Below are 144,179 nucleotides of genomic sequence, written 5' to 3' on the forward strand. Positions count from 1 at the left end.
ACGTTAATCAAGTTCGAAATTTCATTCGCTTGTTTAGACACCATTCTAATAGTTACGAAATGTTCTAAAGAAGAACAGAAAAACACCTACATAAAGTGCTTACAAAATTAAATGCAGAAAATTATAGAAAATTCCATGCAAACAGGTTGATTGGCTTGGATATCAAAAAAATAGCGAGGGCGCCAAGCCGCAGAATCGAATAACCGACGCAATAATTAAAGTCACACTTCTAAAAGGTTTAAGCAGCCAAAAATAATTTACGGGTTCTATATATCACCATACCAGATATTTACCAAACTTGGCAAAAGAGGCTTCAGCACTTAAATCAACTGTAAAAATACGGATAAACACAAAACAACAGGTTGAAAGTCGGATCAACATTTGGATTAGGCGCACCGCTTAAAAAATTTACCCAGGAGGGATGGGTGGCAAAAGCATATGCGTCCAGGTTCTTAAGTTTTTAGGGAGAGAAATTTTTGGTAAATGAGCTAGAACAATTCTGATACGACTCAGGGCAATCGAGCACTTAAAATATTACTTGCACGGAAAAAATTGCACCCTCATTATCGAGCATCAAACTTTGATTGGTCCATTAACAAGCAAAATATCAAAAGTTAGCCAAAGTAGACTCACTAGATGGATCGATCGTTTGATCCCCTTTAGTTTTCATATGAAATATTTGGCTGGATCAAAAATGGGACTAATCGACTAAAGGTTGTGAAACCCAGTAGGATTAGCAATACCCCCAGCGAGCATGATGAGGAATATGCAGTAGCATCAATTAACTCTTTCATTGAAAATCTCGAATTGGTTGACAACGTCAATCTAAACACGCTAGCCAATCAGCCGCGAAGCCCTATATGTCGCAAAACCCATTCGGAATAGCTATATTATCCCGCAACAGCTTAGACAAAAGATTCTAGACAGTCTCCACCTCACACTTCCGGATGCAGCTGCAATGCTTGACCTATATGAGAAAATTTGGTTTCCCCACGCTCACCGGACGATTGTCCAAATGGCTCAGAGTTGCAGTTAATGCACAGAAGAAGGTAAAAAGTTTAAACAAACTTTAGGGAGAAAATTTTCATTCCAAATGGAATCAGTAGTGATTCCAATCACCAATTGAAGAATAACAACTCGATTTCAGAGTGTCACTCCCGGATGAACTAAAAAATATGCGTACATTTTGGTCGCAATAGATAAGTGATCAAATTTTCCAACAGCTAAGGTAATTACAAATACAACGACGGACATTGCAATAAAAAATATGCAAAGATATATTTTGATCAACGAGGTAACGCAAAAACTAAGATGTGATCAGGCACAAACAATCTGGGCGAAAAATTTTCAAATTCATTCTAAATCAAAAAATATTAAGCTTTTTTTTGCACTGGTAGATAATCACATATCTATTAAGCTAGTTGAACGGATGATTCAAACATTAAAACGTGGATTAGGGGTAATGCGAATTGACCACATGACACCGTTCAAATTTGCGTCTAATAGAGCAGAAATAATAAAAACCTTGAGAATAACTCCGCACTGAATTACAAAAACCACTTCCTTCAAAGCCCATATGGGTCGAAAACCAAATAGACCATTCTCAAATATAGCAACAACTAGCTCCCCAAAACATTTGAATTGGTAGAACGCAAAACTCGCTTGTTTAGATCGGAAAACTTGATATACACTCCACTGCCACCGGAAGTAATGCACGACTTGCAATGCTGGCCGGAGAGCGAAGTGAACGTCAAGAAGAAATTACTCCAAAATCTACCAGAGCCAACAAATGCCGAATTCCAAAATGAAATGGGAAGGACATCTAACCAAGTAAAGCAGGTGTGAGAACTAGGTCTTCGTTAGCGAGAGAAAAGGAAGCTCAATTTCAAAGTTCAAAGGAACACAAGCACAAATAGATCCAAACACTAAAAAGAAAATATAACAGGTAGCACGAAAAACAATAAGATAAGCAAAGAATTCGAAACATTTGAACAAAAGTAAAAAACAACAAACGAGAAAATCGTAACCTACACACCACATACAGCCTGGGTACAGGCTAAAGGGAAACAACCTCGAGTATTAAGAAACAGCGGATTTGCTTTTGTGTCGAGCCCACTTATCTATGAACGGTGCAGATCTTCACGAATAAGCAATTATGTTGCATACATATCCGCAAAACGAACAGGTCCAGTTTTACATTTCTTAGATATTGAAGAGCCAAATGCGCCCCGTCAACCAGTTTTCAAAGATGAACAAACGGGCCTGCCAAAACGAAGCTCCCGAAAAAAGATACCAGAAAGGAATTGTGTGGAACCAGAAGCAAAAATAAAACCTCAGACCGAGAAGAGATCAGGAGAAAAACCAGCCCCAAAACAGCAAAGAGGCATGATGTTCCGGACGAGCGGTAAGAAAAAACGACAATCTCGACATCATCAAGCGATGACTGGTCCTCCAGCACATCGGAGACTACGGCGCCCTCGCCCAAGCGAAGAGACGTCAGGCGGACGCTCCCACAAAATACTCAACCACAAAAAACACCAACAGAGTCTAGTAGAAAATCGCCACAAACCCGACAGGCAACTTTGGCCAGTGCTCTCGGAAACCCGATTACCATAAACAGTGTGGAACAAAAAAAAATTAGTATCGAATCGCCCGGCAAACACGTCGTCCAAAAAGAAAATCAACCCAGCAGCTTGAGCTGTTTTATATACGAAATGAGTTTTAAAGAAAGTTCCCCAGTACACTGGTGACCAACAAGCAAGCCAACAGAACTGCGGAGCGTGAAAAACAAGTAGACAAGGAAGTGAACGAAGAAATCATTGGCACCAATTTAGGCGATAATGGAAGGGAGCAACCAACCAAAGAAGTGCAAGAGCCCGCAAGAGGGAAATGATTAATCAAAAATCCCAAAGGGACTCAAGAACTTTTATTAAAACTCAGCTGGTCCCACGGGGACTAAAAACTCAAATAATTTATTTCGTTCAGAGCGGGAACGCATCCGGCCGGATTGGCATCATGATAGTGATATATACATATTTATAACTATTTATATAATTTATAACACAGGTCATAACCAGTCCGTATTGCTAAGAGCACAACATGTGCAGACTTGAGAAAAGAGATTATGTTTCAGTTAACTTCTATTTTCTTGTTGAGTTATCACCTTAGTCGCCAATCCGTACGGATTCAGGAAAGATCATACAACTCGGTATGAGAGTCGCACCGGAAAGCGTAGAGATTTTACTTTCTTTTGCAAAGGGGGAGGGCGCACAAAAATAACAAGATCCCCTTATTTAGCTGTGATGATATTGGATCTGGACAAGGTGGACATGATGGACATTAGTGAGGCCATAGCAGACAGACTGAATGAGAGTGGGGATGTGTTTCTTTCTTCTTATTCCAACCAGCCAAACAAGCAGAAGTACAGAAACCTCTTCTTCCAGATACTACGCAGGGCTGACAAACGGTACGCATTCAGCCAGAGTAGCCTTGAATCAAAACAGAAATCGCTTCTTGAACCACTCATTAGTTTAGGAATAAAAAAAACGTCCAAGAGTTTTTTTTTTACTTCAAAGTCATCGAATTTTTCATGCCAGCGTTTTTAACAGACAAAGAACGAACTCTTGATGATGTTAACTTTTTTCAAGAAAAGTCTAAAAAATTTTTCGTACTAAATTTTTTTGTAGCGAATTTGAAAAGAACTCAAAAATCAAACTGCGAAAAATCAAATTTGAGTGTAAACAAAATTTCAATTTGATTTCTTTTAAGTTTGGTTCCTTTCATTTGTTTAAAAAAGCAAACTCCACTATCGAACAGCAGAAGTAAGAAGGTCACAAAAAATTTTGTTGATTTCTAATGTCGAAAATGAGACTTTAAATTTCTGAAAAATACCGTTTGATCTTTTTTTCTTCACTTTACATTACTTCAGGAAAAAAAGCGCCAAAAAATTAGAATTTGAATTTCTAAGAACTTGAACGAGATTGATTTACTTCTTCGAGTTCGAAAATTCAAGAAATTTGAAATAAGTTTAATCAATTTAAATGATGTTTATTTTTTTAAAACTTTTTTCCAACCGTATGTTGGCTATGTTTTCATATCCCAAGTGCTATAATTTGTGTTTTTTATGTTATACTTTGCAGCTATACTACTTTGAGAATTCATAACCTCAAGTACAACAAGGTATTTTTCTCTGCCTCTGTCTCCTCTGTTTTTTTCACGAACGGGTGTTTTGTTTCTGTGTTTTGACAAAACAGTTTAGGATATCTGCTCTACTTTCTTCTTCCTGAAAGCTTCAAATTTTTGTCAACAAAGTTTTGAACAATGGTTCTCGTTGCAGGATTTCAGCGGTATTCAGTTTGGTTGAGAAATCTTGCGCAGAGGCTTGGTACCCGGAAAAAATTATTTTTAGCAAGGATATCGTCCCGGGTTGATAAAAAATGCTTATCACACACTTCCATACTATGGAAAAAATGCTTATCATATATGAACATCGTTTGAACTTACTAAATGCTTTTTTCAAAAGTTTTCGAACAAAATTTGTTTATCGAAAAAAATGCTTATCATACCAATTTCATGGAATGGAAATCGTATGATAAACATTTTTTGGCAAAAAAAATGAAAAATGGGCCAATTTGATCTATCTTAATCAGAAAACGAGTCAAGCTCATCTAAATATACCAAAAAAAACAGTTTTCAAAAGTTTCCTTGAAAAAAAATCAATGAAAAAAAATGCATACAATTTTCATAAATGGAAATCCTATGATAAGCCTTTTTTCCATAGAACCCATGCATGGAATTGTATGATAAGCATTTTTTTGTATGGAATTGTATGACAAGCATTTTTTTGTATATGCGCAACCCGGGGCGTTTGAGAGGAGAAAAGGGATTTCGTTTTTACTACTAACTATAAAGGATGTTGTTGCAATCCTATCCTCCATACTGACTCTGCAATCCTATCCTCCTTACTCATATCCGACAACGTCAAATAAAGTGTCAAGAGATAACTATAAATCAATTTCCAGTGTTTTTCTCTCCCAATTTTAAACGCTTCAATCAATACTCATAGAAAGTCATGTTTAGTATCAACATTAAAACCGTATTTTGGATGATTCAGAATTCCAAAAAAAAACGAAAAATTGACTCACGGTCGGGAAATTTTGGTTGGTAACACGCAATTTTATAAATGACAAAAGGCTGCAGTATTCAAATCATCCGAGTTTGTAATTTTTCTTCTTTTGCGATTTGCGCAGTAGCGCAATTATTACATCGTCTCAAAAAACTAACTCCAACTCTCATTACTGAAAAAAGAACAACATTAAAGTATTAAGATAAAAATTGAAAAAGCGAAATTGTGAAATTGTGTGGTCGAATCATTAAGTGCTAATTACTCCAGAAACTCGGGTATAGGCCTCCTCTAAGCACGCTCACTCTACTTAATGACCGCAGATTTTTTTCTTTTATACCGTGTTATAGAAGGCGACACTGAGTCACAGTCTTATGCACAATCCCGAAAGCTTTAAATTCATGATCAAGATAAATTGGCCGATGAAATAGAATACGCAGTTTTCCTATTGAATTGTGCTCCGTTTGCTAATTTTCTTGTGTTTTCTAGCCAATTAGGAAAATTTTGTCACAATGTGTAATTTTACTTCAATCGCCGAGGAAATACGAGTATTTTACATTGCCCGTAATAAGCTTACTACTGTTGAACTATTTGGTTAACGAAGCTCGCGTTTCGTTCCGTTCAATCATTTTATCGTTTCAATTCCTCGTAAGTCCTAGCTTGACTCGATTCTAAATGAACCTACTCCAATCCCGTTCCTCTAGCTATCAAGAGAATGTTTACAAAAAACCACCTTCGAGGAGTCTAATAAATAATCTATCGATTCAGAATATCAAGGAGACTTAATTCCCGCTCCGAGTTCATATTATTGTCATTTTTCTCAATTACTCTTTTTTTCTAGTCTAGTTAAATTGCTAATAATAGCTTGACTATCGAGGCTGTGTTCCATCCAAAATTTTTCTTGTTTCACTCTTATTCAACCGATTGCTTCAATTTTGCATTTTGAAAGATATATCTACTTATCTACTTCTTCGTTTCCCAAAAAATATTGTCTCCTAATTATAATTAGGGTGATCGACATCCATTTCCAAGGGTTGGGACTAGAAAAAAAACACCAATTCCGATTTTTCCCGGAATTTTCGATGCATTTCTGGTTCATGTTTTTGTTCACACCAAAAGGTCATTTAAAGGTCAACCCGCGGTAATCCTGGGTCATTCCTCCCTACTTGGATTAGAAATTGTTGAGGAATTTATGAATGTTTACTGTAGTTTTCATGCAGGTCCCATTTTCTATCCATGTCTAATTTCCATTATTGTTTTTCCCGGAAGTCGGCTATTAAGGCCGAAAGGAGTTGCCGAGTGTGTTTTTTTCACCATGGTATCTTCTTTAGGGGTTTGTAAGCTGTGTCTATTGAAGCCGTAAAATCAATCTGCGTTGCTCAATATTTTGCATAAATAGCTTTTTTTTCTAACTAATTCTATAACATATTAATTTTTGGTCTTACTCCAACCGCTAGATGTTGAACTCTATTAGGGCTATTTGTACTTCCGGGAACTATTATCACTTGTGCCAGGGGGTGCGAATGGGTCCGGGTTTTTGCATGCCCGAGTCGAATCATCCCTACTATCCATTCTAGGAATTTTATTAAATTAGTTTCTTTAGTTCTCATTTTGGGTGAGGGTGGTTTATCACCTTTGTTCCCTTTATAACTTTACCCGAGGTGAGACTATTTTTTCACATATTCGAACTTTTTTAGGGTTGACATTTTTGTTTTATTTTTCTGCTTATGGCACAGATTAGTAAGTCTTGGGCTTATGTTGCGATGGCTTCTAATACACGAGAATAACAAAATCCACACTTACAAACAAACAGTTCTCCTTGTTCTTGTCATAGATAGTGGGTAGTGTGGTGTTTCATCGGGAAAACTACTTGAGCAAGAAGATTCCCCCTTCTTCCGAGGCAGCACTGGTTCTGGTGGCCAACGTGGACTTGTTCCCAGAACCACTCATGGTATTCGTCAGACTCAAAAGTACGCAGAAGTGTAAAAGATAAAGCCGTAAGCTTTGGGGACGACGTACTTGTTGAAAGTTGTATGTTGTGAAGTCACGTGATTTGACCCCGACCATGCCTTGATCTGAAATAAATGAAAATATTAATCGGTATACTAAAAACTAACTATAACCAACAATTGACTTTCTTTTTACTACGAAGAAATTAATGAGACTTTAAATTGTACCTCTTAGGGTTTCGACCCTTCACCATGCACTATGCTCACGGATCCTTTTCAAAGCAATTCACAAATAAGTTTGCTCACTGCCAAAAGTTTAAGGTTCGTTTTTTTTCAAATGTTATTACCTGAAATTTTTTATACCGATTCAGAAAAGCTCAAATACTTTCTTTGGAAAAAATTGAGTCCTAAATTTGCTGGCCACTATTTGACCACTAAATTGACCACTATTTTGATGTCTAATCAGAACTTATAATGTTTCCAGACTCGATCAACATGCCTCGTGTGACCAGTGGTCCAGTTCCTGTACGCTTCATAGTCCTATTCCTGGGTCCCGAGGCTCCAAAAGCATTCGATCCCCACCATCATCACCATCATAATCACAGCAGTAACACTAATCATGGACCTCCTAGGAACAACTTTTCATTCACACCTAACTCCTCGGGTTCCGCTACTTCTCACTCTGGCGCTTCGCCCACTGCCCAGCTGCTGGTTAATAGGAGTCCCATGAATATGTTCGATATTGCGAGGACCTTCTCGTCCATGTTCATGTTCAAGGTCAGTTCAATGTCATCAGTTACACGCACCAGTTATATATGTATCCTAAGAGCTTTAGAACTTCAAAATCAAATGTGTAACTGAATAATGATTGAGCGCAACAAATTTTCCAAAATCACATTCGCGTCTGAGATTTTCGATTCGATTGGACTAAATATCAAGGCAAATGTGCCAGCCGGAGAAAATGTTTACAAGTCATGTTTATAAACAGCTTTTAAGTCATGTTTATAAACATCGAATAATTTGCATGGAGTTCAAGCTGTTTATGTTTAGATGTTTGCTCATGCCTGTTTCCTGGCCCAGTATCCGGGAGACTTGACGATGGGGATGAAATTGTTCCTGGAACAGTGTCTGATTCTGCAGCCAGGGGCGTATGAGAGAGAGAACATTCTGTCTACCCTGAATGAGATCAGAATAAGGGCCAAGAGCAAACAGCGCATGGCTACACTGTTCGAAAATCAGGGCTAGTTAAAGGATTTCCTAACTCCTTCTGCGTTTAGTGTATAATTAACATGGCATCATGAGTTTAATTTACGGCAAAACAGATTTTTGTGCATGTTTTGCGCATCTACCAAACTTCCACAATGTTCTATGAAAGACATGCTAAAACTGCCGTTTGATCATTTTTGGGAGTGTTTTTGGCTTTATAGCAAATGTAGATTGGGCCTCAAAATCACCAATTATAGGAAAATAGGGCCAAAAGAAAAATTGAGTGGGAGTAAGTAAACGACCCTTTTGTATGACGAAAGTGACAAATGAGCGAGCCAAATCCAATAACTGAGTGAGCCAAATCCAACTCAATCACAAAAAGTACTTCTTTTTTCATACTGGTTCTTCCATGTAGTTTAACCTTTCTTCATTCAGCTTTGGAGCGCCATGGTTTCCACGGGTTCGACGCAGCTGGTGGCATTGAGCAATCGGCTAGCTCCATGCCCACCCCTAGAACCAGATCAAAAAGCAGGATCAGGGGAAGCACCAGGGTCAGTGGGAGCATGAAGGATGAGAATGAAAGCAGGTGGTTTCCAGATGATCCCAGGTACACCTTGAGGTACACTGGACATCTGTTCGGGGGTTTCAGGATGGACCTCAAATACAGGTGCTAAAAATACAAAACAATTATAAATTTTTTTCAGAGTAGCTTCAAATTTACCTCCACCCCTCTGTGGAAGCATGCGTGAGCACTACTTCATAAAAAAACTCAGGAGTAAAAAGTAAGAAAATCGACTGTCTTTTTCAACCATTTTGGTCCTCTGGCTGTACGCATTTTGTAAACTAATTGTAGTATTGACCTTGACAGTCATAAGACGTTAGGTAATACTATAATACATACATATAAACATGTTATAGGATCATAGTATGACCTCTACACCACATTCCCCCTTCGAAATAAATCATTATAAATAACCATATCAAACAAGTATGCTATATCTAGATGTCGTTAGTAGTCCGATAATATAAAAGTTTGTCAGTTTGTCACTTCAATTTAGTAGGTCATTTATACCCACTATTCTTCCTCGTCGCCGCCAGGCTCCTCTCACAGTTTTTCCAGGTCTTCTAGAATTTGTCTCTGATCGTCTTCGGTCATGCTTATAGCAGACATTTCATCTGCTATATCCAGGTCGTGCGTTGTAAATGGGCCAATCGAATCACCGCTGATGTTCACTACGTCCGCAGTTCCCTATAGCATTTTATTTGTCACGACTGTTTTTCCATCTTCTTCTGACGCCAGTTGTTGCTTCTCAGGTTGTGCTATTTTTCCCTCCAGTTGGCTTTGGCTTTGCTATTGAATAGCCAAAGGCGTGCTCTGTTGCGCTATTCCCCGACGTTCATCTTGTTTGATTGGTGTGCTGACCTATACTCGACGTTTTATCTGCACTGAAGCCACAGACTCCTCACCAGTTCAATCCAACAAGTCTCTCCCAGTACGATCAATTAATTATGGAAATTGTATGATAACCAATTTTTTCAAAAAAAATAATCGTAGTTATTTTTCATCACCAGATTGTTGTATTTGGTTCAAATAGCCGGAGAAACTAGATTGAATCTTTTTTCAATAGTTTTTTGAAATTGTATGAAAACTGTATGATAAGCATTTTTCCATACATTTGATGCAGGCAATTGTATGATAAGCATTTTTGGTGTGGGGAAATATAAGATGAGCATTTTTGGTTTATGGAGATCAACCCGGGGTCACATTACCTTTCCAGGCCTCTTCGTTGGTTTTATTCGGTTTTCTTTATAAGACCGCACAAAAACCGCTTAAAATACGCTCAAATCTTGCTGGCAAAAACCGTTCAAAAATCACAGCAAGAAATGAGCGGTTTTTGAGCGGTTTTTGAGCGGTATTTTAAGCAAGGTTTAAGCGGTTTGAGCAGTTTTTCCAAAAAAAAAACGCCCAAAACGCTCAAATCTTGCTGAAAAACCGGTCAAACCGCTCATACCGTGAGCGGTTTTTGAGCGGGATCTCTACCCGGGTTGTTCTCTGTGTTTCTGTTTGCGCGATGTCCACAAGCTTGTCCAAATTAAGATTTTTCCTACTGTTTCTAATCCTTCCTTCTAAACCCTTGGTACAAGGATTGCAACCGAAACCAATCTATGACATTGCACAAGGAGTCCTCTCGTCTAGCCCCGTTTTTTCATTCTGCACACGTTCCTGCCCCCAGTAAAATCGACAAACCTCTCTATTGAAAAAGATGTCATCCGCACTACTGTTCTTTGGGCTTGTTTTTTTTGGTGAGATGGTATTTGACGGATTCTTTGTTATGAGATCCCACACGTGCATTGCCTACTCCTCTTGTACTGGTAACCGTTCTCAACACCACACTTGCTGTTAATTTTGACGGTTCTCCAGGTTCTTCGTCCAATGTGTCTTGTTGCGTAATGACGGCATCCACCTGGCTAATTCCGGTGGCGGTTGCACGAGTAAAAAATCGTTACCATAGAAATTTTGCTGGCTTCTTTTCTGTAAGTGGAGTGTATTGTGTCGTGTTGCGACCGTCTTTGATGTCGTTTCCACCGTCCCATCTTGCTGATCGCTTGTCAGCCTGGGCGAAGGTGTACTTGGTCATTCATGTTTCCACTGGTACTTTACCTATATTAGATAGTTTCAAACCCCAACCATTTGTTATCATTGGCGAAGATAGTGCACTTAATCCATTTTACGGCAGCGTCATTCTCGTTCAGTACTTGCAATAACTTTTTAGCTCTTGCCAATGGCGTTCCTCTGATCCCGGGTTGCAATTAGAATATCATCCAGGCCCACCATCGAATCCATAACCCGTCGGAATTCGTTAGGCATGTCCCCTATACCGGGCTTAAAGCAAAAGATACCCTAACCACAACCCAATCTTAAAACGATAGGTTCGGGTGATTTTACCCCCTACAAAGCTGAAACTGCATTCTCGGCTAGTTTCATCACTTAACGCTCTTTGCAACGGATTATTATCTACCAACTTGCTCATGTTGGGCATTTGGTACTGATTTCGATAGATCTCTTTGTAGAATAATTTTGAATTTAATACCAGTTTAACCGAGGTTACCACCGTAACTAAGATGAAACAGTTTTTGGTACTTTAATTCAACTTTACAATATGACCCTCTTGAAGCAAGCGGTTTACTGTATGTTCGATCTTCGGTAACAGGTGTATTGGCACTCTTTTCCCCTAAGTTGTTCTGGACGTAGCGGTTTGTTGAAGTTTATTCTAACCGCCCAATTTTTAATGCCCTTTTCATTTGAATAATTCTGTTAATTCTTTTAGTATAAATTTGATTTACTTAAGCTGGACCGGTGAATACTCTACTGCTGATTCCTTGGTAATGTCTTTTTGCTTTTCATTGACAGACCTTGAGCTTTTCTTTTGTCGCACCTCCACACCCGGGGCATTAAGAATTTTGTTTCCAATGATATCTCGTTGGCCTCCCTCTCTGACATAGAACTCGGCTCCCTGAGCTATCCAACCTTCCGATTCAATATCAAAGCAGATGCGTCCAATTATCTCAATAACGTCGTCCGTTGCCCTGTAGAAAATGTTTTGAATCTACTCAAGAACTGTTCGATTGTCAACGAATTTTTTTCTTATTTTCAGTTCGTGTAATTTTGATTGGGAAATGAAAGACACCGGGCTCACACAATCGGTTCCGTCCCATTTCTACCTCTAGTTTTTTCCGGTTCTCTTTTCCTCCTTTGTCCATTACCGTCTCGCTGAAAATTACTCCAATTTCCTCGTTGTCCTGTTGTTCCGAATTGCGAATGATACTTTTGTCTCGTATTGCATGTTTTTTTACGACCCGTTCACTTGATTTACCTAAGTTGTCTTCCAAAACTTCACGCAATTACCTCGGCCAGTACAGTTGTTTTAGTTTAGGTCTTTTGCTTTACAATCATCCCTGTGGTTCAGTTTCAGCGGGTTCTCACAATTACATATTTGTCCAACACATTGTTTGGCCGGTCATTGTTAAATCTATTTATTTCAAATTTCGGTTATTGCTAACTTTCTCTCTCCGCTAACTTTCTTATACATAAGATCGCCTCTCTCTCTCTCTCTCTCTCTCTCTCTCTCTCTCTCTGACTACACCAAAGTGTAGAGCATCATCGGGACTTAATGTTTCCATGAACAATTGGTTTATCACTTCTTCGATCTACATTTCAAAAACTGAAAATATTACGTACTATCGATTCCTCGCGATCCCCGAGATCACTTGATGCCCCAAAATATTGTTCCATATTTTTGTTGTCCCTCTGTTTCCGTCCAAGTAATGTAAATCTCCGAATAGTAACATTCGGTTCTTTTTGAACAGTATCCATTTATAACTTCCACAATTCAATGAAAGCAACATCTACAATCTTCCGGCATGGGTATTTTTGACCCCGGGTCGATCCCTTAAATTTTCTCGTTCTTTTTCTGCCCTCCGGGGCTCCTCTTCTCGCCAGAGCGTTATTGCTGCGGTATTTCTCGTCTCTCGTTCCGTCTTCGCCTGTTGGTCCTCCGTCCCTTGTGGGTCTTCAAGTGTCGGATAGGGGTTGTCTGGCAATGGATTATCTTCTAATAAACCCTCTATGTCAATTTCTTCCTTTGCAATGACAACTAACTGGAATCTTTGGATCCAATCCTCCCACGGGACCGGGGTTCCTGAGACGGCTCAGGCCAGAAAACTTCAAGGCCACTATAGGCTGAATCCGTATTTGAATGCGCCATGTCGAAGTGTGCGTGAGTACTACTTCAGAAAAAAATTGAAGAGTAAAACGTAAGACGATCAATTGTGTTTCTCACCTAATGCCAGCCACTGGCTGTACGCATTTTGTAAACTAACTGTAACGTTGACCTTGAACTCAACAATCATACCGCATTACGTAATACTACAATTAAACATATTAACATGTTATAGGGTCATAGTATGACCTCTGCACCACACCCTCAACCCCAAAACCCCAATATGCTGATTTTTTGAGAACACGTTTTTCTTGTCGGAGTGTTTGGAGCTTTTCCTGTCTTCCCACTTCCCATGGATGGTGTTACCTTTCATATTACAACATCGAGGTTGCTTTAGGAATCAGCTAGTAGGAAATATGGGGTAAGCATGGAAGTGTCGAGTATAGCAGCCCTGTTCTCGTGTAGGTTTGGGAGTGGGGAGTACGGGCGTGACTGGGGGGACGGGTGCAAGTGGATCTGTGTGGCCGCCATCTGCTTCCTCTACTTCTCGATCATAGTCCCAGAGGTCACTTTCGGAGCTAACCTCAGTAAGTATAATGTATGGAAAAATTTTTTGAGGCTTATTTTGTGGGTGTGGGGGTTTTCTAATTTGGTCTTAAACAGTTTTTTTAATGAATAGCTGCAAAGCCCTGTAGTCTGCAAAACTGGATTGCGTTGAATATCTAGGCAACTGGTTCTTTTAAAATTTGCTGCTCTAGAAATTGATGCATAAAGTTTCCATTTATAAGCACGGAACAAAAAAGGCAGAACGTAAATGATAACAACGACACATCTTACCAGGCTTTTGTCTTGGTCCATTCCTGATTTGGTTATCAGTTTCAGTTTTCCATTTGTCTATTAGGCGACCTGACCCACAACAGTCTGAAAGTGGAGATCACTCTGGTGGGGACAGGGATGAGTGGGGTGATATTCGCTCTATTTGGGGGGCAGCCTCTGCTCATTCTGGGCGTCACTGGACCCCTCCTCCTCTTCGAAAAGATCCTATACGAGTTCGCCGTTAGTTCATTTCTTCTCGTTTTAGGTTAGGATAAAAATAATCACAAAATATAGATGAAGCAAGGATTGCCGGTTGCTGTGTAAGTAGCACAAAATGTTCCGACAACATTCTCAGAATTTTTTTCAAGTTAGTGTCTTTTTTGTTCGTCGCGTGATGATAGAGATATACAAACGCGTAGAATTTTAGTGAGTTAGGCATAAACGACTACAATTGTGGTAAAAAACAAAAAAAAACAAAAGATGAAAAAGTTTTTTTTCAAAAAAGTTCTTAACTTTTTTTTCAACTTTTTGCACAAAATTCAAATATTTTCAAAAGTTTTTTTTTGGCTGAGAAACGTTATATAAGGCATCCAAAACGGTATTCTCTTTTTGTAAAATTGCTAACTTTTTTAGCTTAAATTGGTAAATTTGATTCAAAACAAATATTACTCGCTCGAAAATAGACGAAAAACCAAAAATTTCCAGCCAGTTTTTCTCGACACCTCAAATTTTTTTAAAAATTTTAAACACTAGTTCGAATCACGACTGAAAGGACATTAATATGATATATCTTTCAACCCAGTCCGATGATAATTTGTTGTACCTGATTTTGCGTGAAAAAAAAAGAAAAAAAACTATAACACACCTCTATATAAAACTCCTCACCCCCTTCAATGGTCGGAACAACAAGAACAGCTGGTTACTAGGCAAATAGCATAGAAGGCTGCAACCATAGTCTTAAATAACACACAAAAAAAAGTGCTTTTTTCAAATTAGTGTCATTTTCTCTGAGTGGTGAGGTAAAAGGATCTGAACTAAAAACTAAAATTTAATCATCTTCGTTAATCATATTAAAACAAGCAAGTTTGACAACAGTTTTCGCTGAAAAGTGATTTGAAAAACAAAAAAAAACAAATAAAATGATTATTAATTCAAAATTTTTTTTGAATTTTTTTGAATTTTAGATTTTTTTAATCCCAAAATGACCTCAAAAAACGACTGAAAAACTTTAATATGGTATATCACACGACCCTTTCCGATGATTATTTGTGATTCTTGATTTTGCGTGGATAACAAAAAGAAAAAATTAAAACACACCCAAATACAAAGTTTCTCCACATTATTTATGGTCGAACTATAAAAGTAATCACTAAGTATAATTAAACTATTTAAAAACTTAATACCCTATATGCAAAGTTGTATATTGGTTTGTTGGCCTAATAGTTGATTCATAATTTATTATGAGGATTTTGCTTAGTAGCAACATTTATATCAAACTAATTCGTTAATTTCAATTACATGTTTGCGCACAAAAAATACCACCTCTTGTGAGCTTTGTTTTCATCCTCCTAACTCCGATTATTCCGTATTGCCATGAAAAGTGTTCAGAACTTGCAGAAAAAATCGTTCTGTCTCTTTTTTTGATTCCGAAGCAGTTTTTTTCCATATTTCAATTTCTAACTGTTCCGATACTGTCAGGCATTGCTTCACTCAAGGACTACTTTGATTTCTCCATAAATGTTTTTTTTTCGACTATTCTGACCCGACACATGCATTTTTTTCGATTTTTTTCCTTGTCAAATACTGTTCGCGTGTTTGACAAGTCTTCACTTACACTTGTTGCATATGTCTTTTAAAGGATTTTTTTTTTACAAGCCGTACAAGTATGTAAGAGACGGTTGGCGAAAGTGGAAAAAATGCAGAAATTTGCAGAAATTTTTGAGCAGAGATTTTTTCAAGTATTTATGACAATTTTTGGTTAACTTTTATTGTTCCGACTTTCGATACGAAAGTAACGGAATATTCGTGCTCGGGGTGGGTTTTTTTCAGACAAATTTCGACTTTTTAACTAGCCTTTTTTGACGGAATTTTTTTTAAGCTTTTGTGGTCTTGAGCTCAAATTTGAAAAAATACTTCACCTGTGATCATTTTTCGTAAAGTTATGGGGGTTTAAAGATTACCATTTTGGCCAATTTGGGACAATTAACAACGTGCGATATATTTCGCGCTATTAACGTGCAAGCGGAGATTTAACCCGTCTTAGAATTCGTTCCAAATTGGTTGAAAGAAGCTTATTTGCCACAATTGATTTGTTACAAAGAGCGAAAAAGTCCTAAATTATTCTGATAACTGCAGACGTGCATTCATACGTAATTATGCATTTATTAATGCACTAACGACTAATGTCTATCTATACAAAGCTGATTTAAATTAACCGGACAAAACGCGTTAAACTTGAAATTTAAAACGCATTTTGCTCAAATTAGTTGAGTTTAGGTGAAAACTGATGAAGACAAAACTTGCTTAACTTTTAGCATAATTAGTATGGTGCAATTTAATTTGCAAAACTCGGGTCCAAAATTTTACCCCAAAAATGGGTCATTTTGGTTTTTCTTAGTTAATCGAAAATTACGCCAAAAATACCCAGTCGATCACAGACATATTTATATCAATGTGAGCCTATTACGTAGCCCAACTAACTTTAATCAGGAAATTTTCTCCAAAAAAAACTTTGCAAACCGTTTAAAAACTGTTTTTAAAGAAAAAGTTGGCATTTTATATAGTAAAAACGACCTTTTTTTATCTATCAAACAAAAATGAAATGACTTATACAATGTTTTGGAGAATATACCTTTCTTAAAGTTTGTTGGACTAGGTAAGGGGCTCACATTGATATAAATATATCGGTGATCGACTGGATTTTTTGGCGTAATTTCTGATTAACTAAGAAAAGCCAAAATGACCCACTTTTGGAGTAAAATTTTGGGCCCGAATTTCGCAAAACAAATTACACCATTATTAACTCTGCTAAATTTTTAAGCAAGTTTTGTCTTCATAAATGTTAACATAAACTCAACCCAATTTGAGAAAAACGCGTTTTAATTTTCAGGTTTAGCTCGTTTTGTCCGGTTAATTTAAATCAGCACTGTATGCCCTTTTCGAGTTCAATTGAAAAATTTTTGCTAAAAGGTAAGCACTTTGCACTGTCCAATTACGAAGGGAAAAAATGCGCAAAACACCGTCTTCTAGTTTTAAAAGTGGTTGCTAGTTTTTAGATTTCCCAGCGGATTAAAAAATACTTATTGATCTAGTTTTTTTAGTGGGATAATCAAATCATTTTTTCCAAATTTTAAAAAGTTTTAAGGTGATACATTTTATTTTCGGTTTTTTTGCTCTTATACGCTTTTCGAAACTCTCTGTAGGAAATGTTATGTCCGTTCAGCTGAAAGTTGACGTTTTAAAGTTTTGGTATCTGGTTGAGCTTTTTTTACGTCGAAAACTTTTACTTTTACAAACGAGTAATAAGGAGTCGGCGTTTTAAAAATACTTTTTGAAAAACATTTTCTGAAAAACCATCCCTTCAAACTTAAGTTTGACGGATGCAGAAGTTTTTAAAGTTTCTAGCTGGGTTTGCGTTTGTAAAAATTTTTTTTCATAATTAATAATTGCTGATGTTGTAGAAATGTCTTAATTTTTACACTTCTGTAACTTTGTACTTTTAATAGCACCCGGGGGAACTAAACATTTCATTGGTTTTTTGGAGAGGGGGGTCAGCAGGTTCAGGCGTTAGGAGTAGCTTGTATGATTAGGAGTCGGCGTGGCCGGATGACGAGGCCAAGTACTTGCAGCTGCGAATGTGGATTGGGGTGTGGACATTTGCCTTCTGCTTCCTCCTCGCCATGCTCGACCTCTCCTTCCTCATCCGTCTCTTCACCAGATTCTCAGAGGAGATATTCGCCAGTCTCATCGGCGCCATTTTCATATATGAGGCGGTCAAGTGGCTAGTGCATGTGAGTTGAGTTTGAATTAGAATGAGGCGTGTGTATGGGTTAGGGAGGCCTCAGATGCAGCTAGGATCTAACAGTGAAACATGAGCATATTTTATAAGACAAACAATAGGCGGATGTTCAATTCTTGTCGCCAAAATTTTCCAAAGGGTTGTCCCAAGTACTATTTTACGACATCCACTTTCGGTCGAACAAATCAAATTTTCCCTAAGCGCTTTTAGCACCGATGAACACTAAATTTGAAGAGCAACACATTTTTTTCCAAAAAATCTTCCAAAAAAACCAAACAACGTCAGTTTTAGCTTGCTTTTTTCAAATTTGTCTGCGACGTATAACTTAGCAAAATAGAATACTTAAAATACTTTAGGGATGCTTCGGAAGATCAATTTGATCGACCTAGAAAAGATCGACCTTTTCCCTATTTTTTAAAACAGCCCCTCCAAAAATTCCTGCGCATGCCGCTGGTCACTTGGTATTTAGGAGAAAACTGATCAGAAAACTAATTTGAGTTACTAGCAAGCCCACAGCTTCTCAATGTTATTTACATTAACTTTTTTTGTATGGTGTTCACTTAATTCAGCTAATAAACGTTTATTTTCGTATCATGCGAAATATTTTAAGACTTTAGGTGCACATCTTTGGCGCCAATTCCATCAATTTTTTGACTTTTTAGATATGCTTAAGAGTCAATTAACATAGTTCAGACTCTTATATCCGTCGCGATGACAAGAAAAGACTTAAGATTTGTTCAAGCTCAAATTAACTTTATCGCGGTTTGACTTTTGATTTTTTTCAAGTTCAGTTAATTTCCTTTGTTAAAAAGAAGGCAAACTCCAATATCGGACAGGAAAAGCATTATGGTGGCAAAAACGTGATCAAGTTCTTATTTCAAAAATGGAATTTTGGAATTTAATTACCAGATTTTCCAGCCAAATGAAAATTTTACCTTATAATCAGCCCCTCCAATCTAGTTTTGTCAAAATTGCTTCGTTTTATCGAAAGAGTGTCAATCATAACATGTTCTTGAAATTCGAAGAGATTCAAGACACTTTATGTTTCGTCTTTGAAGTTCGAAAGTGAAGATTTTTTTATTTTGCTTCTGTTTACTTTCTTTCATTGACTATTTTCCAACTGCTTGTTGGCTATGTTTTTTCTTTTGGGAACACTTTTTACGGGATCAAATTCAATGAACGGGCTCTTTTCCAGTCCCCATCAGCTTTCAAAATGCTATATGGCTAATTTCGTAAAGGTACAATGAAAAATTGAAGAACAAGTTTGTCCGCAATTATCAGTTGGGTCACCATGCCAAAATTCATTACATTATGACAACGTTGAAGAAATTTTTCAAAACTGAAACTAAGAGGCGCGGGGCAGTGGAAAAGAGCAAAGTAACTAGTAGATACTGATAAGTCATGATGATTTTTCTAAATTTTCTACATGAAAATTTTTTATTTTTGTTTTATCTCAAGTTTAGACAATTTTTACTTAGAATGTTATCAAAAGTTGCATATCAACCGACTGCAAATGATCTGCACTTACTTCTTTAAAATTATTTCTTTGTTTTGTGGTTTTCAGCACTTACCGGTTTTTCCGATTCTGAGAACACCAATTTTCACCAATTGTAACAATTTTTCGATGGAGGCAACGTTTTTTTCGAATAAGCGGATTCCAAAAATTTAACCATGTGAAGCAAAACATTTTAAACGAGAAAACTGCATTTTTGAGAGTGACAACTTTTTTTGATGCTGTTGCTTCTAAACATTTCACACCATTCGAAAATTTCATTTGAAAAAGTTAAGACTGGCCATTTCAGTTCCGGAATAAACAAGTAAATGCTTCAAATAGAGACTTTCCGAGAGGTTAGTTCAGATCGTTTGTAATCGGTCGGTATAAAACTTCCTTGAAATACTTGGTAAAAGTTTTTCATAAATTTCCGTAAAATTGGGCATATTCAGAGTCGATGAACGTAGTTCAGACTTTTACATAGGCCTCGATGATTTTTTTTTCTTTTTTTTTCAGGATAAGACAAGAATTTGTTCAGGCTTAAATTTACTTCTTCGCGATTTGATTTTTGATTTCTTCCCAATTTCAGTTCATTTCCTTTGTTAAAAGGAGGGCAAACGCCACTATCAAACAGCAAAACTAATTAATTCTCACAAATTGTGATCGACTTCTAGTTTCAAAAATGGAATTCATTTTTCGGATTTCCCAGAAAAACAAAAAATAATTTCTCAAATTGGTTTAATTTTATCATAAAAAATGCCAATTATTTATTGTACTAGAAATTAAAAATGCTACAAACACATCTATTTTCATCTTCCAACTTCGAAAATTGAGATTCAACTTCGAAAATTTGTTTTTTTTTGTTTAATTGACTCTTTTCCAATTGCCTGTTGACTATGTTTAGAAGGTAAAAATCTGAATTTGCATTTAATTTTGTCTGCTAATATAGTTTCGAAAATGAATTTTAAGTTTTAGATTTCCAATCGGATTCTTTTCATTGACTCTTTTCCAACTGCCTGTTGACTATGTTTAGAATATATTCGCCAGATCGTTTGTAATCGTTTCAATTTTGTCTGCTAGCATAGTTTCAAAAAAGAATTTTAAGTTTTAGATTTCCCAAAGGATTAAAAAATTAAACTAACGATTTAGTTTTTCAAGACTCAAGGATCATGGTGAATATAGTCTAAACATATAGTTTCAAAAATGAATTTTAAGTTTTAGATTTCCCATCGGATTAAAAAATTAAACTAACGTTTCAGTTTTTCAAGAATCAAGGATCATGGCGAATCATGACTTTTATATAATTCGTAATATTTTTTTCGTTTTTTACATTTTCACTAGAAAAAAATAATCAAATTTGTTCGCGCTCAGAATTAGATTTATAGCGGTTTGAGATTTGATTAAAAATCGATGAACATAGTAAAGACTCTTATTTAGGTCGTGACAATTGAAAAAATTTTCAGGAAAAATCTTAACTTATAAAAAAAATTGTGTTCAAGCTCAAATTTCATTTTTCGTGATTTAAATTTTGGTTTCTTTTCAAGCGCAGTTGATTTACATTGCTAAAGGGGAAGACAACACCATTATCAAACAGCGAAAAAATAGAGGTGACAAAAGGGCGATCCGATTCTATTTCCGACAGTGGATTTTTTTTCCGACTTCCCAGCTCAAAAAAATTTACCTTTTGATCATTTTTTTTTCAAATTGTATTATGGGGCCAAACTGTGTTCTGGATAGGCGCACAATTTTGTGTCTGTCTGTTCCTGGTTTCCAGAGAAAAGTCTTTAAACATCTTAAATTTTTGTCAGAACGATCAAAGAAAATGAAGGAACAGAAGAAGAATAAGCGAGTAATAAGCGAATAAGAAGGGAGCGTCCTTGTTGCGGAATACGCTTATATTTCCCAAAAAGCACAGTTTGGCCTCGTAATGCGGGTCAATTTTATCAAAAAAAGTTCCCATCTTAAAGAAATTTAATTGCATATCTTTTTTTCTTTGAAATTCAAAAGTTGAAGAATTTGCAAAAAGCAAGTCAATTTTCTTTTCTGTTTCCTTGCGTTCATTGGCTCCTTTCCAACTGTCAGTTGGCTATGTTTGTAGGTGTTTGCTGAGCGACTGTGCCCGATGAGGGACTGTTGTGTGACCCAGTCATTCGCATTCATGACCTCCAACTGTGTCCCAAACAACAACAGCAGACTGAGACGAGAGAAGGAAGAACAGACGACTCACTATAATGAGACTTTTCTCAGACTCATACGTGAGTTTTGGTGTTAGGAATTAACACCTTTTATGCGAGAGAAACAAAGACAAGCTTAGTAGATATTTGGTTCTATTTGGCGCCTTAGGACCCTCTCTATATCCATAGGACCTAAATTAAGGCTCTTGGAGGATAAGGGAAACTTCTGTTGTCAGGCGATTTTAAATTTTGAAAGTTTTCCAGCCTGATAAGTTGCTACTAATTTGCCCAGTTTAAGTCAAGAATTTCACTGAGCGCATGCATTGTCTACATAACGTCTGCAAATCGAAATTTGTTACAAAATCTAAATGTGCAATGTTTGTTTTTTTTTCGAAAATTGTAATAGTCCACAATAAACTAAAATATCATCTATACAAAAATAACATTTCAAATCACTATTGTATCAATTTCTGCCAGGAGATCATGACCCCTCTGGACTGGTAAAAAGTGAGAGCGGCAGAACAAGTGAGAGCGGTAGGACTGGTATGGACAGTGGTGTGAACATGGGCATGTGTCCCCGGCAGAAGGACTCCTCCTACCTCAGCTGTGCCATGGACTTCTTCCGTCCCGACGAGGCTCTCCTCGCCCTCCTCATCCTCATCACTGTAATCATTGTGGCCATCGTGCTCGAGAAGTTCAGAAAGGGATCCCTTTTACCCCTCAGGGTAGAGTATAAACAATAAGCTGAAATAGTTTTAAAAAACAAGCTTATAAGAATATCCTCTACGATATAAATTGCTAGTCATACTACCATTGATAAGGTCATTTTGGAAGCTCAAGCAGAAAAAAAAGCAAAACCATTAAACTGCAAAGACATCTTAAAAGTGGATAAAATTTGAAATCCCATTTTTTATATCGCAAGCGCAAAATGTTTTCCACGGAAAAAAGTTACCGACAACTTTGAGTTTTTTGAGAAATGCTGAAATACTCGATTAATGATATTTTTTTTCAAGACTTTTCGTTTCAATTTTTAAACGCGTTTTCAAACAAATTCGCAAGTTTGGGCCCTCTCTAAAATTAGTGTCTGTTTGCGGTAAAAACAGCTTAACAAAAATGTTTAAAACATTTTTTGGCAAAAAAGCGAATTCAGTAACTAAAATAGTACCAAATCAAAACTTGAGAGCTGACTTTAGGGTTTGACGGATTAAGAATAATGAGAAAACTCGAGGGCCAAACTTGAGGTGTTGAGAATATGGTCTCCATACCCCCTCTCCTGCTATTGATAGATGTAACCCCTCTTGCTCTGTGTTTAGGCGCGTCTGGTGTTAGCCGAGTTCAGTCTGCCGGTTGCACTTCTCTGTGGCACCCTCCTATCAATTGTTTTTGCCCCCTTCGTACCGGTTGAGGTTACACAAAATATCAACTGTTTAAAAAAATAAGACCTTGTACAATCATGTGATATTCATCTAAGTTTCGGGCAGTTTCAAATAATACGATTGCAATTTGAGACATTTCAAACAATCGCGAGTACCTCCAAACACTGATTCAAGCGAAGAAAAGCCCGGTAGAGTTAATGTGGAGCAGGTGTCTGTTAGTTGTCAAAATGGCGTGGCGGATGCTGATTCTTTGAAAATGTATACCATATAGAAGGTTGATATGTTAATAATGTTTGCAGAGGATGCACATGGCGTTTCCGCCCACCTTCAGACAGATCACTTTCGCCTCTTTCGGCTATGCGCCCATCTACGGGTTCCTGCTGGGAATCTTCCTCACCATACTCATATTCACAGAGACACAGCTGTCAGGGTAAGATCATATAGTCGGTTAGTAATGCTCTTTCCCATTAAGTAGCTCCATGCCACCAAATTGTGCAAAGCTCCCATAGTGAAACTTTATTTTTATGTGAAACTTTATTTTTTCGTTACAAAAGTCAGGAAATAGAATGGCAGAGAGCCGCTAATAAAGCTCATAATTGTAAAAAAAAATACCCCGAATCTGCAACGCACTGCTGAGTTATAACCGATGGTCTTAACTCATAGAGTAATTTCGGATAGGGTACACCGTCTGCTCGTCACGCTATCTTATTTTCGGCCGGATAGATTCGTGCAACTTCTTAGTCTAATACCGATCCTAATCTTACTCTTATACTATCTAGTCTCAGGTTGTTTAACTAGTCTCTGCTAGGCTCAATAGATCTAGGGTATACTGGTTTATTGCGGCTGCTGAAGTTCTCTTGGAGAGGCAACTAATTTCTAAGTTAAATTCAAATCTCTCTGGTGCTGAAATTACAAGTAATCTCAGCACTTACAAATAAGTGGGTTGTTAGTTAGATGGATCATGATTGGTTAATATTAAATACTTTACAGTGGTAAAATATCTAATTTATCCAATCATAAAATGTAGCTTAGATCAGGTTCCACTGCCGTAACTTGTCATTCACTTTATCCAAAAGATTCTTATCAAAAATAAAACTAATATGATAATCGACTTTGCTTGTCTTCTATTCTCATGAGCTCTTCAATAATGTGAAAACAAAATGTAAAACGTAATGAAAGGTAAATGTCTAGATTAATAGCGACCCAGAGACGCAATCGACTGACGCGGGTGACTGCATTCCACGTGAACATCCTCCTCCTGGGATGCTTCGCACTCTCAAGTGGGTTCCTGGTCACACCATTCGTATGTGCAGACCCACTAAGAAGCTTCTACCACATCAGTTAGTCATTTAAGTCAGCAAAAATAGCAACATACGAGCTGTTCAGCTCTTGACGGGGAACCACAGTTGTACCCTTGGTTGAAAACTACTATGGCCGTTTCTGTTGATTTTACTGGGCTCAAAAATGTTGCCTCATCCGTGAAGCCAACGAGCGCTGATCATGGTGGGCCTCTCATCAACAATTTTTGGACTGAAAGGCAGAAACGAAGCTATTTTACCACCGTTCCCTTCAGAATACATTAAGCTAAAATTCTAAGAATCTGTAAATCTTATTGTAAATTAAAATGCTCTTTGATACAGCTTAGTTCTTCTTTTCCCTTTACCATCTTAAGCACATTGAGCTTATATTGAATCAAATAAATGGCACAAAGGCTCGTGAAGATCAGAGTTACAAATATGAAGCGAAAAAAGAGCCAATTTTTATTTTTCTGCTCTGTAGGGGCCCTGACGATCTACTCTAAAGTGAATGCCCCTGGGGAGACCCCTCGGATTGTGAGGGTGCAGGAACAGAGGGTAACTGCATTGGTGCTCAGCATACTCACTGGTACTCACACATCCCACTTATTATCTACAGATACTCAACACGCAATTTTATCTGGCTTCTTCTATTCTTTAGCCCACATCTTTTCACTCCCTTTAATTCGACCACGAGTCGGCTAATTTAAATACAATGAATAAATAAATCACATGGTATAAAAAAACTTGCTATCGCGGGCGTAGCTGCTAATTTAATTGCAGGTTAAGCCAGGGGTAGATATAGGGTTTTCTCGAGGCGGGGGGTTTTCACAAAAAATTATCGAACTTTTTTTAGGTCGACCAAATTGATTTGATGAGCTCTCCGGATTTTTTGGGAAAATTTTGACCAAAAACAATTGCGTTTTTTTGGCGCGCGTTCCCTTCAAAATGTCAAAACGAGTATATTTTGGCGCCAAATTTTTTGGGTTCGTCAGCCAAAAAAAGATATCTCAAAATAGTACAAAGTGGGACCCTTTGGGTAGGAAGGTTCGAATCCCTGAGGAAGAAGCAACCGCCCTTCGCCCCCCTCCCCCCCTAAATCTGCTGGTGGGTTAGACTGTTTGAAATTTTTGAAAATGACGATAATTTGACATAAGCTTAAAATTTACTATTAACCTTTGACTTATTTATGTTGGCATTTATAGAAAACTCTAACACACATTGGTTTGGATGAATATTTATGAACGTTTTTACTTTTCAAAGATCAATTAAATGTATTATAAGTTTAAAGACTCTTTTTTAGGTGTGACGGCGTTTGCGGAACTATTTCTGCGCTACATCCCCATAGTGGCCCTGTATGGAATCCTGCTGTACATGGGGTTGATCACACTGTTGAACCTGGACATGGTGAAGAGACTCAAACTCATTCCGCAGATGAGAGAGTACCATCCGGACACAAAGTACATTCGAGTGGTGAGTACACTCACATCTGGGCCGAGCTCTGTGACTTAAGTCGCGGCCATAAGGGGGTTGCGCATATGATCTACTTTGGAAGATTTCCCAGTGAAATACAAAAAATATCGACTATTACATCTTTCTCAAATTGAGTTATTTTATCAAAAAAGGTCAATCATTAATTATTCTTGAAAATCAACTTTTGAGGCCACATTTTTTCTTAAGTTCAATTTTTTTTCAAAAAAAGTATCAGTAACTTTTTTCCTTTTTCCTTGCGCTCATTGACACTTTTGCAACTGTTTGTTGGCTATATTTAAGATTCGATGAACACAGTTCAGACTCTTTTGTATTATTTTCAGCTCATTTTCTTTGTTAAAAGGAAGGCAAACTCCACTATCGAACAGCGAAAGTGTGAAGGTCACACAAAACGTAATCAACTTCCTGATTCGAAAATGAAATTTAATTATCAGATTTCCCGGCGGAATCAAAAATTTACTTATTGATCCAGTTTTCTTACAAAAAGTTTTCTGAGAACTCTGGATGTGGAGCTCATAAGCTTTGTCCTTTAGTTTCGCATGCGCCGGATGAATTACGCAAGGCTTTGTAAAAGCTAAAACAGAAAGAAAATTTTACCGAAATCATTCATACTGTGACACAATTAATTTAAAAATGCTGCTGACAAACTTTATTTTGCAAATTTTTGACTTAAAAAATCGAGGCAATAATTAAAGCATCAAAGAATAATAATAATAATCATAATAATTATAATTATTATGATTATTATTATTATTATTATTATTATTATTATTATTATTATTCTTATTATGATTTTTATTATTCTTTAATGCTTTAATTATTGCCTAGATTTTTTAAGTCGTAATGAACGTAGTGAGTACTCTTATATTGTTTTTGGTGTTTTTTTGTTTTGTTTTTCAGGAAAACATCTTAAAACTTGTTGACGCTGAGTTTTTGTTTTTCGCCGTTTGGCAAACTCCACTATTGAAAAGCGAAAGTTTAAAGGTTACCGAAAACGTGATAGTCTTCTTGTTTCGAAAGTAATTTAATTATCAGAGTTCCCAGCGAAATAATAAGTTTAACCTATTGATCCAGTTTTCTCAAATTGGGTCAGTTTTATCAAAAAAGCACCCATCATAAAGTATTTGTAAAGTATTCGGCTTTTTTTCTCTTTCCTTGTGTTCATAACTCTTTTCTTACTGCCAGTTGGCTTTGTTCAAAAAGTTTCAATCATGTATTTTTTTTAGAAAATCGGAGAGCTTTAAGACCATCTATTTTTTCTTTGAAATTCAAAATTTGAGATTTTTTCAAAGAACAAGTACGTGTTTTTTTTTGTTTTCTTGCGTTCATTGACTCTTTTCCGGCTTTCTGTTGGCTATCCTTTTGCTGTTGTGGAATCCAAAGTTGATCGATAAAACATAGCGCATATGAAAACGCTAGCTCAAAGCTTTGAACTTTTTGCTCGATTGCTACCTCATCGAAAAAAAAGCATATCAAAATCAGTCATATTTTGATATTCATCTTCCGCATTTTTCAACAACATTTCCCAAGAACTATTCAGACTGCTATAGAAATGGAAAAAAAATAAATTGTAGGAGTATAAAGTCAGCACCTCAAAATGGCAATGAACATATACAACAACCTAGACACTTACTCAAACACACGCTTTTTCATCCCCGCCATTTATCTTCCTTTCCTTCTCGAAAAAATTTTGTTAGTAAAACGTTTGTTAGCCATGTCTGGTTTTAACCAAATAAAGCACTTCCCGCACCTGAGTTTATGGATCATAATCGATTATTATAGAAAATTATTGTCAAAAATAGTGTCATTGTTGTAATCCATTATTGTTCAAATTTAGACCACAAAATCGATTGTTTGATTTTCGTAAAAACACAATTCTTTAAAGTATATTTTAATGAGTTATAATCCATTTAAATTTCATTATAAATTATCATTATGGATTATTATCTTCATCTATGTTTTGCAAAGTCATTTGCAAAAAATGCAACATTTTTGCGTTACTCAAGGCCTACTCGCAATCTAAACCTACTCAATTTGATATATAAGGCGCATTTACCGCTATGTTATCACCCCCACTTTGACCCCAACCAACCCCCCCATATTTACAGCCCCAAGTTATTCCCCCAACCCTCAGCCCCAAACCAAAAGCCCCCCCTGATATTTAGCCTCCCACCGTATTTACCCATTTACCATCCTCCCCTCGCTTCCATATTTACCTCCCCCCACATCAACATTTGCCCCTCCCCCACATCTACATTTGCCCCCTCCCCCACATCCACATTTGCCCCCCAGTCCTCAGATCCACTTTTGATACCCCCCCCCCCCCACCCCCGCTCACACACAACTTTACACCACCCCCTACTTTTATACACCTACCCCTAACCCCACGTCCCCCCGTAAAAGTTAAAGTAAAGGGGTGGGGGGTAAGCGGGAGTGGGGGATGTTAACGAGGAGGTGTAAGCGGTGGTATAGGGGGTGTATAATCGATTAAAATGTTTTTTTTTTATTGACAGAAATTAGGTTTATAATCCATTTTGATCGATTATAATTGAAAATTTTTGAATTTTATTAGGAGTAAAAATGAGAATTTAATAAATTCGATTATTATTCATGAAACTCCGGTGGTTTTAAATCAGTTAATGATATCCAAAGACTGTGTTAACAAAGTGATTAGTTTTGATTTTAGTTTATCTGGCGTTGTTGCAGTGTCCTTATAAACAACATGCACTAAATTTCACAAACAAAATCCTTGTACAACCTGAAAGCAAAATGGTTCAAAAAATGCATTTTTATTTGACTCACCAGACCAATAGCTGCCTTACTAAATTCAGATCCATACTAAATTGCTTACTTTTGACATTGAATTCAAAATAGAGTGAATTTCTTCAGATTTACACTTAATCGATGTTGCTTTTCATGGCGTTTCTTGTTCCTTCGAAAAAAAAGCGAGAGATGTTTCAAAGTTTGCCGTCACTTAGAAAATTTGGAAGTTTCGGTTTTTCTTGACCATCGGTAATCTCAAAACTATAGAGAGTTGCAAAAAGTTCGGACATACAGAATTACATAAAAAGAGCAATCGTTCCATTTTGATAGACTTTAGCATGCATTTTTATTTGTTCAGAGACACAACTTTGGTCTGATAAATTAGGTTTTGCACGCAAGTTCCAAAATAGTTCCATTGCTCGTTTTAATTAATTTTGTCTGTCCGAAGTTTTTGCTACTGATTATAGAAAACAACTTTGAAGTCATTTTGAATACAAAAGATTGCTAAAAATTTGAACAGACAAAAATAATTAAAGAGAGCAAACTGCCATTTATAAGCATGACTTTTGCCTGCAAGTTAGGTAATTTGAGACATACTTTCTGCCTAAAAAATTAGTTTTTGCCGGCGAAAACTGTCTGAAAAAGGTAATTCGCTGTTGTTAATTGGTTTTGTCCGTTCGAATTTGTTTTGCAACTCTCTTTAGCGACAAGCTCAAGGCTCGAATTCAATCACATGTGTAAGAAACTTTACGTTGTCTATAAGTTTTAACAGTTCCATCGGACAAAAATTTTAAGGTTTTGAAATAATTGTGACCTTCATGCTAAAACTATTTCGAAATACAGTGCTGATATAAAATTATCCGGACGAAACGAACGAAACTTGAATTTTCAACCACGTTTTTCTCAAATTGGGTTAAGATTAGACAAAAATTGAAGAGAATAAAAGTTGCTTAGAATTTCATCAGAATTAAAAAAGTTCGAAATTCTCAACCAAAATTTAACCCCAAAAATGGGTCATTTTGGCGTTTTTCAATTAATAAAAAATTACGCTGAAGCTACTTTGGTAATTGATGAGAAATATATATATCACAAGAAGCCTGTTACACAGCCCAGCAAAGTTCCAGAAAAATTAAATCTCCAAAAATCTAAGTAAATTGTTTAAAATTTGTTTTTAAGCAAAGATTTTGGGTTTTATAAAGTAAAAATCACATTTTTTGACTATCAAGCTAAAATATTTTCTCTTATACATGTTTTTGGAGATTTAACTCTTCTAGAACTTAGTTGAGCTGTGTGAAAGGCTTTTGTGATATATATTTCTCATCAATTAACAAAGTAGTTTCCGCGTAATTTTTGATTAATTGAAAAAAACCAAAAGGACCCATTTTTTGGGTAAAATTTTGGTTGAGAATTTCGGAGAAAAAATTGCAGCATATTAATTCGAATGACACTCTAAGCAACTTTGGTTTCACCTTTTGTCTAAGCTTAACCCAAGTTGAGAAAAATGTTTTGTCCGGATAAAGTTTTGTTCATTTTGTCCGGATAATTCAAATCAGCACTGTAGTCCTTGAAAGCTTCGAGCTTGACTTTTTTCGGCGTTTTGCACAACTGTTTGGACAGTTCAAACGAACATTGAAAAACAATTGGCTGCAAAAATTGGCTGCTAAAGGTCGGATTTATGTCAAAAATTTAAAATTTGTCTGTTATGTGTTATTGTTAATGTTATTAACAATAAATTGTGCCTACAATATTCTGTTCCGCTGTAACAAATTATTAAACTTGGGTCAATCGTTTTTGCAAAAACGTTCGTGCAACTAGCCATTCTGCAACTGTCCAAAAAATTGCGCTGTTCTACTTTTTGCTTACTTATTTATTTAGAAAAAAACGGATCTGCTGAAGTATCTACTAGAGAATCTCCACCCCGTAAAATAAACACAGTAAAAGAGCACTAGAATCGCATGAACAAAAAGTCAGTGATGATCATTTTATTTAGACATGCAATCACTCTAAATCGAGAGGGAGCGTAGCAATAAACTCGTGTGCAGATATGCATGAGCAGTATCGTTACAAAAAGCACTCAATTTTTGAAATAAAATTAGCCTAAAGAAACGTAGAGCAAATAAGCGTGCAGTTTTTTTCTGAAAAACGCTTGCTATCTGAGTAAACATAATTGAGTAAAAACATCTTGAAGTAGCGAGCGAGTTAGCTATATTCTTTTAGAGAAGAATGCCATAAACATACATTTTGCGAAAAGAGTCCAGTTGTAGCAAAAATATAAGAGTTCAGTTCCACAAAGAATTGGAACCGGGCCCGGGCTTGATTTTCAAAAGAGTTCACACCTTTCACACTTCTTTTATCACCTTTCACACTTCACACCTGTTGAGGCTTCAGTTCGCTCCTTTAGCACTTTTTTTCGCACGTTTTAACACCTTTTTGAGTTCATTGACAACGTTTGATGTATTGACAGCTTACTGCACAGAGACTCAATAACACCTTTCTGATATGTTATATCAAGCACACGCATTTACGAATCTTATTCAATCACTTTCAACTGTTACTGCTGTTTTGGTCTACTTGAATTTTGAAACAGTTTGATGGCTAGGTTTATAAGTTCATTGATGTCATTGTGCAATTCTTCGATGTCATTGTGCAATTCTGATTTTAATTAACTAGAAACAACCATATTCATGACAACTTTAAACGCGTTTTATTAAATTTATATCGACCTTAGACAAAAAAATTTCGAGTTGGTTGGAGTTTTTAATTTATAATGATGCAAAATTTGTTTAAAAATCTTCCAACCGCAAACTTTACTCCAAAGAATCTATAAGAAGCTAAAACTGACCCTGTTTTGGAATGAAATTTTGGGTCCAAGTTGCACACAATAAGTTGTATAAAAATTTCAGTAAAACGTATGCAAACTCCATCTAATATCAAGCTAAATTGACTGGCTCCGCGACAAGCGTGTCAGTCAGAATAAGTCAAGACCTGAAGAGACTTCATAAACTGGTTTCCATAAACCAACCACAAAAAGTTTTGCCGCTGCTTCGATTGTTGAAAAACTATTTTATACTCCGTGCCTCCAGTGTAAGAGTAAACATCCATTCTGGAGTTGTTCTATTTTTAAGGAAAAGACCCCAACCCAACGGGCTCAGTTCGCCGCTCAAAATTGGTTGTGTTTTGCTTGCTTGCAACCTGACCACATGTTTAGGAAATGCCCTAAAGCCTGCAAATGGAATAAGCTTGGTTGTGAAAGCACCCATAATGTCTTGTTGCGTGGTGCTGACAAAATTTTGCAAACAAAGAGGTAAACATTAGCAGTAACACAAGCCAAAGAAGTTCAAACAAAGCCGCCACGTCGAGTTGGACTAAACTGCAAACTTCGTCGTCGAACGTAGCCGGGTCGCCGTCTTACAAGAAACTCAACGTGCCTTCTTCCTGCGCATCGATTGGAAATAGGTTCAAGCACAGACACGGAACCATTGCTCTTGTAATGTGCCACTCCTGCTGTACCTACTCATGAGTCTCGGCGGGCCTTGCACAGTGTTTAAATTTAACTAAGGCAAAATCTGGATATTCTGGTAAACGGGTTCAATTCGACGAAATCTGTTTCCAGGCAACAAGCGGAGGTGAAAATAATTGCGAAATTTGACCACCATGAGTACTCGTTTAGGGTTACGCCGTTTGTCAAAAACAGTTTGAGCGTTGGTTCCATAAACATTGACGTTCACAAGATAGGTTTCCATATCTACAGCAATTAAATCTATTATCTACAACCAGATTGGATGATACTGGGCCAGGATGTCTTTCATGCAATCAAACCTCTCGAATACTTCCAAGGAGGAAATCAAAATACTTCTGTTGCTATCCGTATGCTTACTGGCTGCATTCTCAGTGGCCCGCTTCCCTCACCATTTGGTGTTCGGGTCACCATTTTCAAGTGCAAATTTGAAGACGTAGCACTTGCCTACCAAGTGAGGAAATGGTACGAGCTAGAATCATATGGCACATTTGAACAAACTGATCCCCGTTCCGCACCTGATAAAAGTGCTCAAAAAATTCTTGATTTTGCTACGCTTAAAGACCGCAGCCGTTATATTGTCGAAATGCTCTGGGTTGAAGACATCTTTCCTCTTTTCGATAACTTTAATGCTTCGCTAGTCCAGTTCAAGTCTCTTCAAAAGGCTCTGGAGAAAAACTCAAACCTGAAAACTCAATACGCATCAGATAATTGAAGTGATTAAGAGAAAGGTTATGTAGTCCCGGTTAGCCATCACGGCTCAAAAAAACCGATCGGACCGAGAATGGTACATTCTGCACCACCCAGTTTTAAAACTGAACAAACCCGGCAAAGTTCGGCGAGTTTCTAACGGTGCTTCCAAGTTTCACGGCAAATCACTCAATAACTCCCTTCTCGTTGGCCCCGATCTGCTGCAGAACCTGTCAATTTATCTAATGCGCTTCTGAGAGCACAAATACGCAGTTTTTGCAGATATTAAAGACCTTTTTATGCAGGTTGAGTTACTAGAAAGCGATCACCGTTCCTTGCGTTTTTTTTGACTGGAGGACCCTACATCAGATGTGAGTGTATTTCAATATACAGGTGGACAACCAACAATATTATCCTGAAGCCGCTTACGCCGTGCTAAACAATGTTTACATCGATAACTACCTTGGGTGTGTGAAAAATTGACAAACTGCTTTAAAGTTAAGTCGCAGTTTAGTTGAACTGCTTAAATTGGGTGGGTTTAATGTTACAAAATTTATTAGCAACATTCCCAATTTGCTTGAGTAAATTTGCATGAGTAAATTCGCCTGGATGGTCCTGTCTGATTCCAATTGAGAGTTTAGAGATCTCTTCGAACTTTCCGTGCACTGCAGTTTCGACTGACTTTACCTTCCATTGGGAGGAGTATAGCTTGTTCTCCAAGACAATGCGGGTGCTCGCATACGTGTTGAGACTCTCACCTAACAGAGACGTTTCAGAACGCCAGATAAGGCCATAATTGATCCAGCAGAGCTTGTCCTTCCAAAGTGTTTCAATTTTTGCATTCGGAGTTTTTGCCAGCTGAGTGTATGCAATCACCAACTGGAAAACATGTGAAAACCTGGAGCCGTATATCATCGTATGCGCCTTTTGTCGGACCGAACTGTTTGATTAGATTTGCTAGCCGTATCCAAAGTCTCTCCGCAACCGCGTTCGAAACTCGTCATCCATTAACTTTGGATATCCGCCATCGCTTTTTTTTCATATTAAGCGCAAACAACAGTGCATCAGCTACCTCCGTTCCGTCATTCATCTACAATTTGTTCTACTACGCTTGAGATCTGCACTAAGAGCTATTGAAACACAGTGCATGAGCTGTAAAAAGCGAAAAGCAAAAATCGTTACTCCAATGATGTCTCACCTTCCTGTGGAGCGTCTATGTAACCGCCAGTCACTGTTCTCGAAAAGCGGGGTCGACAATTTTGAACCATTTTCTGTAACCATTCGTCGATCTTCCGAGAAATGCTATGAATTTCTATTTACTTGCTCAACGACTAGCGAAATTCACTTTGAGTTGATTCTATCCATGGCCACAATTTCATGTGTGATGGCTATCAAGCGCTTGATCTCTAGGCGAGGATGACCCTTGATAATTTGATCGAGCAATGGAACGAACTTTATAGGAGCCGAAAAAAAGCTTCTTCTGTGCATCAAAGACTGGAACGCTCGTACACAAAGGCATTAAGTGGAAGCATAATCCACCTAGCAAACCACATCAAGGTGAAGCATGGGAGCGAAGGGTTCGCAGTTGTAAGCGCGTGTTTTATGCAATCTTAGGGTCAAGAAAATTGACTGACAAGATTTTGAACACAATTATGTGCCTAGTTGAAGGTTCACTTGACGCCCGTCCGCTCACCCCTGTTTATGACGACCCTGATAGTCTTGAGGCTCTGACGCCGAATTTTTTGTTTAGGTCAGCACCGACTAACGTTTCCCTCTCTGAGGTCAAGCGGAAACTATTCTCACATTAAACGCTACGCCCGTGCGCAGTCTTACGCAAACGCAATGTGGCAGCCGTGGTTAAGTGAGACTGTCCCGACACTCAATAGGAGAGTTAGTGGCATGCTCCTCCTGGAGATTCTTTGATAATGGGAGATTAAGTGTGGTTAGTCGAATCGACTAGCCCTAGGGGCAACTACCCACTAGCAGCCATAATGTCGCTAAACTACGGCAAAGACAACACTGCCCAAAGACAACACGGCCAACTACAGCCGGCCGCTCGTTAAGCTCGTTCCGGTTCTCGCTCCTCCTACATCAAGTTGAAAGTATGAAAGCTTGTATAGTAAAAATTCACTACAGTTGCTTGGCAATACCAGCTATATGGCCCAGCGTATACATAGTGCGTTCCGAGGAGTTCGGCGTGGGTTCGTTTCTTGCCTAAGTCGTTTCATTTGAGAATCTCAGTTCAGGCGAACCTTATGGAACATAAAAAGCTAATATTTCATTCGGTTCAATTTTTTGCATTTGAGTTTCTGTTATTTCAGCTGCGTGAACTCAATTTTAATTCATTGTGAAAAAAAACCACAAAAATCACCAAATCAGCGCATGAACAACCTCATTGTTTTTGACTTGGTACGTTTAATGTTGATGATAATTCCATGCAAAATAATTTACTAAAATTTGCCGCTTACTGATTCTCTTGAATTAAGCTGATTTTGTTTCCTGTTTTTATTCGAGTTATGAAAAAGGCCAGAAGAAATGCTGATTAGACTATTCGATCAAAAAAAAAAGATCACATGGAATTCGGTTTGCAATCAAAACTAATTTTGTTGAAAATGTGTAAATATTTAGTTATTTCAATTTTAAAGTCATGAGGCTACAATTTTTTTCAATTATGCGTGAACCAGATTGATAATTCCATTCAATATTTTCATCTGAATTTAACCGTTGAAAATTCAATTGATGATTAAAAATCGTAAACTGAAATTACTGATTCTCTCTTTTTATTTGAAATACGAATCAAATTCATCAAAGGAAAATGATCGACTTCTAGTTTCAGATTTGAATTTTATTTCAATTTTCCAAGCGGACAATGAAAACTTGCCTATTGATCCAGTTGTCTCAATTTGGGTTAATTTCATCCAAAAAAGTTCCAAACCCAAATTATTTTTTAAATTCAGAAAGCTTAAGGCCATGAATTGTTCTAAAAGGCCATTCAGTTTCAAACGTAGAAGTTCTTTTGAATAACAAGTCACTAACTTTAATATGTTTTGTTGCGTGCATTTTCTTTTTTCCAACTGTCTGTTGGCAATGTTAATAACTTGTTTGACATTTTTTGTAGATCATAATTTTCTCAAAACTTGCTGGGTTTTTTTAAAAAGTCACTTAAAAACTTGCTCGGTAATTTTTGTGGCATTTTTTTTCGACTTTCCGAAAAATTAAAATTAACCTGAATTTGGTGTTTTTTCCAGACAATTTTAAACATGATAATTTTGGCGGAATTTTTTTTAGCAACTAAGAAGTGTTGAGTTATTTAGCTGAATTTTACAAAATTATTCACCTGTGGTTTTTTTCTGAATTTTTGAGGGTTTTTAAATAGCCAATTTGGCTTATTTGGGACGATTAACGCACGATATATTTCGCTCTATAGAGCGTTAGCGACATAATGATCCGGCTCAAAAAAATTTTCCAAATTGATTTAAGACGGTTAATTTTTCTATTTTTTTTACTATTAACTATCAGCAAAATCTATCACTTAAGATTTTAAATGATGGCGTGTGGGGGTATGATTTTCAAAAAATCTCAAACAAAAACTGAAATTCATTTTTTCCTGAATATCTTCAAAATTATTTGAATAAAAACTAATTCCCCTTGACCTTATAGTGCAGAAGCAACTTTCAGCGTTCCGTTCTGATACGAGCAGTCTCGTTAGTATAGTTTTTGTTTAGGCAATAGAAGCCACAAATTGCTTAACAGATTTTGGGTCTGAATTACGATCAATAAGTTGCACCATAATAATTATAATAATAGAGCAATTCCCTTGTGTTTAGTTAATAATTTTACACAACACTATGAGAGCATAATTGGGCCTAGAGGTTCGCACAGGTGTCTCAGAGCGGGAAACAATTGGTAAATATTTGACACTGGGTCAGAAATAAATTCTTATTATTTCAAATTAGATCATGTGACCACTTAAATTTCAACTTATATTGGTTTTCGCCAAAAAATGAGAAAAAGAAAATTTATATGAAAAAAAGAACAAAAAAACATACGGATCTTACCTAATTAATAGAAAATAATTCTTGAGAGGTCTTCGTTCTTCAGGATGTAGCTGTCTAAAAAGTTATGATTGAATAAATTTACTTTGTGGGAGAAAATTCTATATGTTTTCAAGAAAATTAGGATGTCAATCTAGGATTATGTTTAGCATTTTTGCTAGCCTATTCTTGTTGAACTTGTTTGCGGCCCTTTTCTAACAATTTCAACTCAAACTGAATAAACTGAATTTAAAATTGCCAGTTTCTAACTAATAATTTCAATCAGTTGTGCCCCGCGGAGATGCTTTTCTACTTGTTGTTCCGGTTTAAGTATTTGCGCTCGATGGGGTTTTTATTCTCCAGACAAATTTTGATTTTTAAATTTTGCGTCACTTTTCTGCCGGGCAGCTAGTAATGCTCAAAGTTAGGGCTCTTTTTCCTCCTCTGTAAGTTTTTACTCATGATATTTTGTTCCTATTATCCAGTTGTTACAAAAGTTGAAAAACACATACTATAGAAAAAGCATGTGGGGTAAGGAAGGTTGTCAGATGGAAAACGTTTATTTATTTTTCCCCCACGGGCAAGAGCTACTTTTGCTGTTATGAGAAGTATTACAATGTTAAGTATGACGACAAATATGTTTCTTATGACGTAATTGCCTATTGATCCAGTTGCCTATTGATCCATTTGTCGGAATTTGGGCTAACTTCATCCTAAAAAAATCCAATCCTATTTTTTCAAATTCAGAGAGAATTAAGGCCATGCATTGCTTTATTTTTTTTCAAAAACTGAAGTTATTTTGAATAACAAATCGCTATTTTTAATATGTTTTGTGGAGTTCATTTTCTTTTTTTTCAACTGTTTGTTGGCAATGTTAATAATTTGTTTGACAATATTTTGTAGATCATGTTTTTCTCAAAATTTGCTGGGTTGAATAAAAATTTTGCTTATTAAACCTGCTCAGTAATTTTGGTAGTAGTTTTTCCGATTTTCCAAAAAATGACGGTTTTTTATCCAGACAAACTTTAACTTGACAAATTTAGCGGAATTTTTTTTAGCAACTAAGAAATGTTAATTTCTTGAGCTCAAACTTACAAAATTGTTCACCTATAATTTTTTCCCTGAAATTTTGAGGGTTTTTAAATAGCCAATTCGGCTTATTTGGGACGATCTATCGAGCGTTAGCCTTATACTGATCCGGCTCAGAATTTTTTCCAAATTGATTTGAGACAGGCTCATTTTTCTAACTTTTATTACATTTTACTAAAAGCAAAAATATCACTTAAGATTTTATATGATGGCATGTGGGGGTTTGATTTTCAAAAAATCTCAAACAAAACCTGAAATTCTTTTTTTATTATTGTCTTCAAATTTATTAGATTAAAAACTAATTCATAGACATTATAGTGCAGAAGCAACTTTCAGCATTCCGATCTGATACGAGCAGTCTTGTTAGTATAGTTTTTGGTCAGCCAATAGAAGCCACAAATTGCTTAACAGATTTTGGGTCTTAATTACGACTAATAAGTTGCACCATTATAATAATAAATTTAATTTAAATTGCTTTCAGGCAATTCTTTTGTGGGTAGTTAACAATTTGACTCAACACTTTTCACTGCCTATGAGAGCACAATAGGACCTACAGAACCGCTCAGAGGAGTCTCAGAGCAGAAAATCATATAGTAAATTAGCTTTCTATTTTTTCTTTTCCGCACGGGCTAGAGCTAGTTTTGGCGTTATGAGAAGTATTACAAAGTTATGTATGGCGACAAGTATGTTTCTTATGACCTAATTAGTCTGCATGTCAATTTTCAAAAAAATCAGACAAGGTTTAGAAAAATTTTGTTTCTAAAAAGTTCACATGCGGTGAAGAGCCACATTTTTGTCTCTTTTTTTGGGTTGTTTTGTCAATTTGTTTCAAACAATGTTTTTCATCGACGTTCAACGGTAGAATATTGAGGGCTTAGCCCTGATACGAGCACTCTTCTTCTCATCTAATGTCTACTTCTTGAGTTCTACTTGTGCCTTTGTTATAGTATTTTGTTAGTCTAAGCAAAGTTTTCGGCTATCCGAGGAGCTTTATTTGGCTACCAGAGTATGTTTCAATAACAGCAGCGTTATTGAATAAAATTTCTTTATACGCAATTGGTCTGTTTTTTTAATTCAAAACAAGCTGGCAAAATTGAACTGAGCTCGTATCATATAAAAACTCTACATCGTATTTATTGTTTATTCTAAGTAACTGCAATTTTTGTGGCTGTCAAGATTGTCCTCAAACTTTTCCTCACATTTTTTTGTTTTTATTTCGTCTTCTGCTTTGGCATCTGATTCTGTCTTATCCCTGAGATTTTCCTCATGTTCGCAGTCTTCTTTTTCGGATTCGACCGTTTTATTCTCCCTAAAACACAAACCAGATTGAAATATTTAGTTAAATAATTGTACGAGACTATCACGAGACGATATTATACAAAAAGGTCTTTTATACAAACTAACAGTTTAGATTTTCCAGCTCTTATAGTGGATATACTTCAGTTCGTGCAAAGCATGGCTAAATTTGGTTTCTTAATTGTACAAATTTCTCTCACCCCGATGTTCCATCAGCAACAAGAGACACCACTCCGCCTATGCCACTACCCGCGGCAGCACCAGCGGCAACTATTGTCCCCGACGCAGCAGCCGACAACCCAAGGGCACCGACCGACTGGCAAATAGCAAATATACTGCCGGACACAACTGCAGGGCCCTGGATGGCGGCAGCAATCGATCCAGCGGCTACTCCGGCCGCCGTGAACCCGACTGCTCCCAGTACGAATGGTGCGGCAATTACAGCGCCTAATCCAGTGGCGGCGCCAACCCCGACGCCGATTCCAATGCCAATTAACTTGTTGCGCTTGCTGTTTTTTGAGTTCTTGGCAGGGTTCTTGGAACACATTTGCAATTCTTCTGATAGAACAAACTAGCGTTGATTTGAAATCAAGAAATGTAGATGTGCCAAGAATTGAGTCGAAGAGGTCGAATGCTAAAACAAACTAAATGTTAACGTAGAGTTATTTGGTGGCGAATACTGTTCAACTCGGTGGCCAGTCAATAAGCAGAATGGTCTAAGAGCAGAATGGGTCCAAGAGCAGAAAAATAGAAAAATATCAACTTCTATAAACTAATCGGTAAAATAATTATCAGAAATGTCAATAATAGCAAAGCAACGAACATTTTATGCATAATTTGAGCAATTTAATCAATTTTAAAAAATTAATAAAAAAAACTTCAGGAAATTAGTCAATTCATGCGTAATTTATTCGTATTCTTGGTATTTTTGACGATTCTAATAACTGTTTTATCAATTAGCCTGTATAAACCAAAATAAGTCAATATTTTTCTGCTTTTCTGCTCTTGAACCTTTCTGCTTATTGCTCCGCCTCCGTTCAACTCAAACTCAAACTCAAACTCATCTGATAACTGCTAACTCAAACTGGTAACTCAAACTCATTTGTTTACGTTGCCGGACTTTATTGAACGTTGCTAGGGGTGCTACCCGGTTCGAAGTCCGCGACTTAAGAAAAGACTTTTTAAGTCCGCGCCGGAGGCGGAGCAATAAGCAGAATGGTCTAAGGGCAGAATGGGTCTAAGAGCAGAAAAATACTAAAATACACAAAAAAGTTGAATTATATGGTAAAATCTATACGCAAATAATAGAATAATGAAAATTGTCAGTAAAGTGAATAAAAAAAACATCAGTTTGAGTAAATTTTTTTTTCAAATATTTCGGCAAATTTCAGCGATTCCATTCCAATAAGTCTTCAGCGAAATATGGCCGTCCAAATAAAAGTTTTTTAGCTGAATAATTTTCGTATCCAGTTCACGAAACACTCGTTTTTTTCGGCGGAACCTCACCACGGCAAATTTCTCAAATTTCTTCTCTTGACTCCAATTCTTGAATTGTTAACTTTTTTAGGACAGTCCAAAAATTTGGTTTTTGGACTCCAATTAGATCGTTCCAGCCTCTGTTCCAGTTTTCGCACTTATTGGTCGTTCGAATATCCACAGGGCGGTCCAAAACGTTCCATAAATCCATTGAAATTGGACCCAAAATCCAAAAATTCCAAACAATCAAAAAATTTTCCAATTTTTTCGCAAGAATTGATTTTTTCTTGAGTTTCTTTTTGATAATAAGCCATCGCCATGCTTATCTCGTTAACACGTAAATATGCGAGACTGAAAAGTTTTCTGGCAATATCTTGAAATTTTTTGTCCGTTTTGTAATTGTAATCGCAACTTAGTCCAAACTCTTGAATTTTTCGGTAGATGCATTGCGAAAAATGAAACCAGCATCCAAATGTGCCGAAGCATGGAAAACTTCTCGAGTTGCTGGTATTACCCCGGTTTCATAATCGGTTACTATGGTGTCGGGGATCAAGGGAAGGCCGACTATTTCGTTGCATTTTCCGGTCAAAAATACCTTTCCAAGCATGAGCCGACCCGAAGATGGTGTAGATTTGAAGAAAGATGGGGCGGTTTTGAAAGTTCTAATACACAAAACTTTTTGGCTTCTCACCAAAAAATCAAGACCCTGTTTGGTACCATAAATCAATATACCTTGAAAATAGGCCCTGTTTGGTACTATAAATCAACATAGTAGAAAATCTTGACGATTCAGAAACATTGTCCATGATCCTTCAAGTTTAATATCTTCAAAATTTTCGGCGGCTTTGGTAAATTTTTGGTCTGTTTTTGTTGCATAGTTCGCCGAATAGTATAGTAATTTGGGGCCAAAAATCGCTGATCTGATTCTTGTAATTTTTCGACATAATTTTTTCAGCGGTACTAATAACGACATATTTTTTCGCGACATTTTCAATAATTTTCTCTCAAAAATACGTTTCCGACAATTGCTGTTCTGGCTCAAATTGATTGTGACTCGAGGGCTTGTTTTTAATTGAAATATTAATTATATTCAAGGAAAGTTTGGACGAGCAACTTGGGTTCACACATTTGTAATATTGAAAATCTTTGCTTTTTATTTTTTTTTTGAAAATAAAATTTTCACAAATTAAATTTTTGCCCCTTCGTTTTGTCTTCACAACTGAAAATTCCATCATTTATTAGAAATGACCAATTAAAATTATAATTGACCTGTTAAAATTAACACTTTAGTTTTAGTTACAAATACAGTTCTACCCTTAGACCCATTCTGCTTTTAGACCATTCTTCCTAATGACTGGCCGCATACTGTTTTCAGACTGGATTTCGCAGTCGCGCCGCGTGCTTAAGTCGCGCCGTCATTCTTTCATTAAGTCGTCGCGCTACTAGTCTTTTCTTAAGTCGCGCCGATTTAGTCTTTTTTTAAGTCGCACCGCGTAAGTCTTTTCTCAAGTCGCGTCGCGCCGTCAGTCTTTTCTTAAGTCGCGCCATCAGTCTTTTCCTAAGTCGCGCCGTCAGTCTTTTCTTAAGTCGCGCAGTCAGTATTTTCTGAAGTCGCGCCGTCAATCTTTTCTTAAGTAACGCGGTCAGTCTTTTCTTAAGTCGCGCCGCTTAAGTCTTTCCTAAAGTCGCGCCGTCAGTCTTTTTGAAGTAGCGCCGCTTAAAAAATTTTTCTTTAGTTGGGACGCTTAAGTCTTTTCTTAAGTCGCACCGTCGGTTTTTTCTTAAGTTGCGCCGTCAGTCTTTTCTGAAGTCGCGCCGTCAGGACTTTCTTAAGTCGCGCCGTCAGTCTTTTCTTAAGTCGCGCCGTCAGTCTTTTCTTAAGTCGAGCCGTCAGCCTTTTCTTAAGTCGCACCGCTTAAGTCTTTCCTTAAGTCGCGCCGTCAGTCTTTTCTTAAGTCGCACCTCTTAAGTCTTTCCTTAAGTCGCGCCGTCGGTCTTTTCTTAAGTTGCGCCGCTTAGGTCTTTTCTTAAGTGGCGCAGCTTAAGTCTTCTCTTAAGTTGCGCCGCTTAAGTCTTCTCTTAAGTTGCGCCGCTTAAGTCTTTTCTTAAGTCGCGTCGCTTTAGTCTTTTCTTAAGTCGCGTCGCTTAAGTCTTTTCTTAAGTCGCGCCGTCTTTTTTTTCTTAAGTCGCACCGCTTAAGTCTTTCCTTAAGTCGAGCCGTCAGTTTTCTCTTAAGTCGCGCCGGTTCAGTCTTTTCTTATATCTCGCCATCAGTCTTTTCTTAAGTCGCACCGCTTAAGTCATTTTCTAAGTTTTGCCGCTTAAGTCTTTTTTTAAAGACCTAAACGGAGCGACTCAAGAAAAGACTTAAGCGGCGCGAAATTAGGAAAAGTCTTAAGCGGCGCGACTTAAGACCATACTTAAGCGGCGCGACAAAAGAAAAGACTTAAACGTCGCGACTTAAGAAAAAATTTAAGCGGCGCGACTTAAGAAAAGACTGACGGCTTGACTTAAGAAAAGGCTTAAGTGGCGCGACTTACGAAATAATTTAAGCGGCGCGACTTAAGAAAAGACTGACGACTTGACGTAAGAAAAACCTCAGCGCGACTTAAGAAAAGACTTAAGCGGCGCGACTTAAGAAAAGACCTTAAAGGTGCGACTTAAAAAAAGACTGACGGCGCGACTTAAGAAAAGTTTTAAGCGGCGCGACTTACGATAAGACCGACGGCATGACTTAATAAAAAACTTACGCGGCGCGACTTAAGAAGAGATCTTAAAGGCGCGACTTAAGAAAAGACTGAAGCAGCGCGGCTTAAGAAAATACTTTTGTTTTTTGCTCAGTCGCGGCGGTTTATTCTCTGTCGCGCCGGTCTGAAATTGTCACATTTTCAAGTTGTCACTGACCGCCCCCGAATGGGAACAAATTTCAAGGGTTTCGTGATGAAAGAAGTAATTTATTGCTTCATTTAATTCGCTTTAATTGAATGGCAATTGCTTCTTTTTAAAAATTGACTCCGCTCATTTTGTTTTCGGTCCTTTGCCTACAAGTTTTTTTTGCCCATTTGGTCCTTTGCGCATAAGAATAGACCCCAACAAAACTATCAAAAACACAACAGTAAGTTAGCGGCAAAACAAAAATTTACGCGCACAAAAACTTTTCTAGAAAGGCCGAGATTCTTAGGCAAACTTTGTATAACTTGATCACAGGTCCAGAAGACTCCAGTGGATGTAGTTGTGTGACAGATGAACTATTTCTGTCAATCTTTGTTGTGATTACGTAATTAAAGATACAAACTATGCAACGTTTTTTTTTGTAAAGTTTTCGGTAAAAATTAAATATCGTATCAATTTGCTCGACTTTTAGTAAACAGGATTTTTCTAAGTTAACGTATAACCTCAGGTTTAAATAATCATATCAGCTCATTTTTTTGTGTTTTTGCTTAGCCCCAATTTTTTTCAAAATTGATGTAACAATTTTTACTATCTGAAAACTGTAAATCAAAAATTAGGATGTTTAGAAATTTCCCACTTTCTGCCTTTTTTTACAAAATGTTTATAATTTTTATCAAATAATTGTTGATTTATAGCAAAAGTCTTAAATATTTCTAGATACGATCTAAAAATTTTTTCTTAAACCAAATGTAGAAAACTAAAATAAAATTTTGCTGCGGGTTATGCATTAGAAGATTCAATTTTTTTTAATATAAATTATGTTCATCTAAGATAAGATTCTTTGAGGTTTGTTATACTGTAGTTTTGGGAGGAAAGCTTGAGAGATGCTGTATATGGGGCTTAGAAAATGGGTCTAGGACAACAAGCCGACGGGACTTCAAGGCGAAGGGACTTCAGGCCGAAAATTAAACTTTACAAGCACCTCGAATCAATATTTTTTCATCTTACAACGTTGCTTTTCAAAATCTTACGCTAGTTTAGTCCATAATAAGCGTTATTTATGACAATGAATCACTTAGGATTGACATCCGTTAATAATATCAGCCGGTTTTTGAAATGCATAAATTATAAACAAGAAATTTGCCTTTAGCCGTGTTTTATTTTTCAACTTTCCTGAACATCATTTGGAGGTTTAAATTTTATGAAAACGCTAATAAATACCGACTAAGGATCATGAAAATCAGAAAATCTTCAGAAAAGTGTTCAAATTAATCTTATTTCATGACTTAATGAGAAAATTTTCGGCTTGAAGTCCCTAATTTTACGATTCGGCTTGAAGTCCCGTCGGCTTGATGTCCGGCACCCTTAGAAAATTTCTACAGATGCGGTCAATCTAATTTTTCCAAATACAGACCAGACCGCACTCCGACAAATGAAAAATTAATAAACAGTAAGTAAATTTAACATGAAAGTATCTCGAAACATATTCTCAGCTTATTAACGCTATTTTTCAGAGATCGCACTATTTCACGTTTTTATATTCGAAAAGTTTTTTTGTTGAATTAGAAATTTTTTTAACGGATTCTCAAATAATTGAAAACTGTCGAATTAATGTCTACTGGCTATGGCAATACGAACGATATAATGACCTTTAAAGTAAGAAGTATAATGGATTGCAATAGATTAAAATGGATTATTTTCAAGCAAAAGTTAGAAGCTAACAAAAGTAGAAAAAAAATTGATTATATTGGATGAAAAATGGATTTTGTTGCCTCAAAAAATAGGAGCATTTTAATTCATTGTTAAATGAATATAATCGATCATTTTTCTCTTTTGTAGACACTGACAACGAAATACAATCAATTTTTTTTTCATGAAACTCCAATGCGGGTAGGTCTTAATGTAGCATATGCAGAACTGCAATAACTAACTATCTTTGATTTTTAGCGAGATTGAGTGTGTTTCAGTATTATCTATGAAACTCTAGGGCGGGTGGATTTTTCAAAAACCACTGAAATGTTCCAAAAGCACTTTTTCAAGTGAAGCTTTGTTTGAGAACCTGGAATTCTTACATTAATGAAAGTGATAGTGCTGATGAATTAGGAACAAAAACTGGTAAAAAACGTATCGGCAAAGTTTTGCATGATTGTCAGGTTCCCATGCGCAAAATCCATCTCTACACGATCCTGCAGGTGTCCTTAGCTGCTTTTATCTTTGGGTCCAAACTGGTGCCCTACTGGCAGGTGGCCTTCCCTGTCCTCCTGATACTCTGTGTGCCAATCAGGATGTACCTGCTGCCCAAGTTCTACACTGAAGAAGAACTGGAAGCGGTAGGAGAAATTAAATTTGGAAACAAATGAATAGAGAAAATATCTTATAGTTGTCGGCAAACTTTTTGTTGTTTACGTAGCAAAAAGTAGACAACAAATGTCCAAATAAATAGTTATTTTTAATTCTTGCTTGAGTTTGTTTTTCTATCTCCATTCTGATTGGTCAATACTTGTATTTGACTTCTTTTTGACCGGTATGAAAAAAATTACTACTTTTTGACTGCGCTCCCTTTATCTTATCCTAATAACAAATGTTTTTCTTTTGGTTTTTACCAGTCTTTAATTTTGCCCGCAAAAGTTAGTTTTTAAGCATCAATATCCGTTGTGTTCCGTTTTCTGAATGACAAGTGACCATTTTAGGCTTCGGTATTCAGAATAGCTTCTATAATATAAAACTAAAGAGTATATACAAATCCTGGCGATTGGAAAGAAAGAGAATCAGCATGATTTCCCTATTAAAATCATTGAATCATTTTTTAAAGTTAAATTTCAGGAGGACTCTGATTTTTGGACTAGCATTCGAAAATTTGAATTTAAAAACTTTGTTATCAGACGAGGACCTCGAAATATTTATCGGCTCAAAAAAATCAAAAGGCCCTGCGTTGCCAAATAAGTTTTTGAAAAGTCGAAATATTTCGCAAAAACGCTTTGAAAAAATTGCGTATTGTCAAAAAGACGAACTCAAGTTTTTAGCTTTAAAAAACTCTTTAGCAAATCAAATTTCCATTTTTGTGCACAGGGCACTATTGTTTGAATAAGGGTTTTTGAAAACGATAAAAACTGAAACGTACATTAAGGAAGGCAACCTTTGTAAAATGATTTGTGCAGTTCTCCCGGCAACTAAAGGTAATTTTATTGTTGGTACTACTATGATAGAGTGGTCCCCCGAAAAAGCAACTATGATAGACAGGTCCCGCATGCATTTCGCATGTTACAATTTTGAAAACTAGTTTGCTTATAAATTATGGTGAATGCCCGGGGCTAGGTCTTTTACCAGACCTATCTTTTACCAGACCACAATGTAATAATTCAATTAAGATAAATTTTAAGTTAGTGGAAGATTCAAAAAGGAAGCGGTTAGAACAAACAAAACTTAGCCGAGAAAACCGTGAAATCATTGTCTTTAACCAGACTAAACGGCGTCAATACATCTGTCAATCAAATTTGTTTATCGAGTCTGGTAAAAGGTCCATGTTATAACTTTTCTGGTAAAAGATCGGTCCCCTGAATTCCCATAGGTTCCAATAATCACAGGTTCCAAAATAAAAAATCAGTCGCATAAGTTCCAAAGATTTTCTTGAATTCTGATCGGTTGAAATTTGAGCCAACGAATTTATGCATAAACTCAAGCTGCAGAATAGTGACCGCCGCAGCCGCACCAACGTGTTGCGAGCTTGCCACCAAAGGGTAGGACTATACGAAATTTAGAGCCGGTTATCGCCGCAAAGCGGCGACGCGCGCGTAGCGCGCCCACCGGCGACCTTATACCGAGACTCGGATTATTTAGTCTTTTGATCAATTGAAAAGATTTGGAACTTATGCGATTGCTTTTTTATTTTGGAACCTATGGGACTGATTGTTTATTTTGGAACCTATGAATACGCACCATAAGTTATTCAATTCAAAAATCTGGCGAAAGATGTTGAATCAGAAACCTTTCAGATTAAAAATTGTGATTACTATAATTTTTATATCAAGAAGTATGCTCCTCTATTTTAGGGAAAAATCTAGGAAAATGTTGCAATTTTGATTATCAAATTGATGTGAAAATTAGGATCATAGCGGTAATTGCAATTAATGGGGTCTCTCAATCAAACCATATTTTCAACAAAACATTTTTTTATTGTTCTGCAATTTTAGGATGATTTATAACAGACCAGACTCGGCTTATTTAGTCTTTTGATCAATTGAAAAGAATTGGAACTTATGCGATTGCTTTTTTATTTTGGAACCTATGGGACTGATTGTTTATTTTGGAACCTATGAATACGCACCATAAATTATTCAATTCAAAAATCTGGCGAAAGATGTTGAGTCAGAAACCTTTCAGATTAAAAATTGTGATTACTATAATTTTTATATCAAGAAGTGTGCTCCTCTATTTTAGGGAAAAATCTAGGAAAATGTCGCAATTTTGATTATCAAATTGATGTGAAAACTAGGAACATAGCGGGAATTGCAATAAATGGGCTCTCTCAATCAAAACATATTTTCAACAAAACATTTTTTTATTGTTCTGCAATTTTAGGATGATTTATAACAGACCAGACTCGGCTAATTTAGTCTTTTGATCAATTGAAAAGATTTGAAACTTATGCGATTGCTTTTTGGAACCTATGGGACTGATTGTTTATTTTGGAACCTATGAATATGCACCATAAATTATTCAATTCAAAAATCTGGCGAAAGATGTTGAGTCAGAAACCTTTCACAGGGCACTATTGTTTTGGCGATTGAAAAGAAAGAGTTTCTACACGTTGCAGCGTGTTTCTACACGTTGCAGCGTGTTTCCGTGTTTTCATAGTCTGCCTGAAGGGCAATAACGTAGTTCCATTAGTTTGTCCAGCCCTTACCTTTTTTCTGCAAGACAGTTTTCACACATGTACATGTCCATTATTTCTCTAATGCTCCAGATGTAAAACAACTTTCGCACATTTGTTTGCGAAATGAATTAATAGTGTAGTATTGCAAATACTACACGGATATAAAAGTGTATTGTTCTATTTGAAGTATATTCAACATTTTTCCACAGACTATTTTGTCGGATATCAAACAAAAAGTTTGTCGCCATAAAAGCTGACCGGTTAAAATGTTCTATTTTGAAAAGTAGACATTAAAGCACTAAGCACCCGGTCTTTGGAGCCATAGAAAGACCCAAGAAAATAAAACAAGTGCAAATCAGAGACGGAATGAATAACGGCTTCTTAATATTAAAAACTTCAAAGATGAGACTACTGAAAACATTCCAAACACCTGGAGGATGAAAAATATCCGATGAAACAAAGTCTATGAAGATTAAAATTAGACAAAGGTACTTTGAAGCCTTCTTGCATTAAGATTGGACCTGTCTAAAATCTTCATAATTTTTTATTCCACTCTCATTTGAACTCGCTCAGTCGAGTTAACGTGTTCCGGAATAATTTTATTTCTTTCTTTTGTTTGTTTTTATTTTATAAACTTAATAAGATACGATCTTAGAACTTTTATAAGTTCCCGAAAAAAATGCAGCAGCCCGGATCTAAACAAATTGATGACCCAATACTCTGAGAAGCATAAGGTGGACAAATCAATCAGCAATCTAGACGCGGACGAGAGGCAAACGCAGTGTTAGTTTAAATGTAAAAACTAGGTTTTGACCCCCATCCTCATTGGTACTAAAGACAGTTGTTCATTAATTGGTTAAATCATTTGTACTCAACTATCCACTAGATAAATTCATACTCTTTTTTAACTAAATTTTTGAACTATAACTTTTGTCAAGAAACGACGAATTAAGGTGAGACTTATAACTTAGGATAGATTACTAAGCAATCAATCAGCAAAGATAGCTTAATAAAACTGGTGCAAACGCAGCAGAGAACTACTCCTTAAGAAATTCCTTTTCCAACAAACTCGAAACTTCTTTTAAAGTTCAAAAAAATAATACTAGGATCTGTGAGTATTTTTCAGATTAGTTTTCAACCTCAAAAAGTCAGAGACAATGGGTGTCTTCCAATAAATACACAATTTCATTGTCTTCTACTTGCCAGATATTCCTAGTAGGGCTCTTGCAATAGGCATCCCCCTACGCTAAAAGTCGCCCACGATATTCCTCCATTTCGAGGTCTATTATACGAAAACGAAGAATGAAGGAACGGATTTGGGTGTTTTTCACTAAATCATTGGTTTTTTTGTGACAGTTTGAATGTACTCCTAATAAACATTAAAATTACGCACTAAAATCAATCTTAAACGTTAATCACATAACACCAAACACCAAATTTTAATTTCACAAAAATATTAGGTTTCACAACAAAAACTAAAGCTAGAACACTGACACATCCACTTTATATTGATGAACTAGTTTTCATATAACCTAAGCACTAGAAAATTGATTTTGACCAGCCAAAATGTTTGGTTTCAGACCCAAAAATCTTGCTTCCTAAGTCAAAATTTTGGGGAATATAGAAAGATAATGGAATCCTTGATGCACTAAACAACTCAAAAACTTCTAGAAGGTGTTAGTTTGAGCCCTCGAACTTATAGTTTCAGACAACAAAAAACGTCGTTTTACCCTAAAATTCTCATCTTTTTGGCACTTTTATTGCTGGAATAGAAATATATTAAGAGTTAGCAGCTTAGAATTTGAAACCCAAAATTCTAAAACCAAGTGATCAAACTATAGTTTCAATTCTAGAAATCATAGTTTCAGCCCCAAAAACTTAGGTTTCGGCAAACAAATTTTTTGATTTTGAAGTAACAAAACTGTTCATAATTCTAATTTACACTAGACCAGCTATCAAAAACCAACTTTTCACTTTCATGCATCGAGTTTGAGAGAGTTTAAGGGTTTTAGGTTTGAGATTTCAAAAACTAAGTTTAAGATATCAAAAAATTCGTTTTTCTCAAAATTTTTTTGCAGAATAATGCATAAACCAGGTATCCTAAAGCTTTTAGACAACCGTAAGGAAAAAAAACTCAATATCAGTTACCATAGTTTCAAGTTTCAGATTATAGTATCAGTCAAAAAAAATTTGTAAAAATTTTAACAAAAAAAAATGAAGTTTTGAGCCAGTAATAACCTCAAAAGGCATATAATTATATTGTGATTCATAACTAAGGCATCAATAAAACTTCACATAAACAAAGTTTCAGGTTTCAGCTAAGGTTTCAGCGAACAAAAAACTCGAAAAAAATTTTAGATGCTACAAACCATTTAATTTAAGAAAAAAGAAAAAAACACCGTAAAAAATTAATGTCAACACATTTTAAAATTGAAGTCAGCACAATAAATTTAAAACTCAAATTAGGAAGCAAAGTCTCTAACATCATATGGTATATCACTTACACTGAAAAAGATCATACTAGTATAGTAGCAAAACACCTTAACGACGATAAACACGAACTATACGTCTTTTTTGACGATATACTCCAGAAATTGACACAATTCTTCAGCAAATAAAAATACCAAATAATATAATTTATATACCGCAAGAACGATTAATTGCTTCACTTCGGATTGCTTATTGATATAATCATATACCCAAGCACAAAACTTCTAGAATTTTAATCATTTTTAGAGACAAATTTTTCCTCAACAAAATTTAAACTTTCCAAACATAATAATAAAAATTTCATTAGTAAAATTTGGATATTATAAATATTGTTTATCATCATCTAGATATATAAGTATGTCTTAAGCATGAAATAGAATGCTATGGCCAACTTTTATCAAGTAAATACAACAGCATTTGATCTGAAACTAAAATTAAAAAATAAATCCACAAAAATTATTTGGTATATCACCAACATCCAAAAGAATCAAATCACAATTTTGTCCAAACACCCACACGAAATCAATCACGAAATAACTATTCTCTCCCGCGGCAATACCCCAGAGATAACTTCTATTTTAAAGCTTAACCGGCCTCATAGCACTATTGATCTATCCAATAAAAATTTGTATTAATTGAACCCAACAATTCTCACAAAAACTTAAATAAAATTATTTCAATCCTTACAATTGATCAGTACACAACACATCGAAACCTTTATATATTATTAACAAAAACTTAAGTGAAATTCAGCAAAAATGGCGAACGTATTAGCATACCCAGATTTAGCTCTCGAAAAGTTAACCGGCTTACATCCAAATGAAGATGCGAGAAATTTTCTTGATGTAGTAGAGAAAAAGATAGCATTTTCCCTAGGCACTAGACCAGCAGACGCAGGTGGAAATCAGGATGCATATGTAAGAGACGAAGAGCCTTATTTGGTTCAATATTAGGAAGTCCAGCCAATATTAGGAAGTCCAGGAAAACAAATAAAAGCAGAAAACATAAAAAGACAACCTGATGAGTTTAATAAAAGCGACATACATAGGTTAAGCACCACTTTTAATCATAATTAAAGAACAGCAAAGAAAATATAGTTCTTCGTACGCGGCTTAAGCCCGCCAGGATTAAAACAAAAGGCACATCAATTCCTAATTGAGAATCCACCTGCAACTTGGCAACAATTAAAAGATCATATTGCTACAAAAATTTTAAGTTTTGCATTAAGTAGTAAGTTTATTGGAACAGCTTCCAGTAGCATAGATAAAAAATTAAAAATAGAAGGAAAACAGGATCAACTTAAAGAGTTAACAAGACTAATGAAGGATCAAAAAATAAACGCAGCTTATAATCCTTATGAGCATGGAGACAAACAAAACAACCCAATGTTTTGCAACTGGTGTTGCATGTCAGGCCATACAATAAGCCAGTGCTTTAAGTATAACAATCATCAAGAGCAAAATTTACTCGCTTCAAATAAGAGAAAATGCAAACAGAAACTCTCATAAATATAGCTGTAGGTCGAAAGTAGACAACAATGTCAGTGATATAAACCCCCCAAAAAGAAATCAGGCATATGTCGAACTGCAATGAGAGTTCTCAACGCTAATAAGGTCGAATAGAAAAAAAACTTTCAATGGAAATAACGATTATCATTCACATTACCAGATACACAACTTTAGTGATGATGACATTCCACGAGACTCTACCGATAGGGAGTGTGAACTTAAACTAGATCAGTCTCCGTCTGAATCAAAAATACAATTGTATATCACCTTATACCAATATCACGTCGGAGACGAAAATAAAAATTACGATTTGGAAACCTAGTTTTTACTAGACACTGGAGCAACATGTTCGCTTATTAATTTTGACAGTTATGAACAATATTGTAAAACACAGCCTCTACAGCTGAATAAATCTAGATCATACCCAGTTGCTGTTAATGGAGAAAACTTTAACTTATAGATTATACTACTTTTGACTCAGATATAACAGTACCTATAAGTATTATAAGAAGCAAAAGCTATCCATATCTAGTTTTTATCAAAATGTATTTCTTGATAACAATATAACTATTGCACCAAAATCATCACGCAATATTTCAATTTCTCCAACAGGCGTAGTTTTCAAATTAGAAACAGCGTTTAGAATTGATTAGTCGTTGGAACAAAAAAGCATTAAAGCTTATAGTACAGATTGTAAGTATGAAGAAAAATCAATACCTATCGTACTCAAAAATTCCAGAGAATCAAAGGTAATTCTGAGCAAAGGTCCAATAGGCCAAACGTTTAAAATTATAGAAGCAAAATGGAACTTTTTTGATTTAAACCAACTATTATCGTTCTTTTCATTGAAGCTTATTTAACCCTTAACGGTTTGTGCAGTTTTTCTAACTTTTTGTATACTAAGCAGCAAATTTAAATTATTCTTTCTGAAAAATCATTGTAAGAGTGTTCCTTATTTTTTATTGCATGTCATTAATCAAGTTTTCTTGCGTGCTTCTGTTAGTATTTTCTATTCAAGCAACTGCAAAAAGCATAAAGCTTACTGAAAAAAAAAATTCAAACAGAAAAACATTCTTGTGTATAAAAACACATTTGCAATACTAAATATACTACAAGGGATAATGGTTCTGTATGAAATTTTGGACCATCCTTAAAATCAAATAAAGAAAGAAGGATCGGAACCCAATGGCTGAGACAAATAGTTTTTCGAATTCAACATTTTGCAAAAAAGTTGCAAAAGGCCAGGAGTTTGAGATAGAAAAATTTACGAGTCAATAATAATTTCATTTTTAGGCATTATTGTTACTGAAAATTCAGTATTACATTTAAGGGAATATAAAATTACCCTACATACAATAACGAAAATTAATAGAGTGAAACCTTTGATGAAAGAACTAGCCAATGTAAAATTGTATCTAACTTATTTCTGCGAAGTTGATTAGCACCATCGTCTTCCTCTTAGGGCCCAAGTAGGGACCGGTGAAATTAATTATTAGCCTTGTAGTTTTCAAGTTACAAAATACAAACAAAATACAAACAAAATACAAATTCATCAAAAAGGGAGAAATTAACTTTCTTTTTCAACAAAGTGAGTATGTTTTTACCAAAATTTATTATCATAAAATGGGCGAACAGTTTTTCGACCCGAACTGCCGCAGATTTATGCCAGCATTTGTTGGTGGCTTCATGTAGCCTTTTAAATTCATGGTACCATATTCTTTTAACCAACGCAATTTTTTGTTGGTGGCTGTAGGCAGCCTTTGAGACCTCTATGATTCGCTTCTCTCATTTTGGCCAAAATATCATTTCGGTAGTTTAAAATCCACAACACGCAGGCATTTAAACCCTTACATGAAACAAATTTCTGAAGCAATACTTAGAAAAATGAACGCGGCATCATTATTATGATTGTTTACTTAAAATTTTACATCCCTAAAATCAGATGAACATTTCTTTGCTAAAACTGTGAACATGGATTGGTGCAGGGGATTAAAACCGAAGAGAAACTGATCCACTTATGTTTTTGAATATTATACAGTTCGTAATTTGTCTTTATTTTTCCTTTTCTTCAGTATTTCATTTTGATTCGATTCTAATTCAAATCTTTTCTTTTTCGTATCAAAAAATGAAACAAAAATTGCTGGTTATGACAGAAATGTTTTCAAATAAATAAATTATTTATTTATTCTTGTCTTACAATTTTTACAATTTTCTATTCGTTCATATTTGCATCTAGTAAAAATCAACTTAAAGTGTAAAACTGTATGATTTGTTTATTATATTACAATCAGGATGAAACTGAGAGGTTAATTTAATTTCTCCATTTTTCATCCACGTGGGTTTCTGTGCAAAACAAAAAATACTAAAATTTGATGTGAATAAGACCCAAAAATCAACCATACTTAGCTTGTGTATGCAACAAATGTTTCACATAATCATCCAAGTCCGCTTGTAAGAAATACCCTTTATGTCCAGTAAACCGTTTGAATACATGCCAAAACTTCAGTTTAAAGTTCTCATCACTAAAACTAACTATATCCTGTATTCAAATAAAGTGCTTAAAAACTTATTAATTATCTTCATTCCTTTTTTCGAGGGTGTTAAGTGGTCATATGTGCGATCTAAAAGTACCTTAAATTGATTGATAAATTGAATTACTCTTCACAATATATCCAACCAGTCACGCTTGTTGCTATTTAGTCTAATCTTTCATCATTTATCAAGGCTTATCCTCAATTTTCCTTAAGCTCATTTTATTTTTAACCACGTTAACGTAATTTAAACCTAAATCGTCCAGTATTAAAGCTACCAATTACTGAAAATAAGGGAGGAAATAACAAAAACGAAAAAGGAAGGAACGGATTTGGGTGTTTTTCACAAAATCATTGGTTTTCTTTGTGACACAGTTTGAATATACTCCTAATAAACATTAAAAACACGCACTAAAACCAAACTTAAACGTTAACCACATAACACCAAACACCAAGTTTTAATTTCAGCACAAAAATATTAGGTTTCACAACAAAAACTAAAGCTAGAACACTGACACATCCACTTTATATTGATAAACTTTTGACAACCTTAGGGAAAAAAACTCAATTTCAGCCACCATAGTTTCAGGTTTCAGATTAGTACCAGTCAAAAAAATTTTAACAAAAAAAAATTAAAGTTTTGAGCCAGTAATAACCTGAAAAGGCATAGAATTATATTGTTATTCATAACAAAGGCATCAATAAAACTTCAAATAAACAAAGTTTCAGGTTTCAGCTAAGGTTTCAGCGAACAAAAAACTTGAAAAACTTTTGTTATTTATTTGTTTATTTTCTTATCTCTGAGAGGTCTCGGAATATAAGCGCTATTAGTACCGTTCTATAACTTGGCATACACACCACTGATATTGCTACAAACCATTTAACTGGAATGAAATTTCGGATTCTAATTGATCTTCCATGAGAAACTACAATTTGTAAATGTGTTTGTTAATCAGTTGTACTTTACTGATTTCAATTAAGACTTACTTATTTATTTATTTATTTATTTATTTCTTAAATAATAATCTTTGTTAATAATCAGCAAATTGTAGGACAATTTCAATACTCTAAAATATACTAATCAAATAAACCAACTTAACTTAAGAAAAATAAACACCGTAAAAAATTAATGTCAACACATTTTAAAATTGAAGTCTGCACAAAAAATTTAAAAGTCAAATTAGGAAGCAAAGTATCTAACATCCTATGGTATATCACTAACACTGAAGAAGATCATATTAGTATACTAGCAAAACACCCCAACGACGATAAACACGAACTATACGTCTTTTTTTGACGATATACTCCAGAAATTGACACAATTCTTCAGCAAAAAAAATACCAAATTATATGATTTATATACCGCAAGAACGATTAATTGCTTCACTTCCGATTGCTTATTGATATAATCATATACCCAAGCACAAAACGACTAGAATTTTAATCATTTTTTAGAAACACAATTTTTTCCTCAAAATTTAAACTTCCCAAACATAATAATAACAAGTTCATTAAAAAATTTAGATATACTATATATTGTTTATCATCATCTAGATAAATAAATATGTCTTAAGTATGAAATAGAATGCTATGACCAACTTTTATCAAGTAAATACAACAGCATTTGATCTGAAACTAAAATCAAAAAATAAATCCACAAAAACTATTCGGTATATCACCAACACCCAAAAGGATCAAATCACAATTTTGTCCAAACACCCACACAAAAATAATCACGAAATAACTATTCTCTCCCGCATCAATACCCCAGAGATAACTTCTATTTTAAAAAGCTTGACCGGCCTCATAGCACTATTGATCTATCCAATAAAAATTTGTATTCATTGAACCCAACAATTCTCATAAAAACTTAAATAAAGTTATTTCAATCCTTACAATTGATCAGTACACAACACATCGAAACCTTTATATATTATTAACAAAAATTTAAGTGAAATTCAGCAAAAATGGCGAACGTATTAGCATACCCTGATTTAGCTCTCGAAAAGTTAACCGGCTTAGATACAAATGAAGATGCAAGAGATTTTGTTGATATAGTAGAGAAAAAGATAGAATTTTCCTTAGGACTAGACCAGCAGACGCAGGTGGCGATCAGGATGCATTTAAGAGACAAAAAGCCTTATTTGGTTCAATATGAAGAGTTCCAGCCGCTCAATGGTATCAGGGATAAGCAGCAGATTTACCTTGGAACAATATAAGAGATCAGGTCATAGATAGATTCACAGAAGATAAGGATAAGTACGGAAGACGAGTAGAAGCAGAAAACTTAAAAAGACAACCTGATGAGTTTGTTAAAAGCTACATACATAGGTTAAGCACCGCAGTAGACCGTGGATGGCCTAATCCAACTTTTTATGATGATCAAAGAACAGCAAAGAAAATGGATTTCTTAAGCCCGCCAGGATTAAAACAAAAGGCACATAAATTCCTAACTGAGAATCCACCCGCAACTTGGCAACAATTAAAAGATCATATTGTTACAAATAAACTTAAGTTTTGCATTAAGTAGTGAGTTTATTGGAACAGCAGCTTCTAGTAGCATAGATAATAAATTGGAAATAGAGGGAAAAAGGATCAATTTAAAGAGTTAACAAGACTAATGAAGGATCATAAAATGAACGCAGCTTATTATCCACATGAGCATGGAAACAAACAAAACAACCCAATGTTTTGCAAGTGTGGTTGCATGTCAAGCCATACAATAAGCCAGTGCTTTAAGTATAACAATCATCAAGAGCAAAATTAGTACTCACTTTAAATAAGAGAGAATGCAAACAGAAATTCTCATAAATATAGCTGTAGGTCGAAAGTAAATAATTTCAGTGATATTAATCCCTAACAAGAATTCAGGCAAATGTCGAACTGCAATGAGTGTTCTCAATCGCTTATAAGGTCGAATAGAAAAAAAGCTTTCAATGGAAATAACGATTATCATTCACCTTACCAGATCCACAACTTTAGTGATGACATTCCACGAGACTATACCGATAAGGAGTGTGAACTTGTGAATTTAAACTAGATCAGTCTCCGTCTGAATCAAAAACATAATTGTATATTAACTTATACCTACATCCCGTCGGAGACAGAAAAAATAACGGTTTGGAAACCCAGTTTTTACTAGACACTGGAGCAACATGTTCGCTTATTAATTTTGAGAGTTATGAACAATATTGTAAAAAACAGCCTCTAACGCTGAATAAATCTAGATCAAACTCAGTTGCTAATAATGGAGAAAAACTTAAACTTAAAGATTATACTACTTTTGACTCAACTTTTGGTACTAACTTTGATTATCCGGTAAAATTAAAGCATGAATTTTAGCCAAGGACGGATGCGATCTAAACATATTAAGAATTGATTTCATTTCTCAAAATAATAAATCAATAAAATTTTCGAGTTTTAACTTAGACTTAAAAAAAGACCAAGATATAACAGTAACCTATAAGTATTATAAGAAGCAAAAGTTATCCATTTCTAAGTTTTTATCGAAATGTATTTCTTCATAACAATATAACTATTGCATCAAAATCATCCCGCGTTATTTCAATTTCTCCAGCAGGCGTAGTTTTCAAAGTAGGAACAGCGTTTAGAATTGATTAGTCTTTGGAACAAAAACGCATTAAAGCTTATAGTACAGATTGTAAGTATGAAAAAAATCAATATCTCAAAAATTCCAGAGAATCAAAAGTACTTATGAGCAAAGGTCCAATAGGCCAAACGTTTGAAATTATAGAAGCAAAAACCTTAAGGGTTTGTGCAGTTTTTCCGACTTTTTGTATACTGAGCAGTAAAATTAAATTATTCTTACTGAAAAGTCATTATAGAAGTGTTTCTTATTTTTAATTGTATGTCATTAATCAAGTTTTCTTGCGTGCTTCTGTTAGTATTTTCTATTCAAGCAATTGCAAAAAACAAAGCTTACTGAAGAAAAAATTTTCAAACACAAAACATTCTAGTGTATAAAAAACATACGCAATACTAAATATACTACAATGAATAATGGTTCTGTATGAAATTCAAAAGAATTTGCCAAAAATGCGTAGTCAAGGATTAATTTTTATATCCGAGATCGAAAACAGTCATGTACGCCAACAATTTTGGACCATCCTTAAAATCAAAAAAAGAAAGAAGGATCGGAACCCAATGGCTGAGACAAAAACTTTTTCAAATTCAACGTTTTGCGAAAAAGTTGCAAAAGGCCAGGAGTTTGAGATAAAAAAAAATACGAGTCAATAATAATTTCATTTTCAGGCAGTTTTATTACTGAAAACTCAGTATTACTCTTAAGGGAATATAAAATTACCCTACATAAAATCACGAGAATTAATAGAGTGAAACCTATGAAAGAAGTAGTCAAGTAAAATTGTATCAAAGTTATTTCTGCGAATTTGATTAGCACCATCGGCTTCATCTTAGGGAAAAATAAACACCGTAAACAATTTGTAAATGTATTTGTTAATCAGTTGTACTTTACTGATTTCAATTAAGACTTTTTTAATTATTTATTTCATTATTAATAATCTTTGTTTAAAATCAAAAAATTCTAGGAATTTTTCAATATATAAAACATACTAATCAAATAAACCAACTTATATTTAAGAAAAAGAAAAGAAACACCGAAAAAATTAATGTCAACACATTTTAAAATTGAAGTCAGCACAATAAATTTAAAACTCAAATTAGGAAGCAAAGTCTCTAATATCATATGGAATATCACTTACACTGAAAAAGATCATACTAGTCTAGTAGCAAAACACCCTAGCGACGATAAACACGAACTATACGTCTTTTCTGACGATATACTCCAGAAATTGGCACAATTCTTCAGCAAATAAAAATACCAAATAATATAATTTATATACCGCAAGAACGATTAATTGCTTTACTTTGGATTGCTTATTGATATAATCATATACCCAAGCAAAAAACTTCTAGAATTTTAATCATTTTTTAGAGACAAATTTTCCCTCAACAAAATTTAAACTTTCCAAAATAATAATAAAAAGTTCTTTAGTAAAATTTGGATATTATAAATATTGTTTATCATCATCTAGATAAATAAGTATGTCTTAAGTATGAAATAGAATGCTATGGCCAACTTTTATCAAGTAAATACAACAGCATTTAAATTAAAACAAAAATTAAAAAATAAATCCACAAAAATATTTTGGTATATCACCAACATCCAAAAGAATTAAATCACAATTTTGTCCAAACACCCACACGAAGATAATCACGAAATAACTATTCTCTCCCGCAGCAATACCCCAGAGATAACTTCTATTTTGAAAAGCTTAACCGGCCCCATAGCACTATTGATCTATCCAATAAAAATTTGTATTCATTGAACCCAACAATTCTCACAAAAACTTAAATAAAATTATTTCAATCCTTACAATTGATCATTACACAACACATCGAAACCTTTATATATTATTAGCAAAAAATTAAGTGAAATTCAGCAAAAATGGCGAACGTATTAGCATACCCAGATTTAGCTCTCGAAAAGTTTACCGGCTTACATCCAAATGAAGATGCGAGAAATTTTCTTGATGTAGTAGAGAAAAAGATAGCATTTTCCCTAGGCACTAGACCAGCAGACGCAGGTGCGAATCAGGATGCATATGATAAGAGACAAAGAGCCTTATTTGGTTCAATATTAGGAAGTCCAGCCGCTCAATGGCATCAGGGATTAGCAGCAGATTTACCTTGGAACAATATAAGAGATCAGTTCATAGATAGATTCACAGAAGATAAGGATAAGTACGGAAGACGAGTAGAAGCACCCTGATTAGGTTTAAAAGACAACCTGATGAGTTTATTAAAAGCTACATACATAGGTTAAGCACCGCAGTAGACCGTGGATGGCCTAATCTAACTTTTAATGATGATCAAAAAACAGCAAAGAACATGGAATTCTTTGTACGCGGCTTAAGCCCGCCAGGATTAAAACAAAAGGCACATCAATTCCTAACTGAGAATCCACCCGCAACTTGGCAACAATTAAAAAATCATATAGCTACAAAAACTTAAGTTTTGCATTAAGTAGTGAATTTATTGAAACAGCTTCCAGTAGCATAGATAATAAATTGGAAATAGAGGGAAAAAAGGATCATCTCAAAGAGTTAAAAATGCTAAAAAAGGATCATAAAATAAACGCAGCTTATTATCCACATGAGCATGGAAACAAACAAAACAACCCAATGTTTTACAAGTGTGGTTGCATGTCAGGCCATACAATAAGCCAGTGCTTTAAGTATAACAATCATCAAGAGCAAAATTTACTCGCTTCAAATAAGAGACAATGCAAACAGAAATTCTCATAGATATAGCTGTAGGTCGAAAGTAGACACAATTTCAGTGATATAAATCCCCAACATGAATTATGGCAAATGTCGAACTGCAAGGAGAGTTCTCAATTGCTTTTAAGGTCGAATAGAAAAAAGCTTTCAATAGAAATAACGATTATCATTCACCTTACCAGACCCACAATTTTAGTGCTGATGACATTCCACGATACTATACCGATAAGGACTGCGAACTTGTAAATTTAAACTAGATCAGTCTCCGTCTGAACCAAAAATACAATTGTATATTAACTTAAGCCACATTCCGTCGGAGACAAAAAAAATAACGGTTTGGAAACCCAGTTTTTACTAGACACTGGAGCAACATGTTCGCTTAATAATTTTGACAGTTATGAACAATATTGTAAAAAACAGCCTCTAACGTTGAATAAATCTAGATCAAACACAGTTGCTGTTAATGGAGAAAAAATTAAACTTATAGACTATATTACTTTTGTATATTACTTTTGACTAAACTACTGGTACTAACACTGATTATCCGGTGAAAAATAAAGCATGAATTTCAGCCAAGGACGGATGCGATCTAAACATAATAAGAAATGATTTCAATTCTCAAAATAATAAATCAATAAAATTTTCGATTTTTGACTTAGATTTTAAAAAAACCCAAATATAACAGTACCTATAAGTATTATAAGAAGCAAAAGTTATCCATATCTAAGTTTCTATCAAAATGTATTTCTTCATAACAATATAACTTTTGCACCAAATTTATCCCGCGTTATTTCAATTTCTCCAGCAGGCGTAGTTTTCAAAGTAGGAACAGCGTTTAGAATTGATTAGTCTTTGGAACAAAAAGGCATTAAAGCTTATAGTACAGATTGTAAGTATGAAGAAAAATCAATACCTATTGTGCTCAAAAATTCCAGAGAGTCAAAGGTAATTGTAAGCAAAGGTCCAATAGGCTAAACTTTGAAATTTATAGCAGCAAAACAGAGTTTTTTTTTATTCAAAACAACTATTATCGTAATTCTTTTTTTACTGAAGCTTGTATAACCGTTAACGGTTTGTACAGTTTTTCTAATTTTTTGTATACTAAGCAGCAAATTTAAATTATTCTTACTGAAAAATCATTATAAGAGTGTTCCTTATTGTTTATTGTATGTCATTAATCAAGTTTCCTTGCGTGCTTCTGTTAGTATTTTCTATTCAAGTAACTGCAAAAAGCATCAAGCCTAGTGAAAAAAAAATTTCAAACAGAAAAACATTCTTGTGTATAAAAACACATATGCAATACTAAATATACTACAAGGGAAAATGGTTCTGTATGAAATTTTGGACCATCCTTAAAATCGAATAAAGATAGAAGGATCGGAACCCAATGGCTGAGACAAAAACTTTTTCGAATTCAACGTTTTGCAAAAAAGTTGCAAAAGGCCACGAGTTTGAGATAAAAAAATTACGAGTCAATAATAATTTCATTTTCAGGCAGTTTTATTACTGAAAACTCAGTATTACGTTTAAGGGATTACAGAATTACCCTACATACAATAACGAGAATTAATAGAGTGAAACCTTTGAAAGAACTAGCCAAGTAAAATTGTATCAAAGTTATTTCTGCGAGGTTGATTAGCACCATCGGCTTCCTCTTAGGGCCCAAATAGGGACCGATGAATTTAATTATTAGCCTTGTAGTTTTCAAGTTACAAAATGCAAACTAGAAGAATTTCATCAAATAGGGAAAAATTATCTCTTTCTTTTTCAAAAAATTGAGTATGTTTTTACCTAAATTCACTATCATAAAATGGGCGAACACAGTTTTTCGACCCAACCCGCCGCAGATTTATGCCAGCATTTGTTGGTGGCGTTATGTAGCCTTTTAAAATCATGGTACCATTAACCAACGCAAATTATTGTTGGTGGCTGTAGGCAGCCTTTGAGACTCTTATGATTCGCGTCTCACAATTTGGCCAAAATATCATTTCTGTAGTTTAAAATCCACAACACGCAGGCATTTAAACCCTCAAAAAAACAGATTTCTGAAGCAACACTTTGAAAATTGAATGGCATCCTTATCATGATTGTTTACCTAAAATTTTACATCCCTAAAATCAGATGAACATTTCTTTACTGAAACTGTGAACATGGAATGGTGCAGGGGACTAAAACCGAAGAGAAACTAATCCACTTATCTTTTTGAATATTATACAGTTTGTAATTTGTCTTTATCTTTCCTTTTCTTCAATATTTCATTTTGATTCGATTGTAATTCAAATTTTTTCTATTTTTCATCAAACAGTGAAACAAAAATTGCTGGTTATGTCAAAAATGTTGTCAAATTAAAAATATTTTTTATTTATTCTTGTCTTACAACTTTCACAATTTTCTATTCGTTCATATTTGCATCTAGTAAAAATCAACTTAAAATGCATAGCTGTATGATTTTTATTATATTATAATCAAGATGAAACTGAGAGGTTAGTTTTATTTCTCCATTTTTCATTCTGGTGGGTTTCCGTGCAACACAAAAAAATACAAAGGTTTGATGTGAATAAGACACAAAAATCAACCATACTTAGCTTGTGTATGCAACAAATTTTTCACACAATCCTCTTCTGTAATAAACAGAAAATAGAATTGTGACATGATGTTTGACAACTGTGTTTGAGTCGGTTATGAATAGTAAAAACTATTCAGTTTAAGTACACAAAATCACAGCAGAAGAAGAAGCTAGCATGTTGTCACTGCAGTTTTGACAAGCAAAACCAAATCAATCAATTCGGAGTATAATTGCAACCTGGATTTGATGATGATGAGAACTACCAAAATCATTGACAAGAAGGATGAAGGAACAGCTCTAAAAACAATTGAAAGGAAACGAATGATTCAAACTATTTCACTTTATTTTTTAACGATTTGATTTCGTCTTAAAATAGTGTCTTTTTCAAATATTTAACCTAACCATGTTTCACGATGTATTAACATAATTTGATACCAAGGTAAATTTAAGTATCCAACAACTGTCTATCTAAAATATGCGGTGAGTTGTAGTATTGCAAACACTACACGGAGATAAAAGTCTATTGTTCTATTTAAAGTCCTTTAAATACTAGTCCGATTTTTTTCATTCTTTGAAGGCTGAATTCCTTTTACTACTTTGTCCACGGACTATTTTGTCGGATATCAAAGAAAAAGTTTGTCGCCATAAAGGCTGACCGGTTAAAATGTTCTGCTACTGGTTAAAATGTAACAAAGTCTATGAAGATTAGAATTAGACAAAAGTACTTTGAAGCATTCTTGCCTTAAGATTGGACCTGTCAAATTCTTCATAACTTTTTTATTCCACTCTCATTTCAACTCGCTCAGTCGAGTTAACATTTTCCGGAATAATCTTGTTTCTTTCTTTTTTTTTCTTTTTTTTTATAAACTTATTAAGATACGATCTTAGAATTTTTAAAAGTCCCGAAAAAAATGCAGCAGCACGGATCTAAACAAACTGATGACCCAATACTCTGAGAAGCATTATGTGGACAAATCAATCAGCAATCTAGACGCGGACTACAGGCAAACGAAGTGTTAGTTTAAATGTAAAAACTAGGTTTTGACCCCCATCCTCATTGGTACTAAAGACAGTTGTTCCTTAAATGCTTAAATCATTTGTACTCAACTATCCACTATATAATTTCATACTTTTTTCTAACTAAATTTTTAAACTATAATTTGTCAAGAAACTAGACGCATTAAGGTGAGACTTATAACTTAGGATAGATTACTAAGCAATCAACCAGCAATGATCGCTTAGTAAAGTAGTCATGCTGCTTTGTTTTCACTGGAGCAAATAATGTCACACGCGCTAATGTCTAAATATGTGAACAAATCTACTAGCCAATAGAATTTAGAAGAGGAAGAAGTGTAACTTCAAGTCTTCTGAAAAGACGATAATACAAGTATGAAAACATGAAAAGATCAATAGTTAAAGTTTCAAGGTATCAAACATCAGTTGTAGTCTAGGTGTAGTTGTTGTAGGTAATATCAAGTCAGCTTTTAACGTTTATATATTAAAAGTGACCCTTTATTACGGTGTAACTCATGTTTATTGGGACAAATCTCTGAAAGGTCTCGGAATATAAGCGCTTTTAGTACGTTTCTATAACTTGGCTGACAAATCACTGATACTGCTACGAACCATTTGACCGGAAATAAATTTCGGATTCTAATTGATTTTCCAATGATTCTTCCAAATAATGCCGCGACCGCCCAAAGATGTCGAATTGGTCCTAAATAGAATTTATTCTTATTTTCATTCACACACTGAAAGAATATCCAGGCTACATTAGGCCGACAATACTATAAGAAGACGCTTCATAAATACTTGATAATTGCCAATTAATTGCTTGCATCAATTAATGCATCAATTAATGGGTTTGGAAAAATACTGCAGTCAATTAGTGGCATCCCATTAATTGCAATTAATTCCCCGCCCCATTAGTTTTTGAGCACCCCTGATCAGAACCTTGTGACAATTTTGCAGCGTCTCAATATTGAACATTGTTCAAAATCAATTTCATTTTCTTGACTCCGATACATCGGTTAGCGCGGAAAACCGATTTTTTACGCGTGCGATGATAATCACAGATGCGGTGGTGAAAAATTAATTGTACCCGAGGGTTTGGTTAGAATAGTTTAATCTACCTGCGGAAAAAGGCAACTTTCAGCAACAGAAACTTTGAACAGTAAATTCGAAAAACTATCATATCTTTCAAAAAGAATGACAATTAAAGATCTTAAATATGTATTTCCAGTGGAATGAATGTTGGTGGGTAATCACAAGTAAGTGTTTTGTTTCTCATAGACAGAGCTTGGGATAATTTTAGTTTGAAAATTAACTAAGTAACCTTCTTGATTGTAGATGGAACAATAGGAGAAACAATGTTTTGTATTGCATACCCGCACCGAATTTTCATGGTTAATAATCGGTTATAATGGATTTTCGTTGACTAAAATGTCACATCCATTTAAATTTCACAACCAATTTAAATTTCTAGCGATCAGTCGGTTCATTTTAATGTCTTATTTTTAATTTCGCTTTTAATCGCCAACATGTTTGACCTCGAAACTTTCCGAAATTTGAACGACGAATTGAAATACGAGCTGTATAAAGACTTGATCAAAAATGTTACTTATTTTGAACGAATTATCGAAAACTTAACTGTATCAACGAAAGATGAAGAAAAAGGAAAAAATTTATTGATCTAGAAAATTTTAAAAACACGGGCAATTCGAAAATTGCAGAAAACCAATTTAAAAATGAATGGAGCAAGATTGAAACTCGGAGCAGAAATCAGAACAAACGACGCGAAAATAACCAAGAAAGCAAGAATAACCAAGAAATCAAAATACAAGCAACCAATATTCAAGAAGAAAAATTCGACCAACAACGAAAATATTTGTTTTTACCACGAGAAGGAGAATATTCTGGCCTATTACTGCGAGACTCAGTTGTTAATAGAATCAATGGGAACAAATATCGGAAAATGTGTTGGCGAGAGGATTTGGTGGGCACAAAACTTCTGCATTGCTGGAACGCGTGAGAAACAGTAAATCGCGACCTTTTTAACATGTAACTACGCTAATTGGAATAAATGACTGCCTCTCAAATGATTTCGACGCGAAGAAAGCCGTGAGTAGCTTAGAAAAACTAATTTATCTCGTAAATCATAAATTTTCCCCAGAAACAATTTCACTATGTGCTGTAACTCCCTTAGGCGCTTTTAGAAAAGATTTTAATCCAAATGTACAGAAGCTAAACAAGCAAATTCATAATTTAGTACGGAATGTAAAGGACTTGGGCGAAGTAAAATTGGGTTTTTAGACATAAACAAAAATTTTAGTCAAAATACTGATGCGCTTAGCTCGGATGGTTTGCATCCTTCTGATGGGGGTGTTGAAATTTTGGTGCAAAGTTTTAGAGATTCTTTTAGAGGTTCTGAATTTAATGCAAACACATGTGAGATTACAACCCACCCCAGAATGAAGCAAACCAACAATCATCAAATTTAGATCCAAAAACGGCAGAAATGATACAATTTTTTCAAAACGGTGCAAAAATCTTTAGGAAATAATAGTTTCGCATTTTTTCTTGGTGCAAACTTTGGCGATTATTTAATTTATTTAATTTATTATGCTGAATATTAAATTCTGGTTGTTTTGTGCAATTTTTCTGATTTCCAAGGCTCAGATGGAAAATATAGAAAAAACCAATGTTTACTGGGGCTAACTAAGCTGCCATCAAAAGATATTATCATCGAAATGTGGGATAAATGAGCGGAGAGCTACCACACTGACTCATCTTTTCCTTTTTGCGTTGTTACTGACCCAAAGTGGGGATGTTGAAAAAAAACCCTGGTCCTATTGAAACCATTGAAACAGTCTACGGCATCAGCTCAAAAAATTGTGCAAATCTTAAATTTGTTCATTTGAATTTTCAAAGTATCATTAGAAAACGGATGCAATTGAAAAAACTTCTTGATGATATGGGCGAAAATACAATTATAGGAATTTCCAAAACGTGGCTTAAAAAAGAAGATAGTGACAATTTATGGAATCTCCGCCCTAGAACGCATGCGATGTTCAGATATGATAGGCAATCAGCGGTAAAAAAGAAAGGCGGTGGCGTTTTGTTATATATACCAGTCAAATTGGCTCCGAAATTGAGGCCTGATTTAAATTAATTTGATTTAAAAAAATATGAGTCAGTGTGGGTTGAGTGCAAATCTACATTTAACATTTCCAGTAAAGAAAAGATGTTAGTTAATTTATATTATAATCCAAGCATATCAAACTTTATTGATTTTTTGGAACAATTAACGCTTAACATAGATAATGCCTTTTCAGTTTCTAATAAAATTACGCTTCTGGGTGATTATAACATGAATTATCTGGATAACAAAGAAAAAGAAAATTTAGATTCTATAATTATTCCATACGGATTGAAGGTTTTTTGTCCAAACGAAGAGACCAGAAGTAGTTCCTCAACTAAAACTCATATCGACTACATTATCAGTGACTATGAAACAAACGGCATTGAATTTTGTTTTGATACACATTATAAAACCGACCATTTTGCTTCATTTATTTTGATGGATATAAAATGCGGCAAAAGTTTAGCGAAGATAATTTCGACTTTCAATAGAAAAAATTATCAGAAAAATGAATTTTGCAATACACTCTCCGCTCTTCCTTGGTATCTCTTATATCAATGTACAGACGCACAAAACATGTTCTCGACGATAATTTATTTAATTTCTAGTGCTCTTCAGCAACATGCTCCTATCGAAAAAAAAAATTAAATTTTAATTTTATCGAAATTTTAAACCAAAAAATGTGTTGAAAACGGAATGGTTCGATTCAGAATGTCAGCAATTGTTGATTAGGAAACAGAATTTTTAAGTACCAGTTTTTACGTAATCAAATGAGCCAATTGATTAGAAGTAAACAACTCGATCATTCAAAAAATCGTTTTTCACTTCTCAGCACTATCCAACAAAAATGGAAATATATTAACCAAGTTAGAGATACATGTTCTGGCAACAATCGAATTACAGTTCTACGAAATTCCTTTAGTGAAATGATAACCAAAGACAAAAAAAGATAAGGACAAGTACGGAAGACCAGTAGAAGCAGAAAACTTAAAAAGACAACCTGATGAGTTTATTAGAAGCTACATACATTGGTTAAGCACCGCAGTAGACCGTGGATGGCCTAATCCAACTTTTAATGATGATCAAAGAACAGAAAAGAAAATGGAATTCTTTGTACGCGGCTTAAGCCCGCCAGGATTAAAACAAAAGGCACATCAATTCCTAACTGAGAATCCACCCGCAACTTGGCAACAATTAAAAAATCATATTGCTACAAAAAACTTAAGTTTTGCATTAAGTAGTGAGTTAATTGAAACAGCTTCCAGTAGCATAGATGATAAATTGGAAATAGAGGGAAAAAAGGATCAAGTTAAAGAGTTAAAAGGACTAAAGAAGAATCATAAAATAAACGCAGCTTATTATCCACATGAGCATGGAAACAAACAAAACAACCCAATGCTTTGCAAGTGTGGTTGCATGTCAGGCCATACAATAAGCCAGAGCTTTAAGTATAACAAACATCAAGAGCAAAATTTTCTCGCTTCAAATAAGAAAGAATGCAAACAGAAATTCTCATAAATATAGCTGTAGGTCGAAAGTAGATAACAATTTCAGTGATATAAATCCCCAACAAGAATTATGGCAAATGTCGAACTGCAAGGAGAGTTCTCAATCGCTTTTAAGGTCGAATAGAATTTTCGTATAGAGTCCTAACCTCTGTTGGTAAGCTCGCAACACGTTGGCGCGACTGCGGCGGTCACTATTCTGCTGTTTAGTTTTCTTCTGTTTGAACAGTAGAAAATTAATGTAATAATTCGTGGGCTCACATTTCGACCAATTAGAAATCGAGTTGAATAACTTTGGTACAAATGGGACCCATTTTTCTTTTTGGTACAAATGACCGTTGGTACAAAAGGGACGTCATCTGAATTTCGTCCGCAAATCAAAAGCTTACAAGCTTCGTCCTAATCAACGATGAATTAAGTTTTAGGACTTTATTTAGACAGGTACTAACCGCAAAATAGTAATTGTTTTGTTTCTCATAGACAGAGCTTGGGATAATTTTAGTTTGAAAATTAACTCAGTAACCTTCTTGATTGTAGATGGAACAATAGGAGAAACAATTTTTTCTATTGCATACCCGCACCAAAGTTTCATGGCTAATAATCGGTTATAATGGATTTTCGTTGACTAAAATGTCACAACCAATTTAAATTTCACAACCAATTTAAATTTCTAGCGATCAGTCGGTTCATTTTAATGTCTTATTTTTAATTTCGCTTTTAATCGCCCACATGTTGGACCTCGAAACTTTCCAAAATTTGAACGACGAATTGAAATACGAGATGTACAAAGACTTGATCGAAAATGTTACTTATTTTGAACGAATTATCGAAAACTTAACTGTATCAACGAAAGATGAAGAAAAAGGAAAAAAATTTCTTGATCTAGCAAATTTTAAAAACACGGGCAATTCGAAAATTGCAGAAAACAAATTTGAAAATGAATGGAGCAAGATTGAAACTCGGAGCAGAAATCAGAACAAACGACGCGAAAATAACCAAGAAAGCAAAAATAACCAAGAAATCAAAATACAAGCAACCAATATTCAAGAAGAAAAATTCGACCAACAACGAAAATATTTATTTTTACCACGAGAAGGAGAATATTCTGGCCTATTACTGGGAGACTCAGTTGTTAACAGAATCAATGGGAACAAATATCGGAAAATGTGTTGGCGAGAGGATTTTGTGGGCACAAAATTTCTGCATTGCTGGAACGCATGAGAAACAGTAAATCGCGACCGTTTTAACATGTAACTACGCTAATTGGAATAAATGACTGCCTCTCAAACGATCTCGACGCGAAGGAAGCCCTGAGTAGCTTAGAAAAACTAATTTATATCGTAAATCATAAATTTTCCTCAGAAACAATTTCACTATGTACTGTAACTCCCTTAGGCGCTTTTAGAAAAGATTTTAATCCAAATGTACAGAAGCTAAACAAGCAAATTCTTAATTTAGTACGGAATGTAAAGGACTTGGGCGAAGTAAAATTGATTTTTAGACATAAACAAAAATTTTAGTCAAAATACTGATGCGCTTAGCTCGGATGGTTTGCATCCTTCTGATGGGGGTGTTGAAATTTTGGTGCAAAGTTTTAGAGATTCTTTTAGAGGTTCTGAAATTAATGCAAACACATGTGAGAATACAACCCGCCCCAGAATGAAGCAAACCAACAATCATCAAATTTAGATCCAAAAACGGCAGAAATGATACAATTTTTCCAAAACGGTACAAAATGCTTTAGGAAATACTAGTTTCGCATTTTTTCTTGGTTCAAACTTTAGCAATTATTTTATTTATTTAATTTATTATGCTGAATATTGAATTCTGGTTGTTTTGTGCAATTTTTCTAATTTCCAAGGGTCAGATGGAAAATATAGAAAAAACCATTGTTTACTGGGGCTAACTATGCTGCCATCAAAAGATATTATCATCGAAATGTGGGATAAATCAGCGGAGAGCTACCACACTGACTCATCTTTTACTTTTTGCGTTGTTACTGACTCAAAGTGGGGATGTTGAAAAAAACCCTGGTCCTATTGAAACAATTGAAACAGTCTACGGCATCTGCTCAAAAAATTGTGCAAATCTTAAATTTGTTCATTTGAATTTTCAAAGTATTATTAGAAAACGGATGCAATTGAAAAAATTTCTTGATGATATGGGCGAAAATACAATTATAGGAATTTCCGAAACGTGGCTTAAAAAAGAAGATAGTGACAATTTATGGAATCTCCGCCCTACAACGCATGCGATGTTCAGATATGATAGGCAATCAGCGGTAAAAAAGAAAGGCGGTGGCGTTTTGTTATATATACCAGTCAAACTGGCTCCGAAATTGAGGCCTGATTCAATTTTACCTGATAAAGAAAAATATGAGTCAGTGTGGGTTGAGTGCAAATCTACATTTAACATTTCCAGTAAAGAAAAGATGTTTGTTAATTTGTGTTATAATCCAAGCAGATCAAACTTTATTGATTTTTTGGAACAATTAACGCTTAACATAGATAATGCCTTTTCAGTTTCTAATAAAAATACGCTTCTGGGTGATTATAACATAAATTATCTGGATAACAAAGAAAAAAAAATTTAGATTCTATAATTATTCCATATGGATTGAAGGTTTTTTGTCCAAACGAAGAGACCAGAAGTAGTTCCTCAACTAAAACTCATATCGACTACATTATCAGTGACTATGAAACAAACGGCATTGAATTTTGTTTGGATACACATTATAAAACCGACCATTTTGCTTCATTTATTTTGATGGATATAAAATGCGGCAAAAGTTTAGCGAAGATAATTTCGACTTTCAATAAAAAAAATTATCAGAAAAATGAATTTTGCAATACACTCTCCGCTCTTCCTTGGTATCTCTTATATCAATGTACAGACGCACAAAACATGTTCTCGACGATGATTTATTTAATTTCTAGTGCTCTTCAGCAACATGCTCCTATCGAAAAAAAAAATTAAATTTTAATTTTATCGAAATTTTAAACCAAAAATTGTGTTGAAAACGGAATGGTTCGATTCAGAATGTCAGCAATTGTTGATTAGGAAACAGAATTTTTAAGTAACAGTTTTTACGTAATCAAATGAGCCAATTGATTAGAAGTAAACAACTCGATCATTCAAAAAATCGTTTTTCACTTCTCAGCACTATCCAACAAAAATGGAAATATATTAACCAAGTTAGAGATACATGTTCTGGCAACAATCGAATTACAGTTCTACGAAATTTCTTTAGTGAAATGATAACCAAAGACAAAAAAATTGCCATTCATTTAAATTATATTTTTTCAAATTTAGGCGAATTTTTCGGCGCTAAAAAGCCTCCGAACTACAACAAATCTGCCTCTGAATCTTCACCTTTCCATTTTCAACACATTACAGTGAAGCAATTCTTTGACATAGTTCGAAAAATCAATGTTAGAAAACTTCTCGTACCGTACCTGCTTGGGCAATCATTGACGGTCAATCAGTTATAGTTCCACATTTAACTTTTGTCATAAATACTTGCTTAGATGAGAACATTTTCCCAATTTAACTGAAAAAAGCACACGTATCCCCTTTGTTTAAAAAAGATGACCCAATGGATGCAAAAAATTATCGGCCAATATCAATAACTTGTGCTTTTTCTAAAATTTTTAAAAAAAATTGTACATGCCCAAATAACAGAACATCTTGACAAATTTCAAATAATGACACCATTTCAATTCGGATTTCGCAAAAACATTTCAATTTTTACATTTCAATTTCAATTGCACGATTTCAACATTTCAATTGCACGATTAGAAGTAAACAACTCGATCATTCAAAAAATCGTTTTTCACTTCTCAGCACTATCCAACAAAAATGGAAATATATTAACCAAGTTAGAGATACATGTTCTGGCAACAATCGAATTACAGTTCTACGAAATTCCTTTAGTGAAATGATAACCAAAGACAAAAAAAGATAAGGACAAGTACGGAAGACGAGTAGAAGCAGAAAACTTAAAAAGACAACCTGATGAGTTTATTAGAAGCTACATACATTGGTTAAGCACCGCAGTAGACCGTGGATGGCCTAATCCAACTTTTAATGATGATCAAAGAACAGAAAAGAAAATGGAATTCTTTGTACGCGGCTTAAGCCCGCCAGGATTAAAACAAAAGGCACATCAATTCCTAACTGAGAAGCCACCCGCAACTTGGCAACAATTAAAAAATCATATTGCTACAAAAACTTAAGTTTTGCATTAAGTAGTGAATTTATTGAAACAGCTTCCAGTAGCATAGATAATAAATTGGAAATAGAGAGAAAAAAGGATCAAGTTAAAGAGTTAACAAGACTAATGAAGGATCAAAAAATAAACGCAGCTTATAATCCTTATGAGCATGGAGACAAACAAAACAACCCAATGTTTTGCAACTGGTGTTGCATGTCAGGCCATACAATAAGCCAGAGCTTTAAGTATAACAAACATCAAGAGCAAAATTTTCTCGCTTCAAATAAGAAAGAATGCAAACAGAAATTCTCATAAATATAGCTGTAGGTCGAAAGTAAATAATTTCAGTGATATTAATCCCTAACAAGAATTCAGGCAAATGTCGAACTGCAATGAGTGTTTTCAATCGCTTATAAGGTCGAATAGAAAAAGCTTTCAATAGAAATAACGATTATCATTCACCTTACCAGACCCACAATTTTAGTGTTGATGACATTCGACATTCCACGAGACTATACCGATAAGGACTGCGAACTTGTAAATTTAAACTAGATCAGTCTCCGTCTGAACCAAAAATACAATTGTATATTAACTTAAGCCACATTCCGTCGGAGACAAAAAAAATAACGGTTTGGAAACCCAGTTTTTACTAGACACTGGAGCAACATGTTCGCTTAATAATTTTGACAGTTATGAACAATATTGTAAAAAACAGCCTCTAACGTTGAATAAATCTAGATCAAACACAGTTGCTGTTAATGGAGAAAAAATTAAACTTATAGACTATATTACTTTTGTATATTACTTTTGACTAAACTACTGGTACTAACACTGATTATCCGGTGAAAAATAAAGCATGAATTTCAGCCAAGGACGGATGCGATCTAAACATATGAAGAATTGATTTCATTTCTCAAAATAACAAATCAATAAAATTTTCGAGTTTTAACTTAGATTTTAAAAAAAACCCAATTACAGCAATACCTATAAGATATAAGAAGCAGAAGTTATCCATATCTATGTTTCTATCAAAATGTATTTCTTGATATCAATATAACTATTGCACCAAAATCATCCCGCTTTATTTCAATTTCTCCAGCAGGCGTAGTTTTCAAAGTAGAAACAGCGTTTAGAATTGATTAGTCTTTGGAACAAAAAGGCATTAAAGCTTATAGTACAGATTGTAAGTATGAAGAAAAATCAATACCCATTGTACTCAAAAATTCCAGAGAATCAAAGGTAATTGTAAGCAAAGATCCAATAGGCTAAACTTTGAAATTTATAGCAGCAAAACAAAAATTTTTTTTTGATTCAAAACAACTAATATCGTAATTCTTTTTTACTGAAGCTTGTATAACCGTTAACGGTTTGCACAGTTTTTCTAATTTTTTGTATACTATGCAGCAAATTTAAATTAGTCTTACTGAAAAATCATTGAAAGAGTGTTACTTATTTTTTATTGTATGTCACTAATCAAGTTTTCTTGCGTGCTTCTGTTAGTATTTTCTATTCAAGCATTTGCAAAAAGCATAAAGCATACTGAAAAAAAAAATTTCAAACAGAAAAACATTCTTGTGTATAAAACACATATGCAATACTAAATATACTACAAGGAATAATGGTTCTGTATGAAATTTTGGACCATCCTTAAAATTAAATAAAGATAAAGGATCGGAACCCAATGGCTGAGACAAAAATTTTTTCGAATTCAACGTTTTGCAAAAAAGTTGCAAAAGGCCAGGAGCTTGAGATACTAAAATTTACGAGTCAATAATAATTTCATTTTCAGGCATTTTTATTACTGAAAATTCAGTATTACCTTTAAGGGAATATAAAATTACCCTACATACAATAACGAGAATTAATAGAGTGAAACCTTTGAAAGAACTAGCCAAGTAAAGTTGTATCAAAGCTATTTCTGCGAGGTTGATTAGCACCATCGGCTTCCTCTTGGGGCCCAAATAGGGACCGATGAAATTATCTATTAGCCTTGTAGTTTTCAAGTTACAAAATGCAAACTAGAAGAAATTCATCAAATAGGGAAAAATTATCTCTTTCTTTTTCAAAAAATTGAGTATGTTTTTACCTAAATTCACTATCATAAAATGGGCGAACACAGTTTTTCGACCCAACCCGCCGCAGATTTATGCCAGCATTTGTTGGTGGCTTCATCGTGTATTCTTTTAAATTCATGGTACCATTAACCAACGCAAATTGTTGTTGGTGGCTGTAGGCAGCCTTTGAGACTCTTATGATTCGCTTCTCACAATTTGGCCAAAATATCATTTCTGTAGTTTAAAATCCACAACACGCAGGCATTTAAACCCCCAAAAAAAAAGATTTCTGAAGCAACACTTTGAAAATTGAGCGGCATCATTATCATGATTGTTTACCGAAAATTTTACATCCCTAAAATCAGATGAACATTTCTTTACTGAAACTGTGAACATGGAATGATGCAGGGGATTAAACCCGAAGAGAAACTAATCCACTTATCTTTTTGAATATTATACAGTTTGTAATTTGTCTTTATTTTTCCTTTTCTTGAATATTTCATTTTGATTCGATTGTAATTCAAATCTTTTCTATTTCTTATCAAACAGTGAAACAAAAATTGCTGGTTATGTCAAAATGTTGTCAAATTAAAAATATTTTTTATCTATTCTTGTCTTACAACTTTCACAATTTTCTATTCGTTCATATTTGCATCTAGTAAAAATCAACTTAAAGTGCATAGCTGTATGATTTTTATTATATTACAATCCAGATGAAACTGAGAGGTTAGTTTTATTTCTCCATTTTTCATTCTGGTGGGTTTCCGTGCAACAGAAAAAAATACAAAGGTTTGATGCGAATAAGACACAAAAATCAACCATACTTAGCTTGTGTATGCAACAAATTTTTCACACAATCCTCTTCTGTAATAAACAGAAAATAGAATTGTGACATGATGTTTGACAACTGTGTTTGAGTCGGTTATGAATAGTTAAAACTCTTCAGTTTAAGTACACAAACTCACAGCAGAAGAAGAAGCGAGCATGTTGTCACTGCAGTTTTGACAAGCAAAACCAAATCAATCAATTCGGAGTATAATTGCAACTTGGATTTGATGATGAGAACTACCAAAATCGTTGACAAGAAGGATGAAGGAACAGCTCTAAAAACAATTGAAAGGAAACGAATGATTCAAACTATTTCACTTTATTTTTTAACGATTTGATTTCATCTTTAAATAGTGTCTTTTTCAAATATTTAACCTAACCCTGTTTCACGATGTATCAACATAATTTGACACCAAGGTAAATTTAAGTATCCAACAACTGTCTATCTAAAAAAGGCGGTGAGTTGTAGTATTGCAAACACTACACGGAGATAAAAGTCTTTTGTTCTATTTTAAATCCTTTTTATACTAGTCCGATTTTTTCATTCTTTGAAGGCTGAATTCCTTTTAGTATATTTATTTTTTTTCCACGGACTTTTTTGTCGGATATCAAAGAAAAAATTTGTCGCCATAAAGGCTGACCGGTTAAAATGTTCTGCTACTGGTTAAAATGTAACAAAGTCTATGAAGATTAGAATTAGACAAAAAAACTTTGAAGCATTCTTGCCTTAAGATTGGACCTGTCAACATCTTCATAACTTTTTTATTCCACTCTCATTTCAATTCGCTCAGTCGAGTTAACATTTTCCGGAATAATCTTGTTTCTTTCTTTTTTTTTCTTTTTATTTTATAAGCTTATTAAGATACGATCTTAGAATTTTTATAAGTCCCGAAAAAAATGCAGCAGCACGGATCTAAACAAACTGATGACCCAATACTCTGAGAAGCTTTATGTGGACAAATCAATCAGCAATCTAGACGCGGACTACAGGCAAACGAATTGTTAGTTTAAATGTAAAAACTAGGTTTTGACCCCCATCCTCATTGGTACTAAAGACAGTTGTTCCTTAATTGCTTAAATCATTTGTACTCAACTATCCACTATATAAATTCATACTCTTTTCTAACTAAATTTTTAAACTATAATTTGTCAAGAAACTAGACGCATTAAGGTGAGACTTATAACTTAGGATAGATTACTAAGCAATCAACCAGCAATGATCGCTTAGTAAAGTAGTCATGCTGCTTTGTTTTCACTGGAGAAAATAATGTCACACGCGCTTATGTCTAAATATGTGAACAAATCCACTAGCCAATAGAATTTAGAAGAGGAAGAAGTGTAACTTCAAGTCTTCTGAAAAGACGATAATACAAGTATGAAAACATGAAAAGATCAATAGTTAAAGTTTCAAAGTATCAAACATCAGTTGTAGTCTAGGTGTAGTTGTTGTAGGTAATATCAAGTCAGCTTTTAACGTTTATATATGTAAAGTGACCCTTTATTACGGTGTAACTCATGTTTATTGGGACAAATCTCTGAAAGGTCTCGGAATATAAGCGCTTTTAGTACGTTTCTATAACTTGGCTGACAAATCACTGATACTGCTACGAACCATTTGACCGGAAATAAATTTCGAATTCTAATTGATTTTCCAATGATTCTTCCAAATATTGCCGCGACCGCCCAAAGGCGTCGAATTGGTCCTAAAAAGAATTTATTCTTATTTTCATTCACACACTGAAAGAATATCCAGGCTACATTAGGCCGACAATACTATAAGAAGACGCTTCATAAATACTTGATAATTGCCAATTAATTGCTTGCATCAATTAATGCATCAATTAATGGGTTTGGAAAAATACTGCAGTCAATTAGTTGCATCCCATTAATTGCAATTAATTCCCCACCCCATTAGTTTTTGAGCACCCCTGATCAGAACCTTGTGACAATTTTGCAGCGTCTCATTATTGAACATTATTCAAACTTAGTTTCATTTTCTTGACTCCGATACATCGGTTAGCGCGGAAAACCGAATTTTTAGAGATGCGGTGGTGAAAAATTAATTGTACCAGAGGGTTTGGTTAGAATAGTTTAACCTACCTGCGGAAAAAGGCAACTTTCAGCAACAGAAACTTTGAACAGTAAATTCGAAAAACTATTATATCTTTCAAGAAGAATGACAATTAAAGATCTTAAATATGTATTTCCAGTGGAATGAATTTCGGTGGGTATTCACAAGTACCAAAATGATAAATCAGTCCCATTTGTACCAAAATAAAAACTCAATCGCGTTAGTAACAAAAAATATTCAATTGGCCTTAGACTATTAAGCCGACTACTTTAAGCTCTTGGCTTAAGGTCGCCGGTGGGCGCGCTATGTGCGCGTCGCCGTTTTGCGTCGATAACCGACTCTAATTTTCGTATAGAGTCCTACCCTCTGTTGGTAAGCTCGCAACACGTTGGCGCGACTGCGGCGGTCACTATTCTGCTGTTTTGGTTTTCTTCTGTTAGCTCCGTCCTAATCAACGATGAATTAAGTTTTAGGACTTTATTTAGACAGGTATTAACCGCAAAATAGTAATTGTTTTGTTTCTCATACCCAGTAACCTTCTTGATTGTAGATGGAACAATAGGAGAAACAATTTTTTCTATTGCATACCCGCACCGAAGTTTCATGGCTACTAATCGGTTATAATGGATTTTCGTTGACTAAAATGTCACAACCAATTTAAATTTCACAACCAATTTAAATTTCTAGCGATCAGTCGGTTCATTTTAATGTCTTATTTTTAATTTCGCTTTTAATCGCCAACATGTTTGACCTCGAAACTTTCCGAAATTTGAACGACGAATTGAAATACGAGCTGTATAAAGATGTGATCGAAAATGTTACTTATTTTGAACGAATTATCGAAAACTTAACTGTATCAACGAAAGATGAAGAAAAAGGAAAAAAAATTTTGAACTAGAAAATTTTAAAAACACGGGCAATTCGAAATTTGCAGAAAACAAATTTGAAAATGAATGGAGCAAGATTGAAACTCGGAGCAGAAATGAGAACAAACGACGCGAAAATAACCAAGAAAGCAAGAATAACCAAGAAATCAAAATACAAGCAACCAATATTCAAGAAGAAAAATTCGACCAACAACGAAAATATTTATTTTTACCACGAGAAGGAGAATATTCTGGCCTATTACTGGGAGACTCAGTTGTTAACAGAATCAATGGGAACAAATATCGGAAAATGTGTTGGCGAGAAGATTTGGTGGGCACAAAATTTCTGCATTGCTGGAACGCATGAGAAACAGTAAATCGCGACCTTTTTAACATGTAACTACGCTAATTGGAATAAATGACTGCCTCTCAAACGATTTCGACGCGAAGGAAGCCGTGAGTAGCTTAGAAAAACTAATTTATCTCGTAAATCATAAATTTTCCCCAGAAACAATTTCACTATGTACTGTAACTCCCTTAGGCGCTTTTAGAAAAGATTTTAATCCAAATGTACAGAAGCTAAACAAGTAAATTCTTAATTTAGTACGGAATGTAAAGGACTTGGTCGAAGTAAAATTGGATTTTTAGACATAAACAAAAATTTTAGTCAAAATACTGATGCGCTTAGCTCGGATGGTTTGCATCCTTCTGATGGGGGTGTTGAAATTTTGGTGCAAAGTTTTAGAGATTCTTTTAGAGGTTCTGAAATTAATGCAAACACATGTGAGATTACAACCCGCCCCAGAATGAAGCGAACCAACAATCATCAAATTTAGATCCAAAAACGGCAGAAATGATACAATTTTTCCAAAACGGTGCAAAATGCTTTAGGAAATACTAGTTTCGCATTTTTTCTTGGTGCAAACTTTAGCGATTATTTAATTTATTTAATTTATTATGCTGAATATTGAATTCTGGTTGTTTTGTGCAATTTTTCTAATTTCCAAGGGTCAGATGGAAAATATAGAAAAAACCATTGTTTACTGGGGCTAACTATGCTGCCATCAAAAGATATCATCATCGAAATGTGGGATAAATGAGCGGAGAGCTACCACACTGACTCATCCTTCCCTTTTTGCGTTGTTACTGACCCAAAGTCGGGATGTTGAAAAAAAAACCTGGTCCTATTGAAACCATTGAAACAGTCTACGGCATCTGCTCAAAAAATTGTGCAAATCTTAAATTTGTTCATTTGAATTTTCAAAGTATTATTAGAAAACGGATGCAATTGAAAAAACTTCTTGATGATATGGGCGAAAATACAATTATAGGAATTTCCAAAACGTGGCTTAAAAAAGAAGATAGTGACAATTTATGGAATCTCCGCCCTAGAACGCATGCGATGTTCAGATATGACAGGCAATCAGCGGTAAAAAAGAAAGGCGGTGGCGTTTTGTTATATATACCAGTCAAATTGGCTCCGAAATTGAGGCCTGATTTAAATTTATTTGATAAAGAAAAATATGAGTCAGTGTGGATTGAGTGCAAATCTACATTTAACATTTCCAGTAAAGAAAAGATGTTAGTTAATTTGTGTTATAATCCAAGCAGATCAAACTTTATTGATTTTTTGGAACCATTAACGCTTAACATAGATAATGCATTTTCAGTTTCTAATAAAATTACGCTTCTGGGTGATTATAACATAAATTATCTGGACAACAAAGCAAAAGAAAATTTAGATTCTATAATTATTCCGTATGGATTGAAGGTTTTTCGTCCAAACGATGAGACATGAATTAGTTCCTCAATTAAAACTCATATCGACTACATTATCAGTGACTATGAAACAAACGGCATTGAATTTTGTTTTGATACACCTTATAAAACCGACCATTTTCCTTCATTTATTTTGATGGATATAAAATGCGGCAAAAGTTTACCGAAGATAATTTCGACTTTCAATAAGAAAAATTATCAGAAAAATGAATTTTGCAATACACTCTCCGCTCTTCCTTGGTATCTCTTATATCAATGTACAGACGCACAAAACATGTTCTCGACGATGATTTATTTAATTTCTAGTGCTATTCAGCAACATGCTCCTATCGAAAAAAAATTTGTTCGTAATTTTAAACCAAAAAGGGTGTTGAAAACGGAATGGTTCGATTCAGAATGTCAGCAATTGTTGATTAAGAAACAGAATTCACTTGGTTGATTAAGAAACAGAATTCAAAAAATTGTTTTTCTTTTCTCAACACTATCCAACAAAAATGGAAATATATTAACCAAGTTAGAGGTACATGTTCTGGCAACAATCGAATTACAGTTCTACGAATTTCCTTCAGTGAAATGATAACCCAAGACAAAAAAATTGCCATTCATTTAAATTATATTTTTTCAAATTTAGGCGAATTTTTCGGCGCTAAAAAGCCTCCGAACTACAACAAATCTGCCTCTGAATCTTCACCTTTCCATTTTCAACACATTACAGTGAAGCAATTCTTTGACATAGTTCGAAAAATCAATGTTAGAAAACTTCTCGTACCGCACCTGCTTGGGCAATCATTGACGGTCAATCAGTTATAGTTCCACATTTAACTTTTGTCATAAATACTTGCTTAGATGAGAACATTTTCCCAATTTAACTGAAAAAAGCACACGTATCCCCTTTGTTTAAAAAAGATGACCCAATGGATGCAAAAAAATATCGGCCAATATCAATAACTTGTGCTTTTTCTAAAATTTTTAAAAAAATTGTACATGCCCAAATAACAGAACATCTTGACAAATTTCAAATAATGACACCATTTTAATTCGGATTTCGCAAAAACATTTCAACAAAAGAAGCTCTTATTTATGTAACAGTAAGTATTCGAAAGCAAATAGATTTAAAAAAAATCGTACATGCAGCTTTATTAGATCTGTCCAAGGCTTTTGATTCTATTTCGCATGAAGTTTTAATTGAAAAAATGCTTTCTCTCGGTTTTTCAAATGGAGCAAATGCTTTAATTGCTAGCTTCCTAAATAAACGTATTCAAAAAGTAAACGTCAATGGAATCTTTTCAGACTGGATTGAAATCAAACGAGGTGTCCCACAAGGAACGGTACTTGGTCCGTTGTTGTTCAATTTATATGTTAATGACATACAAGAGCGATTATATGAAGGTTGTACTTTAGTTCAATATGCTGACGACTATGGTTTTTCCTCTTCTATAATTTCTGAGGATGCTTTGAATCGATTGCAAAAATCACTCAATAATCTAACGGAATTTTTTGCAGAGAACCAATTGAATCTGAATGCATCTAAATTGGAATTTATAACATTTTGTCAAAAAAATGACAGCAAAAATGTAGATACTGATACAATAGTAATTAATGGGCAATATGTAGCCATAAAATCAGAATGCAAATATTTAGGCCTTATTATTGATTCAAGTTTATCTTTTCATGCTCAAATCAAAACAATTCTCCAAAAAATGGCTCAAGGAATTAAAACTATAGATACAATTGGACAACAACTTCCGACATTATCATTAGTTGCCTTGCTTCATTGTCTTGTTTTATCATATTTAGATTATTCAGCAATATTTTTACAAAAAATTAATGCTATTTTGATGCTATCTCTAGAGAAACAGTTGAACTGGGCGTTAAAAAGAACATATTTCAGATCGAAATTTAAATCTTCTTCCCTTCTTCGCATTAGCAAATCGTTTCTTGGAATCGAGAAAAGAATTGAGTTAAAGTGTATAACATACTTATACCAATATCTTACAAACAAAAAGAAGGCTTTTTAAATTACATTGAGACTACCGACTGCCAATTATAGGCTCAACAAAAGAACGAAACAAAATATTTTTGACAAACATTGTTCAACCGCTTCGCTACAAAAATCATTTTTTCATTTGACTTCTAAAAAATGGAATTCACTGCCCATAATTTTGCGCAATTTAGAAAAATAGAGAACAGGATTCAAGAAAAAATTAAAAGAATTTTACGTGAGTGAATTGAGAAACAATCCAATATTTACAAATACAAATACGTGGCGTGATTTCCGTTTTTGCGAGTTCTATATGTTTTAATTTAGTTTAATTTTCCAGACATTGTTTGAAAGAGAATCTGTATATTTTCTGTATATACGCTGTATGTTTGGACTATCTATAAAATTGTTTGTAAAGTTAAAATACCAGCTCGTTCTTAATTCTTAAAACTGATGTTTTTTTAGTATCCGTAACTTCATATATTTTAATCAACCAATTTCTGAACTGTAACCGAACTTGTTTTTGTTTTGTTTTGTTTTGTTTATTGCTTGTTTTTTGATGTTGTGTTTTTGTTTGATGTAACCAATGAATTTTAACCAACTTTATTATTTACACTTTGCTATACTGATGCCTCGGCTTTTTACTGTATAGTAATTCAGGTGTTCTTCCTTCTTCTTCTTCTTGTCAATATGATCGATTATCATGTCAAATTTAGACCACGTAATCAATTTTCAATCGATTAGAATCGATTATTTTGGAAAAATTTAAATCCATTATAATCGCATACAATGGATTTTTATTGACTAAAACGTTGTCAATATAATCGATTATCATGTCAAATTTAGACCACAATCGATTATTAATCGATTATAATCGATTATTTTGGAAAAATTTAAATCCATTATAATCCATTATAATAGATTATAATCCATTTTTGTCCACAAAGTAATCGATTTTTTTTTCAACTCTAAATCCAATATAATCGTTTATAATCCATTTTTTTTTTCAAAAAAAAATTCTTGAAAAGCCAATCATTTGCTTAATGTTCGGAATCAGCTATCTCACGACTCATTTCTTAAAAATTGGGCTATCTCCCCCTCACGCGAGAATGGGGGGGTGGGGAGATTGCTTTACTTATCCATATGTTGCTTTGCTTTATAAGCTAAGTGAATAAAAAGTCAAACGAGTCACTTACTGTTTCTGAATTTTCGGATTTAATGCGATGAAAGGCAGATCTCAACTCCAGGGAAATTTCCTTATAAAGAATTAAAAAAACTTAAATTTTGTCATATGGTTGTCTCTCCCCTCCCCCACCACTTAAAATTATTATGTTAGCTTAACCCCCACCTTCAATGGCTAGGTTGTCTTACTACCCACATTCGATGGTATTATTGTCATAAACTAAGACTGAACCCAAATTTATACTGACCTTTTTTAGTCACGAATTGATTCTAGCAATAAATGAGTCTAGCAATAAATAAAAGACAAACGAAATCTTAAAATAAAATTTTAAGTTAGCTAGGATGATGATGATGATGATAAAAGAATTAATTCCCTTAAATAAATTAAGGCAAAAATAAAAACAATGAAGGAGGGATATTTAATTGAAGTATTCCACCTTCAATTAATTATCCCGCTCCCCCCTCCACTTGAATAGTCACCAATATAAATATTTCTCTTTGCAAATTGCTATTTGAATTGGGAGGGGGGGATATTTCAATGAAGTTTTTCACCTTCATGGAAATATCCCCCCTCCATTTAAAAATTCCCCAATTTAAATATTTATTTCTTTGCAAATTCATCCTGAAAAATTTTTTTGAAAAACTATTTTGAATCTCCGGAATCTAGCGGAATTTTCCGTTCCAAAGGTTTTTTTATATCACATTAGATTTAGAAAATTCTGCTCAACAATTTGGTATGCAGCTGAAAACATCTTGGTCGGGATGGGCAGAAAAAATGGTAAATGGTTTCAACAAACAAAAAAGACTTTTAAAAAGTTTTACAGGATGCATAATTCAATCCCCCCAGTAAAGTAGAACTCAAATTTTATGAATTTAACAAGTCTTCTTCGTATGCGAAAACCATTTACCATAATAGCTGCCAGCCCCGACCATAAAATTCAAGTAATAATTTCTGGAATAACTATCACTGACACTTCTGGAAAGGGTCAGTCATAATCAAGAATGAAGTTCCCGGTATAGTCAAGAATTAACGTTGTATAGTCAAGAAAAAATGTCAATCCCCGGGTATAATAAAATAAAATTACAAGGATTATTCATATTGTGTCATGTTTGAAGCCATTTCCGTATTTTAAATGTCAATTTGAGGTCGCACAATTACAAAAAAATTTTTTCGAAAGTTTAAAAAAAAGGGGTCAAAAAACTTTTGAAAAGATAATGAAGAGAATTTAATTTATTCCAAACTAGGCAACTGACATTGGTAACAGTTTTTCTGAAAATTTAAAAGAAGAAATTCGCAATTATAATCGGTTATAATCGATTAAAAATGGATTATTTTGCTTTAAAAACAAGTTTTATTTTCTTTCAAAGATAATCGATTATAATCGATTATAATCGATTATATTAGGATTTTTTTGCTTAAAAAATAGTTTCATTATAATACATTTTTAATCAATTATAATCGATTATTTTTGTAATTTTATTGAGACTGTCAACAAAAATCCAGTATAATTATCCATGAAACTTTGGTGCGGGTATATTTTAAACAAAAGTAAAGCCTGGTTTTTGCCAAACAAGACCAATAACAATGTTCTTGTTATTGGTCTTGTTTGGCAAAATTTGGTATGCACCGATTCCAAGTGAGTTTTCTTTTCACCACCACTCCTTAGAATGATCCTGAAAAGAAAGCTCACTTGGAAACTTGTATTAGATTATTTAAAACATTTTAATAAATTTAATAGCAGTTTCCTGAGAATTAAATTTCCGAGAAAATGTCTCGATAACGATATTTTTACCAGACTTTTTACGGTTTTGCGTGCCTGATAACGGTGTTTTTTCGGATCAAGCGGTGCACAGCTTCCAACTGGGACTCTTAAGATATGAGCTAAGCCAGGCAGACGCGGATAGGGCCAAGGCATCGGGTAACCTAGTAAAAGCAAGAGAGGTGACGAGAAGGTGTATAGATGATAAGTGGTGGCCTTCGGTAATATTCTATCTGAACTAGCAAGCAAGGTGTAGTGTCAATAACCCGATAAGCCGACACAAGAAAAAGCTTGAAAAACTTTCGGAAAGACAGGATAGACCATTAAAAAACTTGGATGAAAGGATAGTTAGAATTTTAGATGAAGTGATTTTGCCGCTTTGGGTGCGGGAAGTCTTAAGTTTTGGACCAAAACATCCGGTACGAGTCAAATTCAATGAAATTCACTTCCTTGCTGACATTGATAGTTTTTTGTCTGAACTGAACCATAGTTCAGATTTTTTATAAACACTAAAATTATAGTCTAATTATAACATGGCTAAATTTTGAAAAACTGACAAGTCAGAATCAAAAATGTTCCCAAATCGAAATTTTATAACCAGAAAGAACAAAAAACAAAAAATATCAGAAATTTACAGGAAAATAATATTCATGATTACGTAATCATATTATGTAATTACAGTTGTTCAAATTTGATTGGTTAAAAAAAATTTTAGAGCCCTTTTAGACACGTTTCTCATTTTTCAGATCTTTGATCGTTTTGTAAATATTGTAAAAAATTTTCAATCCTGATGATGCACAGAATGTGCGAAAACGTTTGAATTAACATTTTAAATTTCTTATAATTATTTTTTTCTAAATACAAATCCTTTTTAGCGATAAGCTATAAGCAAACTGTTATATTCCTTTAAGGAAAACAGTCATATTTCGAAAAAAAATTTTCTCTATTTGTACAGAATTTGTTTACCACTTTTTGTTCATAATGTCAGTAGTGTTTGAGTCAAAATGGCGATGATTGTAGCTGCCAGCTCCCTTTATCACAGCCTGAAAGATCTTGAGCAAGAGGAACGAAGAGAGACGCAGCAGAAGGTCTACGCAGTCCCCGGCCTTTCTTTGAACCCCAATACCTTGAACAGGGGGAAGGATTTACGAGTGTTATTGGAATTGCAACCTCTGACCAGTAAGCAGATTATTATCTGGCACGACGTGCTGAACAACAGCATATCCTCATATCGCACGAACAACTATTTGCCCTGCCCACTTGACGAACTACTGGCGTATTTACAATCAAAGCGAAGACAAATTAGTGGCATTGTCTACTGCAGGAGAACGGGCACTCCCGATATTTTTGAGGATCTGCGGAAGACAGAGATAATCGTCATAAAAACAACTGGTAGCCTTATCTCTAGAAGGAAGAGACAGAATCCCGCGGTCCTCAGAGAGTATCTTCAACTGCACCAGTCAAGGGAATTGGAGTTGAAGTCACTACGGGTGGTGCTGTCCCATCGAGATCACCTGCCAGGCATCTTTTAATTTTATAAACACAAAAATTTTAGTCTAGGTATAACATGGCTAAAATTTGAAAAACTGACTTGTCAGAATCAAAAATGTTCCCAAATCGAAATTTTATAACCAGAAAGAACAAAAATCGAAAAATCTCAAAAATTTACAGGAAAATAAAATTCATGATTACGTAATCATATTATGTAATTACAGTTGTTCAATTTTGATTGGTTAAAAAAAATTTTAGAGCCTTTTTAGACACGTTTCTCATTTTTCAGATCTTTGATCGTTTTGTAAATATTGTTAAAAAATTTTAATCGTGATGATGCACAGAATGTGCGAAAACGTTTGAATTAACATTTTAAATTTCTCATAATTATTTTTTTTAAATCCTAACCCTTTTTAGCGATAAGCTATAAGCAAACTGTTATATTTCTTTAAGGAAAACAGTCATATTTCGAAAAAAAATTTTCTCTATTTGTACAGAATTTGTTTACCACTTTTTGTTCATAATGTCAGTAGTGTTTGAGTCAAAATGGCAATGATTGTAGCTGCCAGCTCCCTTTATCACTGCCTGAAAGATCTTGAGCAAAAGGAACGAAGAGAGACGCAGCAGAAGGTCTACGCAGTCCCCGGCCTTTCTTTGAACCCCAATACCTTGAACAGGGGGAAGGATTTACGAGTGTTATTGGAATTGCAACCTCTGGCCAGTAAGCAGATTATTATCTGGCACGACGTGCTGAACAACAGAATATCCTCACATCGCACGAACAACTATTTGCCCTGCCCACTTGACGAACTACTGGCGTATTTACAATCAAAGCGAAGACAAATTAGTGGCATTGTCTACTGCAGGAGAACGGGCACTCTCAATATTTTTGAGGATCTGCGGAAGACAGAGATAATCGTCATAAAAACAACTGGTAGCCTTATCTCTAGAAGGAAGAGACAGAATCCTGCGGTCCTCAGAGAGTATCTTCAACTGCACCAGTCAAGGGAATTGGAGTTGAAGTCACTACGGGTGGTGCTGTCCCATCGAGATCACCTGCCAGGCATCGTCTGAAGGATACGGGCCCAGACCAAGAAACCATCACAAGGACACCGCAGGGCAAAGGCGCGGAGAGCGGAGGTGTTGGCTGGCGACCTCCAGTTGGAACCGAACGACCAATAAGGGGTAAGATTTTGGGGTGGCTGTGTTTTTTGCTGAGTGCCACATGAGTTAGATTATTTAAAACATTTTAATAAATTTAATAGCAGTTTCCTGAGAATTAAATTTCTGAGAAAATGTCTCGATAACGACATTATACCAGACTTTCTACGGTTTCGTGTGCCTGATAACGGTGTTTTTTCGGATCATGCGGTGCACAGCTTCCAACTGAGACTCTTAAGATCTGAGCTAAGCCAGGCAAATGCGGATAGGGCCAAGGCATCGGGTAAACTAGTAAAAGCAAGAGAGGTAGTGAGAAGGGGTATAGATGAGAAGTGGTGGCCTTCGATAATATTCTATCTGAACCGGCAAGCAAGGTGTAGTGTCAATAACCTGCTAAGCCGACACAAGAGAAAAACTTTCGGAAAGACAGGATAGACCATTAAAAAACTTGGATGAAAGGGCGGTTAGAGTTTTAGATGAAGTGATTTTGCCGCTTTGGGTGTGGGAAGTCTTACGTTTTGGACCAAAACATCCGGTACGAGACAAATTCAATGAAATTCACTTCCTTGCTGACATTGATAGTCTTTTGTCTGAACTGAAGTTAAATAGAATACCCGGAGAAAAATTATGTGAGATTGAAGCAGCTGCAAAGAGATATGCTAAGAATGTGAAACAGACCCCCTTTGACAAGGGTGTTGAAAAAGCCAGAAAGTATTTGAAGGACAACGATCTTCTGGCAGTGCCATTTGACATGGGGGTGGGTTTTTGTGTAATGAAAAAAGAGACACGTGAGAAAAAACTGAAAAACTTATTACAGGCAGAACAATTTAGTGAGAGGAAGAATCTGACAGACAGCGTGATTATGAAAATTGAGAAAGACATAAACAAAGAATTACTCGCCATGAAAAAGAAGGACGAGGTTAATGAAGCGATGTATGATAGGTTGAGATCAACGGGAGTGCAGCCGGCTAGACTGTATGGATTAGCAAAAGTACACAAACGAGGCACACCACTTCATCCCGTCCTTTCTTTACCTGTTAGCTCATATGACAACCTAAATAAAACATTGGCAAAGTATTTGATGAAATTGAGGGGGCAAACATAGAAACAAACACTCAAATGGCCTGGGAGATCTTGGAGAAAACTGAGTTGGACTCTGACGAGAGTATAATCTCTCTTGATGTAAAGAGTTTGTACACTAATGTCCCGCTCAAGGAAGCGGTTAAAATAGCCCTGAGGAGATTATTTGAGCAAGTCGACCCTCCGGAAACATCTTGCAAGACTATGAAAAAACTACTGAATTCGGCAGTGAGTAAGGTACACTTTAAATGCAATGGTTTGTGGTATGTACAAAAAGACGGTTTAGCAATGGGCGCCTCCCTTGCAATAATATTGGCTAATTTGTGGCTCAAAGAATACGAACATGCATTAAAGAAAGAAGTACCGAAATTGACTGTGCTAAGTGAGGGTAACAAGGAAGTGTGCCCTAGATGTCAGAAAAAGGTGACATATTGGACAAAAGGAGTTGAGTGCAAAGCTTGTTTGAATTGGTACCCTTTTAGGGTGTGGTAACATATCGGAATCCGAATACGCAGACATCGCTGAAACAATATGGTATTGCATGACTTGCAAAAAACAACGGGAAGCAGATCGGACTGTGAATGGGGTTAAAGTTTTTGTAAGATATGTGGACGACATAGTTAGAACGGTCAAGGGTGATCCTGGGGTAGTTCTCGAGGCTGCCAATAAGTTGCATCCAAACTTGCAGTTCACCATAGAAGAACTCGATAGTAACGGTAATTTGGCCTTTTTTGGACTTTAATGTCAACGTGGATTCAGCAAAAAAGGTCACATGTGGTTGGTACCAAAAACCCACTGATACCGGCACCATTCTATATTTCAGAGGCTGCGCACCTTTGCAGTTCAAAAGAAACGTTAATGAAGGGACGGTTCATAGGGTTTTTAGAAGTACCTCAACATGGGAGTATTTTGACCAGGCATTGGAAAAAAATCGGAAACTATGGATCCAAAAAATTGGTCTGACAGGGTAGTGTTTGAAACTCTTAACAAGATCATTGAGGGAAAGAAAAATTTAGAGGTGAAGGCATCAGAACTGAGAAATGACAAATGGTTGAAAGACTCAGGACCCCTTCTTACAATGCAATATCGAGGCAATCCATCTCAACTGTTGGCTGCAAAGGTTTGGCTAATATCCGGGGCACAAATAATTTTTACAACAAGAAAATTGAAAACATGCTTGCCATCCCTCAAAACTTCCTTTGCTCGTGAACTGAGATCCAAAATGGTGTACAAGCTTACATGTAGTGGATGTAACTCCACCTATGTTGGTCAGACAGTCCGACATTTAGCCACGAGGGTCGATGAACACCGCAAAGGGGACTCCCCAGTAGGACAACACTTGTTAGAATGTAATAAGGAGGTAGGCGGTACTGCTGAGCTGAAGTGAGAGATTATAGACCAAACAGCCAACACTCATAAGCTACTGACACTAGAGGGAGAGGCCGAAGATCAACACACGCAATGAATTCAGAAGCCGGGAACTAACACTAAAATTTTAGTCTATGTATAACATGGCTAAAATTTAGAAAACTGACATGTCAGAATCAAAAAAGTTCGCAAATCGAAATTTTATAACCAGAAAGAACAAAAAACTAAAAAATCTTAGAAATTTACAGGAAAATGTTATTCATGATTACGTAATTATATTATGTAATTACAGTTGTTCAAATTTGATTGGTTAAGAAGTTTTAGAGCCTTTTTAGACACGTTTCTCATTTTTCAGATCTTTGATCGTTTTGTAAATATTGTTAAAAAATTTTAATCCTGATGATGCACAGAATGTGCGAAAACGTTTGAATTAACATCTTAAATTTCTTATATGTTATTGGACAAGTTACAGAAGTAGACAAAAAAGTCTTTTGCAATAAAGACATCTTCAGGGAACAAACCGAATTTCAGGTTTTTGTCACAAGCGAAATAAGGCAACAATTGGTTTTTTGTGCATCTTATCACACAGCTAAAGATAACCAGAAAAGTGAATTTGATACAAACTTAACGTAGGAATTCACAAAATGGCAGCAAAAGTTGCATCCTGGAAAATCAGAAATTCTTACTGAAGGATTCTATTTATAATTTAGCAAAAGGGACCAGTAGTGGCCAAAGTTTTAAAATTGGAAAAAAACCGGACTCTTTTTCCACTCTAAAATCACTCTAAAAACTTACAGGTGGGGGGGGGGGGGTTACGGGGAGGAAAAAGATCCAAAAACTGTTTAGAGGATAATTCAACAAAAAGGCGGGGGTGTGATCTAAAAACAATGATGCGAAAAAAAAACAGTCAAGTTTGCTGAGTTTACTTTCTACACCCCAGAAGTATCTTTGGAATTCACAAGTGGTTCTGAAGCGCCTCGCATAAAACTTACTGACACAATGGGCAGAGTAGCCTATCTTTTATCATTCTGCCTGAGAGTAAAAGGATAAAAGAGAAAATTAAGCAAGAAATTGAGGGGGGCGAGCTCCGAAACGACTTGCTCTGGACTATCGTTGCCCCAACTTTTTATGACGTACTGCTGCTACCGGAGTTGGCACCTTCGGACACAGTGATGAGAGACACTTCAAGAGTCTCTCTCTCTTCTGCTTCTGCCACCCAGACTAAGAAGAACGAGAGAAATATTTTATAGTTCTGGTGGAGGCAAAAAATATTCTTGGATATCTAGCGGCCCAAACATTCGACAAACACTGATTGGAGGCTGCGAGCAGTTTGTTAAGAGGTCAAACGGACTTTATACTTTTTCATCCTAAATAATTGATAGTTTCGTCAATTGTGTGCTAAAAACTATTCTCAGTCGGCTACTGGTTGTAATGACCTAGCATCATTCTTTATGCATATTTGCGATTTTTTTCAAAAATAAAAGTTGCTCGGTCGTTTGTAGAAAACTCCTTTATAAATGACAGCTATAATATAATCAAATGGATGTACCTGTTTCTTTAGGAAAAAGATCAAGATCACCTTTGAAATTTTGATCTAGTTCAACCAAACGGTTTATCATTTAAGACCTATGACAAAATCACCCAACATAATTCACTGATATTCAAGCAAAAACTTCGTTGGGAGGGAACCAAAACGCAGTTTTTCTTGTCAAGTTTCTATGACAGGTATGTATAAACAAAGCTGAGAAAATTCGAGAAAAAAACATTTCAACCCTACAAAAATAGCGGGAAGAACAAGAGGAGGGCACTTATACGTGAATAGACCGCAATCAGTTGGCCAAAATTTTTTTATGAATTAAACCTAGTTACTAAGTTAGCAAAACTTTGTGACTAACCTAACGAAAAAAAAATTTAAAAGAAAAATCAACTTCTTGATTCTGATATATCTTTACAGGTGAATCCACCTTTTAGCTTCAATATTTAATGACGAACCTTCTATAGAAAAAATTGTGACATAGATTTCAAGGACAAGTTGAAGCAATAAAACAGTGGTTTAAATTTAGAAAAAAAAAGGCCGCAAAAAACTCAGTGCAATTTCTGAAAACATCATAAAACTATAAAGAAATTTACCCTACAAAAATACAAGTTCAAAATGACAAACACGACAAACCATCATTTTAGGATTCGTCAAAAATTGTTCACAGAAAGATTTTGTGGGTAAAAATATTACCAAAGATATGAGGCATTGTCTCCTCAAACTTAATTGCCCTAGGACAGTTCCGACGGACTGATTGGAAGCCGCTCTTGTGACGTTAAATAGTTATAGATTTCCTAGCCTCTAGTTGACTTAGCGCAGGCTCGATTTGTTTTCCTAGATTTGCGGCGGTCGAAGAGGAAGGGTAAAAAAAACCTGTGAGTAAAGATTTCAAAATGAAAATGGCTATCTTTTTCAATTGCTAGTTTTGAAATTTCAAAGTGCAGCCGGCTCCATTGCTGAGATTTCTAGGTAAACTGTAGAACTTGATCACAAGTCTAGAAGACTCCAGTGGAGGTAGTTGTGTGACAGATGAACTATTTTTGTCAACCTTTGTTGTGAATAACACATGATTACTTGGCGTAATTTATGATAAAAATTAGGCAAATCTTTTTGCAAACTTTTGGGAAAATTTAATCATCGTTTCAATTTGCTGATTTTTTTTGTAAAAAAGGGCAAATTTTTAAAGTTTACGTATAACCTCAGGTGTAAATAATCAATTCAGCTCAGTTTTTTGTGTTTTTTAACCCCAATTTTTCCAAATTTTTTTGACTGCGTACCAGGATGAAGGCCTCTTGATGTAACTCAATTTTTACTCTCTGAAAACTTTCATAAAAGTGTAAATCATTAAATTTTTTCTTAGTTCGTTTCCCCTAAATGCTTAGATTTAAAAAGGTGCATTATTAGGCCAATTTTTTTAGCAAAGTTTTTTTAGCCAATTTTTTCTAGAAAAATGGGTCTGATTCTTTTCGATTAACAGGCTAAATTAACTGAAACTTGATGAGAGTCTGACCTCTCAACTTTAAAGCTACCAAAACTTTAACGCTAAGTTTCTGATTTCAACGTTGTCTTAACTATATAACTATAATGTTTTTGTCCTTAAGGATCGCCAACTTGGTGATTCTGGTATTTATAAAATTAGCAATTTTGGCTTTGAAGTCTAAAAATATGTTAAGACTTGTTTGCGATAATTCTAAGCTTTTAAATCGAATAAGTTACGTCATATAAATTTCAGCTGGATGGGGAAAGCGACGAAGAAGATCACGAACAGATGAGCGTGAATGAGAAAACACACCTGCCGCCTTAAACGACTAGAAACATCAACAAACGCATAATGCAAAGTTGGTAAAATCCATAAACAGAGACGAGAACGACATAATTGACTGACGACTTCATCAGACGAATAAAAAGAATTCAATCAGTGACTAAAACGCTTTGAAAAAAGTCATTGGAGGTGACAACTGATTAACTGATTTAGAAACATTTAAAACTAAATGATAATTGTTAAACAACCGCCGTCGGGTTTTAATCTAGCCGCATATAAGATTGCATAAACACAGTCATACTATTTTAATTCCAAATGGGGCTCAAATTGCACACGGTGATAAAAAAAATGATAATGATATATTTCTGAAATTAAAAGAGCTTCCAAAAATTTTCAACGATGCAAGTTTTTCTGAAAAAAAAAGTTATTTTCCGTTTAATTGTGCCCAGTAAAATTTTTCCATCACTCCATGGGCATTTTTCAAGAAAATTATTTCTACTGGGCGACAAGGAAACGCATCAACGTCAATTTCGCTTCAATCTTACCTCAAAATAAAACGGTATGGAAAACCGTAAAATCTTACAAACAAACGCTTTTTAAGCAAATTTGATCACATTTCAGCAACGGTTTTACATTTGAATTTTTTAAGTTCGAGTTTCATTGCAAGCTTGAACGTAAATTATGCCCAAAATTAACCAGAAAACCCCAGTTTTTATCCAACGAAAAAGGTATGGTTATGGCTCAATCTTCAGTTTTTTTCCGTTTATTGACCGTAAGAAGGCAATGATTTTCAAGAAATGTCAATCAATCAACGTACTAAAATTAGTTGTAATGAAAACATAGATAAAATATAGATCTTTTTTCGTTTTTTTTGTTTAAAATTTTTAGAGATCAACTTTTAGGCAACTTTTATTAAACTTTGCTGCTATCTATCGCAGCAAGCACATGCTTTTTTGCAAATTTTCAAAGCCTTCACTTTTTAAACAGTTTTGTGGTTCATTGAAAATTTGAAAATTTCCTGTTGCGTTTTCAGGCTTGCACAGTATATCATTTGATCAAGTTTTATTTTGTTCAATTTTTTTAAATTCCTTTAAATTAGACTTAATCGAACTGATTTGACTTCAGTGAACTTGGTAAACTTTTTTTCGTAACCATTGAAAATAGGGATGAATTTTGTCTTGGGGTGGGTTTTATTTTTGTTGTTCAGACGTAGTAAAGACTTTTCTATTAGTCATGATGATGTTCGTTTTCGTTTTTTATTCAGGAAAAGTCTCAAAATGTTCTATAAACGAAAAAAAATTTTCCTTCTCATAAATGCACAAATGAATACCCTTCGGTAAATATGCTTTTTTGAATTCAATTCAAAAATTTTTTGGACAAAATACAAGCAAAATGCGCACTCCAATTATGAAAGCTGAATTGGCACGAAAAAAGAAAGTGATCAATTGCTAGTTTCGAAAGCCGAATTGAAGTTTTAGATTTCCCAGTGGAAGAAATTTTTTCCCTAATATCTGTTGAATTCAAATAAATTTAAGTCCGTTTGTATTTTTAAGAGTAATTAACGTAGTGATTATTCTTATATAGGTCTTGGTAGTTTTTTGTTTGTTTTTCAGGAAAACTTCGTTATATTTATTTGAGTTTTTGTGAGTTTTTGTTTTTCAGGAAAACTTCGTTATATTTATTTGAGTTTTTGCGGTACTACTTTCAATTTTTTTTCAGTTCACTTCATTTCTGTAATTAAAAGGCAGACAAGCTACACTATTGAACAGCAAAAATATGAAAACGACAAAAAACGTAATCGAATTTTAATTTCGAAAATGTAAACCAAAAATCATATTTCCCAGCGAAACAAAAGTTATACCTTTGGCTATGTTGTTTGTTTTCCTCTCAAAGTCAGGTACCACAAACAGTCATGGGAAAGTACCATACTTCAAATTAAAGAATTTTCCAACAATCAGCTTAAAAATTCAAAGTTTTAGTCTTTTCTTTGAGCAAGTAAAAGTTGTAGTAAGTAACTTAGTTTTACTCAAGAAAACCTAGTTTTAGAGACTTCATCTAGCTTTTCCTTGGCAATGACTCTTTTAAGTCAAAAAAAGCTTGCAAAAAGTCGGTGTTTTTTAACAGCTTCCATTTTTTGTCAGAGTCGATGAACGTAGTAAAGCTTCTTTTATAGGTCGTGAAAATTTTATTCAGACAATTTGAGCTCAAATTAGATTTTTTTATTTTAAAAAACTCAATTCAATTTCTTTTTTAGAAGGAAAGCAAACTCTACTATTCTTCAGCAAAAATATAAAAATCAAAAAAAATGATTGAATCCTAATTTAAAAAAAATTTCATATTTTCTAGCGGAATTAAGACTTAAGTTATTGATCCGGTTTATTTTCAAATTGTGTAAACTTTATCATGATTGTGTCAATCATTAAATATATTTTGTTATGAATGTGGTCGGATCAATCTGTGATACTCGGAGAACAACCGGCAACCATTGTGAGCTTCTGACTCCAATATCATTACGCATCGAATTTAAATTCAGCATTTGACCTCACCTGCAATTTTGATTTGTAGAGTTTTGATTAACATGGTTCAATTACCATAGAAAGTTTACTATACTTTAACAAGCTCTAGGAAATGTATCTATTTCATCTAAAAACTCACACAAAGAGGCATAGATGTATTTCGCAAACAAGCGAGAAAACAGCAAAAAGTAGCTTCAAGAAGTCTTAAAAAGTGAAAAAAAGTTAAAATAGGGATTGGAACGTAACATTTTTGATTTGCGCCGGAATCGAACCTTTAACTAAGAGATTACGAGTCTCAACATGGTTGCTTGATGTTGGTTATTCAAACTCTAGCCATCAAAAATAAATAGAATAGATGCTATTAAATTGTTAATGCTATGAGCAAGTTTTTGCAAGTTAGGTTAGAAAAAAAAGAGATATGTAATCTAATACACGAGGATCTAGTTGATTTCTGTAAAAAAAAAAACCGTTTTTATTCTGTAAAAAATTTCTTTATTTCTATGTAATAAGCGCTCTAGAGAAAATCTAGATTTCCTGAAAAAAATTTCGTTATTTCTAAATAATGAGCGCCCTAGAGAAAATCTAGATTTGAATCTCGACTCACAACTTTCAACATATGGTGAAAACTGCACTTTGCAAATACAAGCGGAAAAAGGCCAAAAAGTAGCTATTAAAACAATAACTGTTTTATGAAAAACATAAGTCTTGAAAATTAAAATTGAAACATAGCCAATCGCAGATTGGAAAAGAGTAATGAACGCAAGTAAATAGAAAAACACTGACTTAGTTGAAACAATCTCAAAGTTCGAAAAAAGATGCCTCATATACATTAACAGTTTCATATAGATGCCTCAGAAAGTTTCACATACTTTAACAAGTTCTGGGAAGAAATTTATCAATAAAAATTCACACAAAGAGGCATAGATGCATTTCGCAAACAAGCGGGAAAACAGCAAAAAGTAGCTTCAAGAAGTCTTAAAAAGTGAAAAAAAAGTTAAAATAGGGATTGGAACGTTAGTTATTTTATTTGTGCAGGAAGCGAACCTTTGACTAGGAGATTACGAGTCTCAACAAGGTTGTTTGACGCTGGTTACTTCAACTCTATCCGTAAAAAAAATTAAATAGAACAGATGCTATTAAATTCTTAATGCTATGAGCAAGATTTTGCGAGTTAGGTTAGCAATAAAGAGATTCGTAATTTAACACACGGGTTTCTAAATGACTACTGTAAAAAATATATCAGGTTTTACTCTGTAATAAATTTCTTTATTTCTATATAATGAGCGCCCTAGAGAAAATCCAGATTTCAATCTCGGCTCACAAGTTTCAACATATGGTCAAAACTGCACTTCGCAAAGACGAGCGGAAAAGTCAAAAAAGTAGCTCTTAAAACAATAACTACTTTACAAAAACATAAATTTTGAAAATGAAACTTGAAACAAAGCCAATCGAAGATTGCAAAAGAGTAATGAACGCAAGTAAACAAAAAAACACTGACTTCGAAAAAAAATCTCAAATTTCAAAAAAAGAGATTCCTCTTAAGCTCTTTGAATTTCAAGAACAATTCATGATCGGCGCTGTTTTGATAGCATTAATCCAACTTAAAAAAATTGAATCAACAGGTATGTTTTTTCTTCTGCTGGAAACCTGAAAATCAAATTCAATTTTCGAAACACGTTTTTTCGCGCCATTTTCACTTTTGTATTTGGAGAGTGCTATTTACGTCACTTGCTATTTACGTCACAACAAATGCATAGAAAACAATATTTGCAACTTAGGTTGGAAAAAACAAGAAGTGCATCAATATTTTAAGACAAAAAAAACAAAAAAAATCAGCAAGACTTATATAAGAGTCTTCACTACGTTCATTACTCTTAATTGTCGGTTTTATATCAACTAAACAGCTGTGTAACCGTGACTAAATTTGAAAGAAATTGACAGATCAGACATTTCATAATATAAAATATTACATGCAATAAATAATTGCATGCAATAAAATATAAAGGGAAAGTCTACACTGCTAACGATGAGGTAGATTGAACAAAAAGACAAAACCCTCTTCGTGGGCACAACGGCAAGAAAAATAGCCAACAAGCAGCTGTAAAAGAGATAATGACCTCAAGGTAACCGAAAAAAAGCTTATTTTATAATTTTTTTATCGTTTCTTGGTTTCAAATTGAAAAATGTATCAATTTAAAGCTCTTTGGGTTTCAACTTGCTAAATTTATGATAGACACTTTATTGATAAACAAACAGCCCATTTAGAGAAAACGTAAATGGACCTACAGATAATATTTTATTCCACTGCGAAATCTTTAAGTTAAGCCCACTTCTGAATATCAACGTCACTCGCGTTTTTTGCGCCATTTGTGTTTTCGTTATTGGAGAGCGTAATTTTCGTTCTTTTCCGCAAATTAATTTGAACTGAAATTGAAAAGAAGTCAGAAATCAACTCAAAACAATTAAGAAATCAAACAAAAATTGGAAATACACGAATTGAAGTGAAAACTCACTCAGTCCATTTACACTTGCAAAAATTGTAAGTGATAGACTGCTTACCAATGCAGTCGTAGCGCGTGCAAGAAAGCCGACAATCCTTCCATCAGCAACAGAATCGCCACAGTCAAACAAGCCCAAGCTGCAAAAACAGGTACAACAATAACACATCCAACCAGACCTCGCGTTCCATTCAGACCCTGGACCATCACCATGCTCCACAGCACCTCCGAGAGCTCGGCATGTGCGAGGGAGAGTGCCCACAGTCGGAGGTAGGAGGCGGTGTGCGAGATACATCCGAGACAGAACTCGATGGTGTGGATGGCTTGCAGGATCATGATCTGACCGAAGTCGAACTGAAACATAACATTGCCCAATAGAAAGGATAGGTAACTTAAAAAAGTGGCACAGTCTCTCGTATACGAAGTGTTATAATAGTAATGAGAAAATCATGATTTTTTATAGCTTTCCGACCATAACTTGAAGAAATCTTTGATTTCAATGCTTCCTGCTAAATAAATTTTGTATAATAGATTATTTTTCCATGGGCGTCGCTTTAGCAGCTTTATATATGCACTGAAACCTCTTCCTCGTCTGGTCGATGACTAATGTCGCCATTACTGCTCGACAATAGTGGAGCATTTAATTCATCATCTTCATCCCCGTGATCAATTCTTCCATTGTTCACACTGATTTCGAGTCCCTCTTCATCTGAACTGCTTTCCAGTGCCAATGAAGTATACATTTGACCTGATTTATTCTTGGAGTCTCTCTTCTTATTTGTAAACTGCACCTCTGCTTGTGCGTCATCCTTCTGCGCCAGGGCTGTATAGTTGACCTTTGCTGCTCTTTTGCCACTGAGAGATCTCTGAAGAAAATCAAAGAGGTTGGGGTTAGTTTAAAAACAAGGGGTGCTCACCTCATCGTCATCATGACCATGAGAACCCCCTTTTTGAGCTGCCCCTATTGACTGGGGTTGGGCTTCGGAATCTATGACGTGGGGTTCCTGGGAGGACTGTTCGGCCAGCTCGTCATGCGAGATGAGGCCCTGCGCACCCTCCGCGTCCTCGTCAGCATTACTCAAGTTTTTGAAAGAGAGGCCCTGCCAACATACAGAGTCCGTCTCATCTCAAAACAATTAACTCTTATCCAACCCAGAAAATGACACCAAGGAGTTAAGGCAGACGTGCTTTAGTCACCACTCATGAATTGACTCCTTTTCTGGTATCTTACTAAATCTGTGTTTTTAAAATCAATTATCATGCATGTCTTTCTGGTTATGGCGATTCAACCGAAATAAAAAATTTTCAAAAAGTAAAGTCTCAAAAATCGCTTAGAAAAACTGCTCGAAATCTGACACTAAAAATGAAAAGTGTAAAATTTTTCCAATAAAATCATGTTGAATTTTAGAGCTATCCGGAAATACAATATCTTTCTCAGCATGCCAATTGTAGTTTTTTAAAAATAGCATTTTACGACAAAAATTGACTCCCCTTGGTTCATTATTTTGGACTCATTGGCACATAAGTTATGTATACAGGTGTCTCAGTTATGTATACAGTTATGTATACAAGTGGTGACAGAAAATTTGGGTTTTCAGACAGTTTGGGTTACTGTGCCCCAGACCAAGAACATTCAATGGGATAACATCAACAATCTTATTTCAGATTTTTTAAATTGTTTTTATTTTTTTTTTCGGTTTAGATAAACTATTTCTAGATACAACGTTCTAAGGGGAGCTTTAACTGGTTAAACTATCTTTCAATAGTTCTTTTTCAAGACTAAGTCATTCAGGTTATTTAACTCCTTATGCACTTCTGTCTTTTAGAACTTAACGTTGAACTGAACTTTAGAAATCAAAAGTCAAAACTCGTAAAATCAAATTTGAGAGCAAACGAATTTTATTTAAATTTCCCGAAAACAGATAAAACCACGTCCTGAAAATCTTCGCTTCTTTCATTTACACTTCAAAATGCTGAAGGATCAACGTGCCGAGCTATATGATTGCTAAAATGCTTTAACAAAAATTTTCGTTATCTTGAACAAAATGATAATTTACGGCAAAAATTAGACACAGAGGCGAAGCTGAGCTTCGCACGACTTGCGATACAACTTTGATTAAAATCAAAACAAAAAATTTGAAAAAAGAAATCACAAAATCGTTTTTGTCAATAAAAAATTGTCAATAAAAAAGCGGTCTTAAGCAGTTCTGTCCCCTCTACGGCAGAAGGGCCGGATGCTTGATTGAAGTTGAATTTATAATTACCATGTGGTAACAAAGCCGAAAATACCTGAGCAAAAACCTTTCATGGTGAAAAAATCAAAAAATATCTAAGCTAATAAAAATAATTTATGTCCCTTTTCCCCTCAGAGCACACACACGCACATATTTTTTTTAGATCCCCGAACGACCCAATAAGAGGCCACTAGATTGAAATTTAAAAGCTGAATTGGCACGAAAAAAGAAAGTGATCAATTGCTAGTTTCGAAAGCCGAATTGAAGTTTTAGATTTCCCAGTGGAAGAAATTTTTTCCCTAATATCTGTTGAATTCAAATAAATTTAAGTCCGTTTGTATTTTTAAGAGTAATTAACGTAGTGATTATTCTTATATAGGTCTTGGTAGTTTTTTGTTTGTTTTTCAGGAAAACTTCGTTATATTTATTTGAGTTTTTGTGAGTTTTTGTTTTTCAGGAAAACTTCGTTATATTTATTTGAGTTTTTGCGGTACTACTTTCAATTTTTTTTCAGTTCACTTCATTTCTGTAATTAAAAGGCAGACAAGCTACACTATTGAACAGCAAAAATATGAAAACGACAAAAAACGTAATCGAATTTTAATTTCGAAAATGTAAACCAAAAATCATATTTCCCAGCGAAACAAAAGTTATACCTTTGGCTATGTTGTTTGTTTTCCTCTCAAAGTCAGGTACCACAAACAGTCATGGGAAAGTACCATACTTCAAATTAAAGAATTTTCCAACAATCAGCTTAAAAATTCAAAGTTTTAGTCTTTTCTTTGAGCAAGTAAAAGTTGTAGTAAGTAACTTAGTTTTACTCAAGAAAACCTAGTTTTAGAGACTTCATCTAGCTTTTCCTTGGCAATGACTCTTTTAAGTCAAAAAAAGCTTGCAAAAAGTCGGTGTTTTTTAACAGCTTCCATTTTTTGTCAGAGTCGATGAACGTAGTAAAGCTTCTTTTATAGGTCGTGAAAATTTTATTCGGACAATTTGAGCTCAAATTAGATTTTTTTATTTTAAAAAACTCAATTCAATTTCTTTTTTAGAAGGAAAGCAAACTCTACTATTCTTCAGCAAAAATATAAAAATCAAAAAAAATGATTGAATCCTAATTTAAAAAAAATTTCATATTTTCTAGCGGAATTAAGACTTAAGTTATTGATCCGGTTTATTTTCAAATTGTGTAAACTTTATCATGATTGTGTCAATCATTAAATATATTTTGTTATGAATGTGGTCGGATCAATCTGTGATACTCGGAGAACAACCGGCAACCATTGTGAGCTTCTGACTCCAATATCATTACGCATCGAATTTAAATTCAGCATTTGACCTCACCTGCAATTTTGATTTGTAGAGTTTTGATTAACATGGTTCAATTACCATAGAAAGTTTACTATACTTTAACAAGCTCTAGGAAATGTATCTATTTCATCTAAAAACTCACACAAAGAGGCATAGATGTATTTCGCAAACAAGCGAGAAAACAGCAAAAAGTAGCTTCAAGAAGTCTTAAAAAGTGAAAAAAAGTTAAAATAGGGATTGGAACGTAACATTTTTGATTTGCGCCGGAATCGAACCTTTAACTAAGAGATTACGAGTCTCAACATGGTTGCTTGATGTTGGTTATTCAAACTCTAGCCATCAAAAATAAATAGAATAGATGCTATTAAATTGTTAATGCTATGAGCAAGTTTTTGCAAGTTAGGTTAGAAAAAAAAGAGATATGTAATCTAATACACGAGGATCTAGTTGATTTCTGTAAAAAAAAAACCGTTTTTATTCTGTAAAAAATTTCTTTATTTCTATGTAATAAGCGCTCTAGAGAAAATCTAGATTTCCTGAAAAAAATTTCGTTATTTCTAAATAATGAGCGCCCTAGAGAAAATCTAGATTTGAATCTCGACTCACAACTTTCAACATATGGTGAAAACTGCACTTTGCAAATACAAGCGGAAAAAGGCCAAAAAGTAGCTATTAAAACAATAACTGTTTTATGAAAAACATAAGTCTTGAAAATTAAAATTGAAACATAGCCAATCGCAGATTGGAAAAGAGTAATGAACGCAAGTAAATAGAAAAACACTGACTTAGTTGAAACAATCTCAAAGTTCGAAAAAAGATGCCTCATATACATTAACAGTTTCATATAGATGCCTCAGAAAGTTTCACATACTTTAACAAGTTCTGGGAAGAAATTTATCAATAAAAATTCACACAAAGAGGCATAGATGCATTTCGCAAACAAGCGGGAAAACAGCAAAAAGTAGCTTCAAGAAGTCTTAAAAAGTGAAAAAAAAGTTAAAATAGGGATTGGAACGTTAGTTATTTTATTTGTGCAGGAAGCGAACCTTTGACTAGGAGATTACGAGTCTCAACAAGGTTGTTTGACGCTGGTTACTTCAACTCTATCCGTAAAAAAAATTAAATAGAACAGATGCTATTAAATTCTTAATGCTATGAGCAAGATTTTGCGAGTTAGGTTAGCAATAAAGAGATTCGTAATTTAACACACGGGTTTCTAAATGACTACTGTAAAAAATATATCAGGTTTTACTCTGTAATAAATTTCTTTATTTCTATATAATGAGCGCCCTAGAGAAAATCCAGATTTCAATCTCGGCTCACAAGTTTCAACATATGGTCAAAACTGCACTTCGCAAAGACGAGCGGAAAAGTCAAAAAAGTAGCTCTTAAAACAATAACTACTTTACAAAAACATAAATTTTGAAAATGAAACTTGAAACAAAGCCAATCGAAGATTGCAAAAGAGTAATGAACGCAAGTAAACAAAAAAACACTGACTTCGAAAAAAAATCTCAAATTTCAAAAAAAGAGATTCCTCTTAAGCTCTTTGAATTTCAAGAACAATTCATGATCGGCGCTGTTTTGATAGCATTAATCCAACTTAAAAAAATTGAATCAACAGGTATGTTTTTTCTTCTGCTGGAAACCTGAAAATCAAATTCAATTTTCGAAACACGTTTTTTCGCGCCATTTTCACTTTTGTATTTGGAGAGTGCTATTTACGTCACTTTCATCAGATGAATTTAAATTAACTCAAAAAGTGCATATATACCTAATTGCATTCATAAATGCATCAATATGGATGAATTCGCATCTAGTTATTAGTTCATTTGAAGACTTTTTCCTGAATAAAAAAAGCAAAACAAAAATCACGACGATCTATATAAGAGTCTTCACTACGTTTATGAATCCTAAATCAGAGGTTGTTCGGCGAACTCTTCTTGGGCCCAATTAGTTCTTTTCAAATTAATTTGAAATGTATATTTGAACGCGGCGGCAAATAGCTGATTTTGTTTTGCTCAAGAAAGTGGAGCTGACGCGTTGAGAATGAGAGCTAAGTGCATCATATCCCGGATAACAATGAATCAAAATTATTATTTGCTAAGCTTTGCACAAAAATGTAACACTCGTGTCGAAAAAAAATGGACTGACCGTAATAACATTGGGCGTGCAAGCTTTCGATTGAAACTTTATTATGCTTGAAACGAGTTGTGTCCAAGAGCGCGTTGTTATTCGAAAATTAAATGACACAATCCTTTAGACAGATGCGAAGCTGAATTTCGCATAGAGGAGCAAAACACACTGTCTGCGCCAAAGACAGACGACTGGTAAGGCACCGAATAACTTCTTTCCTCGCCCAAAAGGCATCTACGGCTGATCTTTAAATAAGTCAACCAAAAATGAGACATGGAAGGTCGCTTTTTAAACAGAATTTAACGGCCATTTACTTTTTCCTTCACATTATGGCTACTCACTTGAAAGGTCCGGCGAAAAGCAGATAGAGGATATTAATTAAATTGAAGACCTAGCATTAACCATTTATATAATCATTTACATAGTTTAATTTGGAATTATCGAACAAAAAGCGCATCGAATTCACAACTAGTCGTAGCACACAAATGGAATCGATGACACAATTAATATCAAAAAAGGCTGCTGCGAAATCCGTTAATTTATCATTAATCCTAGCTTGACTCGTTTAATTTCAAACAGATTCGATGCAGTCTACAGTATTTACTTAACATATTTCAATTAACATTTCAATTTTGTTCTCCGTTGTCAAATTTTAATGATACAGTGATGTAAAGTTCATTGTTTTCAGATTGAGTCAGTTGTCTATTTCTGGCTTAGTTTGACACACTTTGTTACCACAGTTTGGTTTTGGCATTGGCATGTTTTGGTTCACTCCTCGAGTGGGTTCTCGATGATATGTTTGAATGTGAAAGGCATGAATAAATGTCCGTCTCCGTGGTAGAATTTAGACTGGAACTCCACCCTAAACACAGAAGTTTACAAAAACACTTCCATGCTTGATCAATGTATCTCAAAATCTTACGTACAAATTTTCACAAAAAAGTTTCGAATGTTAACGACTTATAACATCCATAACATAGCCAATCGAAGACTGGAAAAGAGTAATGAACGCAAAAAAAAACACGTAAAAACTTAAGCAAGGAAGCAGAAAAAAAAACTGATTTTCTTTTTGCAAAAGCTTTACTTTTCGAACTTTTTCATGAAATTAACAATTTGAGACACAGAGGCGAAGTTGCACTTCGCATACACAAGCAAAAATATGACCGATAACGCTAATGGGAAAAACTGAATGAGTACAACTTTGAGTCTACAAAATTTCTTAAGTGACGCACGCCAAATATGAGTCCACATAATTGCTAAGTGACGCAAGCCAATTATTACGCGTTAGCAGTACCAATCAATTTGAAAAAAAAAAGAAATTTACCACTTACATGCCTCAATTTATAGAGCGGACGAATTTTAAGTAGTATACGAAAAATTTCATTAAAAACATCCGACCCTGCACAGGTTCGAACCCTCTTAATTTGCTGCTGGTCTCCTTCCCCTACGCTACAGATCCACGATGCCTTGAAGCTAAAGTGCTATTTGTAATATAATAGTTAATATCCTTAGCATTGACTGTACTTAATAGCTGGATCAAAATGAACACTTTCAAAATGAACACTTTTTGTCGCAACAAATGCATAGAAAACAATATTTGCAACTTAGGTTGGAAAAAACAAGAAGTGCATCAATATTTTAAGACAAAAAAAACAAAAAAAATCAGCAAGACTTATATAAGAGTCTTCACTACGTTCATTACTCTTAATTGTCGGTTTTATATCAACTAAACAGCTGTGTAACCGTGACTAAATTTGAAAGAAATTGACAGATCAGACATTTCATAATATAAAATATTACATGCAATAAATAATTGCATGCAATAAAATATAAAGGGAAAGTCTACACTGCTAACGATGAGGTAGATTGAACAAAAAGACAAAACCCTCTTCGTGGGCACAACGGCAAGAAAAATAGCCAACAAGCAGCTGTAAAAGAGATAATGACCTCAAGGTAACCGAAAAAAAGCTTATTTTATAATTTTTTTATCGTTTCTTGGTTTCAAATTGAAAAATGTATCAATTTAAAGCTCTTTGGGTTTCAACTTGCTAAATTTATGATAGACACTTTATTGATAAACAAACAGCCCATTTAGAGAAAACGTAAATGGACCTACAGATAATATTTTATTCCACTGCGAAATCTTTAAGTTAAGCCCACTTCTGAATATCAACGTCACTCGCGTTTTTTGCGCCATTTGTGTTTTCGTTATTGGAGAGCGTAATTTTCGTTCTTTTCCGCAAATTAATTTGAACTGAAATTGAAAAGAAGTCAGAAATCAACTCAAAACAATTAAGAAATCAAACAAAAATTGGAAATACACGAATTGAAGTGAAAACTCACTCAGTCCATTTACACTTGCAAAAATTGTAAGTGATAGACTGCTTACCAATGCAGTCGTAGCGCGTGCAAGAAAGCCGACAATCCTTCCATCAGCAACAGAATCGCCACAGTCAAACAAGCCCAAGCTGCAAAAACAGGTACAACAATAACACATCCAACCAGACCTCGCGTTCCATTCAGACCCTGGACCATCACCATGCTCCACAGCACCTCCGAGAGCTCGGCATGTGCGAGGGAGAGTGCCCACAGTCGGAGGTAGGAGGCGGTGTGCGAGATACATCCGAGACAGAACTCGATGGTGTGGATGGCTTGCAGGATCATGATCTGACCGAAGTCGAACTGAAACATAACATTGCCCAATAGAAAGGATAGGTAACTTAAAAAAGTGGCACAGTCTCTCGTATACGAAGTGTTATAATAGTAATGAGAAAATCATGATTTTTTATAGCTTTCCGACCATAACTTGAAGAAATCTTTGATTTCAATGCTTCCTGCTAAATAAATTTTGTATAATAGATTATTTTTCCATGGGCGTCGCTTTAGCAGCTTTATATATGCACTGAAACCTCTTCCTCGTCTGGTCGATGACTAATGTCGCCATTACTGCTCGACAATAGTGGAGCATTTAATTCATCATCTTCATCCCCGTGATCAATTCTTCCATTGTTCACACTGATTTCGAGTCCCTCTTCATCTGAACTGCTTTCCAGTGCCAATGAAGTATACATTTGACCTGATTTATTCTTGGAGTCTCTCTTCTTATTTGTAAACTGCACCTCTGCTTGTGCGTCATCCTTCTGCGCCAGGGCTGTATAGTTGACCTTTGCTGCTCTTTTGCCACTGAGAGATCTCTGAAGAAAATCAAAGAGGTTGGGGTTAGTTTAAAAACAAGGGGTGCTCACCTCATCGTCATCATGACCATGAGAACCCCCTTTTTGAGCTGCCCCTATTGACTGGGGTTGGGCTTCGGAATCTATGACGTGGGGTTCCTGGGAGGACTGTTCGGCCAGCTCGTCATGCGAGATGAGGCCCTGCGCACCCTCCGCGTCCTCGTCAGCATTACTCAAGTTTTTGAAAGAGAGGCCCTGCCAACATACAGAGTCCGTCTCATCTCAAAACAATTAACTCTTATCCAACCCAGAAAATGACACCAAGGAGTTAAGGCAGACGTGCTTTAGTCACCACTCATGAATTGACTCCTTTTCTGGTATCTTACTAAATCTGTGTTTTTAAAATCAATTATCATGCATGTCTTTCTGGTTATGGCGATTCAACCGAAATAAAAAATTTTCAAAAAGTAAAGTCTCAAAAATCGCTTAGAAAAACTGCTCGAAATCTGACACTAAAAATGAAAAGTGTAAAATTTTTCCAATAAAATCATGTTGAATTTTAGAGCTATCCGGAAATACAATATCTTTCTCAGCATGCCAATTGTAGTTTTTTAAAAATAGCATTTTACGACAAAAATTGACTCCCCTTGGTTCATTATTTTGGACTCATTGGCACATAAGTTATGTATACAGGTGTCTCAGTTATGTATACAGTTATGTATACAAGTGGTGACAGAAAATTTGGGTTTTCAGACAGTTTGGGTTACTGTGCCCCAGACCAAGAACATTCAATGGGATAACATCAACAATCTTATTTCAGATTTTTTAAATTGTTTTTATTTTTTTTTTTCGGTTTAGATAAACTATTTCTAGATACAACGTTCTAAGGGGAGCTTTAACTGGTTAAACTATCTTTCAATAGTTCTTTTTCAAGACTAAGTCATTCAGGTTATTTAACTCCTTATGCACTTCTGTCTTTTAGAACTTAACGTTGAACTGAACTTTAGAAATCAAAAGTCAAAACTCGTAAAATCAAATTTGAGAGCAAACGAATTTTATTTAAATTTCCCGAAAACAGATAAAACCACGTCCTGAAAATCTTCGCTTCTTTCATTTACACTTCAAAATGCTGAAGGATCAACGTGCCGAGCTATATGATTGCTAAAATGCTTTAACAAAAATTTTCGTTATCTTGAACAAAATGATAATTTACGGCAAAAATTAGACACAGAGGCGAAGCTGAGCTTCGCACGACTTGCGATACAACTTTGATTAAAATCAAAACAAAAAATTTGAAAAAAGAAATCACAAAATCGTTTTTGTCAATAAAAAATTGTCAATAAAAAAGCGGTCTTAAGCAGTTCTGTCCCCTCTACGGCAGAAGGGCCGGATGCTTGATTGAAGTTGAATTTATAATTACCATGTGGTAACAAAGCCGAAAATACCTGAGCAAAAACCTTTCATGGTGAAAAAATCAAAAAATATCTAAGCTAATAAAAATAATTTATGTCCCTTTTCCCCTCAGAGCACACACACGCACATATTTTTTTTAGATCCCCGAACGACCCAATAAGAGGCCACTAGATTGAAATTTAAAAAAAAAACGAAACTTATTAACCAGATAAAAAATCTAAGCTAATAAAAATAATTTTTGTACCTATTCCCCTCAGAGCACACCCACGCATATAATTTTTTTAGATCACCGAACGACGCAATAAGAGGCCACAAGATTGAAGTTTAAAAAAACCGAAACTTGTTAACCCGATAAAAAAGACAAAAATGAAAAAAAATGTTGGCAAATCGAGTTGGTAAAATTACAACCTGTATAAGAAACAAATTTCGATTCCACCAAACATAAGCTGACAAAAAATATACCGAATTTTTTTGAACCGGAATAGTTACCGTTTAAAAAACAGGTCCTAGTCAGATTCGAACCCACGACCTTTGGCGTCCCATTCGTATTCGTTACCTCGACGCTAAGTGTGTAGGAGACAAAAAGAAATAAGAATTCATTATGAACCAAGGTACCACGAATCCAGATGAGTCCTGTGGACAAAGTTGTTTACGGAAAAAAGTCTAGTACCCGATTGCAATACCCTTGCTTATCGCAAGGGTAAACAGTTAGCGTCCAACTCTAGCTCGAAACTCCAACTACTACTATATCCTCCACTACCATTTACAAAACTTATGTCTATGGTAAGCTAAAGTGAAGGTTAAGCCGCAACACGGACATGCCTTAGCGGAGGAAGAACTCGATAGAAAATTCGTTACTAGCGGCAATGTCTCAGCACGTGAAAAAATACAGCCAATTAAGTCAACGAACGCTATTATTTTCGGTAACGTGGCACGCTTGTATCCCACGATTGGTACGAGCGAAACGTTGCAATTACGGCAACAGCAAAAACAGAAAAGCGATGTTTCACAAAGAAATTAAAACGCGGTTTGAACCATGGGAAAAGACGTATCGTATCAATGAAGAAGTTCGAGAAGAAACTAAAAAAAATGTAGCCTCATGGATAGAAACAGTACGGGTTAGAGCTAAAAAAAAATCTTTTTCGCAACAAGAAACAAGAACGAGAGCCATTGATTTTGATCACATAAAATAACACCGACACAACAGTTGCTTGCACAAACAAGAGAAGGGTGGGTAATACTTTACACAGGAAAAAAGCCAAAGACAAACTGTAAATGACAGAGGCCAAAGCCTTGTTCATCAATAAAACGGTTGATAGCACAAATTTTGTCATTTAGGTTCACAGAATGGAAAAAAAAGTGGGCGTTCTTGGTAAAAACGGATATGAATTAATAATTATAATAACAAAAATAATGATAATAAATTTCTTCAGTGCATTACCTTATATGTATAATTTACCTTTATATAACAATTTTATTTGCTGAATGTTGTAACAAAAAATTTTAATTGACTGCTCAATTTATGGTTTTATAAGCCCTACATTTTTTGTTCAAGCCAAAAAATTAACACAGAGGCGAAGTTGCACTTCGCATACTCAAGCAAAAACATGACCGATAACTCTACAGGGAAAAACTGAATGAGTAAAACTGGACTCATTGGCACATAAGTTATGTATACAGGTGTCTCAGTTATGTATACAGTTATGTATACAAGTGGTGACAGAAAATTTGGGTTTTCAGACAGTTTGGGTTACTGTGCCCCAGACCAAGAACATTCAATGGGATAACATCAACAATCTTATTTCAGATTTTTTAAATTGTTTTTATTTTTTTTTCGGTTTAGATAAACTATTTCTAGATACAACGTTCTAAGGGGAGCTTTAACTGGTTAAACTATCTTTCAATAGTTCTTTTTCAAGACTAAGTCATTCAGGTTATTTAACTCCTTATGCACTTCTGTCTTTTAGAACTTAACGTTGAACTGAACTTTAGAAATCAAAAGTCAAAACTCGTAAAATCAAATTTGAGAGCAAACGAATTTTATTTAAATTTCCCGAAAACAGATAAAACCACGTCCTGAAAATCTTCGCTTCTTTCATTTACACTTCAAAATGCTGAAGGATCAACGTGCCGAGCTATATGATTGCTAAAATGCTTTAACAAAAATTTTCGTTATCTTGAACAAAATGATAATTTACGGCAAAAATTAGACACAGAGGCGAAGCTGAGCTTCGCACGACTTGCGATACAACTTTGATTAAAATCAAAACAAAAAATTTGAAAAACGAAATCACAAAATCGTTTTTGTCAATAAAAAATTGTCAATAAAAAAGCGGTTTTAAGCAGTTCTGTCCCCTCTACGGCAGAAGGGCCGGATGCTTGATTGAAGTTGAATTTATAATTACCATGTGGTAACAAAGCCGAAAATACCTGAGCAAAAACCTTTCATGGTGAAAAAATCAAAAAATATCTAAGCTAATAAAAATAATTTATGTCCCTTTTCCCCTCAGAGCACACACACGCACATATTTTTTTTAGATCCCCGAACGACCCAATAAGAGGCCACTAGATTGAAATTTAAAAAAAAAACGAAACTTATTAACCAGATAAAAAATCTAAGCTAATAAAAATAATTTTTGTACCTATTCCCCTCAGAGCACACCCAGGCATATAATTTTTTTAGATCACCGAACGACGCAATAAGAGGCCACAAGATTGAAGTTTAAAAAACCGAAACTTGTTAACCCGATAAAAAAGACAAAAATGAAAAAAAAATGTTGGCAAATCGAGTTGGTAAAATTACAACCTGTATAAAAAACAAATTTCGATTCCACCAAACATAAGCTGACAAAAAATATACCGAATTTTTTTGAACCGGAATAGTTACCGTTTAAAAAACAGGTCCTAGTCAGATTCAAACCCACGACCTTTGGCGTCCCATTCGTATTCGTTACCTCGACGCTAAGTGTGTAGGAGACAAAAAGAAATAAGAATTCATTATGAACCAAGGTACCACGAATCCAGATGAGTCCTGTGGACAAAGTTGTTTACGGAAAAAAGTCTAGTACCCGATTGCAATACCCTTGCTTATCGCAAGGGTAAACAGTTAGCGTCCAACTCTAGCTCGAAACTCCAACTACTACTATATCCTCCACTACCATTTACAAAACTTATGTCTATGGTAAGCTAAAGTGAAGGTTAAGCCGCAACACGGACATGCCTTAGCGGAGGAAGAACTCGATAGAAAATTCGTTACTAGCGGCAATGTCTCAGCACGTGAAAAAATACAGCCAATTAAGTCAACGAACGCTATTATTTTCGGTAACGTGGCACGCTTGTATCCCACGATTGGTACGAGCGAAACGTTGCAATTAGGGCAACAGCAAAAACAGAAAAGCGATGTTTCACAAAGAAATTAAAACGCGGTTTGAACCATGGGAAAAGACGTATCGTATCAATGAAGAAGTTCGAGAAGAAACTAAAAAAAATGTAGCCTCATGGATAGAAACAGTACGGGTTAGAGCTAAAAAAAAATCTTTTTCGCAACAAGAAACAAGAACGAGAGCCATTGATTTTGATCACATAAAATAACACCGACACAACAGTTGCTTGCACAAACAAGAGAAGGGTGGGTAATACTTTACACAGGAAAAAAGCCAAAGACAAACTGTAAATAACAGAGGCCAAAGCCTTGTTCATCAATAAAACGGTTGATAGCACAAATTTTGTCATTTAGGTTCACAGAATGGAAAAAAAAGTGGGCGTTCTTGGTAAAAACGGATATGAATTAATAATTATAATAACAAAAATAATGATAATAAATTTCTTCAGTGCATTACCTTATATGTATAATTTACCTTTATATAACAATTTTATTTGCTGAATGTTGTAACAAAAAATTTTAATTGACTGCTCAATTTATGGTTTTATAAGCCCTACATTTTTTGTTCAAGCCAAAAAATTAACACAGAGGCGAAGTTGCACTTCGCATACTCAAGCAAAAACATGACCGATAACTCTACAGGGAAAAACTGAATGAGTAAAACTTGGAGTTTTCAAACTTTCTTAAGTGACGCACGCCAATTATGACGCATTAGCAGTACCAGTCAATTTCAAAAAAAATTTACCAACTAACAAGCCTCAATTTATAGAGCAGTCTATGGAGCAGTAATAACATGAAAAAATTTTAAAAAAAATGAAAAATGATTTTTTTTTATTTGAGATTTTTTGTGAAAATCATCCCCCTACACGCCATATTAAGTACCGAGTGATACATTTCGCTCCAAGTAACAAATCAATAACGGCAAATAAGCTTCCTTCAATCAATTTGGAACGATTTCTACGACGGATTAAATCTCCGCTTACGCGTTAATAGCGCGAAATATATCGCGCGTTAATTGTCCCAAATTGGCCAAAATGGCCTTTTTTTTGAACTCCCATAACTTGACGAAAAATGATTACAGGGGAAATATCTTTCCAGATCTAATCTCAGGCCAACAATAATTTTTCAAGGATATAAAAAAAATCCCGTCAAAAATGGCTAGTTAAAAAGTCGAAATTTGTCTGAAGAAAAAAAATTACCCCGAGCACAAATACTCCGTTACTTTCGTTACGAAAGTCGGAACAAAAAAAACCTGATTTAAAATCCTAAGCATTGGCTGTACTTAATAGCTAGTTTTTGGATCAAAATGAACACATTTTATCGCAACAATATTTGGAAAAAATGGAAAATGGAAAAAACGATATTTAATACTATAACACAAGCATTGCTTGTGTAATTATCACACAATTAAGATTCTAATAAATAGCAGCTAGACAACAAGTTTCCGGAGCCGGAAAACTGAAAAATCAAGGTTCAACAAAAATAGTCAACAAATTTTCTTAAAACGAACTGTTGGAGCAGCACCGACCTACTTTTTTGCCCGCAAATTTGAATTTTATTATATCCATCTATATCAATTTTTGTTAACCGAGGTTTAGCATACTTGATTGCTTCGTTCATGAACTAATACACTACGCCACTTTCTAAACTAAAAGCTGGGAAAACGTTTTTTGCTGTTTTGCTATCGAAAAGTGAATGCTGAGAAAAAACTTCAAAAACTGCGTTTGAAAACTTTGAAACTGAATTTTTCAAGCTAAACCATCAAAAACAAAAAATGAACACAAACACATAATCTTAGCAAACAGAAATAAATGTCTTTATATTCATCAAAACTTATATCAATAACTTCTCACCAAGAACAAAAATATCAAAACATTGCGTAATAATAGTTGGAAAAGTCTCAATGAACGCATGTAAACAAAAAAATTAAAACTTTCGAATTTCGAAGAAAAACCATCCTAAATTTCTTTGAATTACATGCATTGATGGTAATTGGCATAATTTTCTTTAAGTAAAATGATTTAGAGAAAACTGGTTCGTTAGTGTAACTACACAGGGAGACCAAAAAACAAAAAGAGGCTCGAAGTAGTGTTACTCTAACGCAGGCAACAGAAACAATTTCTAAATAGTGTTTTCAATTAATTAGTGCAAAATAAACATACACATAGACGAAGCTGCTGTACAGCAAAGTTTTGATCTCCTTGATTTGAAAGAGAAAAGCTGCAGTGAACGAACAGTTTGCTCAGCGAAAAAAATCCTACTGCTCGTAACTCAATACAGCTCAAAAAAACTTAAGTAATGGAGCTTCAGATACGTCAAAAAGATAAATACAAAAAAAGATAAATACAAAAATCGATTTGAAAATAAAAAAACTGATACTACGCACCCGGATTTCGAACCAACAGTCACCATTGTTCACCCTTCAATAAACTACTTTCGCGTTAATTTTATTCTTAGGGATCAGTAGCAGAATAACGCATAAACTTCGCGCAATCCGTGCACTAAATTATGCCGCTTCCGTTAAAACAAGTGCACTGATCATATAATACTACGCTCACTTAGGTACGAAAAAAATCTTGATTGCCGTTTACAACATCCAGGAATTGATTCGCAAAATATCTCGACAAAGAACAGTTTGAATATACCTTTGAGAAAAAGCACTTTGAATAAGCATTTTCAGTTTTTTTTAATTGACACAATTCCATAAAACAGATGGAACAATGACGGTAAATCTAGAAAAGATATCATTAGTTTATCAATTATATTAACTATTAACACGAATAATTAGTCATTAATCATGACACCAGAACGTGAACAGAACTGAGGAGAGATAAAAGAAAGATATGACTCACGCTGACCAATCGGGTGTTTCGTCGCTGTTTAAACCAAAGAAAGAGAGAACTTACACACTATTTTCCAATTAAAATTAATGAATAAAAGGTATAAATGGGAAAAACACATGTTTTAGATTTTCATGCTGAATATCTGGTAATAATATGCTATCAATTTCATCGAGAATGTTGATTCCTAACGAGGTATTTAAAACTTTGAACCCATTTGTAATATCACAGAAAGATGTTGGATACCAGATATATCTATCGTTTTAATGCTAGAATAACCAGCCGAATTAGCTTTAAGCCCATAAAACATCTGAGTAAATATAAAAAAAACAGCATTGATTAGCATTGAACAATTTTTTTTAAAAGACCGTGCAGTTTTAATTTTACTAAGACCGTGCAGTTTTAATTTTACTAAATTTATATAAAATTATTACACTATTGTATCTTTCCTAATTTCATTTTCGATTTTCTTTTTTGCGTTTAAATTTTTATGGAACTTCACATTTCCTAATTTTGTGCTAAAATATTAAAGCAAGTTAAATAGATGATTTTTTAAAAATTACTGCGTACTATTCAAGAAACATAGCCAACATACATTTAGAAAAGAGAGTCAATGAACTAAGTAAACAGAACAAAAATCATTACTAATTTTTGAAAAAGTGTCAGAGCACACTAAAAGCCTGCAGATCTGGTTTGAAAAAGTGTCAGAGCACACTAAAAGCCTGCAGATCTGTCAGAGCACACTAAAAGCCTGCAGATCTGGTTTCCAATATATGTGGTTTTTCGTGAGTTGTCAAAAATTCGAAGACCCGAAGGTGCGTTACACGCTAGTTGTTCTTGAAGTTTTTGCTTTAAAATTTGAAAGTTCACACTTTCAAATTTTAAAGCAAAAACTTCAAGAACAACTAGCGTGTAACGCACCTTCGGGTCTTCGAATTTTTGACAACTCACGAAAAACCACATATATTGGAAACCAGATCTGCAGGCTTTTAGTGTGCTCTGACAGCACCCAATTACAAGGTTGGTAATTTCAAATTTTATAAGCTTTTTTAATTCCAACTTTCAGTCAAATCCCGAAAACGTCAAATCTCGAGAACTACAAATATTCGAGTGGTCATATTTGGAGGCAAGGTTCGCAACCCCTGAGAGTACCCTGACAGCATCCAACTACAGGGTAGAGAATTTCGAAATTTGAAGAAAAAATTAATTCAAGTTTTTTGAAAAATTTTGAAAAAAAATCACAAAAAACGCTGTATCTCGAAAACAACACGGATTAGAGCAGTCATAATTGGAGGCAAGGTTCGCAACCCCTGAGAGTACTCTGATAGCCCCCAACTACAGGGTAGAAAATTTCAAAATTTGAAGAAAAAAAATTAATTCAAGTTTCCTGAAAATTTTTTGAAAAATCACATAAAACGTCATATCTCGAAATATACAAGGATTAGAGCAGTCATAATTGGAGGCAAGGTTCGCAACCCCTGAGAGTACTCTGATAGCCCCCAACTACAGGGTTGAGAAATTCAAAATTTGAAGAAAAAATTTAATTCAAGTTTCCTGAAATTTTTTTGAAAAATCACAAAAAACGTCATATCTCAAAAACTACAAGGATTTGAGCAGTCATAATTGGAGGCAAGGTTCGCAACCCCTGAGAGTACTCTGATAGCCCCCCAACTACAGGGTAGAAAATTTCAAAGTTTGAAGAAAAAAAATTAATTCAAGTTTCCTGAAAATTTTTTGAAAAATCACATAAAACGTCATATCTCGAAAACTACAAGGATTTGAGCCGTCACATTTGGAGACAAGATTCACAATCCTTGAGCGTGCTCTGACAGCACCCAACTACAGAGCTGGGAATTTCAAGTTTTGTAAATTATTTTGTAATTCGTGTTTGAAAAAATTTTGAAAAAAATCACATAAATCGTTGTATCTCGTACACTAAAAGGATTTGAGCATCCTTAATTGGAGGCCAAATTCGCAACCTCTTGGGAAATCCCGACAGCGTCACACTATTGGGCTGCTTATTTTACACTTAACACTCGGTGGAATAACCACTGAATTCAAACAGGAACATCGAAAAAAAATCTTAAGCATTGCAACATACGATATAGCTTAAACATGCAAAAATAATACGTTGAAAAGGCTTAAATATGGCGAGATAGTGAAGCCCGCATTTAAATATATAATAGATAATAGATTTATGGCTGACACTTTTTTTGATAAAATTATTCCAATATGAATAAACTGGGTCAAAAGGCAACGTTTAAATTCCGCTGGAAATCTAAGAATTAAATTCCTCTTTCGAAACTAGAAACTGTTCACAATTTTTTGCGCCATTTCTATGTTCATATTTACGTAACTTTCAGCAGATGAATCTCAATTGAACTCAAAAGTACATTTATACCTAAGTGCATTCATAAATGCATTAATGTTTGACTGCACATCTGTAGTTATTAGAGCATTTGAAGACTTTTTCCTAAAAAAACACCAAGACCTATATAAGAGTCTTCACTATGTTCATTACTTTTTAAAAAGAAAACTAAGCAATTGGAGAGCAAGCTGAAAAGTTAGACAAGCCAATTAGACGATCTTCATCTAGCTGCATTTGGTCGATCGAATAAACTCATATCAAACATGCTATTAAAAAACATAAAACGAGGTTTTAGAAATAGACAACGAAATAAGACTAGATTAATTGAGATGAATTAGCTGATCAAAGTAATGAAACATGCCTTGAATAAAAACAAAAAAAAACCTTGAATAATAAAACTTATGCTACGTGTCAGACTCAATCCTCCGACCAGAAAACTTGGAATCTCGTGTTTTCGTACCTGCGCCGATAGTTAACACTAGCCACTAATAATGCAGCTACAGATGCTGATAAACTCAATTTATGCAACAAAAACAGTTTCCTAAGTGCAGCATTGAAACTCCGCCCCGTAAATTCATGTCATTCTAACTATGCCACAAGCTAAACAATCAGCCCCAGACAATCAGCACTAAACCTCAGTCGCTGTCACTAAACAATCAGCGCTAAACCTCCGCCCAGAGTCTCACGTTATTCCAACTATGCCTAAACAAACAGCAACAAAAGCAGAGAACAGATGCTATGAAATGTCTAATGTAGCAAAAAAGTCATCAACTCTTTTATTTGTGAATTTCACATATTGCAAATTGGAAAAAAGTAAATTAATTATTAAACAACGCTCGCTGGCTTGCATGTGTAAAAAAAGGAACTTATCATAAGCGCTAGCTGTATACAAAAAATTGAAACGGTCTCATGAAAAGAACGTTACCTGAGTAAAAAAACAACGCCATAAAAAAGTTTTCCATCCTCTTGAAACATCAACCGTTGACTCTTTCTGAAAAAGCAAAATTAATTTAAAAAATGATTAACCAATTATTTTGAACTTAAAAGCTTATCGATCATAACACAACAATCATATTAGAGCAATTTTGTTTCAAACCAATTGTGTCTTTTTAAAACCCCCTTTATTATGAAAAACGATACAGAAAAATTTTCCACAGAGGCGAAGCAGAGCTTCGCGCCACTCTTGATACAATTCAAACATAGCATTAAAAAAATGAGAAACAAAAAAAGTTTAGGTCCCTCCCGTTACGCAAACACACACATTATTCGCTCATACGACGCAATTTAGGGCCACAAAGCCGATATAATTTAGGCAAAAACCTTTGAAGCTAATTCAATTAAAGAAAAACGATAAACGAAATTTCAATAAATCGAAGTTGGTATATTTACGACCAAATAAGGCACTTTTTTAATACAACAGATTTTTAAATTGCAGATATGCTCCGAGTAAGTTTGTTGATTTACAAAAGTACGAAAAAAAAATTGGAAAAACAACTAAAATTGGATATCATGTGGCCGAAGTAAGTCATGGAAAAACAGATTCTAAGTTACCGTGCATTTTCTGATTGCCACAATTTTTCATCTAAAAAATGATAATTGAAAAAATTGGATCATTAGATAATTATATATTCTGCTGCAAATCAAAAAACTGAAATCACCTTTTCAAACAGATCCTATTTGTCGCGCCACTTGCCCACTATTAGTGAGCGTATATTGCCCTCCTTTCAACACTGGAAAATCTACGTTCATGACTTAGATTTCACTCGTTTTTTAATTCACTTCATTAATTAACTCTTCATTGCGATGAGCTAACACGCGAGCCTACACAAAATGCTCAAACTTATGTTATTAAACAAAAAGGCCAAGCTGCACTTCGCGAGCAAAAGCGATAACACCGTGAAAGTAGCTCTAAAATAATTAGTGTGAATAAATGAAGAAAGTGTAAAAATAAGAAAAACACTTTGCCGGAACCGAACCACAACCTGGAAATCAAAAGCCTCACGCTCTCGCATCTGCGCCACGGTAGCTTAGTTCTATACAAACAAAAAGGTAAGAAAACAGCTTCAGTTGCTATTAAATTGTAATTTAAGCAGAAAATTGCCACTAAAAAAAATAAAACTATTGCTGTGCCGTAAAAAAATATCTCCGACCTAGAAATTAGGAGCTTCATGTTCTCGCATCTGCGCCACGGTTGCTTGGACATACACTAACACTAGGCAGGAAAAAAGCAGGTACAGATGCGCTCAAATTATCGATGCCTAAAGAGCACTTTTATTTGTGAGTAACGTTGGAAAATTGTACAAGCTCTGCTTTTGTAAAATTTTACAAATTAGGAAATCATCTTTTAAAATTCCTAATGGTGCAAGTAATTTAATTCCACAACTCAGTTTGTATAGTTTTTAAATTCTTTTTGCGAAAGTTTTTTCTATAAAACAAAAAGTGAAATTAAATTACATAGACCGAGAGCAAATGAGAGAAAATGAAATTGACCGAGAGCAAATGAATCAGACCGAGAGCAAATGAAATTTTTACATAGACCGAGAGCAAATCATCAGAGCTATCATCTATGAAACTATCAAGATTTGGTTTGAAAGGTTTACCAATGGAATCCGGGTATAAAATGCCAGATTTCTTCATCCGCACTAAGTTTTGCATCGTAGTGAAACTTTTCATGAGTAAAAAAATTTGTTCGTGCAACCTCTCTCAGCGAGAAAATTGAAATCATCATTGTGGAAATTTTATTTAACTCGGCTGTTTCTTACTTTTTTGAGCGAAGTGAAAAATTTAGTGCAGAAGAGGAAATATGGCATTTGCAGACCTGAATTAACTTGGTAAGTCATTGAAACCAATTACTGATAGTTTTAGAGGGTAGCTCTGATCATTTGCTCTTGGTCTATGTAAAAATTTACTGAACTTCGAAAGAAATATTGTCCAAAATGGGTACTGAGAAGAAAACAGGCACTTTAGAGAGCTTAATTTTGTCCACTAGTGATTCCTGAAAAAAAAACGATCTAGATATCTGAAAACTCACTTCATTCAATACTGCTTAACTTTTATTTAATTTTAAGCTAGTATTGAACGAAGTGAATTCTCAGATATCTAGATCGTTTTTTTTCAGGAATCACTAGTGGACAAAATTAAGCTCTCTAAACTTTTATTTAATTCTGAACACAGAGGCAAAGCTGCGCTTCGCAAGCACGTGCGAGAACACGATCAAAAAGCAGCTCTATCAAGTGACAAACGAAAAAGTAGAAACAAGCCTCGAATTTGCAAAAACTCGCGGCGTAGCAAAAACTCAAATTAGCAAAAATCTGCGACCTAGCAAACTTGAGTCTCACGCACTAACCATTCAGCCACGGATGCTTAAAATCCCCAAAAACTATCCAACAAAAATGCAGCTACATATGCTAATAAATTGCCAATTCGATGCAGCAAAGGTAGCATCAAATACAAAAAGATTCAATTTTGGATTTAAAAAATCGTAAATCATAAAGCCACATTATGAATAAATTAGGCATTTCAAAAAATTGCAAGATATATTGAGTTAGAAAATTTCTGAAATCGAGATTTTTTTTTATTGTTATGTTGTTTGAAACAAATAGCTTTCTTCGGTTCACTTGATGAATTAAGAATGCATCAACTGTGTAAACTTATAACTATTCGAATGTCAAAGCACATACTATCAATCAGCTGTAAAGGTGCAACTAAATATCAACGGTGCAACAAAATATCAAAACATCTTATTGCCAATTCGATGGAGCAAACATTGTTCCTTTAAGTCCCAACAATAATTGCGACTTAGTCGCAACAATATCTGCGACTTAGGTTGGGGAAAAAAGAAAGTTCGTACTATAACACATTGCTTCGCAAGTGTAAGCAGCACGCAAATTCTGTTCTTTTTGCACTAAACTGGTAAATTTTGTTGTTATACATCTTAATCGAGTTGAGTTGACAACAACTTTGAACTTACTAAGCCACCACCAATACAAGATCCCAATACGATACTGACTGGCGTTGAATTTCAAAAGCAAAACTCTTGACGCTTAAGTAAGATTAACTACCCCTTTTAGTCAATTCTTTTTCAAAATCATGTAATGTTCAATGATCATCATTTTCAAAATTAGGTTATGATTCAATTTCAAATGTGTTATGTCAACAGCTTCGGTTTTGTTTCAGACTCTTTGTTAAAACATTACTTGTTCCTCAGATGTTTGGAGGGAAGAGAACTCCATTCGAGTACAGAATGAGTTGTCTACCAAATTGGAGCCTTCATCCGAGTGCCTTCTCAAAGTCAACTTTAAAAGCCAACCAGATAATGGCCAAATGTTTTCTCCCTATGATGTAATAATTTTACTTCGATTGGTAACTTCAAACTCGGAAAAATATAATTAATACTGGCAATACTTAAGTTTAAGTTCAATGCTGACGAGGACGACGTACAGGGTGCGATAATTTGCTGACCGGGGTCAAATTTATCATTTGAAAGTGACATTTCTTCAAAATACCTCAATTAAATTCATCTGGGAAATGTGAATCATCCAAAGTCTTTAAGCATTTGAACGATTTTCAAGGTAATAGCCACCGAGGCCTTATCATCTTTATGGGAATCAAATTCGACTCCAAGTAAAGACTCAAGAAATAAAAAATTAAAAGATGCTCGTTGTTCTCTCCGATAACATCTCACAGTATCTAGCAAAAACCAAACCACTCAAACTCACTTTTGAAGCGAAATTTCATTTGGGTTAACTTTTTAGCGCAAACTTTGATTTGAGCCATTATTTGCTTGAAACAATTACTCAAAAGTACACCGAAACCGAACTTACATGTGAAGGGTTCTTGTGCTGGCAATACAACACAGCTGGCTTGAAAAACAGCATCCACGGTACACATAGCAGTCCCACCAAGAGCAGGATAACCTGGACTAGGTGCTGTCCCGAGTAAAGGGCTTTGTCCGGCTGTTTGAGCATGAACATGTTGGTGAATGTGATGAGGAGCTGAGGTGCATCGGGAGACTTGGTGTAGTCGAAGGCCAGCCACTTGAAGAAGATCATAAAAACCAGGTAACCGAACAGACCCCCGAGGAAGATGAACTGAAATGCAATCATAACATTGCACTTATGGTAAAAATCATTTTACAAACTATCGTAGAAAAAAGCTATAAACAATTGTAGCAAACAAATGGTTGAAAAGAAGGAAACAAAAAAATTATTGAAATATGTTCAACTTCCTAAATTCGAAGAAAAAACATAGCCAACAGCACCAGCGGATTTAGGTACTATTTTGAGATATCCATTTTTGGCTGACTTACCCTAAAATTTTTCTAACGGCGCCTTTGGCGCCAAAATATGCTAATTGTGAGGGATCGCAAAATAGGCTACTTCTTGTATTTTTGGAAAGCTCGGAAAATCAAATAGGTCGACCGACAAAAAAGGTCGACAAAATTTTCAAAATATGAAGCCATTAGCATAGCTGCTTAGTGGCCTCACATGGCGTCGTTTGACGACTGAAAAAAGTTTTTGCATGCAAGTGTGTGTGTTATGAGGGTGAAGGAATCAAAATAACTTATAATTAGTCTTGAACGTTTTGATTTTTTTTCGTTTTTTGTTTTGTTTTTCTTTTCTTTTTTTTCCGGCTTTTCGGCCTATGTTATACATATGTTTCAGTTTTTCACATATGTTTTCAGGGTCGAGTGATATATTATAAAATCTTTGGCTATAAACCTTTTCTAAAAAAAATTTAGTACAAAAAGTTAAGAAAACTTCGAAGAAAACTGGTGTCGTTTATAACTAATTCAAAAACTTTTCTACGCGTGTATATAGTTCTTTGCACACCACGCGCAAATAACGACACTAATTTTTAAAAATATGGAAAAACTTATGTTTAAGTTACTTCCATGAACAGGGTCGGATCGGTTTTTGCTACTTACAGAGCCACCGGCTACCCGCGTTCTTAAGTGGTGTTGTATGAGAAGTGTTTTTCAAATATTAAAACTTGAATAGTATTTTTTGACAAAGGAAAATCTGTTTGATGTTCGAGTCACTGAGGGTAGTTAAGACTGTTTTGTAGTTCTTGATTAACTTTTTTAACTGTTTTTTTTAACTGTTTTGTTGTATGAGAAGTCTTTTTCAAATATTATAACTTGAATAGTATTTTTTGACAAAGGAAAATCTGTTTGATGTTCGAGTCACTGAGGGTAGTTAAAACTGTTTTGTAGTTCCTGATTAACTTTTTTAACTGTTTTTTTTTCAGAAATGGTCCCGCTCAAAATAAACTAATTGTGAGGGGAGAGGGCGCACCAAAAAAACGCGATTTTTAGGTCAAAAGTTTCCAAAACAGTGCATAAAAATGCCTTTTTTGGCCTGTTTGTTTCCAAAAACTTGCCTGCCGCTCAGAATACTTCGTTAAAATAGGGTCTTTATTGCGATTTGGGAGGGCTCAGAAAACTAATTTGGTCGACCTAAAAAAAAGGTCGACAAAACTTCGATTCTTTTTTTGAAAATCCCCCCCAGTCCAAAATACGGACTTAACTTCAAAAAATAGCACGCCTTTCGAATTCCCAAGAAAAAAAAGATGGCCTTAATCCTCGTTGAATTTTTGGAACAATTTATTATTGACACTTTTTTATATATAATTCACCCTAATTGAGAAAACTGTATCATTAGGTAAAATTTTAATTACGCTGGAAAACGTGAAAAAGAAAGACCACATTCGCAACTAGAAGTCGATCAAGTTTTCCGGTGACCTTAACACTTTTGCTATTCTATAGAGCAGTTTGTCTTTCTTTTAGCAAAAGAAATGAACTCAACTTAGAAAGAAATGAAAAGCCAAATGACAAAAAAATTAATTTGAGCCTGAACAAATTTTAGTACTTTCCCTGAAAAAATCATCGCGATTACGTTCATCGACTCTTAATGTCTTCAAAAACAAACACTTGTTTTTATTGAGAGCCCTTATTAAACTAAAGATTAAAGTCTCACATCATCCCTTGCCATTGACAAAGCGGATATTGAAGACATGATGTTCAGCACAAGCTATGCAGCAAAATAGAAACACTGTTCATGAACACTTTTATTTGCGATTTCGGTTCGAAAAAAGTTAATTGTTAATTCGTAGTATAACACTACGCTTGCTTGTGTAAACAAAGAATGTGAAGTGAACTAGGAGAAAATCAAAAGTCAAACCGCAAAAAAACTAAACTTGAAGGTGGACAATATTTAAGACACCCTGCGAATTGATAATAAATTTTTCCCAAACAAAACCTCGTTCTCGTACACTTAATAATAAATATAAACTGGTTTAATGGTCCATAGCCTAGTTTCCGACAGTGAGTTCATATAAAGTCACGGGACAACCTTCGTTGATCTTTTTTCAGCTGCTTATGCACTATACAAAGAAAAAACCATATTCAATAACTTTCCAGCGAAATTTCTGCGTCAAAAATATCAAAATCTACTAGAATAGTCCCACAACATCTCTAACTACTTATAATTGACAGGCCAATTAACGTTTAAAAAACATAATTTTTCAAGTTTCTACTGCAGATTTAAATTAACCGGACAAAACGAACAAATTTTGAAAATTCAAACACGTTTTTCTCGAATTGGGTTAAGATTAGACAAAAAGTGAAGATAACAAAAGTTGCTTAGATTTTTATCAGAATTAATATGGGGCCATTTTTTCTACAAAATTCTGAACCAAAACTTTTCCCCAATAATGGGTCATTTTGGTTTTTTTCAATTAATCAAAAATTACGCTAAAACTACTTTAGTAATTGATGAAGAATATATATCACAAGAAGCATCTCACACACCCTAACAAAGTTCTATGGGGTTGTATCTCCAAAAACCTGTATAAGAGAAAATGTTTTTGCTTGATAGTCAAGAAATGAGATTTCTATTATATAAAACCCAAAATTTTGCCTAAAAACAAATTTTAAACAATTTACTCAAACTTTTGGAGATTTAACCTTTCTGAAACGTTGTTGGGGTGTGTAAGAGGCTTCTTGTGATATATATTGTTCATCAATTACTAAAGTAGTTTCAGCGTAATTTTTGATTAATTGAAAAAAGCCAAAATGACCCATTTTTGGGGATTAATTTTGGTTGGGAATTTTGGGGAAAAAATGGCACCATATTAATTCTGATGAAAATCTAAGCAACTTTTGTTCTCTTTGCTTTTTGTCCAATCGTAACCCAATTTGAGAAAAACTTGTTTGAAAATTCTAGTTTTGTTCATTTTGTCCGGATAATTTAAATCAGCACTGTATCCGATACTTTCAAATAATTTCATCAACCATGTGGCGAAACTTCAATCCTATTTTCATTTAGTTGAAAAGAAAACGTCTAACACATGAAATTAATATACTAATTTCATTTATTCTTTTCACAAGGAAAAGTCCCGTTCACACGAAAAAAAACAAGCCATTGCCTCCCCCCAGCGTCTTAAAACCAATACAATTCAGGAGGGAAAAGCCAACTTAATCAGCTAAATTAATCGTGAATTTCGCACCTATACTTAAATTCGCGGGTTAGTTTGCAATCGAATACTGAATTTAACAAGAGAATTGGCTCTATTTTTCTAAACAATTAGATAAGTGACCACAAGATTGACACAGAAGCGGAGCCGAACTTCGCATCATTTGCGATACAACTAGCCAATAGAAAATGAGACAGAAACAACAAAATCGAAAACAAATTTTTTTTTAGGGAAAAAAGAAACATTTTAGAAAAACAGTGGAAAAACAACCACCAGTATTTAATTAGTCAGCTTTGAGTATTTACTGAGTTGCCACTATGCAGACACTCTTTGAGGCAAAAACAAAAAAACGTCGCAAGAAATGGTCATAAAAAACTTCGAAGAGTTAAATCTTTAAATTTTGAAATCTTGTAACATTAACTACCTGAAATTTTAAAAAAAAGTCAATCATTTTTTGCCTTTGAAGCGTCTTAAAATGAAGTAAATAAGCCGATAAATATAAGCCGAAACTATTTTTTGCCTGATAAAACTTTTAAGCGAAAAAAAAACAAAAAGGAAAACCAAGGAAAATATACAAAGTCAGGGCTAATAATTTTAAAATAGCAGGATAAAGTCCAGACCGACGACAAAAAAAAGAAAAATGTTGAAAAACTAGATCACCAAAATCTAGATTTTCGTATGTCTCGTTAGATGTTCATTCAAGGCAAACATGTCAGGCATTTGTATCTTTCATTAGAAAGGAAACAAAACTAAGGAAGAGGAAACAAAGCCGACAATATTTAGCAGACACAGGTTGAGCCGAAATTTTTAAATTGAAATTGAAAATTTTCAAGTCCCCTGAAGCTACATTAAGCAACACTTGCACTAGCAAGTACAATTTAAAGTGGCCTATAGCACAAAAAAGACGTGATGTGTAAGCGAATCCGACAATAATTCAGCAGACACGAGTTGAGCCAAAAAAAGCATTATAAATAAATTAACGTTCCAAGACCCCTCTGAAACTACAATGAACAACACTTGCACTTTCAATTACAATGAAAAAAGCTTACAGCTCAAGCACAATCCGTGATGTGGCAATTGAGCCGAAAAAAAAATAAGCAGAAAAACGAAAGTCCAATAAAAAAGTTTTTAACGGAAAAAATTTTCAATTCATTTTTCTGGAAAAATAGGGTCCGGCCAAGACTCGAACCCAAAACCTTAGGACATAAAGGCAACCGCGTTATTTTTAGGCCAAGTGGGAAGGAATCTCAAAGTTGCTAAGATACACTAATAAAGCTACTTCACAATTTGTTACTAGGTTATATATTGTCTTACCTGTAAGAAAAATTGTTTGTTTACGGGAAAAAGTCTTGTTTCCGAATACAACACACTTGCTCACGTAAGTGTACTCATTAATGAATATCAATTAATCAGTATCATAGTAGTAGGGTATGTACCTGTGGTATGAACTCTCCAATGATGTTGACTGGTTTCTTGAAGTAGGTGTGATTGCAGAGGGAGAGACAGACACCGAACAGCATGTGCATCACTCCCAATATCACACTCAGCTTCATCTTGAATGAGTTCAGGAAGTCCAGCTTATTATCCGCCACCTGCCAGATCTAAAAACACTCATATTGCTTGCGAAGGTGACTACCGGCAAAAACATATCTTTTAATCTTCTCGCAAGTACCTTGGTCATCTTCGTGATCATTATTACACTTAGAAATCCAAACGTAGACAACCACCCTGTGGAGTGGTACAGTGTATTTTAAAAAACCATAAATAAGTGAAGAAATATGGATTTTCCGTTAATCTGTCAGATACCGTTTCTTTTATAGCTTAAAATTCAAATGTCGGTAATTGGAACTTCCCGAGAAAAAAAAGAGTTTCCTTCAAACGCCAATTGCCGAGTCAATCGCTCGATGCCACCAAGTTCAAGTGACGTTGAGCAATCTAGTATTTGCCACGTATTTTCGATGTAACATATTATTGTAGTTACTGGATCAATTCCAAAAGGGTATGGCGATTTGCCCGCGAATGAGTCATTCACTCCCAGCGTCACGATACTGTCTGATTTGCTGTTTTCGTTCTCCAGACCATTTGCGATCCTGCCCGGTATTGCCCACTGAGTTCCGAAGATGTTCATGGACTTGGAGAAAATGTCGTTGTACAGGAGGCCAGTGTAGATGGAGAACAGACCCATGAGCAAGATGAGGTATCGGCCTCCGAAGAACATCAAAAAGATCTAAATCAAGTGCAATTCAATAAGCTCATAAAATTGAATATTCTTGTAATAATTGCACAATTTTCAAGCAAACGCCAACTGTACTGTTCGCATCAAAATATCTTTCCTTCTATTTTGACAGATATAACAGCATAAACTTGTTTTGCACAATGTTGAAATTATTTGCTCGGCTATCCGAAACTTATAACTCATATCTTATATATACAAAATCAGGGACATCGGATCTCTCGTAGAATATCGAGATGCTTGAGTACCTCATTTTTGCTCTTGGCAGCGATGATCTGTTTCTCCTTGACTACTAGTAGCAGAGCAAACAGGGTCATGATGAGTCCATGACCACAGTCCCCGAACATAACAGCGAACAGGAAGGGAAACGAAATCACAGTGAAAGGCACTAAAATAAAGTACAAATGATAACAAATATTTCAGATCAGAACAAGGGCAGCTAGTGGCTCTGCAAAAAGCACATATTGTTTCGACCAATTAATAAACAATTGACATGGGAAATAAGTTGCGAAAAACATTTTTCTAGTTTAAAAACTTAGGCAAAATTGAGCTGAATGTATATTGGATACACAAAAACACGGTTGCTGATCACATAGTACTATGTTACAACCACAACATGACATCAGACTCACTAATCATCAAGTTTGCTTCGAGGTGTGACAAAAAAACCAATACAGACCATATTTCTTCTCACTCTTAGAGTAATAGGAATGAAACTAGATAGCAATCTGTGGTATTGTGCTGATTCATGATACAGATAACAGTTATGTTAGAACTAACTAGGATTTATCTCTCTGTAGGATGCTACTCCATACGCATCTATGATATTCTGGAACCCTTCTGTAAACTTGTTGGTCCGGTTGAAAGTTGGAGGCTCCTCGTCAGTAGGTATTTGCGTCAGTACACTTGAAACACTAGACAGTGAGTCCACAGTTCCTTTATCAAGTGCCGCTTGAATCTTAGGAACGTCAATTACTGGAATCCAACATTGCACCTACAAAATAAACGCAAATAGGATCGTAGATAGTTTTACGCAAATAGGATCTCATCACTTGCTCTACCACACATCTAAAACATCATTAATTTTATTAGACTACTCACCTGCAGATACTTAGGGGATACTTGGAAGAAGTTGAGAGTGTGGTAGATGGACTTCATCTTCCTCACTTTCATGGCCCACACTGGCAGCTGACCAGCCGCAGCCTCCAGCACACGAGATCTATGAACCAGTGTCTCGTCCAACACAGCCTGAAGCAAACTAACATTAACACAAAGAGGCGAAGCGTTACTTTGCGAGAACCAGCAGAAAAATGCCAGCAACAAAGTGAAATAAGGGAAAAAAGAAAAAGGTACCTTAAAAAAGGTTTTGCTGTGCCAGAACTGAACCTCCGACCAAGAGATAAGGAGTCTTACGTCCTAGCACCTGCGGAACGATAGCTTGGAAAACGAACACTAGAAACCGAACATAGCCAACAGAAAACTTTAAAAGAGTCAATGGACGCAAGTAAACAGAAAAAAATACTGGCTTGTTTTTTGAAAAATTTTCAAATTGCGAAATTCAAAGAAAAAAAATTTGATGCCTTTGAAGCTCTTTGTATGTCTAGAAAAAATTACGCCTTAAAATGTTCTCATAAAATTAACCCAATTAAAAAAAACTGGATCAAAGATACAATTTTGATTACGCTGAGAGTTTGCCTTCCTTTTAAGACAAGCAATGAACTGAACTAAGACAATCGAAAGTCAAACCACGAAAAAGTAAATTTGAGCCTAAACAAAATCTAAGTTTTTTTCGTTAAAAAAAAACGAAAAAAAGTCATGGCGATATAAGAATCTGAACTACGTTAATCGACTCTTAATAAAGCAGCTACAGTTCCTCTTAAATTAAATTTTTGCTGGGGGAAGCGATCCTACGACCACGAGGATTAGAGTCCCCTATCTTCGCATCTGCGCTACAGCCCTAGAAAACTTACTAACACTAGCCACAAAAAGCACCAAATACAAATAGGCACAATTTGGCAAATAACAACAGAAGACATCCACATGCATGTAGCTTTGCATGTAAAAAAAATTGAGAGCATAAAACCAAATTATCTGATCAATTGAAAATGCATCAACTGTGTTCACGTAAAACTAATCAAATTCAAACTAAAAGCTATGAAAGGTTGCAACCACGAGTGGCACTAAAATTTGCGACTTCGGTTAGAAAAAAAGAATAGTCGTACTTTTACACTACACTCGCTAAAAATTGCGAGAACACGGAAACCAAAAAACAGTTGTTTCAAAATGTTCAAACGTTTTTCAACTTTCGACGAAATTTATATTAAGTTAACGGTCTTTGAATTTGAAGAAATATTTATGATTGACACTTTTTTCTCAAAATTAACACAATTTAGCAAAACTGGATCAACAGGTGATTTTTTTTACTTTTCAAAAAGTGCATATATACCAAAGTGCACTCATAAAGGCATTAATATGTATGATCCACTTCTGTGGTTACTAAAGAATTACAACACTTTTCCCCGAAAAAAGAATGAACAGAAAAATCAGCAATACCTATATAAGTGCAAATCGCTTTGTTCATTTACACTTAGAAACAAATTTTTTCAATGCACCGGAAATTAATCTCCGACCTGTAGATTAGTTGTCTCACATCCTCGCATCTGCGCCACTAATGCGACTTGGTTTGGAAGAAAAGGTGCCTCATAGGTTTAAAGCTTGTGTAATGAGATTTTTGCTCAAGAATTTACTTTTTTTTCAGAAAAATAAAAACGTTTAAGGACTCCGAATCAGTTCCCAATAATTGGAAATCAGATATTTCGCTAATACTAGTAATATATCGGTAACGTATCGAACAAAATCCTGAGTTTGTTTAAGTTTCTATTAAACTCAGATGAAAGCTTCCCATTCTTGATTGCTTATACACATCTAAACTCCGAAACATCTTATCTTGGAAATTCTGATTTTTTGACAAAGTTTGGTCGCCAAGGTATTACATCTCCCATCGTAATTAAAAAAACTGCCGTGAATAAGTGTATACCTTTTACAAAGAGGCGAAGCAGAGCTTCACGCCACTTGCGATGCAAAAATTATAAGTCAGTAAAAGTTATCAAAAAATCAGATAACAAAATTGTTGCAAAGATATATTTTTTAATTATTTAAGCAACAAAATCAGCCTACCTCAAACATACTTTTTAAACTGCCTGCTATGCATCGAAGTATTCCGACACGCGATCGAACCAAAAACCACTAACTCTGATTTACTTTTTAAAGAAAGACACATAAATACCGAACAGAATTATTCAAGTTTTCAGAAGCCTAGACAAATAAGATTAGAAACACAACAAAAGTGATCTGAAAAACTAAAAACGATTTTAAAAAACACAACACTACTGACAATGAGAAATTTCGCGAAAACTTTCGAAAATCAATTCCAAAACAATTCAAAAACTTCTAAATTAATTTTTATGAGTTCAACAAAAAAACAGATCAGAAAAAATGATTGAAACAAAAAACCAAGAACTAGACACTGTTTATGAAAAATCGACTGATTTTCAACAGCTATGAAGCAAAAAATCGCCAACTTTCATTTCCATAAAACCCGATGAGAAGACCAACAAGTTGACTGAAAAAAGGGTTTACCAAAAAATCAAACAAAAAAATAACCAATATTAAAGAAAAACATAAGCAATTGAACTATTTTAACAAAATTTAGCCCGAAAACAGATCAAAATTAACTAATTATGAGAAAAAAAAAAGAAAAATGATAAATTCGTCAAGCAATTCTGAACAAAATTATCGAAAATTTTGATGTTTAAAATTTCGGATTTAATAGCACTTCAAGCTTGCTTGATTCCCAGTTTTAACATCCTAGCACAATAACACTAAGCAAAATTAGCCGACAGCAACTCAAACTGACTTTGCAAAACGATGAACTCGACTAGCAACTTTAATATAAATTACCAAAAATTTTGAATTTAATTATTTCTGATTTGCTGGGAATTCAGGCTTGCTTCGTTCTCGTTTTTTTTTAGATGAAACGGCTACTTTTTAAAACAATATGGGCTAAAAAGCAATGAGAACATATTTTCAATTGTTTTAGAAAAACTTAACAAATATACGCAAAAAATTGCAAAAACCCATTACCTACACAAAAATTGCGAAAACTCATTACCAGAAAAAAGCAATTGAAAAATCATTCGAAAATGAGCCGACGGAATCACAGCCGACACTCAAGTGCCGAAAAAATACCGAAATTTTATGGCACAAAAAATACTATTAAACGAACTCATAACAATCACACAAGGCCCATACCTAAACTAACATGCACATACTTCATTTATCTCTACGGTAAAACATCTAGAATTGCCCACAGGATCTTCACTTCTAGAAGTGAAGATCCCGTGGACAAAGTTGTTTACGGGAAAAAAGTCTAGTACCCGGTTGCAATATCCTTGCTTATCGCAAGGGTAATGAACAAACTACACAATCTCCTTCATATCCCAAAAGAAGGAGCTAGCAAAAAAGATCCCAGCAAACTTTATTACTTAACCAGAGACCTGTAAATCTGCTATGCGTGCTTCTACTCCGCTCAGCATTTCCCTCCGCTCCGCAGTCTGTTCAGGACAGGGGTAGAGTGTGGCCCTGAAACCCTCGCAGATTTTCTTCACTCTATGGCCAAGTTGTTCCCCTTGGAAAAAGACCAGGAACACTGTCTTTCTCAAAGAGTCGCCCTAACTCAAGAACAAACAAGATTTAAACTACAACAGTCATAGCTGCAAATTATTGTTTTAAATAAAAGCTTGACGAAATAACCAATCTCTATTTCCAGCAAAATGATGATGTGCCATTTTAATACAACTGATTCTTCATTAATTTTATTTGAAAATGCTCGACAGCGAAGTTAGCACGGTTTTGGACAGACGCGCTTTTAAATTTGTTGTTTACATTTTAGTTCGTTTTTTTTTCAGAAAAAAAGACAATAATACAAGATTTAGAACTTACCGTGGAGGGGTCGATAAGTGGCTCCTCGATATCAGCATGTTTGAGGAACACATTACCCCTGCACACTCTCCACAACACCCGCTCGAAGGCACCCAGCAGCTCTCGTTTGATCACCCCTGCCACAACTCTAAACGACAAGATCCTATAAAAGCAAATGAGATCGAGTTGAGGGGTCTTTGTATCTATCGCTTACAAAGCTGTGCAAAAATTATTCAAACAGTCCCATCAAAAAACTATTAGATTTAAATTGCATATAATTTTCAAATTCGTTGCTACCACCTGTCAAGATATCGGGACTATTTCACAGCCTGGATGAGCATAACTTCATTATCGATGAGCTAATAAATATTTGGCAACTATGTACTTTTGAGACTAAGCCACGATTTCATGCCATGGGGTTTGCTAGCTTACCCCAACTTAGAAGCCCCCGGATCATCTGGGAAACCCACAAAGTCATCAGACTCCATCCCAACATCGGGAGGATCAAACTGACCTGAGCCCTGAAACAACAGATGCACCTGAGGCTCTCAGGTATTCTATTATCTCACCCCAGTTTTAGAGCCCCTCCGGTTTGTTGTGCTTCTGCACCTGCGCCCCCCTCGGGCTCCATCAGCCCCTCTGTCTCACCATGATCGTCTCCGAGTCCTGGTATGTCACCTGGAACTGGCGTTGAAAACCTATGAGAGTCAGCCTAAATAGACACAAAAACACAATTCAAACCGAACATTTTCATCAACAGAGACGTTTGATGATAACCATAGATCCGCTAAAATTCACACTATCATTGGATATAACAAAATTTTCAACTCGCTGAACTCAGGTCTGTTTGTAAAACAATATCTAATAGAAAGGTACTGATAGGTACAGTTTTTTTTCTGGATCCAAAAAGTGATTTTTCTCAACTTAACAGCTTGAAATGATAAATGCATCGATGATTGTCACGGAAGAAAATCAGAAGTGTTAATACCTCCTGGAAAAAGATGCCGGTCCTGAGGAGCACTTGCTTCAACTCCGTCAGCTCCAGGAAATTCTTCTGCAGCTGCTCCTGGTTTGAGAGTAGTTCACGCAATTCATTCTCCAATTTTTCTAGTTGGCTCTAAACAGAGATTCAAGCCAATATCTTTACGAGTAGACAAATCGCGAATCACTCACACGACAGCTGACGTCCAACTTCACTACTTAAACCTAACGTTACGAGAAGCAGAAATTGATGTACTTTAATTATGTCGAAATTACGCTTTTTGAAATTCCACAAGAAAAAAGTTACTGGATTGTACTTTTGATCGAATTAATACTGTAACTTCTTTGCAGCCGCAAAAAAACTCAATTGAAGTATGACAGGCATTACTTTGGGAGAGACAAAATGAATAAAAAGAGCAATTGACCTTTTTCATCTTTTTCATAGAAAATTCGTCTCAAGGTTGTGTGAAAAAATCGATTTAGCATGCAAAACAATCAAAATGAAAAAGTGGTCTTCGTAATTATTGGCGTCTGTAGGCTATTACAAGATTACTCACATCCAGCTGGTTCATCTCTCTGGCCTGTGGCACTTGGTGATCATCGGGGACACTGTTGGCCACTTGGATGTGTTCCTCCTTCTTCACTTCCTTCTCTATGAACCTCAGCTTCCGCTCCATCTCCTCACAGCGCCTCACCTCATTCACAAACTTACGCTGGAACGCGTTCACGTCCGGATTCATCTAAACACACGAGAGATATCACACATGTACAAGAACGAACTCAATGTTCACTCTATAACCTCCATAGTTTGATTGAGACATAGCCATGTGGACATGGGACATAGGAAAAACGGACATATAAGCAAGAAAAATAAATATATTTTTGAGAATGCGTTCAATGATCGGATCAATTTATGATCCTATAGCCTAAATTTTCATTCGGATAAAAACTAAGCACCAACTTGAGGGTGGATGTTTTTTAGGCCGAAATGGGCAACTCACATCTCTGAATTGGACCAGCCCACTCTCCCCCACCTCACCCACACAGTTGTACGCAGCCTCACTCTGCAGGAACAGCTGGTACAGGGCCACCTCCTCACACCGGAATAAAGACATGCTTTTTATCTATTGTATCAAAATGACTCACAATGAGTTCACAGTCACAGGCAGCTGCTAGACAACTCAATCAAATTGGCCTCAAATTCAGATGAAGAGTCAGATATGATATGATTTGATGTTTTGATACACACAATAGTACCAAATCTTTCTGAAAGTTGAAGAAACGTCTGTAATAATGAAACATGAGCACAAGATTATGTATGTTGCTTAGTGAATCATTAACAATATGAACACAATAAGTTAGATGTGACTCAATGTTTTATTGATATGTTTTATTTGACTCTATTTGTTTTATTTTACATCACTAACACATAAAAATAAATAAATGAAGAGATAAAAAGATCTAAAATAACTAAAATAACATGTCCAATGGACTAAACTCAACCAACTTACAGTTGAAAAACTTGTTATATAGCAATTTAGCACTTAACAATTACAAGATCTCTTTAACTAGCCCCCCCCCCCCCCACCCTATAGTAACTAAACTAATAATTGCCACCCCTATAAAGAAATATTTCATTGGTTAAACATATATAAATTTTGTTCCCAATAATGAATCTCTCTACCCCCCTTCCTTCCAAAAATGGGGGGTAAATAGTTAAATTCCCTATTTCATTTTCTCGATTATTGAGATAATCTCTGTAATCGAGAAAATGAATGTGAAAAGTGCTAAGCTTCAAAATGTGCTACAATACTTCGTAAATGCACAAAACCTGTAATCCAAGGCAATATTTGAGTACTTTAAGCTCCCAAGGAACAATAAATGTAAATTCCACTACAACAAGTAGCATAGCAGACTTTTCAAACCAATATGGTTTAAGAGAACCATGAACAAATTTAACAAAAAACTTTCAATGTTTCCTGATTTTATTTTTCATTTTACCCTCAATTCTCAGTGCTTCTCAAGTATAAGGACAGTTGGACTAGATAAGAACAGCAAAATTGACATATAAAATTGCTCAAATAACCAAAAACGACAGAGCTACTCAGCAATAGAGTTCATTCTGTCACTTAATCTCGTGTGGTCTGAAGTATGAAAAAATTCAGAATAATTTTTCTCGACACAGAGCCAAATGGAATCTGAATCACAGCGTCAAAGGCTTCTATGTGATATCACACATGCTATATGTGCCAAACACATGTTTTTGATCATATATGATGTGACATCATATATGCCAATTGCTCCTTCGTACACAACAGCTAAAACAATGATCGACCTTGCAATGAAAGAAACCGAAACCACCGGGCCTCCACAGTCACCAGCAAACAATACACGTCATCGCCAGCATTTACTATTCCAAAAACGGGTCTGGAAAAACAAGCAGGAAGCAAGCAGACAGATCTCCAATATATTTGAAAACAAAAATGAACAGAAAAAAAGAAGACAATTACAACCACCAGATTTTAGTATCATAAAGCTTTTTGAATCATTTGGACCTAGGAAATTGTTGTCATCAAAAACATGTGTAGCATTAAAGTATAAAAACTTGGAACTTTTTGGATCAGAACCGTCCTGAATTCAATCGGAACAATCGGAAACTAATTTATGCGAAATGAGTCTAGGACACCAGGCAGACGGATCTTGAAAACATTAAAAAAAACGCAGAATACAACAACCCTTTTTAGGATCATGCATTTTTTTGGATCATTTGACAAGTGGCCTCTACTAAAATACTCGCCCATTGAGTTTACAAAAATCCCTAGAAAATTGTTTTCATCAAAAAATTTTGAGCGAATAAATATAGTAACTTGACTAAGCTGATAAAATTGAATCCAAAACTATTCTAATCGAAAATAAAAAATAGCCATCAAATATTTAGAAAAAAGCCAATAAACGCAAGAAATGGAAAAAAATACTTACATTTTTCTTTTAAAAAAATCAATTTTCGAACTTCAAAGAACAAAATATGGCCTTTGAGCTTCTTGATGTTCAAAAACAATTTATCAAGGACAATTTTTTTGACAAAACTATCCCAATTTGTTAAAACTGGATCAATAGGTAGTTTTCTTTCCATCCGCTGTGAAATCTGAGAATTAGAAAGCGAGTTGGAAATTGACAAAAAACAGGACGACTGTCAATCATTGTAAGATATGATTGAATCAGAAAAACACATGCTTCGAAAATTAAGGTTTCAAAAAATAAGCAGATAAAAGAAAGTCAGATAATTTAAATATTCGTGGAAATTCTATTTCAATCACATTGAAAAGGCAAGGTTCTACCAAGACTCGAACCCCAGACGTTATGATTAAATTTCTTACAGATTTGTATGAAGTTTTTTACGGGAAAAACGCCCATTTCTCAATAAAAAGACACTTGCTCTGACAAGTTTATAAAAATACAGGAGCAAAACGATTTTTTTGTTGCTCGTAATTGTACCTCAAGAAAATTTTGGAATGAAATAGGAGAATGTACCTTTTGCTCTCTATTTGCGCTTTTGGTTTCTAAGTTATTGTTCCGACCCTTTCCTTGAAGAGGTAAAAAAAAGAATATGCATTGACTACTGCTTTTTACCTAATTTGTCTACTTTGCAGAAAGCTCTGCGACAAGTATGGTATCACCTTCAAGCCCTTTTTTGTCGTGATTAAGATTCAAAAATATCGAAAAATTTAACTACGTTCTATATTCTCACTGGTCGTAGTTTTTTGATTTTCAGACAGGAAACTTCAAACTTATATTCCTATGCAATTGTTATGCATTTTCTACAACCACTTACTTGAGATTTATAAACTAATCCTTTTGCACTAAACTTTGCACTAAAATGAACAAATTTAATCGCGAAAAATCTGAGCTATCAGGACTGCTAGTTCAAAAAGGAGTATATACTCAGCACTTTTCAAAAAACAAACTTTCACCGAACAGAAACATGAAATTCACATTATTATCAGCACTTAATTTCATAAAAGCAAACAATTTATAAAGAGTGGAAGCTACGGTTAGCTTAAACAAGTGAAAACAGGAAACAGCCAGAGTGACTATTTTTGACAACTTTTAATATTTTATTTTCAGAGGCGAAGCGGAGCTTCGCATCATTTGCGTCACAAAAATGTATGACTATGATTACCAGCAAATGAAGACAAATCAGAAATGTGAAAAAAGTCTTCAAAAATTGTTTTGGAAATTGCAACTGCAAAAAAAATTCCGAAAAAAAAATTATCTGCATTAATTGAAAATAAGCTTTCAAAATGCTGAAAAGAAACCAAACTTTTCTGCGGGACCTACGCCGACATGAATTAGCAGGCACGAAAGTCAAAATATTCGAAAAAAATTCAGTATCGAGAAAAAACTGGTTCCGACTGAAATCGTGGATATTTGTCGTCTCAAGCATGGGTGTTACCACTGCACTTAAAGCAGAATACTCCTTGAATTTATATTGAATACCATTTCTAAACATTTTAAATGAGCAGCATGAAAAAAATCAAAAAATAGGCAAAACTTCTTGGAAATCAATTACTTGCCCAAAACCGGAAAACACAGTTATGTTTTATGTTAGAGTAAAAATGCTCAAAGTTTAGAAAAATTTGATGCTGCGGCAATTAAGCCAACAAAAAATCAGACAAAAAAAATTCCCCTAAAAATTTCCAAAAAAACAGGTCCTGGCCGGATTCGAACGATTGACGTTTGTCTTTAGAGTCACGTGCGTTTGCTCTCGGCCACATGCGCGAATTAATGTCTGACTTTTCATTTCATAGTTATTCTGTTAAACTAGTTGTTAACCGGAAAAAAGTCTATATTCCGGTCTGCTAACGCTTGCTAAAATACAGCACGTTCAAGCTGTTCAATTTCAAAAAACTTTTACGGTTCATACTTTTTCAAAAAGCTAACCCAATTAGAAAACTGGGTGAAAAAGTATATTCAACCACGTTTTTTTTTTTTGCGACAGAACTTCGCACACTAAAAAATGATAACTTGCACATCAAACGAAAGCAGAAATACTTCATTCATTGAGACTTAAGCTGAAAAGTAGGTCAGGGACGCCTAGGAACAAATGTTTCTGAATCGAACACTGCAATCCTAAGTCTGAGCTATATAAGCTGACCTATATCCTCACCTATATAAGTCATCCTGATCTATCTAAATCATCCTGACCAATATAAGTCTGAGCTACAGTCATCGACTCTTAATTAAGCCAAAAGCAAAAGAATTGACCCAAACTTGGACAAAATTTCTCAGGCCTTTGTGGTCGTATCAAACAGCAGAGGAATCTGGGATACTTTTTCTATTAGGACTATTAAAAACTTAAAACGAAGCTCACATAGACATTAAGCAGTCAACCAAAAAAATCGTTTCAGCAAACAGCAATTACAGAGAGGCGAAGCTGCGCTTCTCAAACACTAGCGATAAGACGACAAAAAAAGCAGCTTTATAAAGCGAAATAAGAAATAAGGAAAAAAAGTTGAGCCTAAACAAAATTTAAGTTTTTTTTCGTAAAAAAAAAACGAAAAAAAGTCATGGCGATATAAGAATCTGCACTACGTTAATCGACTCTTAATAAAGCAGCTACAGTTCCTCTTAAATTGCCAATGCTATGCAGCAAAAACGCTACCAAATGAATAAAGGCAGAAGAAGATGGGAAAATATTCAAACAGAGGCGAAGGTATGCTTCGCAAAAAACAACAAAAGAGCAGCTCCGAGAAAAGAAATAAAAAAAAGTAAATTAGTCCTTAAAAAGAAAATTTTTGCTGGGGGAAGCGATCCTACGACCACGAGGATTAGAGTCCCCTGTCTTCGCATCTGCGCCACAGCCCAAGAAAACTTACTAACACTAGCCACAAAAAAGCACCAAATACAAATAGGCACAATTTGGCAAATAACAACAGAAGACATCCACATGCATGTAGCTTTGCATGTAAAAAAATTAAGAGCATAAAACCAAATTATGCATAAAATAAGCAATGAAAAAAATTGCGAGATAGATTAAGTTGGAAAACTTCTGAAATCGAGATTTTTTTTATTGTTATGTTGTTTGAATTAAGTAGCTTTCTTCGGTTCACATGATGAATCAAGAATGCATCAACTGTTTAAACTTATAACTATTCGAATGTCAAAGCACATGTTATCAATAAGCTGTAGGTGCAACTAAATATCAAAGGTGCAACAAAATATCAAAACATCTTATTGCCAATTCGATGGAGCAAACATTTTTGCTTTAAGTCGCAACAATAATTGCGACTTAGGTTGGGGAAAAAAAGAAACTTCGTACTATAACACATTGCTTCGCAGGTGTAACCAGCACGCAAATTCTGTTCTTTTTGCACTAAACTGGTAAACTTTGTTGTTATACATCTTAATCGAGTTGAGTTGACAACTTTGAACTTACTACGCCACCACCAATACAAGATCCCAATACTATACTGACTGGCGTTGAATTTCAAAAGCAAAACTCTTGACGCTTAAATAAGATTAACTACCCCTTTTAGTAAATTCTTTTTCAAAATCATGTAATGTTCAATGATCATCAATTTCAAAATTAGGTTATGATTCAATTTGAAATGTGTTATGTCAACAGCTTCGGTTTTGTTTCAGACTCTTTGTTAAAACATTACTTGTTCCTCAGATGTTTGGAGGGAAGAGAACTCCATTCGAGTACAGAATGAGTTGTCTACCAAATTGGAGCCTTCATCCGAGTGCCTTCTCAAAGTCAACTTTAAAAGCCAGCCAGATAATGGCCAAATGTTTTCTCCTACGTATCGGATTCGAACCTGCGACCTCGAGGTTTGGTGTGTCGCACCCTGTCTGCTCGGTCATGAACGCTTAAGAACAGACAAACACTTGTCTTGAATAAAGCAACTAATATGCTAATAAATTGACAATGCGAAACAGACACGAAATACAAATAGATACAATTTGGCATGTAATAATTTGGAATATAACAAACTGAAGGCATCCAGACTAACTTTCAATGGTTTTTTTTCGGTTCATTTGAACAACGAGAAATGCATCAACTGTGTTAACTTATTAATAATCGAATGTCAAAGCACATGCTATCAACAGCTGTAAAAGTGCCCCAAAAGTGGCAACAATATTTGCTACTTAGATTAGAAAAAAGAACATTCGTACTATTACTCTACGCGGGTGTAATGAATAACGGCAAAATGAGTGTCAAAAAGCAAGAAAATATATAAAACCAGCTTTGGAACACACAGCAACGAAGACTCGGGGATTCTATTCACACTTTGTTTGCATTCCTAAACCACTGCAAATTCACTTCATTCGTTATTACCTCCAACAAACTTATTTTACTGACAGGAAATTACGACTCATTTCTCAGTAACACACGCAAAACAACAATACCCTGCGTCTGAGGTCAAATCTCTGGAAGCCTTTGCTATACTTATCTTCTAGTAAAGACTTTTAATACCGAAACTTTCTTTGATTTATTTGAATGAAACACCGTTTGTACATATTTACAATTTATTAGTAAGTTATGATACCATGTACATTTACAATGACTTTTTTTACATTCTTTAGCTAAAGACGATTTGAAATTCGAAATAGAATGATTTATGCGATTTATTTACAGAAGAGTCTGAAATTCACCGTTGCTCTTAACCCATTCACTATTCGGTAGCTTCGACTTTTTCCTGTTCATTCGAATCTGTATTATCTTTCTCATCTCCCGAGCTGTTCAGTTTGGTTTTGTTTTTCTTCTTTGCCTCGGTAGTTGCTACTCGGAAGTTGTTAGCATGCTCCATTAGAGAGATTGAGACTGTGAGCCAGTTGAAGAGAGTCTGAGCTGGAAAGGGTCCCATTACTGACAGACGGTCCTTCGAAATATCTAAAACGAAGCAATGCTCAAAGCTCGTGCATATCAATTTACATCTCTGATATACCAAAAACTCCCGTTTTTTATGCGCTAGATCAGCTTTCCATTTAGCTGACACGTAACGTAATATTAACGGCGCAAAGTTAAGATTCAAAATCAATTTTTCAGATCTTCTCTTCTGAGGTACCCAATTTTTTTACCCTAACACCTTCTTTGGCTCAAAAACAACGTCTAACTGACAACTTCGATCTTACTTTTATTGCTAATCAGCTTTACTAACCATTGAGCATTTTCCTCATAACTGTCACATCTAGAGTCGTCGGAGCAGTGGGGTCAAATGCGGCCACTTTTTTCAGCATTTCCGAAGACAGAACCTAAAGAACACTTCCGTTTTCGAGACATATTTAATATTCAAGTCGGAAGCACAGATGATCACACTGCAACAAAACGAAGATATAACAAAAAAACCACGTTTTGAACACTGAATTTACCGAATCATCCATCTGAAACAACATGTCTTTTTATAATGAATAAACTATCTGAAAGCAAGAGATCCTCACCCAATCTTCGATTTCAAATAAAAACACCGGAATCAACCACTGACCATCGACCACATCATTAAATACCTTCCTTGTCATCAATGATAAATGAAAACTGACCAATTTCTTAGAGTTCCAGTTGTTAAACTGTTCCTTATTCTTCGCTAGGAACAACTCAATGAGGATGTCCACGATCTGCACAGCTGTCTCGGGTGGCTGGTTGTAGCTCTTCATCTCAGCGAACGTCTCTCCTCCGATCTCCTTGACCAGACTCCTCATCTCCAGCAGCATCATCCTCTCGAACAGGATCTCAACACTCAGGGCACCCATGTCCTTCTCAATCTCTGTCAAACACATTATCGTTACGAAAATCAATCGCAATGTTTGATTCAACTCAGCAAAATTAGTATTCAACACATTTATCTGAGAGGGAAAGGAGTTCTTCACGAAGAACCTTTAGCAAACAGAATCAAAAAATGTATCATGCAGAGCCAGAATTCTCAGGGCAATTCAAGCCATGTACAGCACAGCAGTTGCGCAATTGAAACGCAATGGATTTTTTTGAGAATTCTAAAAGTGTAAAAAAAATTCAGAGTCGAAACCAGTCGAAAATAAACTGACCCAATGCGGCGTGAGTGGTGGTCTTGCCCTGTGCCTCCTCTGTCATGTAGTGGAACGCATCCTGCTGGATACTCAACAGTCTAGTCAGCTCAATCTAAAGAACGACCAATTGC

General features: G+C 34.8%; 5 protein-coding genes across 14 annotated transcripts in view; 1 reads left to right on the forward strand and 4 right to left on the reverse strand.

The window, feature by feature from the left end:
- Positions 1–13,425: 13,425 nt before the first annotated feature.
- On the forward strand, positions 13,426–94,551 carry LOC134851988 (anion exchange protein 3-like). The gene is made up of 12 exons (XM_063868264.1): positions 13,426–13,585; positions 13,900–14,054; positions 17,624–17,824; positions 21,423–21,579; positions 21,976–22,223; positions 22,812–22,904; positions 23,174–23,304; positions 24,066–24,214; positions 24,654–24,758; positions 25,473–25,642; positions 45,571–45,747; positions 94,458–94,551. The coding sequence occupies exons 1-12, from the start codon at positions 13,426–13,428 to the stop codon at positions 94,527–94,529; spliced, it is 1,818 nt and encodes a 605-aa protein (XP_063724334.1). The 3' UTR covers positions 94,530–94,551.
- LOC134851319 (interferon alpha-inducible protein 27-like protein 2B) lies at positions 38,827–85,388 on the reverse strand. Of its 2 annotated transcripts, none has more exons than XM_063867349.1 (4): positions 85,301–85,388; positions 84,577–84,702; positions 39,250–39,683; positions 38,827–39,062 (listed from the first exon to the last, which is right to left on the reverse strand). In XM_063867349.1, exons 3-4 carry the CDS (start codon positions 39,594–39,596, stop codon positions 38,894–38,896), a joined length of 516 nt encoding a protein of 171 aa, XP_063723419.1. In that variant the 5' UTR covers positions 39,597–39,683; positions 84,577–84,702; positions 85,301–85,388; the 3' UTR covers positions 38,827–38,893. The 2 variants fall into 2 exon arrangements, with proteins under 2 accessions (XP_063723419.1, XP_063723418.1); XM_063867348.1 differs by having other exon boundaries at positions 85,237–85,388.
- A 4,472-nt stretch (positions 94,552–99,023) lies between the features above and the next one.
- Positions 99,024–100,786, reverse strand: LOC134851240 (V-type proton ATPase 116 kDa subunit a1-like). Of its 2 annotated transcripts, none has more exons than XR_010164223.1 (3): positions 100,419–100,786; positions 99,563–99,855; positions 99,024–99,427 (listed from the first exon to the last, which is right to left on the reverse strand). XR_010164223.1 is itself a non-coding variant. In XM_063867237.1 (3 exons), exons 1-3 carry the CDS (start codon positions 100,242–100,244, stop codon positions 99,418–99,420), a joined length of 465 nt encoding a protein of 154 aa, XP_063723307.1. In that variant the 5' UTR covers positions 100,245–100,407; the 3' UTR covers positions 99,024–99,417. The 2 variants fall into 2 exon arrangements, 1 of the variants encoding a protein (XP_063723307.1); XM_063867237.1 differs by lacking the exon at positions 100,419–100,786 and adding an exon at positions 100,083–100,407.
- Positions 100,787–105,544: 4,758 nt separating this feature from the next.
- On the reverse strand, positions 105,545–136,418 carry LOC134851198 (V-type proton ATPase 116 kDa subunit a 4-like). Of its 7 annotated transcripts, none has more exons than XM_063867170.1 (17): positions 136,026–136,418; positions 135,582–135,764; positions 135,032–135,160; positions 134,476–134,564; positions 134,065–134,191; positions 133,620–133,793; positions 130,165–130,311; positions 129,844–130,057; positions 129,312–129,451; positions 128,812–129,057; positions 128,267–128,431; positions 123,179–123,445; positions 122,552–122,689; positions 116,000–116,023; positions 108,425–108,607; positions 107,569–107,861; positions 105,545–106,041 (listed from the first exon to the last, which is right to left on the reverse strand). In XM_063867170.1, exons 1-17 carry the CDS (start codon positions 136,137–136,139, stop codon positions 105,948–105,950), a joined length of 2,727 nt encoding a protein of 908 aa, XP_063723240.1. In that variant the 5' UTR covers positions 136,140–136,418; the 3' UTR covers positions 105,545–105,947. The 7 variants fall into 7 exon arrangements, with proteins under 7 accessions (XP_063723240.1, XP_063723238.1, XP_063723243.1 ...); XM_063867168.1 differs by lacking the exon at positions 134,476–134,564 and adding an exon at positions 134,613–134,755 and having other exon boundaries at positions 136,026–136,417; XM_063867172.1 differs by lacking the exons at positions 105,545–106,041; positions 134,476–134,564 and adding exons at positions 106,999–107,433; positions 134,613–134,755.
- A 6,067-nt stretch (positions 136,419–142,485) lies between these two features.
- The window catches only part of LOC134850876 (EF-hand calcium-binding domain-containing protein 5-like), a 19,155-nt gene continuing 17,461 nt past the window's right edge, over positions 142,486–144,179 (reverse strand). Inside the window, exons 21-24 of one of the 2 annotated variants that reach the window (XM_063866633.1) lie at positions 144,067–144,160; positions 143,566–143,789; positions 143,187–143,280; positions 142,486–142,918 (exon numbers count right to left, since the gene is read on the reverse strand). In XM_063866633.1, coding sequence (XP_063722703.1) covers positions 142,701–142,918; positions 143,187–143,280; positions 143,566–143,789; positions 144,067–144,160 — 630 coding nt within the window. In that variant the 3' untranslated portion in view covers positions 142,486–142,700. The remainder of the gene's footprint in view (positions 142,919–143,186; positions 143,281–143,565; positions 143,790–144,066; positions 144,161–144,179) is intronic. The other variant, XM_063866634.1, reaches the window with a different exon arrangement.

This window comes from Symsagittifera roscoffensis, chromosome 7 (assembly GCF_963678635.1).
Source record: "Symsagittifera roscoffensis chromosome 7, txSymRosc1.1, whole genome shotgun sequence".
NCBI lineage: Eukaryota > Metazoa > Xenacoelomorpha > Acoela > Convolutidae > Symsagittifera > Symsagittifera roscoffensis.

Excerpts from the sequence above, each read along its gene's own strand:
- LOC134851988 (XM_063868264.1), top strand. The coding sequence starts at position 13,426 with ATGGAAGTGTCGAGTATAGCAGCCCTGTTCTCGTGTAGGTTTGGGAGT. Across the intron at positions 24,759-25,472 it reads GGTGCTCAGCATACTCACTG|GTGTGACGGCGTTTGCGGAA; the intron begins GTACTCACACAT and ends ACTCTTTTTTAG. Across the intron at positions 45,748-94,457 it reads CTGAAGAAGAACTGGAAGCG|CTGGATGGGGAAAGCGACGA; the intron begins GTAGGAGAAATT and ends TATAAATTTCAG.
- LOC134851240 (XM_063867237.1), bottom strand. The coding sequence starts at position 100,244 with ATGTATACTTCATTGGCACTGGAAAGCAGTTCAGATGAAGAGGGACTC. Across the intron at positions 99,856-100,082 it reads ATCGACCAGACGAGGAAGAG|TTCGACTTCGGTCAGATCAT; the intron begins GTTTCAGTGCAT and ends GTTATGTTTCAG.
- LOC134851198 (XM_063867168.1), bottom strand. The coding sequence starts at position 136,139 with ATGTCTTTATTCCGGTGTGAGGAGGTGGCCCTGTACCAGCTGTTCCTG. Across the intron at positions 129,058-129,311 it reads CTGCCAAGAGCAAAAATGAG|ATCTTTTTGATGTTCTTCGG; the intron begins GTACTCAAGCAT and ends CACTTGATTTAG. Across the intron at positions 116,024-122,551 it reads TCCAAACATCTGAGGAACAA|CGACGAAACACCCGATTGGT; the intron begins GTAATGTTTTAA and ends TGGTTTAAACAG.
- LOC134851319 (XM_063867349.1), bottom strand. The coding sequence starts at position 39,596 with ATGTGTTCCAAGAACCCTGCCAAGAACTCAAAAAACAGCAAGCGCAAC. Across the intron at positions 39,063-39,249 it reads GTTGCTGATGGAACATCGGG|GGAGAATAAAACGGTCGAAT; the intron begins GTGAGAGAAATT and ends TTTGTGTTTTAG.